Source organism: Jaculus jaculus, chromosome 1 (assembly GCF_020740685.1).
Source record: "Jaculus jaculus isolate mJacJac1 chromosome 1, mJacJac1.mat.Y.cur, whole genome shotgun sequence".
NCBI classification, from domain to species: domain Eukaryota; kingdom Metazoa; phylum Chordata; class Mammalia; order Rodentia; family Dipodidae; genus Jaculus; species Jaculus jaculus.
This window is the reverse complement of record NC_059102.1, coordinates 306,031,009-306,175,187: the sequence shown is the minus strand read 5'-3', so window position 1 is coordinate 306,175,187 and position 144,179 is coordinate 306,031,009. Positions and strand designations below refer to the sequence as shown.

The window sequence follows — 144,179 nt, the reverse complement described above, 5'->3', positions numbered from 1 at the left end:
AATTGGTCTTGGCATGTATGACCTCAAAATGGCTGACACTAACACAAGGCTTGCATAACAGGAAGAAAAAAAAAAATAATGGTATCAAGATAGAAGAGAAACTAGGTGGAAAGAAGAAGGAATTCAATGGAGGGGGAGTAGGGGAGGGGAGACAAAGGATTGTGGGAGGGGATTATGATCATGGAATATTCTGTATATGTAAGAATGTTGTCAATAAAATATTTTTAAGGATAAAACTTAGATGAGGAAAACAGTTGTGTAGTCAACTTCCATGATTATAAAAAATGCCCCATGGTAATACCCTCCCTCCCCCCACTTACCCCATTGAAACTCCACTCTCCATCATGCCCCCTCCCCATCTCAATCAGTCTCTATTTTACTTTTGATGTCTTGATCTTTTCCTCCTCTTATGATGGTCTTATGCAGATAGTGTCAGGCACTGTGAGGCCATTGATATCCAGGTCATTTTGTGTCTGGAAGGAGCATGTTGTATGGAGTCCTGCCCTTCCTTTGGCTCTTACATTCTTTCTGCCACCTCTTCCGCATTAGACCCTGATCCTTGGAAGGTGTGATACAGATATTGCAGTACTGAGCACTGTGGTCATTTCTTTCCATCACCATGATACTTTCTGAGCCATGGCAAGGTCACTGCCATCTGAAAGAGAAGATTCTATACCTAAAGTGAGAGTGGCATTAATATGAGGGTGTGAACATTAACAGAAGTGCTTACCGGGCAGTTTGATAAGCATAGTATATACATTTGGTCAGACAACAGCAGACATTACACCTCTAGGGTTCATTAAGTTTTCAGTATCAGGGATGTATTCCCTTCCCATGAGTGGGCCTCCAGTCCAATTAGAGGGCAGTTGGTTTCTCCCATAACAGATGTGCCACTATTGCACCTGTTGGCTCATTTGGCCTGGCTGGCCAATTATAAGGCTTGCAGTGTCCACTGATGAGTGTCTTCACTGGTTATTTCTCTTTCTCCCATTGAACTGCATGAAGAATGGCTTCTTCCAGCTTTCTGTCAGCTGGCCTACATGGAGGAGGTTATCAGCTCAGTTCCAGCAAGATTTCTCAGTGGCTTTGCAGCCCAAATGTATGGAGTCTTCAGGAATAGGGTCTTACCATCTATTCCTGGTGGGAAACCAAGGGCTTTGGCAATGGCCTATAATGTTTTGGGGGCATCAGGGATCTCCCTGGCCAACAACTCACTGGAAAATATCCCATCCCTGGCACTGAAAATTTTCTAGCAACAACATATGGCTCCTGAGTGATCCATTGTCCAAAAAAGTAGGATTACATATATTTTTTTTATCCTCTTAGATTTTGATTAGCTGTCCCTCCACCTTTCCTTTACTCAATCTCTTCCCCAGATTTGGGCTTTTTCACCCTCATTAATCTATTCTTCTACTTACATATATACAATACCATCCTATTAAGTACTTCTCTCCCTCCCTTTCTCTTCCCTTTTGCTTTGCAATCAGCCCCATTCTTGTTCCATTCCAGTTACATGATTCTTGTGACCTTTGGCTCCATTTCCTTTTACTGTGTAGCATGCGATTTTACTCATCTCTGATAGTTTTCTTCTTGTGTAGTTTTTAGATATTGTGTGATTTTATTATGTTCTTGTAGTTCTGTATAGCTAGATATTTTGTTGTAATATTAACCTTCTTATCAAGAGCTTGATCTTTTTTTCAAAAATAGTTTTATTTATTTATTTGCAAGCAGAGATAGAAAGAAGAGAGACAGACAAAGAGAATGGGGGCACCAGGGCCTCTAGCTACTGCAAACAACCTCCAGATGTGTGCATCTGGATTTACTTGGGTAGGTACTGGGGAATCAAACCCTAATCCTTAGGCTTTGCAGGCAAGCACCTTAACCACTGAGCCATCTCTCTAGCCCCAAGAGCTTAATCTTTACAAATCTAATTTCTTTTCTTTGTATGTAGATCTCTATCTTAAATGTCTTAAATGTCTTTTTCATGCATTCAGTTGCTTCTTTGTCATGCTTTTCCACTCTGCATCATAATGCCAAATTTTAACCTTTATGAGTAGCTTTATTAATTATTATTTGTATATTATTTATAAATTATTATTTATCATTAGTACTTAAAGATAATATGACATGAATATAATTACATATTATAATTATATAATATTATAATTAAATTTTGTTTATAAATATTCAATAATATTTTATTTTTTTATCTTATTTGTGCATGTATGTTCTATGCATGTGGAGGCCAGATGACAACCTTGAGTGCCATTCCTCATGAACCATCCACCTTTCTTCAGATAGAGTCTCTCATTGGCTTGTAATTTGCCAAGTTACCTAGACTAGCTGGCCAGAAATCCCTAAGGGTCTTCTGCCTCCATCTCCCTTGGGATTACACATGTGTATGTCAATGCCTGACTTTCTTATTTTATCTTATTTAAAAAAATGGGCTCTGGGAATGGAATTCACAATTGTGTAACAAGAACTTTTTCAAATGAACTCTTCCCAGCCCCAAGATTAAAAAAGCGTATTTATTAGTATGTTTTGAACAAATGCAGGGATGAGTTCAGATAGTATTGTCTCATACTTGGAAATATAACTTTAGCACAAGTCTTTTTCATTAAATTTCTATGCTAGTATCACTCACAGCAGATAGCTAGTCAATCTTAATAAATTTTATTATAATTTTTTCTCACCACACCTGTGATAAGCACAGTAACTCAAATATGATTACAAATTTTTCATTGCTTCTGCCATACATAGGTCAGATCTGTGCTCTTCTACTTAGTTTGGGTGAGTTTATGATGCTGGATATTTCTGAGGTAGATAATGCAATCCCCACTTCATATTCTGTTGCTTGTCCATGGTGCCTTGAATCATTGGAGAGGCAGTCCAACTAACCTGAGGCTTATATGATGTAAGGAAATGCAAATAATGTGGGGAGTTCACATAGGCACATGTGGAAGTTGAAGGAGATGGCTACACCTGAGCACAGTCTCCAGTTTATACCAGACCAATTGTCAATTTTGCCAGATTTGTAACAAACTTCTAAATGAGCCTTTGTGGTTCATGTCATTCTCAGTTACTTAAGGCTTTGCATGGTGCCACAGAGATAGGTCATATACACCTGCTCTGCTGAATGACCAATGATATCCCTGGTTGCGCATGTCAATCTTCCTAGAATGGAATATGAGTGAACGAGTGCAAGGCATCTTTCTGTGTTTCATTCTGAACTGGACACACTTGAGGATCCACAAAGAGGTTTAATGTCCAATAAATATTAGGGAGTCAATTGGGTTAAATTTGATATATAAACATCAATCATAAATGACTACCTTCCCAATCTAAAGCTATACTACAAAGCCATAGTGACAAAAAAAAAAAAAAAACAGAATGATACTAGCATAAAAACAGAAATATAGATCAATGGAACAGAATTGAAGACCTGAGCCTTAGGTCAAGTAGCGGCAGCTACTTGATCTTTGACTAAGGCACCGGTAACATAGACTGGAGAAAAGGCAGAATCTTCAACAAATGGTGCTGGACAAATTTTATAACCACATGTAGAAAAATGAAACTAGACCCACTCATTTCACCTTACACAAAAATCAACTCTAAATGGATTAAAGACCTCAATATAAGACCTGAAACTCTCCAAGTACTAGAAGAAAAAAATAAGAAGAACTCTTCATGATATAGGAGTGGTAAAGAACTTCCTGAACAATACCTCAGCAGCCCAGGAAATTAAACAATCACTCAACCAATGGCATCTTGTGAAACTAAAAAGCTTTTGCACAGACAAACATCATAAGCAGAGACAATAGATTACCCACAGAATGGGAGAAATTTTTTACAAGGTATATCACTTACAGAGGCCTAATATCTGGGATCTATAAAGAACTCAATAAAAACTAAATATTAAAACAATAAAACAACCCACTGAAAAATGGGGTAGAGTAGCCAGGTGTGGTGGCGCATTCCTTTAATCCCAGCACTCCAGAGGCAGAGGTAAGAGTATCACTGTGAGTTTGAGGCCACCCTGAGACTACATAGTGAATTCCAGGTCAGCCTGAGCTAGAGTGAGACCCTACCTCGAAACCCACCCCCCAAAAATGAGGTAGAGAATTGAATAGGGAGTTCTCAGAGGGAGAAATATGAATGGCTAACACACAGTTAAGAAATGTTCAACATCCCTAAGCACAAGGGAAATGCAAATTAACAACTATGAGATTCTATCTTATGCCAATGAGGATGGCAATCATTACATAATCAAATGACAACAAGTGTTGGTGAGGATTTGGGGTAAGAGGAACCCTCATCCACTGTTAGTGGGAATGCAAGCTTGTACAACCAGTATAAAAATCCAGATGGAGATTCCTGAAAAACATGAATATAGAACTACCAACAGACCCAGTTATTCCCTTATTGAGCATTTACCTTAACATTTGCTCAACCATGTTTATAGCTGCTCAATTCATAATAGCTAAGAACTTGAATCAACCCAGGTGCCCATCATTGGAGGGATGGATAATAAAAGTGTGGTACACATACACAATAGAATTCTACTCAGCAGTAAGGAAAAAATAACAATACGACAAAATTTGTTAGAAAATGAATGGACTTAGAACAGATCATACTCAGCAAACACACATAATCACGAAAGACAAACACAGCATGTTCTCACTCATGTTTGGTTCCTAACCAGGATCAACTTGAGTTGCTGATTTACTGGGTAGGCAACTTGAGGCCCATATAATAAGGATAGAAGGGTTTGTGGGAGAGGGTTGGGGGAATAAACACAAAATAAACCCAAAATGAACTGGTACCATAGAAACCTTTTTCCTTGAAGGTAGACTAAAAGATAAAACCCTTAACAGGAGCACAGAGGGAATGCCCAAAAAGAAGGGCCCTGGAGAGGGTGGGATGAAGCCTAACATTAAAAAACTTTAGCTCTGACCTGTAACTTGCAGTACCAGAATTAGGTGCTAACCACATTGAGCTGTTGATGGGAGAGACCTACCAGGGCCCCAAAATAAGACAGGCTTCTGTCAAAGTACTTGATTACCCACATGAGGTAAAAGATAAGACCCTATTGCTAAGACATCATATACTGCCAGTACAGAATACTGAGAGACCTGGCTGGAATCCAGAAGAGAGCTAGTCCCCAAGACAGCCATGTAGTGCTGGAAAGCACTACATGAGCTACTGGGGGAAAGTAGCCAACAATGGTGTGAGCAAGCAGTGGTTGAAACTAATCAGAAACAACCAGCCTGACAAGAAGTTCACATCAGTACAATGGTGGTACACAGCCTCGGTGGGTAACCTATGGATTTCTGACTGGCTAAAAGATCAACTCAGTGGAAAGGAACCCATAAAACTGGGAACCAGATCTGAATCCTATGGAGACAAAGATTTTGCTCTCCAATACCAAGCTCCCTCTACTCTTTGGCTAAAAGAAGGGGCTACATCCATCAAACTCTACCTATGTTAATAATGCTTATCCTTAACTTATGCTGACTTTGCCCTCCATTGGGGAATTTGTTTTTATAATTTTTTTCAGAAGGTAGTGAGACCCAAGGAGCTAAACCACCCCTCACATCTCAGTCAAGACCCAGGAGAAACCACGGAGGAAATGGTGAAGGTGAGTGAGAGTACTGCTTTCCTGTTGAACCTAACAAGCAGCGCAGGGTGAAGGAGACACTGAGGACACTCAACACCTACCAAAGCAGAGATCCAGAAGCTCCTAAGAGCTCATCACTAAAGTAGACTTAAAACGCACCCATCAAGGCTCAGGGAATTTTGTGGAAGAGGGGGTGGAGAGATTGTAAGCATCACAGGTTGGGATGCCATGCCCAGAGGCAATGCCTCCCCCCAGTTACTGACTGCTGCTCCCACAATGCATAACCCACAATACCATGGGGAATGCCAGCAACCCCACTGAGTAGGGTGCCCTGTGGAATGGAGGCAGGGAGGAGAGAAAAGAGGGCACCAACACATGATGTAGCCATGCAAAATTGTTCTTAATAATAAAAGGATAAAAAGAAAAAGAAAATAAAGAGAAATGTCTGCCTTGATTACTTATAGATGCCTTAACAGTCCCAATCAAAGCACATTATTCTGGGCAAAGGAACTTAGGTAAATACATCTTTCCTGAGGTTTTATGTTTCTTTGATTAGAAAATAGCTGTGCTTACTAATTTGGTCTTATTTTTTAAGTTTATTTTTACATAAAAACTCACTAAAAGGGCCCATAATGCATCCCTTTTTTCTATTCGTATCAAGTTCTTTCCTCTATTTTTAATTTATTTTGATTTATCTGAGAGAGAGAGCAAGGCTCACAGAGAGAGAAACAGGAAGGGGGTCTGAGAATGGGCATGCCAGGGCCTCTAGCCTCTGCAAATGAACCCCAGATGTATGTTCCACCTTGTGCATCTGGCTTACATGAGTACTGGGAAATTGAATGTTGGTCCGTAGGCTTCACAGGGAAGCACTTTAACTGCTAAATCATCTATCCATCCCCTCTCTCCTCCGTTTTAAATTTTAGATTAATTATGCAGATTAGTGTGATTAACTGATATTTCTACCCATGAATCCAGTGTATTTTCAGTGGGGAGAAGGGCAGTTAGGCTTCACAGGCAAGCGCTTAACTGCTAAGCCATCTCTCCAGCCCTGTTTCTATCTTTAACTAGATGAAGTTCTTAATGTTATCTGTACTGTGGTGTTTAATTTAAGTTCCATCATGGCAGATAGCTATTGTCTTTTAGCTTTTTTTTTTTTTTTTTTTTTGTCTTTTCAAGGTAGGATCTCACTCTAGCTCAAGCTGACCTAGAATTCACTAGGTAGTCTCATGGTGGCCTCAAGTTCATGATGGTCCTCCTACCTCTGCCTCCCAAATGCTGGGATTAAAGGCATGTGCCACCATGCCCAGCTAGCAATTGCTCATATTTCCTGTAATATAAGGAGAGATGTTCTAAAACTAGTAGCTGCTTAATAATATATAAATCTACAACTTGTAAGCCAAGAACCACAGGATGACTGCTCAGGCATCTCAGCCTTCCATGAGGGAAAATTATGGAAGAAATTGAATGGTATCATTGGTATTCCTTCCTTTAAAAGAAAAACTTTAGAGGGCATGTGGTATATGCTGATAATGAATGAGGGAGAAGAATTGTGAGTTCTGACTTTCCTATCTAGTGTGATTACATAATAAGATGCTGTCTGAACAAAGAAAATATTTTTGAATAGATGGACCTTGCATGGTGAGACTACAATGCATATCAAGGCATGTTGGCTTTTGGTAGGTTACTGTAATTTCCAACCATTCTTTTCGTCTTTTATTGCCTCAAAGCCAGATACATTCATAGAATGGAGCATTTTCTATTGAGCCATCCTTTCCTGGAGCTATAGCCATGAGAACAATGATAGTAAGCTAAACATGGATTTCACAAAGTAGTTTCTCAGTGAGTGCTGGGAAATTCCGGAAGTACCAAATTCTAAATCAAAGCAGTTTAGCTTCTGAGAAAATGACAATAATTAGAAAATTTTAGTTAACCCTGATTTCACAGTTTCCTGCCAGAAAGATACTGAAGAAACTAGTAGCTAGCTGAACATGTTGTCTCCCTGCATGGAATTCACCATCGTATTACTGATGGTTGTCACTCAGTGTGTATGAAGATGTGGTGTATGAAATCAACTACACTTTAATTTGGGGCTTGGAATATTTGATATTACTAGCTTCTCTATTTTTCATTTTCTCAATTTCAAGTTCTGTTGTCATTCTTAAAGAAGGAAAATACAGGACAAGGAATGAAGTAAAAATAGACCAAAGTCATTCTGATTAGGGGTTCCTAAGTCCCCAAACTTAGGAAAATTGATAGGCTGTCACATTTGCCAAAGAAATAGAAAGATGGACATACAATAGCATGTTTCAAATGGAATTATTTCTGTTAGATGGAAAGTCATCCTGACCCATTGAGCATGGAGTATTAAAACAGAAGATAGAAATCTGTGAGTTCTGGAAATAAAAGTGATCCTACTTTTTGAATATACTAAGACACTCCCACCAAGAGAAAATAGATGAATAGTGTTCAGATGAATAGAAGCAGAGATAATTTTGCCAAGAATGGTTCTGGGCTCCAAACATGAAATAAGTAGGAATATGTTGGTACTAAAAGGGTCTTATAGGCAGCAAAAATTTCAATTTTGTGTTCAAAGAGGCAGAAACAACATAGGGCATGGTGGCGCATGCCTTTAATCCCAGTAATTGGGAGCAGAGGTAAGAAGATCACCATGACTTAGAAGCCACCCTGAGACTAAATAGTGAATTCCAGGTCAGCCTCGCCTAGAGTGAGACCCTACCTTGAAAAACCAAAATAAACTAATAAAAATTTTAAAAGTGGGCTGGAGAGATGGCTTAGCGGTTAAGCGCTTGCCTGTGAAGCCTAAGGACCCCAGTTCGAGGCTCAGTTCCCCAGGTCCCACATTAGCCAGATGCACAAGGGGGCGCACGCGTCTGGAGTTCGTTTGCAGAGGCTGGAAGCCCTGGCGCGCCCATTCTCTCTCTCTCCCTCTATCTGTCTTTCTTTCTGTGTCTGTTGCTCTCAAATAAATAAATAAATAAATTAAAAAAAAAAATTTAAAAGTGAAAACACTAAATACAAGATGCCGACCACCTATGTCTTCACCCCAGATAAAGAGCTGTGGTATAATACATGATCAAGAAGTCCAGGAATAACTAATACTTACAGGTTTGTGTTGTGTGTTGATGTCTTAAAATAGGAATTTTGATTTGATAGGTAAAGTCAAGCATTTTTAACCTGAAAATTTTAATTTGAATTTTAGATACCTACACTCTTCTTTAAAACAAAGACAACATGAGTCCTATCAAGTTATTTTTTGAGAGTTGTTTCTGAAAGTCTCTTTTAATAAAACATCACTTTCAGAATATTATTAGCAATGGAACATCAAAGAGTTAAGCAAAGGAGACTTTATTGCTACAAACTACTTTAGATTAGATACAGTCTAAATTCATACTCCATAAAACTATAGGAATTTAAAGGAATGGCAATTGTGACAGGTCATGCATTAATTGTCTTTATGCAGTGTCATTTAGTTTAATTTTTTAAATTAGCAAGTACAACATAATATGTGAAGCAATGTACAACATAATATGTGAAGTACATGAATAAATAGAGATAGCATAAGCATCATTTCCATATTTATAATTTTAATGGTGATAATACTTGCACAACCCTAATCCATTCTCAGCAATTTTCAAGTTATAATAAGCTTTTCCTAACTGGAGTTGTCATGATGTAAAATACAACTCTTGAACATTTTCCTCCTAACTGAAATTTTACATCATTTGGCCAGAAAAATCACCCATCTTCCCATCCCCTAGTATCCATCATTTTATTCTGTTTCTTTGAATTCAACTTTTCTTGAACTCTACATATAATAGATCAATGTTGTGTTTGTTTTTCTGTTCCCAGATTATTTCACTACATATCCTTTAGGTTCATCCATGTGGTTGCAAATAACAATATTTCCTTCAGGCAAAATGACTTATCGTCTATGTCCTATTTGTTTTATGCGTGTGTGTGTGTGTGTGTGTGTGTGTGTGTGTGTGTGTGTGTGCAGTGTGTGTGTGGTGTGCAGTGTATGTATGTATGTATGCAGATTTACAGCTGGCCATGTGCATGTAGAAGCCATAGGAGAACTTCTGTTGCCTTTCTCCATCAATCATACCATATTTTGTTTATTCGTTCACTTGCTAATAGGCCCTTAGGTTGAGATCATATCTCAGGGACTGTGAAAAAATGCTGTGGACAGCATGGGGATACAGAAAGCTCTTCAGCACATGGATTTTATGACCTTTTGTGGGACTGTTGAATTGTATGATTGTTGCATTTCACTTTTTGTGTATCCTCTGTATTACCTTCCATAATTGCTGTTCATATTTATATCCGTATGAATACTAGGCTTCAGTTTCTCCAGCTCCTGAGATAGGACAATTTCCCAAGGCTCAATCCCAGCCAAGGCCAAGACTGCTTCCAGTTCAGAGGCTGTAAGCAAAGATTAAGTCAAGATAGTTTTGTGAATGAAACATAATGATTGAATATGAGCTAAGTATATGAAAGCTCAGAGGCTTTATTTAACAGGCAGAAGAAACCAACAATGTGAACCCACTCCTGTACCCTTGTGTAAATAAAGGAAGAGTTGTGATTTAGGCTTTTTTGTGGTTTACTTGGTCTCTATGTGTCCCAAGGTAAATAAACACGCAGCTGTTACAGGACTTTCTTTCTGCTCCAAAGAAGACAAGTGTGGGATAAGAATCTTAGATGGCTTTAGCAATTACCTAATAGCTGAAGAGTGACAAATACAGCAGCTTTCCCCTGGTTCTCAGTAAGAAGGCAACATTCACTCGAAAAGGCATCTCTGCACCTGAAGTGATGGCTGTGCTGTTCTCACATAACAGGGGAATATGAAGAGAAGCAACACCATCTCTGGGAGGAAAGAACGCAGAATGCTATTCCTGAAGCCAAATGAGAAAGCATTATACTTCCACCAAGACAGGCAAGTGTCCTCACATTTGGTTTCATCCTGACTCCAGTTCAGAAATAGTGAGCAGAGAACGTCAGTGTCCTTCCCTTTAAATCATTTCTCAGGGTTAGCAGTTGTAATACGCTGTGGTCCTTGGTTAAGGTTAGTGATATCAATGAGTTGAACTGCCTTGATTTTTCAGTTCTTGTTGTGAATATGTTATTGGTGATATTAAATATGTTAATATTTATTTCTTTTTGTTCTTTAATAAAACATAACAATTTGCTGAATTTATTTACTTTTGGATTATAAATAATCAAGTTCTATATAGTCTCTTTTTGTAGACATAATACCCTTTTGGATTTTGTCTGTTTAGTTTTAATTTTGCTAGTGACTTATAAGAGAGAAGCTTGCCATTCTTCCTAGCTTAATAGTCAAAGCATTTTAGGCTATATATCTGGGCTGGAGAGATGTCTCAGCAGTTAAGATACTAGCCTGCAAAGCCTATTAACCCGAGTTTGAGTCCCCAGTATTCACATAAAGCCAGATGCCCACATGTTCATTTGCAGTGGCTAGAGGCCCTAGTGTGCCCATTCATATTTTCTCTTTCTCTCATTCTTTCTATCTTTTTCTCCTTAAAATACAAAAGATTACAGATTTACTGTAATTATAATAGCTTTGTTTATATTTCCAGGTAGGGGAAGATTTGTCTGCCCATCTGTCTATGTATTTGTAGATTATACTGTATAGATTATATAATTCATTACATGCACAAATATTTTAGTATACAGAATGCATTCTTTAAATATACCTATTATTACTACTACTTTATTAGTGTATCTGTTATTAGGTCTTTTTAAAAAATACTATTTATTTATTTATTTATTTATTTATTTATTTATTTATTTGAAAGAGAGAGAGAAAGATACAGAAATAGGCAGGTAGACAGAGAAAATGGGTGTGCCAGAGATTCCAGCCACTGCAAACGAACTCCAAACACCTGTGCTCCCTCATGCATCTGGCTAACGTGGGTCCTGGGGAATCGAGCCTCAAACTGGGGTTCCTAGGCTTCACAGGCAAGCACTTAACCACTAAACCATCTCTCCAGCCCTTCTCATCTTTATGGCAAGAATAAAACAGTCTAAAAGTGAAGTTGTATTTGTTTTTAAACCATTATTTCATCTTTTCTACTCTAAAGACATCCATGTTATGAATTTGGAATGAACCTTTCCATTTTCTATTTTAAGATTTAACAGGTCTATTGGTCCGTGAACAATATTAGTAATGCTTTGCATATTTCTGAAGCACCATACAATGCTGCCATGCTGATGTGACCCTTGCCTTCTGCATCCTTGACAAGCAGCGCTGTTTTCAAAGGCTGTTTTCAAAGGTGGATCTGTATCAATTGAATCAGGTCTGTGTGTGTATTGGTGGGGGATTGTTTTGGTGTTAGTAGCTGTACAGTATTATTTCATGTGACTCACCCCTTCATGATTAATAGTTCTGTACTCCAAGTTTTCACTTTGTTTTAAATGTGGCTTTTGTAGAGTTCACAAAGCTGGACTTTTTCTTTAATTCTTTTCTGTCCAACTCTGATTTTTTTTTAATAATGAGCTTAATCTCTATATCATATTGTGGACTTTGATATGTTTGGTTTTTTTATTTACTCTGCATTTCTAAATAGCCCTTTTCTCTTATTTCTATTGACTTTTTTCATTTTGTTAAATTCTTCATTTTCCCTAGTGGTTTTGGAATTATTGATTCTGTTTATGTTCTTTTCACAGTTTATTTGTAACATATGAACTTAATTTAACTTAAATTAAAAAATATCATGCTGGGGCTGGAGAGATGGCTCAGCAGTTAAAGGTGCCTGTTTCTAAAGCCTGATGGCCCAGGTTCAATTCCCCAGTACCTACATAAAGTCAGATGTATAAGGTAACACATGCATCTGGAGTTAATTTACAGTGACAGGAGGCTCTGACATGCCCATACTCAGGTTCTCTGTTTCTTTCTGTCTCTGTCTCTCCCTTTCTTGCTCTGTCCCAAATTAATTAATTAATTAATTAATGCAAAATTAATTATTTTTCTCCCAGAGTAATGTGAAGGTGATAGAATTTTTTATGTCTAGACTCTGTTTTCCATATCCTTTTGTCTAGACTTTTTTTTGCCAAGCTTGATTTTTAAATGCTCCATTTTATTGTTGTTTTAGACTTACTCATTAAAATGTACAAATGTTGTAATTGGACAAACTCATCTAAGACAAAGCTGGTGAATACACAAATGGGAAAATGTTCATGTTAAGTAATGATAACAAACCAATCTTAAAGATGTTAAATAAGGAGACTTCCAGTCAAGATGTTGTCCGCCTAACAATGCCTCAACTCATGGGGAAGGAAAGGCAAGATCTTGGGGTTCTTTGTGGTGTTTTTAGGGGTTTACAGATCCTAGTAGATCTCCAGTGAGAGGACACAGAGGAACAAAGTAGGGAATCTGCTGAATCCCATGCTCTTGGGTAGCCCACCAGTCTCCCAGTCCCCTCTAGCAGCTGTCCAGCCATAGTCCCAGCCACTGGCCACCATTTTCCTCCTGCACTAACCACAGGCTAAGTAGACACAGGTCAGCAGGCTAGTGTTCCCTCCTCCCTAGGCTTTCCTGCCATAGGGGAACTTCCATGTGCAACCACCGGCCACTCCTGCCCTGCTATGCATGGACCCAGACCAGAAGGCAAGCACTCCCCTTCCTTCCTTCCTTTGATTTTCCCACCACCAGGGACATCCAAGTGCTGCCACCATCTCACCTGACACCCTGCCTTGCGAAGACCAGGTCCTACTGCACTTCCTTCAGGCTACTCAGACCCAGGCCAGCAGGCTATTGTTCAACCCTCCCTCCCCATTCCTGCCATGCCACTGGGACTGCCACCCATCCTACCCTAGCATATTACCTGATCTGCAGCAGACCCGTATCCCCACCCTGCCTTGTCGCAGGACCACACAGTCCCATACACCCCCTGCTACATGGTCCCAATGGACATGCTGTCCCATCCCTTCACCCCTCAACATCCCAGAACCACCACACAATCCCAATCCTGCCGCCTCCCTACACACAGCCCAGCCACAACACCAGTCTGCTTTGTTCCATTCCCCCTTACCCCCAGTCCCATCGGGCCACCTGACCACACAGTTCCATTCCCTGAACCACCAACCAACAAACCCCTTCATCAGGTCCTCAGGCCCCCCACCAGAGCCTTGTGGACTTCTTCCCTGTGAGAAGACAGGCCCCAATGCCATCAGAAGCCTAACTGAAGCAAACATAAAAGGCAATAATCACTGATGACATTTCCAGGGTAAACTACAGCTTCCTCCTAAATTAAATATGATTCCTACACTGTGATGGGCAGACCATCAGAATAACATGAAAAATCAAATGCAATCAAACAAGATTGCCCAGTCCCACAATGGATGTCTCTAGTCAAAACACAAAAGAGACAATAGGACCAGAATCCCAAAATGAAGATACAAGCTATGCAACCCTGGCCAAGTAATTAGCAGAATTTGCAGAAAATCACAAAAGTTCCAATACTTGTAGTAATGCTGTCCTTGCTAGATTAGACCTAATAGAAAAGAAACAGGAAGTGTTACAAAGACAGTTAACTTATCTGAAGGACAGTGTTAAAATAAGAAGACTTCAGTAATTAACTGGCTAAGCTCAATGAAGACATTAAAAAATGCAAGTGTGAATTCTAAAAAGGATTAAGAAAATCAGAAATGATGTGAAAAGGGAACTTGATATAGGGATGGATGCTATACATAAAAGGCAGTAGAGGGCTGGAGAGATGGCTTAGAGGTTAAGTGCTTGCCTGTGAAGCCTAAGGACCCCATTTAGAGGCTTGATTCCCCAGAACCCATGTTAGCCAGATGCACAAGAGGGTGCACGCGTCTGGAGTTTGTTTGCAATGGCTGGAAGCCCTGGCATGCCCATTCTCTCTCTATCTGTCTCTTTCTCTCCCTCTCTCTCTGTCACTCTCAAATAATTAAATAAAAATGAACAAAAATCAGTTTGTTTGTTTTTTTTAATAAAAAGGCAGTAGAAAATACAAACCAAATTGAACAAGTCCAGAACTCTATAGAAGCTTTCAAGAATGGAGTCAGCCATGTGGAGGATAGAAACTCAGAACTGGAAAACAAAACAAAGGAAACAGTTCATGAGTCCAAAAGTTTCAATAAGTTCAAACATTTTTGTGAACAGAACATGAGGGAACTGTGAAATACCCTTAACCATCCCAACATTTGAATAATGGGAATACCAGAAGGGGAAGAAATTCAAACCAAAGGCCTGGAGAATTTATTCAACAAAATTATCAAAGAAAAGTTTCCCACCCTCTCAAAAGAAAGTCCCATTAAATTACAAGATGCTAATAGAACTCCACACAGACTGGACCAAAGGAGAAATTCTCCAAGACATATTATCATTAAGACTCTAAACATCAATAACAAAGAGAAAGAACTAAAAGCAGCTAGGGAAAAACAACACATATAAAAGTAACCCCATCAGAATTACTTCAGACTTCTCAATGGAAAACCTAAAAGACAGAATGGCTTGGAATGTAACACTGCAAAGTCTAAGAACCTATGGCTTCCAACCCAAACTACTCTACCCAGTGAAAGTATCCCTCATCACAGATGATGAAAGAAAAACTTTCCACAATAAAAGTCAGTTTTTCAACTACATGAACAACACAAAGCCAAACCTACAGAGAGTATTTCAGGGAATTCTCCACACAGAAGAGTCAAGTAACCAACCTCAAGTTCCTACAAGAAGCAGATTACAATATCCAAACTCAGAGAAAGCACAAAAAACTACAAAGTACAAGAAAATATCAAACCACACAAACCACCACAATATGGCAGGGATTAAATCAAACCTCACAGTTAGTACCCTAAACATTAATAGCCTTAATTCACTCATCAAGAGACATAAGCTAACATGGTGGGTCAGAAAATTAGACCCCTCAATAGGCAGTCTTCAAGAAACCCACCTCACCACTAAAGACATATACCTCCTCAGCATGAAAGGGTAGAAAATGATATTTCAAGCAAACAGAAATTAGAAATAGTATATACCTATACTAATATCATATGAAATAGACTCCAAACCAAAACAGGCAAAGAAAGCCACTTCTTACTTATCAAGGGAATGATCCAACAGGAGGATATCACAAGCATCAATCTTTATGCATCAAACACATGTATACCACTATTCATAAACAAAACCTACTACTTGACAACAAAACAGAAGTAAACACCAACACCATCATAGTGGGGAACTTCAATGTTCCACTATCAGCAATAGATAGATCATCCAAACAAAAAATTAACAGGGAAGTAAGAGAGCTCCAGAACACCACAGATCAATTAAACCTAACAAACATCTAAGAACATTCTACTCATTTTACACATTCTTCTCAGCAGCCCATGGGACCTTCTCTAAAATGGATCACATACTGGGCCATAAAGTCTGCCTCCATACATTTTGGAAGATTAACATAATTTCCTGCATGATGGAAATTAACAACAAAAGATGCACTAGGAATCCCACCAACTCCTGGAAATGGAACAACATACTTTTAAACAATAAATGTGTAGTGGATGAAATAAAAATTGAAATTGAAAAATTTCTAGAATTGAGTGACAACAAGAACACATCATACCAAAATCTATTGGACACAATGAAGGCGGTCCTCAGGGGAAAATTCATAGCACCAAATGCCTTCAAAACAAAGATAGAACAATACTAAATCAATAACCTAATGATCCACCTAAAGGCACTGGAGAAACAAGAAGAATCCAATCCCAAACTCTCTAGATAGAAAGAAATAATTAAGATCAGGGCAGAAATTAATGAATTGGAAACTAAGAAAACAATTAAAATTAATGAAACAAATAGTTGGTTCTTTGAAAAAATAAGCAAGATGGACAAATCCCTGGCCAATTTGATCAAGCAAAAACAAAAGAGGCACATCAAATTAACAAAATCCGAAATGAAAAAGCAGAGATCACAACAAACATAAGTGAAATTGGGAAAATCATCAGGACTTATTTAAAAAACCTCTACTCTACAAAACTTGATAATATGGAGGAAATGGGTGAATTTCTGGACACATACCACCTACCAAAGCTAAACTCAGAGCAGATTAATCTCCTAAACAAACCTATCACACCCATTGAGAATGAAAAGGTAATCAAAAACCTCCCCAAAAAGAAGAGTCCAGGACCAGATGGCTTCTCAGCTGAATTATATCAAACCTTCATGGAAAAACTGAAACCAATTTTTCTCAAACTGTGTCACATGATTGGAGAACAGGTAAAGCTCCCCAACTCCTTTTATGAAGCTAATATCACCCTAATACCAAAAGCAGACAGAGATGCCACAAGAAAAGAAAACTATAGGCCTATTTCCCTGTTGGACTTAGATGCAAAGATCCTGAACAAAATCCTCACAAATTGAATTCAACAACACATCAAAAGCATTATCCACCTTGATCAAGTAAGCTTCATCCCAAGAATGCAGGCGTGATTCAACATGTAGAAATCTGTCAATGTAATATACCACATAAATAATGTTAAACACAAAAACCACATGATAATTTCAATAGATGCAGAAAAGGCTTTTGACAAGATACAACATCACTTCATGATCAAAACATTAGAGAGAATTGGTATGGATGGTTTATATCTCAAGATAATAAAGGCTATATACAAAGCTCCTAAAGCCCAAATAATACTTAATGGAGAGAGACTGAAGGAATTCCCATTGAGATCAGGAACAAAACTGGGGTGTTCACTCTCACCTCTACTCTTCAAAATAGCACTGGAAGTACTAGCTCAAGCAATAAGTCAGGAGAAAGAAATTAAAAGGATACAAATTGGAAAGTAAGAAGTTAAGTTGGCTCTATTAGCAAATGACATAATTCTATACATAAGTGACCCAAGAACCTCCCTCTCAAAACTCTTAAAAGTGATTAACTCCCTCAGTAAAATAGCAGGATATAAAATCAATGCACAGAAATTAGTAGCCTTTCTATATGCAAAAGACAAAGATACAGAGAAAGAAATTAGTGACACTGTCCCATTTTCAATAGCAATAAAAACAAAAATACAAAATACTTTGGAATAATATTAACCAAGGATGTGAAAGACCTATACAATGAAAACATAAAGCCGCTCAAAACTTGAGAAAATAGAAAGACCTCTCATGTTCCTGGATATGCAGAATTAACATTGTGAAAATGGCAATCTTACCAAAAGCAATATACGGAGTTAATGCAATACCAATAAAAATTCCAACATTTTTCTTCACAGAGATAGCAAAAATGTCTCAAAATTCATATGGAAAGGCAAAAAGCCTCAGATATCCAAGCACATCCTCAGCAAAAGAAACACCAATGGAGGCATCACCATACTTGATATAAAGCCATATTAAAAAGCCATGGTACCAAAAAGAACATGGTACTGGCATAAAAACAGGCTTATAGACCAATATAACAATCAAGGACATAGACTTAGGGTCAAGTAACAATAGCTACTTGATATTCAACAAAGGCCCTAACAAAGATAGCATCTACAACAAATGGTGCTATACAAACTGGATAACAACATCCAGAAAATGAAACTAGATCCACACATCTCACCATGCACAAAAAAATGGATCAAAGACCTCAGTATAAGATCAGAAACTCTGCCACTACTGGACGAAAAAATAGGAGGAACTTTACATGATATAGGAGTAGGAAAAGACTTCCTGAAAAAAAACCAATTAGGTCAGGAAATTAAACAATCACTCAAACATTGGGATTTCATAAAGCTGAAGTTTTCTTCACAGCCAAACATACAATAAGCAGAGCCAATAGATTACCCACATAATAGGAAAAAATTTTTGCTGCATATACAACCAACTTCTAGAATCTACAAGATGCCTAACTTCTAGACTCTACAAAGAACTCAAAAACCTAAACAATAAAATGTCAAACATCCCACTCACCAAATGGGGCAGAGAACTGAACAGGGAGTTCTCAGAGGAAGAAATACAAATAGCAAACACACACTTAAGGAAATGTTTAACATCCCTAATCATCAGGGAAATGCAAATTAAAACAACTATGAAATTCCACCTTACCCCAGTAAGGATAGCAAACTTTAAAAAATCAAGTGAAAACAAATTCTGGTGAAGATATGGAGAAATAGAAATCTTCATTCTGTGTTGGTGGAAATATAAGATGGTCAAAACACTATGGAAAGCAATATGAGAGTCCTATAAAGGTTGACTGTAGAGTCACCAACAGAGCCAGTTATTCCCTTACTGGGCATTTACCCCGAAAGGTCCATGCCTCAGTTCAGAGAGATTTGCTCAACCATGTTTATAGTTGCTCAATTCATGATAGCTAAGAACTGGAATCAACCCAGGTGTCCATAAATAGATGAATGGATAACCAAGATGTGGTATCTACATGATGGAATTCTACACAGCAGTAAGTAAAAATGACACAATGAAATTTGAAGAAAAATGGTCAAACTTATGCCGGACATGGTGGCGCATGCCTTTAATCCCAGCACTCAGGAGGCAGAGGTAGGAGGATCACCATGAGTTCAAGGCTACCCTGAGACTACAGAGTTAATTCCAGATCAGCCTGGACCAGAGTGAAACCCTACCTCAAAAAACTAAACAACAACAACAAAAAAAAGGTCAAACTTGGAACAGATCATTCTCAGTGAACTCACCCAAACACAGATAACCATATGGTCATACTCATCTAGGTCTCCTAACCTGAATCTGCCCCAGAAGCTGATATACCTAATAGGCATCTTGAGGACAGACAATGGGGGACGGCTGGAGGGGAGGATAAGGGAGAGACAGGACACAAAACTAGACCCAATGGAAATGGTATCATAAAATCCTGTATCCTGAAAGACAGACTAAAAGGTTGAACCTTCATCAGATCCTTAGAGGGAGTACCTGAATCAAAGGGGCCTGGAGAGTGTATAATGTAGACTAACTTTAATCTTATCCTGTTTCTCTCTTCCCATCTTTTCTTTTCTCACTTTCTATTTTATATTATTATCTGTTTCTTCTTTCTTTTCCCTTGGCACTGGCCTGTAACTCCTAGTACAAGGATGTGGTTAATATCCACAATGGGCTGTTGATCAGAGAGACTTATAAGATTTCCCAAAAGAAGACAAATTTTTGTCAGAACACTTGTTTACCCACAAAAGGTTAATGGTAAGAAGACCCTACTGCTGAGGACACCATATGATGTTGGTATGGAAAATGGAAAGATCTGGTTCAAATCTGGGAGAGAGTCAGTTGCCAGACAGATAGCTTGTGTAGTGCCAGAAGGTGCTACATGAGCGTCTGGGGGAAAATGACCAACATATGTCCACTCAACTCATGGTCTAAGTTACTGAGCAGCAAACAACCTGATATGTTGCTCACCCAAGTGTAATAGTGGCACACATCATGGCGGGTAACTAACTGCTCTTGAATTGGCTAACAGATCTGCTCAGTGGAATGAAACCCATAGCTTGAACTGGGAAACAAGTCAGAATTATATCCAAAAAGTGAGTCTTCTTTCCAATATCAAGCTCCTACTAATCTTGGGCTACAAGAGGGCCTATACCTATTAAATTCCCTCTAAAATAATAATTGTTATCCTAGTTATCTGGTGCTGACTTTACTATGTGTTGGAGAATCTGATTCTCTTTTTCAGATGGTCATACAACTTGAGGAGAGGTTCAGCCTATCATACCTCACCAGGACCCCAGCTGAAACCATAGAATAATTGGAGAAGTGAGCAAGAATGCTGCTTTCTTGGTGAACCTTGTACCAGCAAAAGGGTGAAGAAGACAGACATAGAGAACACTCAACTCCTACCAAACCAGATATCTAGAGACACACAGGCTCCCAAGAACTCTTCACTCAAGTAGACCTAACACAAACCCAACATGGCTCAGGGAAATTCACAGAAGATGGGGTGGAAAGATTATTAGAGCCACAAGTTGGGACATTATGCACAGACATTGCCTCTTCCCCATAACTGATGGATACTTCCACAATGCATGACCCACAATCCCCAATGAGGAGGGTCCCTTCAGAGGGGGAAGGAATAATTTTCATATATATATAAATGTTTATTTATTTATTTAAAATAAATCACCAGAGAAAATAGAGTATTTTTAAAAGTACTGAAGATAAATATTGAAGTAGAATAAATTAAATTGATGGATTAAACAATAGACTATATCATGCCAAAGAAGGAACAAAGTAAATTAGAAAATAGACCTCCTGAATTTATTAAAAATATAAGGGATATAAAAATAGAGCACACTATACATTTTAGGAGATAAAAGGATTATAATCACTAATTCTATAACTAATTCTAATAAGTATGAAAGAAATTCCAGGATGTTGTCACAAAAAAAAAAACAAAAGATAATTAAGATAATTATAGTAGAGACCGTGGCTAAAAGTTGAGGAAATACCTGAGAGAAATCACTTCATTCCTGCAGAGGTTCATAAAACAAGCCCACACTCATTCAAATTTTATAGAAAATCGTAACACTGAAAGTAAATGGTAAATGACAGGAGGATGAAGAGGAAGAGGGGCACTTTAGGGGTATTTTGCTATTGTTTTTCTGAGGTAGGGTCTCACTCTAGCCCAGGCTGATCTGGAATTTACTCTGTAGTCTCAGGATGATCTTGAACTCATGACAATACTCCTACCTCTGCCTCCTGAGTGCTGGGATTAAAGGTATGTGCCACCACGCCCAGCTTTAGTGGTCTTATTAATAGTCAGTCCTTTTTCTTTTTCTTTTCTTCTCAACCTTCCATCATCACAGAGACTTATCATAACTTTCTAAGTATTTTGTAATTATAGTTTTAATTATACTTAGGTTCCTATAATTTTACACATTTTAAATTTCAATTTCCCATTATTTGTAGATGATGTTTATAGTCAACAGAAGGTATTTGTTTTAAAAGTAATTTCTAAATTTGTTGGTGGGTTTTCCAATAGGCTTATTTTGTGTACAACTTCCTGTGGCTCTTTTACTGGCACCTGATTGTGATAGCTACAACAGGTTTAATGCTGCTTTGGTTAACCAGTCACAGAAGCCAGTGAACTATTCTTGGACAGTCTATGAATGATCTTCCTTTTTTTTGTTTGTTTGTGTTTTGGGGTAGGGTCTCACTGTAGCCCAGGCTCACCTGAAATTCACTATGTAGTCTCAGGGTGGCCTCAAACTCGAACTTGGCAATCCTCCTACTTCTGCCTTCCGAGTGCTGGGATTAAAGGCATGTGCCACAATGCCTGGCTATCTTCCTTTTTTTAATTTTTTTTTAACATAATGCTCCACAGTCAATAGCAGGTTAGTCTACTGTTGTCTAAAACGCAGAGGCAGCCAAAGTCAGAATGCACAATGGTATAATTCATGTTGTCTGTTTGTATATTTATTGTCTTTAAGTTTTAGCAATATTGCTTCTCTTACCTATACTCAAAGTGGTATTGCTAGCATCAGAGAATTTAGAGTTGTAACATTTATTAATGCAACAATACTTTACCATCCAACTTTGTGAATCAGTTGTATTTCAGAAACCTATAGTAGAGTTGTTGCCTTCATAGAAAAGGCAGAATAGTGTTTGCTGGGCATCATGAGATATACAGGTTATCTCTGAGTGAATTGCTAGTACTTACTACCTGTTATGTTATCTATAGCCCTTTTGCACCAGGCTGGTTCTAAATTATCTGATGTTAGTAACATTATTTGATGCTATTGACTGTAGAATAATAAATCATTTTTGCCTATGGTCTCCAAAGGCTCACCATCAATTAATAAATTGCATTGTGGTTTACCACCCCATTTTCCATTGTACAATCCTCCTACCTCAGCCTCATAGACAGCTAGAATTACAAACCTTTGTCACCCTTATTGACTTAATTGTTAATGACTTACTGCAAATGACTGTACGCTTTAGACATTTTCTTAGAAAACTTGTGCTTTGTCTCTAAAGTCCCTAAGATAGCCTGACAAGAATTAGCTTATTTCCATTCCTTGTACCAGTTAACTAAAAGTAAGCAATTGCATAAACTTAATTAATTCCAGTTTTGGATGTTATGCTATGTTATATGCTCCTTTTTGCTGTTTCCATTATAGCTTGGGCATTATTACTGAGGATTATGTATTTTAAAATACAATTAACCTGAATATAATATATTATGAATTACTTAAAATTTTTTGTTTATTTTCATTTATTTATTTGAGAGCAACAGACAGAGAAAGAGGCAGATAGAGAGAAATAGAGAATGGGCATGCCAGGGCCTCTAGCCACTGCAAACGAACTCCAGATGCATGAGCCCCTTGTGCATCTGGCTAACATGGGTCCTGGGGAATTGAACCTCAAACCAGGGTCCTTAGGCTTCACCGGCAAGCACTTAACCACTAAGTCAATCCTCCAGCCCTATAATTTTAAATATAGTAAATATATCATCATATTAACAATATTAGCAATATTTACATATATGTAACTAGGATGGTGTATAGAAATAGAAAGAAGGGTAGTTGATAACTTAACAATTGACTACTAAAAATGGGACTTTTGACTCACCTTTTACATTCTTAGCCATACATTATGAAGAGAAAAAAAAATTTCCTAGCCAGGTGTGGTGCATGCTTTTATCCCCAGCACTAGAGAGGCAGACGTAGGAGAATCTCTGTGACTTTGAGGGGACCCTGAGACTACATAGTGAATTCTCAGTCACCCTGGACCAGAGTGAGGCCCTACCTTGAAAAACCAATAGAAAAATAAAATAAGATATCAAAAACTATGACATACAGATTTCAAGTTCAGGTTACTCTGGGCAGACAAAATTCATAAAATATAAATTCTTTTCATACAGTAAAGATAGAAACTATGTAGTTGAGTTAAATGATTATAGAAAGAAAGAGTTAAGTTCCAGAACAATAAAGAGTAAGCCTTTGTGTCTTAGGCCTTCTGTCCACAGAATGTACTACCCTCAATTGTCTATTAACTCCAAGGGCTTTTCAAAACTCTAATTTCCAGCTGGGCATGGTGGCACATGCCATTAATCCCAGCACTTGGGAGGCAGAGGTAGGAGAATCACCATGAGTTCAAGGCCACCCTGAGACTACATAGTGAATTCCAGGTCAGCCTGGGCTATAGTGAGACCTTATCTCGAAAAACCAAACCAAAACAAAACAAAACAAAAACAACAAATCTAATTTTTATTTGGATTTCTAGAAAGAGATGGCCTCATAGAACTCTACCCTATATCAAAACAACATGCTAGAAATATTTCACACGCCTTGAGATAGCCTTTGCAATGTCCTCTTGTCTCCTCCAATATGTAAGAGACATACAGAAGTTCTCATGTCCCATGGTACAGAATGGGACAGGGGTAAGAAAAAACATGGGACTAAGCCATTAGACCTACAGAATTTCTGTGGCAAGTAGTGAGAGGACTTCTAGTGTTGGGATGCTAAACCTAGGTGGCTGTGACTGAGAGAGGTATACAGTGATGGACAAAGTCCTATTTGGAACTTAATGAGCCAAGGAAGACCAATGAGCTTGAAAGTTAAAGTGAAAATAAAAGTACATCTTTATCAACAATACTGACAAAAGAGAGAGAGAGAATGTCCATGTATTGACCCCAACAAAATATCTTGACACAGAGGACCCAGAATTAAATTCAGAATATTTACTCATTGATACTAAATTTCTTATCCCCAGCTTCTATGAGTCTTAAAATCCCTCTGTGGTGGTTGGAATAAGATGCCCTCTTTAAATTCATGTGTTTTGAATGTTTAGTCCCTAGCTGATGACATTGTGGGAGGTGTAGCCTTATTGGAGGAGGTGTGTTATTGGAAAAGACTTAGGGGTGTTATACCCAGCCCCTATAGAATGTGGATCACTCTCCTGCTGTTTCTTTGAGCCTGCTTTGGAGATGTGATGCCCAGTCTCTGCTCATGTCATGCTTTCCCCTATCATCATGAAGCTTTGCCTCAAGACTATCAGGCAAAATAAATCCTTTTCTCCCATCAGCTGCTTTTGGTTGGGTGTTTTGATCCAGCATTGAGAGGGTAACTACAATAGAAAATTGATACCAGGAGTGGGGTGGTTTTTGCTAGAAATCTGACTGTGTGGTGTTTGACCTTTTGTAGATGATTTGTGGAGAGAAGGTAGAAAGATTGAAACCTTGGATATAAGAGATGCTTTGCAGGGCTAAAGGCAGAGTTGATGGAGCATTATAATCAGAGTTTGAGAGACATAAATGTAGAAGGAATGTTGACTATGTAGATTTAGCTTATGAGGGAAGGAAAGAACCTTAATCTGGACTGGACGAAGGGCAGTTTGTGTTACAGGCTTGCTGTATTCTGCCTTTGTCATGGAAAGTTGAGCCTGGTTGAATTTGGAAGAAATGCACTGGTATGAGTGGAAATATATGACAGAAAAAATGAAAGCTTTGTGCAGGAAATAGAAGCCCATTTTCATCTTCAATTGTTTAAGAGATTAAACCATTGAGATTGGGCCAGATGTTCAGCATTGAGACAGCAGGAAGATTATTGACTCTTTTGAATGCAGGAAGCATAAATGAAGTCCTATTCTTCAAAGTCAGCTTACTCCCTCGTACATAAAAAATAAAAAATAAAAAATAAATGGTAACCTACCTGGTAGGTACTATGAGATTATAACAGCAAAGATTATGCAGCAAAGAGGGTCATTGGATTTGAAACTCTTTTTGTTTGTTTGAAATTGGCCACTGGGAAATGTGAAGTAGGGTTGCTGGAGTCCCTGGATGGAGATCTAGTAGAGCCATGAGGATGAATAGCAAAATTTTTCACATTCCAGGATTATGAGACAGCAGCCAAGAAAATCTACTGGCTCAGGATGGATTTTCCCCCATGCTATGAGAAATTCAGCTAGAGGGGCAGAATTGGAACCCCAGAGACTATCACTATTTACAAATGTCAGACTTGGAGCTATAGCATTTGATGTCTGCCCCATTTGTTTTACATCTTGCAGTGGTTCAATCTTTCCTTGCTATGCCCAAAGCCATCTTTTGCAGTGTGAATGTTTACTCTGTTCCAATATATATTTTGGGGTTTATAGTCTCACAGTTAACATACCTTGGACTATGGTGATGTTTGAATAGTGTTGGGATTGATAAAAACTATGGGAACTTTTACAGATGGATTGAATATATCATGGATAGTCATGAGTGTTGGGGAGGGGCAGTGGAGAAATGTGGTTGTTTACATCATATGTCCCTTCTAAACTCATGTGTTTTGAATGCTTAGTCCCTTTTGATGGCAATTTGGAAGGTGGAGACTTCCTGGAGCAGGCATGTTGTCGAGGATAGGCTAAGTCATGAAAAAGCCAGGTTCCCCTAACCAGAACTTGGCTCACTCTCCTGCTGCTGTTTTAATCCTGCTATCATAGAGGTGATGTCCAGATTTTGCTCATGCCATGCTTTCCCCTGCCATCATGAAACATCCTCTTAAGACTGTAAGTTTAAATGTATTACTCCCTTCTATCAACTGCTTTTGCTTGGGTGATTTGTCCCACCAATGATATGGTAACTACAACACCCTTCAATGATGCTTTTGAATTAGTTATCTTATCATGTCTGGGACAAAATACCTGACCAAAATCGGTTTAAGGGAGAAAAGGTTGATTTTGGTTTATGGTTCCCATCTGCAGTCCATTGTGGCAGCAGAAGCTTAAAGCAGAGCTGGGCTCATTTAGCCCACAGGAAGGAAGCAGAGAGTGATGAATGCTGTGCTCACCCAGCTCCCTACTTTTCATACAGTTCTGGACCCCAGCGAATAAAGTGGTACTAACCACAGTTAAAGTGGGTCATGCCACCTCAATTAACCTAATCAAGATAATTCCTCATAGACATGTGCTAAGGCTAACCTAAACTGGGTTATTCCTCACAAGTGATTCCAGGTTCTGTCAGAATGGCAATCAATATAATTTCTAGAATGCTATTAATATAGTATATTTCCAGCTTAGGAGATAGAACAAAAACAATTTTTATCCTAAATAGATCCTATTAAAATTTTATAGTCTTAGTACCTGGAATTTTTCAACCAATATTACCTTTGTAAGATTACTCATGTTTATCATATGCAGTCACATCCAGTAGTCAATTTATTAGCATACCAAAATTGTTTAGGCATAATACTGATGTTGAGCATTTGAAGTAGTTTGGTATTACAAACAACACTAATATAATTCTTTTTTTGTTTGCTTTGCCTTGTTTTCATATTTTTTGTTGTTTGTTTTGAGATATAATCTCACTGTGTAGTTAAGGATAGCTTTGAACTTATGATCTTCCTTCTTCATAGTCCCCAGTGGTATGCACTGTTAACATATATTTATTTCTATTGGATATTTACTTAGCAATAGAGCATATAGATCATAATATGTGGTTTGATTTTCATAGATATACCCAATTTCCAAAGATGTATCCACATATATTCCCCACAGCAATGCATGAAAGTTCTAGTTGGTTGTACCAATTTTTGGTAGGGTATGAATGTTTTAAGGTATGAGAGTGATATTTTGATTGTTCTAAGTGCCTAAAGGTATTATTTCTTTTACATAAACATTTTGGTTCATATATACTGCTATTGCTTCAGAGTGTGTACACTGTCATTTTCACATTAGAACTTTCTTCATGTTCAATATTTTAATCCTTCTGATTACATTTTCTGTACCTTTAAGCAATGTTAATTTCAATTATTATTAATCACCATCCTTCTCTGATTCAAAAATCTCAGGGAAAATATTTTGAATATTTTACTAGCTAGGATTTATGTCTCAAAAGAATTTTCACAGAAGCTATTTGTCAGACTGATGAAATTACTTGGTACTCTAAGTTTGCTAAAGATTTTTAAATTATAAATGTAGAATTTTATCAAATGATTACTCCATCATTTGAAATAAATAAACTCATAACCTATTTCCTTTTTATATTAAAGTGGCAACTTACATTGGTTGTTTTTTTCAAAATATTTAACATTTAAGCTACCTTTGCATTCTTGGAGTTCAAATTGATTGTGACATATTAGGCCATATGTGTGTGTGTGTGTGTGTGTGTATGTATATGATATATGTGATTTGATTTGCTAATATTTTGTATGTAAGTATTATATGTTTACATATGAAGGATAACCTATATTTTTCTCTTTCTGAAAATTGTCTTTTCTTGTAATGTTCCATTTTAGTTATGCCTGGATATTTTCATATGATAAGTTAAAAATATTTCCAATTTAATCTTCATAAGGGTTTTTATAATGTTAATATTTTTGTTTAAAAAATTATTATAGTCTTAATGACATTTGTGCCTGAAGATCTCTTTGCAAGAATTTTCCATTATATTTATTTAAAGGGTATAAGATTACTCATATTTTAAAATTGATCCTATGTCAATTCTGGCAAATTGTGTTTTTTCTAGGACTACCTATTTCTTCTAAATTTTCAAATTTATTGTACTTAAACCATTATAATACTCTCCTTATATTTATTTAAAGGAAATTGGGGTGCAATTCAATGCTATGTCACTTGCCTAGCAAATATGAGGTCCTGTGCTTGATACCAACACTACCAAAAAATTGAGATGCGTGTGTGTGTATGTGTGTGTGTGTGTTGGTTTGATTCAGGTGTCCCCCATAAACTTAGGTGTTCTGAATGCTAGGTTCCCAGCTGATGGATATTTGGGAATTAATGCCTCCTGCAGGGAGTGTATTGTTGGGGGCGGGCTTATGGGCTTTATAGCCAGTTTCCCCTTGTCAGTGTTTGGCACACACTCCTGTTGCTGTGGTCCACCTTCTGTTGGCCAGGGGGTGATGTCCACCCTCTGCTCATGCCATCGTCTTCCCCTGCCATCGTGGAGCTTCCCCTCAAGCCTGTAAGCCAAAATAAATCTCTTTTTTCCAGAAGCTGCTTTTGGTTGGGTGATTTCTACCAGCAATACGATCCGGACTGCAGCAGTGTGTGTGTGTGAGGTGTATGTATGTATACATAGATACTATTGTACACAGATGTCTGGAATACATAAGGTTATGGTAATTTTCTCTCATAGATACTTGTCTACACTGACCTCAATTTTGTAACCAACAATAACAATCACTGCTCTAATTTAATGGGTATTAACTGTCACACACTATATGTGTAATTTATATCACTGTTCCTAATATCAGGAATTCATTAATCTTATCTATTTGTCTTTTTTATTGTTGCTAAGAATTTATTGATTGCTTTAGTCAAATCAAAGTACTCGCTTTGAATTTTCTTTGTGAATTTTTATTATATTTTCTACTTGTAAACTTCCTACTCTTACCTTTGTTGGTTCCATCCTACTTTGTTAGTAACTAAACTGAAGCTTCTTGTGTTCATTGAAATACTTTCTTGATCACAAGGTTTTAATACTTTTTATATACAATCTCTTAAGAGCATTAACTTTTCATTAAGTATGGCTTCACATATCTTTTATATAACACGTACTTTTATATACATAATAACATAAGGGTACTTATACTCACAGTAACACAAATGTAACCAATGTATTGTGCTTTTGCATTATGATGACTACAGTATTGTTAGGGGCTAGAAAACTTTCATCTCCACTATAATTTTATGGATCCACAATTGTATATGAGGTACACTGTTGACCAAAATATCATTATGCAACACATGACTGTACTTGAATGCATGTTTACTTTCTTAACTTTTAAAAATTATCATGTAGTATATGTTGCATTTTTTCTTGCTATTCAACAAATATTGTTTATATGTGTTGATATATATATATGTATATATATATATTTTTTTTTTCTTTCTTATGTAAGGTGATAAAAAGTAGGAAAAGATAACAATTGGCACTAATGACAACTCAACTGATCTTGTATACACCATGACTTTTATGCTAAATTACATACACATTACCACAGAACATTCCTTTGAGACAGACAAGTTAAAAAAAATGCTTCTGGAGGCTGGGGAAATGGCTCAGAAGTTATAGGCACTTACTTATAAATCCTGACAGCCTGGGTTCAATTCCCCAGTACCCACATAAATCCAGATGCACAATGTGGCTCAAGCATCTGGAAATTGTTTGCAGTAGCAAGAGGCCCTGGTATGCCCGTATTCATATTCATTGTTTCATTCTCTCTCTCTCTCTCTCTCTCTCTCTCTCTCTCTCTCTGCCTTGATATCTATTTATAAATAAATAAAAATATTTTAAAAATATTTTTGTTCACTTCTTTCTTTTATTTGAGAGTGATAGAGAGAGAATGAGGCAGATAGAGCAAGAAAGAGAGAGAGAGAGAGGGGAGGGAGAGAGAGAGAGAGAGAATGGGTGCACCAGGGCCTTCAGCCACTGAAAATGAAATTCAGATGTGTGTGCCCCCTTGTGCATCTGGCTAACATGGGTCCTGGGGAATCGAGCCTTGAACTGGGATCCTTAGGCTTCACAGGCAAGCACTTAGCTGCTAAGTCATCTCTCCAGCCCAATAAAAATATGCTTAAAAGCTTCTGAAACTCTTACCACCACTTACTTTTTGGCAAAAAAATTGAAACAAGATAAACCTAAGTAGGCTTAATAGGAGAAAAACAGCAAAAATGAGACTAGAACCATACATTTAACCTAGCATGTAAAAACAGATAAGAAATTCAATCAGCTAGTTTTACAGAAAAAAAAAAAAAAGAAAGAAAAGGACAACTAGAAGAAGGGAAGGCAGGCTGTTTAGGAAATTAGAGATTAGTGGGTGGATTCAGAGAAGGAAATCAGATACAGACATTGGCTCTGGATCTGTGTGAGTAGGAAGTCAAGGCAGACTATCAAAAGTGGCACATCTAGTGGATATTCTAGCACGAAAGCCGATGCAGGACCATACTGGGTTCAAATTGGGTGAATTCATCCACAAGCGTAGCATTTTGTACTTAGTCTATAAGGTCCAGTGTGAGCTCATCCTGGCCTGTAAGCAAACTCTGGGGCCCCAAAGTTGAGGATCTTGCAAAGTCACCAAGTCCATTTGAACCTCAAGTCATAATGTCTTGAGCATGGCCAAGAACCCATGAGCAGGCATACCCCTGAGTTCTCATAGTAAGATACATAACCACCATCACGTGAGCTCTCTTTTTAAAAAACAAGTCTATTTATTAATTAATTCATTCATTCATTCATTTAAGAGAGAGAGAGAATGGGCATGCCAGGGCCTCTAGCCACTGCAAACACATTCAAGACACATGTGCCACCATGTGCATCTGGCTTTACATGAGTACTGAGGAATTGAACCTGGGTCCTTTGGCTTTGCAGGCAAGCTCCTTAACTGCTAAGCCACCTCTCCAAGCCATGATCTCTGTTCTTACAAGAAATGAAGGTGCAGCAATGGTTTTCCCAAGTCTTTGTGCTGCTGCTTTCCTGGAAACTTATCCAGTGTCCACATATTAGTTCCTAGCATATGCCTATCATTACAGGATTTTTCTAAAATGCAGAGCTAGCAAGAACTAACACACTTATTATTCTATGCAACCCCAAAGAACCTGTAACCAGAGTCATCTGAGTACAAGGGACAGAAGGAGATTAGTAAGTGGAGGTTGACAATGGTGACATATTCCCTATATGCTCTTTCTTAATCCTACCCCAAAGCCATCTAGGATCCATCAGAAATGTCCTCGTCATTAAGGCTTATGTTGCTTTGAACAGAAAACGTATACTACCTGAACACATATTTAGTCTGAAGCCACTTTGACTACCATTTGTCATGCTTGCATAGTATAAGAAAACTCTAATATATCATATCTACAAATGCATGTGTAGCTGCCTAGTCACCTGCTATTATTACTTAATCTGCCTCCAGTCCAATCTCATAAGCATTTGTTGACTTTGGTGTGGCAGGCTAAGTGGTTACTAAATAAAATAGGTAGATATGAATAATTAGTTGGAGAACTGGGGGTGATGTCATAGAAGGAATAAGTGATAAAGCTTAAGTTTTCTTTTGGAGAAAGAGGATATGTATGAGGAGAAGATAACAAATACAGTATTTTGACATGTTAAGTTGAAATTTCATCAATAAATGTACATAACCAATAGGGTGATAGCAAACTTAATATTTTCTTTCTTTCTTTCTTTTTTCCTTTCAAGGTAGGGTTTCACTCTAGCCCAGGCTGACCTGGAATTCACTATGTAGCCTCAGGGTGGCCTCGAACTCATGGTGATCCTCCTACCTCTGCCTCCCAAGTGCTGGGATCAAAGGCATGCACCACCACACCGGCTTTACCTTGATATGTTCAAGGCTTGCTATATACTAAGCACTGTGCTGAATGATCTAGGTGTATTCTTGTTTAATTTTCATATAAATACATAGTAGGTGCCATAATTAGCCTCATTTGAAAGATGAGAAAACCAAAAGAGGCAACCTGTACTTGTTCAAGGTGAGAGAGTAGAGATAGATTTTAGAAGGTGGGGATACAGCTTAGTGGTTCAGCTTGCCTATCTATGCTTGTTTGAGTTTCATCACTGGCAAAAGGAGGAAGGACACCAACTTTTGAGCTAGGGGCTGCTGGCACACACCTTTAATCCCAGTACCTGAGACTAGGGCAGAAGAATCCTGAGTTTGAGGCTAGCCTGGACTACATTATAAGACCTTGTCTCAGAAAAAAATATTTATTTATTTATTTAGGTAGGTATATATTAGGCTCACTGACAAGCAAACTATAGCTAATCCATGAGTATGTATGAGCTGTTCTTAAAACAATTTATTTATCATGAAGTGTGGCAAGGACAACAGAGCTCAGGAGTATCAATATCTGAGAAAGAGAAATGTTTTATGAAGACTTAAAGGAATAAGTCAGAGAAACAGTCAGATAGCCAGAATAGTTTTGAATAGGGTGCTTTGCACTGTCAGTCATAGCAGTGGCTTTTAGCAGAGTAAGACCCATGGACTACTCAATTGCATTGGCAACCAGTGTGCAGGTGCCTTTAGCTAAAGCTGCCTCTATGGTGTATGCAAAGTCAGTGTTGAGGAACAGATGGGTCTAGTAAAACTATATGAGGTTTCTGAATATAATGGGCCTCCCACCCTGTAATAGAATGGACCCATTATCAACTCACTACTAGGAAATGTGTTTTTAGTCCTATTTCCTTTTATTAGTAAAAATTTCAAAATAATTCAGTAGGGCTATTGGACAATGTTGGGGGTTGGTGGAAAGCATTCGTCCATGAATAGGAGGAATTCAACAGAAATGCCACTTGTGATTACAAGAACCAGAATTGGAAAGACACACTAGAGGTCTGGCATTAAAACTCCTCAAATATATTAAAATATGGGCACCCTGCAGAAACATTTCATTCTTTCCTCCTGCTTCACTGTTAATGAATATGTACTAGATTGTCAACCATGAGCAGGAAAGCATTTCTATCCCACAGCATGTTGTTTGCATGAGGGTAATATTGTCTTCTTTATGTGTCATGGAACCTGTGACTTGTCATGTGTGATTATCATGTCAGCTTATTAACATGTCAGGGAACACAACTCCTGGCTTCTAGCTCAGAGGGAAAGCTGCTTAGGGTGGGGGACATTCTGCTAGCCAGATGAGGCAGAGATCTGCCAGCTTCCAGTGCCAGGGAAACCCTGGACAGTAATCAATACCAAACCTATGAATAGGACCACCCAGGGGCACATGGCTGTCAACCAAAGCTCCTTCCTACCTTGGCCTGGCCTCTTGGCAACTCTCCTTGCTAGTCCCAGCTTTTATCCCATTGAGGTGAGGAGGAATCAGAAAATAGGAATTCTTCTAAAGGGGGTGGGCCAGAAAGAATGGTTGAGCAGCCAGCCATCCATGGATGCTGGAGGATGAGGAAGACAGCTTTGGTTAGTTACATCACCCAGGGCTTCAAGCTTGAATAAATACTGATTGATGGATGGAAGTCAAATTTACAACGAATGGAGGGCCTACACATGTTGTAGCTCTTCCTAACAGGAATCCCTTAGGGAAAGTAAAGTAGTGATTAAGAAACATAGGGATAACAGCAGGCCACTTTCCTCTAGGCCTTCTGAATTGCCATGCCAGGCTGGCAACATGCTTAGTAGATGAATCTCTCTCTCTCTCTCTCTCTCTCTCTCTCTCTCTCTCTGTCTCTCTCTCTCTCTCTCTTTCTCTGCTCTTAGCCACAGCTTCCCCTAGTCTCTTGACATCTTTCTGCCAGATGGTTGTTCTGGAATTCTGTAGGTTCTTGGCTCTCCAGGCAACTTGCAACCTGAGCCCAGAGGTCTTTGGTGTACCAGTTTCCTCTTTGCTCCTCCCCACTAGCAAGGAAGCCAGGCCTAAATGCTAGACATGGAAGAAGGGAGCTCATTCACTTTGGGGCTTTAGCATGTCTCTCCCTGCCTTCAGCTAGGCACTCTGGATAGACATAGCAGTGCAGGGCCCAAGCATTCTGAGAACACCTTCTCCAACCCTAGCACACCTTTGGGTCCTTTAGAGGTAAGTGCATTTTCATAAATGCACTCTCTGCCTTGAATTGTCCTGTAGGGCAATCAGAAAGGGTTTTAATTACAATCCAGAATCATCAGAAATACTATGCAAAAACATAATTAGTGCAGATACAATCCAAATGTAATCATTCATAGAAAATAAAAGGAAAAAGAAAAACCTGTGACTACCTTAAAAAAAAAAAAAGTCTGTGATGGAGTGGGAAGTCAGTTCTGCAAGGTGTACCTTACTTGAGGATTTACTTAAGAGGTGTTTCTCCCAGTTCAGCCCACCTTTTCCCCTGACTCCCTGCTGTAAGATTCTTTTTTTTTTTTTTTTTTCCCAGACCAGACACTCGTGTTTGCAGCCAAGGCCTAGGAGATATTCTAGGAAGGGGCAAAGTTCCCAGAAGCCTTTTGAGCTAGAACAGCTACAAGCTAAGAGATTCACTACTTGGTATTGGGAGGTGGCCTGCCTCATCCTTCCCTGGGGCTGCAAATTTGTCTAGGCATAGATTCCTGCCAACCTACCCCCATCACTGAGACTGCCCCTATGTTCCAACTCTGAGGGAGCTTTGTCAGCAGACTTCAAAGGTTACCTTTCTAGATTCACTCTTCCTCTGGCCTCTAGAGTGAGTTGAGCTGATAGTGGCCTGCGTTGCTGCCACAGGTAGACCAGCCCAGCACTGTCCGTTTATATTTGAAGTTTCTATTTTTTTTTTTTTTTGTGGGGAGGCGTTGAAGGTAGGGTCTCGCTCTAGCCCAGGCTGATCTGGATTTCACTCTGTAGTCCCAGGCAGGCCTTGAACTCACAGTGATCCTCCTATCTCTGCCTCCCGAGTGCTGGGATTAAAGGCTTGCGCCACCATGCCTGGCTTTTCTTTTATTTTTAAGTATTTTTCGGAGGGAAGTCATGCACATATGTGCATGCATATAACACAGCTTCCAGCTTTTTTTTTTTTAAAGAAAATATACTATACTCTTTTATTATCTGCCTCCATAAATAAAAGACAATATTTTAAGCCAATTTTATTATATACTCTGAAAAACTAAATATGAAATTTGATGTTAGGCATGTATTGAGTCTGATATTTATTCATCATATTTGCTTTTATGTGTAGTCTAGAACTGAACTCAGGTGATCAGAGTGGAGTAGTAAGTGCTTTATCCAGGAGCTACTTCCCCATCCCTGTATTTGGACTTCTAGAATCCACAGTGCATATAAAATTATTAAATTAGTAAATTCATCCAAAGGTTTTTGTTGAAACCATTAGCCTCCTAATTGGTACTGCTGAAACTGGTGGATATCAATACACATGACAAACCTGTGATTATCAAAAAGATCTCTTTGGAAAAGAAGAGGCCAGATATAAGTGGTCTTGAGAATCCTGACCATGCTTGGAGGCAGGGCTCTACTGTCTTTCTTACAGGCCGCATACTGTCCATCATTCTAACTGCACATGAGAACAGCATGCAACTTCTTATCAAGGATGATGTCCCTCCTGCACACACAAGTCACTGGATTTTCGGGAGAAAGGCCTGTTAAGGAATGCTAGAAGCCCTGACCCCTTACCCAGACCAAGACAGGGAAGGTGTTGGAGAATAAAAGAAACCCAACTACAAAAAACTAGGGTGGAGAGTGGAAGAAGAGGAGGAAGAGCCAGATGTTGCCTCAGTTCTGGTGAAGTGTGGGGCCCGACTAATCTTTTGGGTCAAATAGCCACAGCATGGGTGGGAAAGGAGAAACAGCCGCTCTGGCATTTCACCCAAGCGGCTAGAGGATGATGCCAGGTAGAAACCTCTTAGGTTAAGCCAGGTCCGCTCCAGCTAATGGCTCAAGCGCTCCGTTTAGGCTTTTGGAGGTACCCTGGGATACACAGGCTCCCATCCTGCGCGGGCCCACCCACTGGCGCTCCCCGCAGATGTTCACTGTTCAGAGTGGGTTCTGCAGAGTCTGAGCAAAGGGCTAGAGGCACTGGAGGGTCTGGGGGCTCCGGTCGGTGGGGAAGGTATAAGTGGTTGTGCAGGAGCGGCCAGTGGGCGGAAAAAGGAGGGGGCAGTGGGTGTACTAATGATGAAAAAGTCTCCTCCATCCTGGCTCCTTAATTAAATGCATGGAAAGAACCGAGGCGAGCACATCTGGTTTCAATCTTCAGCCCTTTGATGGCATCAAATGTTCTTTTCCCAGATCAGGGCTGGAAGTTCTGGGCTAACTACGGAGCACAGAAACCGTTTACACACACTCCGACCCTTCCCTCTTTTCAATCCAGTCTCTTGGTTATAGGATGGGGGGGGGGGGGGACTCTAGCAATCAAGGAGGAACGTGTGTGTTTAGAGAACATAAAACGCCACAAATAAGCACTTAATACTTTACTTACTCTTCATAAAGTAACTCATTTCTAATGAGACTATCAGAGCTGTTACCAGATTCTAACAGGTCATGGGGAAAAAAACAAAAGCAAAAAACAAAAAACAAACAAAAAAAAACCCAAAAACAAACAAACAAAAAAAACTACTCAGCACCTCTCTGTCAAGTTAGGGCTCTGCACACAACCAAGCATTATCCGCAGACTTCACTGGGTATTCTGCCAGCACCCCAGGCTGGCTGGATGCGGGACTGCGCAGCAGCTCTCTGGGCATCCCTGTCCCCAGGAGAGCTCCGGCCTCCTCCCAACCTGCGCAGCCCCCGGGCTTACCCAGGTCGCCTTAGAAAATGACCTTGGCCACACCAAAGTGGTTACAAAATTGGCGCGGAGGTGTGTGTGTGTGTGTGTGTGTGTGTGTGTAGGGATGGCGGGGGCGAGCCTAAGAGTACTTCCCCACGCTTAATAAATATGTTAATTTTCTGTCTGAGGCCCAGGGATTCCTGATGACAGGGAAAGCTTCGAATCCATTCGAAACCTTCCAGATCTCCCCAGCTTGCCTTGTGTCCGCTGTAGAGCGTGGGAGAGACTCCATCATTATTGCTGTTGTTATTTTATTACGTTATTTAATAGACTGTCTCTACAGAGCCAAACGAGCTTTAATGTGCTTGCTCTTTTCCTCGGCCCTGTCTCAGACACTCCCTCAATTCTCCCCAAAACAGAGCAGCAGGAAATGTTGGGGAGGGGGCAGCGGGAAAAGATAATTTGATTGTGATCCTTGTGCATTTCCCACACCCCCACTCCACACACGTTTCCCGCAGTTGTTATCAACACATGCAAATGAGATTTTACAACAGGATCTTAAACAAATCTAGAAGAGTTAATGCTGAAGCAAAATAATCAGCCCTTTTGAAGTGGCTGTGAGTTTCAATTTGTCTTTTCTCCCTTCGACGCTATTGCAAGGGAATGATAATTAGACCTTTACTTTAAAAATCCAAAGGGGCTTTCTCCTTTTCCCTCCCTCTTCTCTCCCTCCTCCCTCTCTTGCTCCCTCCCTCTGCCTTTCTCACTCGCTCTGATGTTGGCAAAGGGGGTTTTCTTAATCAGACTGTTTTTTTGGTCAGAGGGAAAGGAGGAAGAAGGAGATTGTGATGGAGAAAGGGGGTCTGTAAAACGTCAGGCGCGGCACAAAGACTTTGCCACGTAATTACAGGCTCCTATTAAGTGGAGATCTGCCCTCCCAGGGGTCTCCAATTTTCTTGTATTCCCTACAAAGCCTCCTCTGCATGCCAGTTTGTGCCTTTTGAAGTGCCAGAGAGCTTCTTGATCCAACTGAGAAGGAAAAAGGAGGTCTGCAAGAAGAGGGGGAGAGAAAGAAGGGAAAGGGGGGAACCCACCACCACCTCCTTCGGATTCGTGAAGCCCTGCGTTCTTATTTTTTATTATTAATTATTATTATTTTACTCCTTACGAAAAGTAAAGTGAGAATCCTGCTCCATAATACATCTGCAAGACATCATCCTCTCCTCCTGAAACTGTAGTCACTCCTGAGAATCCACAGGAGTGCAGAGAGGGGGGAACCGTTTTCTTGAAGATGTTTTAAAGCTGGAACAAGCCTTCTTCTGTTGGTGCTTGAACTCTTGCCGGGGAATAACTTTTTTTAACCTTTTTTTTTTTAGACCCACTTTGATTCTTTTTTCCCACCCCTTCTTCTGTCTTCTATTTGCCTAACTCCCCCGCCCTGCTGGCCACCCCTTTCTCCTCTCTCTCTCTCTCTCTCTCTCTCACTCTTTCTCCGTGTGTCTCTCTCTCTCCTTTATTATTATTTTTAGTGTGTGCGTGCGGACGCTTCTTGAGAATCGGAAGGTTTTCCCCCCCCTCCCTCTTTCTAGATTTAAACATAGGATAACTTTTCAATTGAACTTTTTTGGTGTGGATTATCTGTTCGGACCGCGCCGGACTTGGACTTGGCTTCAGAACAGCTACCAAGCTGCCGAAAGCTCCTGGTGCAGAACGCCCAGCTCTGTAGAAAGGGGTCCCCGCCCTCTGTTCTCTCTCTCTCGCTCGCTCTCTCTCTCTCTCTCTCTCTCTCTCTCCACTCCCCCCTCTTTCTTCCCCACTCGGCTCCTCTCCCCCCCTCTCGCCCACAGCGTTTGGTGTTGATTCGAGCGGGAAGAGGGGGGTGGGTGGGATTGGAGGGGGAGACCATGACCTCCAGCTACGGGCACGTTCTGGAGCGGCAACCGGCGCTGGGCGGCCGCTTGGACAGCCCCGGCAACCTCGACACCCTGCAGGCGAAAAAGAACTTCTCCGTCAGTCACCTGCTGGACCTGGAGGAAGCCGGGGACATGGTGGCGGCGCAGGCGGACGAGAGCGTGGGCGAGGCGGGCCGGAGCCTGCTGGAGTCGCCAGGACTCACCAGCGGCAGCGACACCCCGCAACAGGACAGTGAGTGAGGGGCGCGCGCGCACCGGGGGACCGGGTGCCGGGGACGGGCGGCGGGAGAGTGTTCTAGACTTGATGGGGACGGTTCGAGGTTTGTAAGAGAGGTGAAGATGAAAGGGTGTCGTCGGGGAGATGGCTGGTCACAAATGGGGAGGACGGCGGGAGGGAGAAGAGGGCTCCGCCAAGGGCGTAGCCAATTCCGGCGCTGGAGAGAGGGGCTGTGAGCCTGGAGTGTGTGTGTGTTGGGGAGTGCTCGCTCCGAGGCCCTGCGGTGTGGGGCGGCTGGGTCTCGGCTGTCGCAGCTCCTCTAGAGCGGACCCGGCGTTGTGTGGATCCAGGGATGCGGCTGTCAGAACGTCCCGCCCGCGGTGCGCCCAGGAGGGGCGCGCAACGGGTTCCGCAGGAGCGCGCCCTGCAGATCCAGCTGGGTTTGGAAATGCCGCGCTTAGAGGGGCTGAGCGGGGTCCGGAGCGCTTGCCACGAGCAGTTCGGGGGGCGGAGGGGGTGGGCAGCCAGGTGCGCAGAGAATCCCACCCGGTGCGGGCACTCTAGGCCCTGGTAAGACTGCGATCAGCGCGGGAACGCCCAACACCCGTAGCCCGGGCCGCTCTCTGCCCCTGCTGTCACCTCCACCTGCGAACGGTTTTGGGGCAGAGTTAAAAAGCCGGTCTGACGACGGCGAACTCTGGTGAAGCAAACAGAGCTTCCTTCAGGAGTGAAATACGAGATCAATCCCCGGCTTGGTCGTACACTAGAGCGATGGATACTCCAGGGAATCGCTGGCTTCCAGGCCCAGACTCGCGAGAAGAGCTGTCTATTGGCTCCTAGACTTCTAGAAAAATCTACACATAAGCTCCCTTCTGGATCCTTACAAATTATCATAGTACCCCAGCCCACGAAAAAGCTCGCCATGCATTGCTAACTTTGCCTTTAAAGGGGGAATGCAAATGTATTCTGTGGTCCCTGAGTCTATAACACATCTGTCACCACGCTCACCCCAGGTGACATCATTGTGTCAGATAAAGATACCCCCTTCTCTCCTGGAGGTTTGCAAGAATCTGAACTTGGAATTTCCAAAACAACCCCTTTCCATACTATTATTTGTTGAATGTCATGTCCTGAGATTTTAAAAACTTTGAGGGCCTTTCTCCATTCTATAATTTCCACAAAATATTGTCATTCTCAAGCTTTTAAATCGCAATTTTGAAAAAGAAAAAAAGACATTCAAAGTAAACCGGTGTCAGCAACTGCTAGAAAAGGGGCCTCAGCTCTGGGTTGGGAGCCTTGATGCTAAAGGAGGCCACAAGAGGGGCCCTGGTCTGGATCAAGGTGCCTGTAACTTTAGTTCAGCCTTGGTCATCCATGGGTGACTTTACACAGAAGGGACGTGGGGTGGATCAAGGTTATATGCACTGGGCTCCACTAAGAGCTACAAGAGCTTCGGCCTGGTGTTCAGAAGACAGATGCCGCCAAGCCCGCGGTATTCCTTCTGCAGCTTTCTGGTGCTGGAGGTGCCCGCCCTGCCTAGAATGCCAGCATCACAAGTGGGGTGTCGGGTAGTCACTTTCAGTAGGAACAGAACGTACTGCAATATGCTGTGATTATCGTCATCTAACCAGGGAAAATATGTAACAAATATGAGGAAGAATAGCACTGGGAGCTCTAGCTTCACCAGTTCTGCAATTCTGGTGTTCCAGTTTCTCTGTGGCTATTATTAACCACAACATTTACCAAGGTTTCGTACATTTCATATAAGAACTGAAGGCTGGATCCCTTCCACAACAGAAAACAAGACCCCGAAGAACCTTGTATCGAAGACTAAGGTGTACAGAAGAGAGGAGACAGTTTTGCCTTGCTGGGAGAGAAGTCGGGAAACAGAAAAGCAAGCCCAAGGCCCAGGTGGATTCTGTAGTCCCGGAGGAGGGCGGAAAGAATGGTTTGCTTGGCCTCTTCAAGAAGACTAGGAAAAGGGCTCTCAAGATTGAACAGGGTTTTCAAGAGGGTTTCCAGAGGAGCTGGTCTAAGGAAGACCTCTGTGGAGCTCCAGGAGCAGACTTAGAGGGGCCTTATGGTGGCTGGGTTGTCTAGGATTGGGAAATGGCATATGTTAAATCCAAATCTGGAAAACAATGGATACATCACACACATTGAATCCCCCCAGGGGATTCAAGGACAAGTTGAGGGTTTCCAACAGAGTGGGTGTGGGGGGCATTGTCTCAAAAGAAGGGACAAGACCTAGCATAAAATTTAGCCCCGTCTTCATTTTGACAAGCAATGGAGAAGCATCATGAAGAGAGAATCCAGAAAGAGAATTGAGGTTCTCAGGCCCACCAGGGAGAGATTGTGGCAAGTAGAATAGTCAATGGCTGACTTCAGTTGCATAATGCAGAGTGAGGTGATGGGGAGGAAGTGACAGGCACCTAGGATTGAGAAAGAACCAGAAAACATTGCACACTGGGCAGGCTTTGCTTTGCAGGAAGATAGGGCAAGGCTGCACATGTATAAGCTAGGAAATAGTTGTTTGTTCTCAGAACAATGTGTCCTAAAACTCTCTCTTCTCTTTTTGGGAATGAGAAGGGGAGACTGATATCCAGTAAATTAAACAAGCTGCCCTAGGGATCCCTAATCCTTAGTTCTGCGGGCTCCAACCAAAATTGCAAAGGAAACTGTGAGCTCTGGGTCTCCTGCGTGCAACAGTGAGACTCAAACTGTACTTGATGGAAAGGGGGAGTCTGGGGCAGAGGGATGCCCAGGCCTGCAATGGACTGAGGAGTCCCACCAGAGGTTGCAAGGGATTGAGAAATTACACCAGGAAGTAGGATGTTGAAAGTGGAAAAAGAAATGGGGAAATTTCTTCTCTTCCGAGAAATGGGGGCGAGAGTGATTTTTTAAAAACTTTTCCGGGGGATATGGAAAGCTCCTTTCTGTTTTTATCTAGAGGAATTTAGCAGCTGGGTTCAACATACACCTTCAGTTTCTTAATTTTACAAAAATAGAATTACAACCTGGATGAGGAGAGGGGAACCAACTATTATAAAAAGTGAGGACTTCTTGTTGCGCTCTTTGACTCCCCATCATCTCAGTCCCTCACTCTAAGTCGACCCTCCCTTTTCCTTTCCATGGAGGCTTTTCTTTCCCCCTTTCCTCGTTTTTCCAGACCTATGAATTTCTCAGACTCTCGGCTCTTCAGAATCTAGTGATGAATTTCAATGGGAAGTGTGTGAATGGAGGTGATGGCATAACAGGGGCTGATCTGGGGATAGGAATAATGGAAAAGTCATAAAAACAGGCAGAGCTATTCTGGGGAGGACAGAGTATCCCGCTGTCAGTTTCTTAATTTCAACTTCTGCAAACTCTTAAAAAAAAAAAAAAAAACTCCTGCTTTCCACGTTTCCGACCTCTAAATTAGTGAAACCAGATTGTCCTAATAAGACCTTTTGTTGGAAACACATGTAGTCATAAAAAGGTAGACGGAAAGTCAATTAGGCACGCGCGCGCACACGCACACACTCACAAGCCGGCGCTGTGTGTGCACCGGGCGCAGCTGGGCCCCGGACCGCGGCGGGGTGCAGATGTGGAACAGCGGCGCGGGAAATCGATTTGTCACAAAGGGAGAGGTGTAAACCCGCGGCGCGAATGATCGCCCGCCTGATCCACCGGCCACACTCCCGCTGGCCCAGCTCCCCAATTCCTCTTTGCCAGAGGAACGCCCAGAAGAGCAGGAACTTTTTACTAGGGCGCTTCCCAGTTGGAATTTGCATCAAAATAATATCAGTCGCAGGCCACTCCAGTGTCTGATTTTGCAATAGTTAATGGCGCCAGAGGTGTCTTACTAGGCACCACCCTGGGAATGGTGCCCCGTGTTGGTAAACTGAATATGAACGCGGGCCTCCCTTATCTCAGCTCAAGTGGAAGATAATAAGAGACATGTCCTTACGTGAGTGGCCTGGAAAGTTTTCCATGTAGAGGAGTGGAGGACGAAGTCTAGTAGCATTGGTTCTCCTAAACGAAATGCCCAATATGAAGACGGCTAATGAATTGTGGTTATTTTACATGAAGGGACAGGGAGCCTGGTGGCCTCCTCTTAAATTTTTAGAAAATTAGACTGTCCAGGATTCCCGCCGCCACAGAAGGGACAAAGCCCATTTGAAGGGCCCAACATAGGAAAGAGTCTGTAAGGTCAGCCTTGGGGCTTTCGACCTCCAAGCCTAGGGGTCACTGCCCAAGCTGTGTTTTCAGCATCTCTCCCTGTACGAGTCCCAGACCTTACTTGGTGATTCAGAATGTTGAGGCATCAGGCTGGCAGAGGTGGGTCTCACACAGGTCCAGGTAGTTCCTTGTCTTCCCAAGCCTTTATTTTAGATTTTGCAGCAGGAATGGGCATTTCTAAACCATCAGAATGCCATCTTCAGTCGCTCTCCCGCCCTCCGCAGACACCTCCAAAGCAGGATGCCTTGACCAAGCCTCTCTACCTCTCGGTGGGACCCAGACTCTCGCCAGCCCTTGTCCTAGTCTTGAAGGCATCCTGAAGCGAGCTGCCCCGCCTGGGACCCCCACACACTAAATGACAGCTGTACCGGATCTCTAGACCAATTTGATGTTTAATTTTTAAAAGACACTTTTTTTCGACGCTTTTCCTCTTGGGTGTTTACCCGCATGCTGCGACAGTGAGTGAGGGCCAGGAGAGCTGACCTGGCCCCAGGCAAAGACTCCTCCTTTGCTGAAGCACCAGCTCCATGCCCGCGTGTTGCAAAAGGCTGGCATGCATGTGGTGCCTGCGCTGCGACCCCGCCTGCATCCACCTCAGCGCAGTGTCCACTCTCTAAGCTGTGGAATACCCATTTTGAGGAGTCAGCAGAATTCAAATGAAGAACAGCTTTTTGAAATTGGAAGCATATTTAAAGAGAAAAGAGTGTGCTGTGTTTGGGGGAACAGGTGGTAGAAGGTTCTCAGAAAGAAAGGCACATACAGCTTCTGGGCATCTTCTACCCATGTCTTTGGAAGTTTAACCAAAAGGATCTTCGAAGCTACAAACATTATTTATTTGTTTATTTGTAAGGGTTTACAGTGGTGGATCTGAGGCCAGCTCATGTCCTGCCATTTACCTGTGACTGTACAGTATGACAGCATGACTGGCCACTGGTTGTCCAATTCTGTTTCACTTGGATGTGTCCAGTACCACTTCCACAGTTTGGATCAACATCATAAAGAGGATGTTCACATCATTAGCATTTTTGATATTCACAAGAATTAAGATCCTCAGAAAAATTAAAATTTTGGGGTGCAGGCTAACAACATTCAATAAAAAAATAATCTAATGACCCCTTTCTCCAAATGCACTTATTAAGCTCCCAAAGGGGAATACTGGATAAACTTGAGAAGATCATATTGGTTCATGTTTCATGTGTGGAAGTTCTTGACCTGCACTGTAGGCTGAATCAAAGTAGATTCATGACATTAATTGTCTGGTTTTGTGGGTTAGCCTCAACACAGAACTCACACAGATTACTATGGCCTATCACTTTTGGTTTAGGACATTAAAAATCACTATACTTCAGTAGCCCTGGGATTAATGAAAATATATCTGAGAAGCCAATTACAAGGGCAACAGCCATGGTAGTAGAGGCAAGAGCAAGAAAGGCACCATTAGTAACTAGTTAAGACAATTCTGTAAAGAATCTCAAAACATGTCAGAACAAATCAGATGCATAAGTGACTATTCAGAACAGCCTGAGGACAATCCGGGTCTTAAGGATTTGGCATCTATAGGGAGCTGAGGGATAGAAGTGTGTTATGATCACAATACATTCTTAGGGCGCTGAGTTCAGAGCCCCCTTTCCTACACTGTGGAGTTAGGAAGCTCCAGTTCCCAAGAACTCTGGACTAATTATGAAAATAATTGATTCCCACATTCTTTGTTTTAAATGAGGAATAAGTTTGGACTATGTTTGTGAAGTTGTATCCCCAAGATCCAAGTGATGAAAAAGTGTAAGGGGGCATTTTAGCCCTTCCCCTCGCCTTTTTCTTTTTTGCTTTTATGAAGATATTTGCAAATGATTGAATTTTTTCAGAAGTGATAAAGAGTGAATACAATGAACCCAGGTGTGGCACTTGCACCTTGCACTGGCATAAACAGCAAGAACCTTTGATGTCTCACTTTTGGAAGTACAGTGTGTGTGTGTGTGTGTGTGTGTGTGTGTGTGTTAAGAAGAGGAGGGATTTTAATTCAACATGGAATGTTCACCTTTAAAAACAGAACTCATGGGATCTTGGATTATAACTTCTGTCTCTGCACAGGCAAGGATGCAAATGCTGTCTGCCACCTCTGTCCTTTCCCTTCAGAAAAGATGCTGCCAAGCGCTACTTTTTGCTGGCTGTAAATACCAGCCTAGCCTGACAAGCTGCTCTTCCTTCCCTTCTCCCTCCAAGAGGGGGCGCAGTCCTCCAAGGGTGAGGCTGGAAGATACCTTGCTTTCAAAAACCTGGCTGCTCTGCCAAGAAGGCAAAGACTGAAAGATTCTTGTACATTAAGTAGCAGAACAGGAGATTTCAATGGTATGAGAACACTTCAGGGACTATATGAATATGTTACACATTGGCATTTTGACAGAAATATGGGGTTGCCTTCCTCTGCTCCTTCAAAATGAGGGTGAGCAGTAAGTATTCCAGGGAGATCAGGAAAAGATAGGAGGAGGGACCAGAAGAATTGTCCTGTAGTCGCTGGCATTTAGAACTGGGGCGGCCTGGTATCCATGGGAGAGAGGAGGTTGTCCTTGTGGATGTGAGTGTGACTTTTTGTGTATATGCACGAGAGATATTTAAGGAAAGAGAGCTAGATTTGGGAGACAGAGGGGGTTAGGGAAAGATAGATAGATAGATAGAGAGAGAGAGAGAGAGAGAGAGAGATACCTGCCTGATGTGGCTGGAATGCTACAAAGCAGCACAAAAGTCCTCAGAATACCTACAGTTCACAGCGGGGGAATATCTGTCACCCAAGACTCAGAGTAACCCTCTGTCACCAAAGAGGAAAAAACAATAATTGCACCAGATTTTGTGAGTCTGGAGTGTGTACACCTCAAACCACCTCCCATCCCCAAATATAACTTCTGGCCTGCAATGAACCTCCCTTCATAAACAAGAGTCTTATGGACAGATGAAGATAAATTCTTAACCCCCCCTGTAATATTTGGAATTCTTTCTTTACCCGGGGGGAGAGGAGGAAGGAAATAAGGCAGGTTTGGGAAGAACAAACTAGCTTTTTAGCATAGATGAAGTGAACGTATATCTTTTAAGATAATCTGAGCAGGGGTGTTCACTAGACACAAAAACACAAAGCCATAACTCCCAGGGAAAAGGCTTACCCACAAGTATTTGTCAGAGAATAAGAACATTTACCTCGTCCAGTTAATTTTTCATCATCAGTCATGTCATTATATTTTAAAGGACCTCACAGTGCTGGAGGATGCTGTAGTTACAAAGAAGTATAAAAACAGATGGGTACTCTCAGTACTCTATGGAGATGCAAGGAGGCCAATTCTTTTTAAAGAGGAATCAGATATACAACCTGAAGGCCAAAAGGCCCAATTCAATCAACATCTAAGCCAAGATGTGCTGCCTCCCAATTTCTGGGATGAAAGGTGTGACCATACCTGGCTAAATTTTATTTTTTATTTTTTGAGACAGGCTCTCTCTATGTATCCCTGGATACTCTGAAAATCATTATAGAGTGAAGACTGACCTTGCAGTTATCATGATTCTCCTGCTTCTGCCTCCTTGTCTGTTAGGAATATAGGTATACGCCATCACACCCTGCCTCTGACAATTCATTTTATAATAACACAGTTAGACACTTCCTAAAGATTACACTTTGAGAGGTGGATTATTGTATTATAATCTCTTTTCAGATAATTCATCAATGTAAATAATTGAAACAGCTAATGGAATAGGTAGTGAATCTAAGTATTTATAGATTGACTATGATTAAACCAGACTTGAGGTAACAGTGATCGTTGTGTACATATTATCTTTTACATATTCTACCAACTTTACTTTTGTTCATACAGCTCTTGTGTTACACTGGGAAATGGTTATTGGTGTTTGTCAATGCTTGTTTAGTCAAAAACCTTTCTAAATTTAGCCAAATTACTAGGCTAGGCACTTTACCCTCTCCTCACTTTACAGTTTCTTTTCTTTCTTTTGTTTGTTTGTTTTTGCCTAGGAGATATTGTTTAGGCCCACCATTTCAATAATAATAATAATAATTTCACCATTTGTATACCAGTTACTCTCACTTCTGACTCCCCCTTGGGGCTACAGATCCATATATGAAGCCACTAATTTGATATTTCCATTTCAGTGTAACATGTAACAATGTAACATGATTTTTTTTTACACCTCCTTGTTTTCTTTTGTGGCAACACATGGGTGCAAACCTCAAGCCTTTCTGATCTATCCCCATCTCTCTTCCCTTTCTGCCTTTGTCTATCCCATCTGTAATTCCCAGCAAGTTTACTTCTTAAGATCGTTTTCCTTCATCTCATCTTCCTCCTGTCAATTGGGTCTCTGGCATCCATGCTTTTGATCCCCTACGCACAAGTGATGAACGCTCAGCGTGTAATATATCTTTAAGGCATATTATCAAAGGCTATAATTACAGTTTCTTCCATAAAAACATCGTTTAAAAATCATTGTTCTTTGGTTTGGCAAAACTCACAATTGTCTTTTAAAAATTTTTTTTCTACATCAAGAGTGAATTGTTCACCCTGTTTTTCTTAACATCATTCTCCACAGTCTATATTTCTGTCCTGCCCTAACAGTGTACCCCCAGGTGCAGATGGGAACTCTTGCACTACTGTTCCCTGGTGCGGTATGTAGGAAAGTACGCTTGCCGTGTGCTTAGCTTTATTTCTGTTTCTCAACTTCTTATTTGAAATGCCCTTACTCTATGTCCCCTTTTGCCATCCTACCTACTCTACCTTCTGCTTCAATAAGACCACCTTGTGAGACTACTGTCTGCCTAATTCCAGTCCCTATCTAAGCTTCCCTTATCTTAAATGCCTTTCTTCAATGCATGCTCTAGGAACAACCAATGCCTCCATAGGTACTGCTTACTTATTTTCTAAATATTTTAGGATTGTTCAATTGCTTAAGGATTTTCTTAAGACTAGAGACTGGTTTGAGGGAATATTATCTTATACATTACATCTAACTGAAACTATTTTTTGACTGTAAGAGTAATACCAAAATGTGGTACATGCTCATTTTAGAAAAATATAGTGGTTTTACATTAAAAATTTAAATAGAAAACCAAAGTTGCCATATTTTTTCACCCTGAGGTAGATCTAGTTAATATTTTGGTGTCAAGCTGTTGTATTTTTAGAATTTTTTACACCTTTTTGATTATATTTATTGACATCTTTCACTGATCTGTAATCATTGGAGAAATTTTAAATCTCATTTTCAAATATTCTGTTTCCCCAAATAAGAAAATATATAAACATTTATCTCACTTTTTCTCATCAGAAAAGTTTAACAAATAAACATGTAAATAACAACAGCTTCCCAAGAATTGTGTGAATTTATGCCAGTGGCAACATCACAATTAATTCTCAGCTTTCTCAGATTCTAGTGAATATGTCTCTACCCTGAAACATCCTTCAAAGTAAACTGTGTCTTTTTCTTTGCTGCTGGGAGCCTTCCCTAGACATGAGCACATGTCTCCTTTGAAATTGGAAAAGCCTACATAATACTTCAAGGGTGTTCCTAGACCACATTAATTGAACCTAATTTTCACAAAATAAGGTATTTTTTTGTATGTCTGGGTAAGAAGGATAGATCCTTGTATCTTGAATTTTTATAAAAGTCATATGTATACAAATGATATTTATTTGTCTATACATTATAAGCTAATCATCATAATGGCATAGTCCAGGACATGATAGTATGTTTTGGCAGAGCAAGAAGCACTTGAAAAAAGAAAAGGTAATACATTTTTTTATTCACACATGAATTTTAATAATCAACGATAATTAAAAAATAGATATGAATTATTATTTTAAAATTATTTCAAAGCAGGTTGACATGAAACATTTGCCTTATGAGTACAAAGATTTTATTTAGGGAAAGGATTAATAAATGATGTAAACCATGCTGAACAAAATTTTAAAATTATGAATCAGATCTATTTTGGATACCTTAGTAATTAATCTTTCTCTTACTCATGAGAAAAAGAGAATAGAGTAAGCATGATTTTTGAGGATTAACAACCACTCTTGCCCAATAAAAGTTTCTGTAGTTCCCCACACTGCCTCCTTCTAAGGGAAGGAAGACGGAACACCCAGACTGCTACTTGCCTGTAACCAGATGTGTAGAGCGGCAGCTGTAATCCTCAAGACCGGGGGGAAGACCACAGGATGAATCCTCAACACATTTAAGAAATAAAATGTAATTTAGTTCATTAATCACAAGACTGAAATCTGCAGTTTCGCTAGACATATTTCAAAGACGGAATCCCTTCTGACAAGAGAAACAGAAAAAATAATATCACAGCACAGCACACTTGACTATTCAAATCTGTTTTAACTTCTCTCAGACAAAAAGAGATTTATCTGAGTGTTGATAATTTCCACTCAGAACATAAGGACCTGTATTTAAATTTTTATTTCTTTCTTTCCCTCCAGTGTTCTCCGTAAGAGATGAGAATATTTGTTTTCTTTCCTTGCTTTGGGTTTTTTGATTTGAAGATTCAACCCACCTGTGTGTGGCAATACTTGAAGTACAGTCATTTAACTGAACTAATATACTCAAAAACCATTGGTTTATTTCATTCATTTCCCTGATTACTTGTATGACTTCTTTTGTCATTAAGTGTTACTAACATTAATATGTGAAAGATCAAATGTGATGAAATATGAGATTGCTTCACAGATGTTAAAAACATATATAATTGCTGATGCATTTTACAAAGCCCACTCTAAGAAGCAGGTTGGCCTAGCAAATCATTTTCATTTAACAGATAAAAAGCTGATAGATAGAACTTTAGTGGGTTCCTACTATGAAATGACTTGCTTTTCTGATCCCATCTTCATTTTTTGCATTGCATCCCACTTTTTTTTATGTCAACCAAATTCTTTTGATGTGTTCATGTCTAGTGAAACAATGTGAATAAGAAATAGGTAGACTAAAGCTGGGTTTGGGGGCACACATCTTTAATCCCAGCACTCAGGAGGAGGCAGAGGTAGGAGGATCGGTGCCACCCTGAGATTACATAGTGAATTCTAGATCAACCTGGGCCAGAGTGAGACTCTACCTCAAAAAAACAAGAAACAAACAAACAAACAATGAGGAGGCCAGCAAGGCACTTCACAGCACGTCAGCAAACTGTACCATGCTCATAGTCATTATAAAGCAGGGAGGTAACTGCCGTGCCTCTCATCTTCATGGGAATACAGTCAGCCTGAGAAGACTGTGCTCATGAAAATACTTGAAAAATAAAGGGCTGAATGTATGTATATTGCTTCTAGCATAAACTTTCTAAATTAAATTATCAAGAAAATATCAAAAATTAAGACTAAATTTTAATAGATAGACCATGCTCTCAAAATGTAAAAAAAAGAAAAAAATCTTTGGGGCATGAGGTCTGGCTCAGTATATAGCTCAAAGTGCATGTGTTTATTAGCATTCATGAGACCTTGAATTCAATCCCCAGCATACACACACACACACACACACACACACACAATCTTTAATAAGGATTAAGAAAATTAGGCATTTCTATATGTATTTTTCTTTCTTTTGATTCAGTGAATTGTGTGTTCTGGCTCTACCATGTACTTGTTCATTAACTTTGTACAAATCTCCAAGTCATTATGTCTTCATCTATAAAACTGGTATATTACTATTAAACAGCTTGATTATTTAGTATAATAATAAAAATTTGCACACCCTGTACTTCCTATGGAAAACACTCCAATAGGGCTTGTCTTTTTCTTATTTTCCATTTTCAAACATCTCTGAAAAGTATCATTTAGTCCAGGCTTGAAGATAAATTCATTGAGGTTTGACATTCAGTGTTGGAGACCACTTAGTGTTACTGAAATTAGAATGTCCCCATACTCTAAAGGTCACACTCCTACAGCATGTCATTTACTAAATGACTAAGTAAATAATCGTTTTTAATCTACCCTTTGGAACTGACGCCTCATGACTTTGAGTGATGTTTATAACGCACCACCATGAGGGCTCGCCAGGGCCAGGAGTCAGGCTTAGAACCTTCTGGGTATGATTCTTCTTTCAGGCCACCTTTCCTCTCCCCCTTATAAATAGCCATGTAGATATTTTAACATTTTGGCTGTCACCATTAATCTGTTTGCACTTTCTTCAGTCTAACACCTTGTTTCTATTTAGCTTCTGAAGTTTTTGTTTAGCTTCTTCTATGGAGAGTATATGAATCATGCTTAGGACACAAGGCTTCAAGACTTTTTAACTCAGTCCCGACTTAGCTGGTAAGTTCCCAAGATACCAGATTTCTAACACAGCACTTATCACTCCACTGAAGTTTCTGTGGATCTCATTTAAAATATCGCACATAGATAATAGCCTGTTAACCACAATTATATATAAATTTGTCATTCTGTATCCAGTTTAGGTTGCATAATATAAACACTTCATCCTGTTTGATATATGACCTGCTTTCTTATATACCTCTTTGAAACACAAGTCTATAAGAGGCACACATTCACAGATTTCACTGTATACCATAAAACATCTAGGACTCTTGATTTTTTTTTTTTTTTTTTTTTTTGCCAAGCCATTAGCAATTAAGTATTTTTGGCATTCTTGTGTGATAGATTTGCATCATTCCAAGCTGTGGTTCATGTGTAAAAAACAAGCCCCCACGGGTCAGGTACTTTGACAGCAGATTATTGAATGTCTGGTTGTCTATACAGGCACCATACCATGTGCCTTATGCTGGAGTGAGGCATATTATTATCCCCTACACAGTCTCAGTGTGAGGCAAAGATTAAAAGTACTGATTTTGGGGGGGAATAAATAGCAGGTAGTGTTCATGTATTTGCTAAAAACAGTTTTTACTTCATGATTTGTGCAGTCTGTGTTGGGGATAGCCAAATTCTGGATTAACATTCTCTTTTTAAAAGACATGTTATTTATTGTTTTATTTGAAAGCTGGAGAGAGAGAGAAGGGGAGAGAGAGAAAGAGAGAGAGAGAAAGAATGGGTATTCCAGGGCTTCCAGTCAGTGCAAACAAACTCCATATGCATGTACCACCTTGTGCATCTGGCTTAAATCAAACCTGGGTCCATTGGCTTTGCAGACAAGTTCCTAAACCATTAAGCCATCTCTGCAGGCCACCATTCTCTTTTGAAGAGTACCAAAGTGAACTTTCCTTTAGCCACCCTTGTTTTCATCATTTCCCTCCCTCCCTCCCTTCCTCCTTCTCTCTCTCTCTCTCTCTCTCTCTCTCTCTCTCTCTCTCTCTCTCTCTCTCTCTTTCTTACTATTTATGTCTCTTCCATATAAAAATAATATTTAATTATTTAGAGAAAGAGATGAAGAACAAAAAACTTACCCAATACTTCCTCCAATGTGCTCATACCACAATCTATCAGCAGGATCACTAAATGCACATTCCAGTGATTCAGAGTCCTCAAGATGCATACATTTAAAATATGATATATGATTTTTACATACCACAAAGTTTGAAGTATTGACCTAGACTTGACCTACTTTTTCTCATAGCAGTTGGTATTGACTAACACATTTTCCTGTAACCATGACTGAATCTTTTTTTAAAAAGTAATTTTTTAAATTTATTTTTATATAGGTTATGGCCTTATACCACCTTATCCCTAGTCCCCATTTCCCCGAGGGCCCTTCTTAGTAGGATTATTGGTGTTCACTGTGGGGTAATTGGGACTTCAGTCTATTGGTGATGGGGGCTGGGCCTCAGGATATACCCACCCTGTGGCTCTTACAATCTTTCAGTCCCCACTTCCACAATAGTTGCTTTTTAGTGTTGATTTCTCCATATCCTATGTATTTCTGTTACAATGTTTCAGTTCTTTGTGTTTGGAGCTATTTCTCTGGAGGCAGTTGTAGAGCAATACTGCTATTGCTACTTCCTTTGCAGTTTCTCTTGGACCCTGTAAATGTGGTAGAGGTGGTGTATCTCCTGATGAGCATTCTGCTGTCCTTTCTTGTCATATTGATGGATCTCCTCAGTATTCTCTGCCCTTTTCCTTCTCTCAGGATGTTCTAAAGTTCCAGTGTGGCTAGTGGAAGTTATGCCTGAATTTGTGCATTCCATTGTTAGTAACTGTGAGGCTCATCTTGTCAACCAAGCATGGGCAGCTTTGAAGACCTGTTTTATACTTCAGAGTACTTGCTGTCATGCTTTTCCTACTAGAGGTGGCTTAAAATAGTTGTGAAATAAATGAAAATGTGTATAAACAGGAGACAACCAAGATGGCATTTATAGACATGGGTGTCTGTTCTCAACATTTAGATAAAGACAAACAAAACATAGAAGAATGTTGAAAATCTTATCTAATCTTTGGTGATTGTGGTTTCAGCTCTTGTTCTTGAAGAAACATGTCTTTAAAAAGTGGCCTATCACATGGCTACTTATATTTGTCATTTAGCTCCTAGTATTAAGTACATTTTTTCTGATGAAAGTGTGCCACATTTTGAAAGTTGTATTTATACCTCTTCCTCTTTCCTCACTGTCTTTCTTCCTTCCTTCCTTCCTTCCTTCCTCCCTCCCTCCCTCCCTCCCTCCCTCCCTCCCTCCCTCCCTCTCTCTCTCTCTCTCTCTCTCTCTCTCTCTCTCTTTCTTTCTTTCTTTCTTCCTTCCTTCCTTCCTTTCTTTCTTTCTTTCTTTTCTACAGAATATTTCCTTACTTTTAGATAGTTTATAAAGCACACTGTTTTGTAGTATTTTGAAATTTAGCCACCTGTTTCCTATTTGGTCTGGTAAAGCCAAGCATTAAATGATGCTGACTTGGGAGATAGCTGTGCATGAGATTTCATCCTGCTTTTCCAAATCTACCTCAGTTAATGCTGCCAATTTCATTAATTAGTGGAGTGCTAGCTTTGGCACTTACTACTGTCATTATCTCCAATGTGTACTTTTAAGGTGTGCCCCAGGGCTCTTGTCCTACATGAATTTTTTTTTATTAAGTTCCAGACAGCAGTTTTTATAATAAAATCATAGAAAAGGAACTACATGTAGAAAAGGAGGATGGGTGTGGCTTTAAGCTGTGAGGAACAAAACAAGAATAGGGGAGAGCCCTTGAAGAGATGAGACCTGGAAAAAACCAGAGGGAAAGGCTTTCCTAGATCCATGTACATAGCACAGACCACTACTCAGTTACAGGCCTGTAAGCCTGTCTGGGATCCTTTGGTGACATGACATTGCTGTAATGGTTTATGACAACATTGGAACTGCCTTGGTGGAATTACAAGTTCATAATTCACAGCTTGCTCTTGTTTATTTTACATTTAATCATTTGTGGAGCACACTGGCCACTTACCCAGGGGATCTATGTGGTTATGCTCCTGCAAATCTCCTTGCTACATAACTGAGTACGTCAGAAGTCATTCCCTTAGTGTCATAACAGCCCATGTTTCAGACCTTGCAGATGCTGATCTTGGTTCTGATAGTCTTGAAAGTTTCCTGCCTAACTCACCTTTTCCATGAGTTTTCCTTTTGAAGGTGTAGTTATCAAAGGCAGCTCCTAGTTTATAGCTTTCTGGGTAGTCAGCCCACTGTTAGCATAGGAAGATAATGTCCCTCGTGAGCCTGTCTTTTACAACATAACTATAAAACATGGCTTTATCCAACCAATCTATGGCTATGCAATTACTATCAATGAGACAACCATTGGCTTCTAGACAAGGGACTTTCCTGCATCTGTCTTTGTATTTGGCCCTGCAGCTCAGAAATGACTCCTGTTCACTGGTGGCTTTGAGGCTCTCAGTGGGATAACAGTGCTAAAGGAATGAAATGGAGATTTATTTAGTGCCCACCATGAACCAGGTGCTGTGCTGGGTGATTTATGGTAGTTAGATTGCTTAAATTTTCACGGTAAAGCTGGCTGGTAGACATTGTTGTCCCCAACTTATAAATATGGCCTTGAGACTCAGAAAAGGCTAAGAAACTTACTCAATACCTCAAAGTAAGTTATTGATGAAGCCAGAACTTACCTTGTACCCTCTGGTACACTGTATTGTATTATACTCTCCCTTACCTTCCAGTGGTTGGAAAATTCGAAGGTAGTAGTTGAGCTGTATCACCTTTCCTTGGAACTTATTCAGTAGGATACAGACATATGACTGGGATGTCAGATTATGTATTGAGTTTACAGATTTAAAAATTCAAATAATCCTTTAGAAAATGATGACATCTCCAAGAATGCTCTCAGATGACAGCAGTTTATTCCCAGTTAAACAAAATGACTGAGATTAATTACAGGGCTCAGTAAACTTAAATTAAGGAGTGAGTTGCAAGAATGCACTAAAGAAATTGGTATGGGCCAGATAGGGTTCCTGAAGGTGAGAAGCTGATTTTGACTATGGATCTTCCCAACACAATGACCTAGATCATGTTGCTGAAGTGCAGTGTTGGGGGAAGCAACCAGAGTGTATCTGGCAAAAGGAGTGGCTTGTGGCTGCATAGAGAGAAAAAAAAAAAAGGGGGGGGTGGTTCTTCCTTCTTCATTGACATAGGGCCCTTGCCTTGGCCAAAATTAGAAATAGGTAAATTTAAATTCTGGAAGCCAGTTCAACACTTCCTCTCCCAGAGTCACCTGTGTCTGAACTGGGTGATTCTCCTGTGTGTTCCCATATCACCTTTTATATCACTATCATAATACATGGCCTCTTAAATAATACAGGGCCTCCACCACTCTACTGACATCTTTTCTTTAGAGTTCTCTGTGAGGAAGATAAGCACATAATGTAGCACCAAGTGGCAAATAATGTTCTCTGAACCATCATAATTTTGACAAATACTCAACAAACTCTGCTCACCTAATTGCCCCATGTTATGAGATTGGCCGATACAACAAAGTAGGTCTAGGATTAAGTCTGTTTATGTTTGAAAAACAGACTCATTCCATTCTTTTTCTTCCACTCATATTTTCATAACATTGAGAACACCTACTGTTCCAGTACCTATCCTATGTGCTTGGATATAACAACAAGCAAAACAGAAAAAAAAAAAATGTTTTTTCTCATGAACCTTGCATTCTCCTAGGAAAGGAAGGCAGTAAACAGGAAAATGAGCTAACACTATGATTAAGCATCTATGATTACAGATAAGTTCTACATGGATGATGTCCTAAGAATTCACATTGGAGAGCCAGAGAGCACCCACTTACAAGGGCACTGAGACTGAAGGAAGCCAGCTTAGCTTAGTAGATGAAAGTGGAACAGAGGGGACATGGTCAAGGAGATTGAGTAGCCTGGTCAGAAGCTCCTTTTTGTAACCTTGTCTTGTCTGTGTCTCTTGACCTGGACTTTCTTTTCAACTCCCAAGTTCCCTGTGAGTGGATGACAGGGGAGAGAGTGATTGCATGCAGAAAGAAGCAATGGGAACATTTTTCCCTCAAGTTCATTATTTGAAGAGTTAAATACCTACAGTTAGATACTACTTGCAGTTTTCCCAGAAAGGCAGGGTTATGCTTTAAATTCTGTAAATAAAAATTTTGAAATTTAGCAAAATATTTGAAGATAATATTGCTAAAGGCTAAAATTCAAATACACGATGACTGAAATAGCCTAAGAAGTTATTTGCATTTTCTAGATCTCAGCCCTTCCTATTTTAACATATTGAAGATGAGAAATCAGTCAGGTCTTTTCTTCATCCTGCTCTTCCTCTTTGCCCTGTCCTGCAGTGTTACCCACAGCTTCAAGTTGGACCCAGCTAAGAACTGCCATGGCACCTCCATCTCTTTGCTGTCTTCATTCTGTATACATATGCATTCTCCATTTTCCAGGACAGAGGTGCCTTTCCACAGAAGATGGTTCATATCATCTTATGGCACTACCTGAGCCTGAAGTGACTCCAGACCATGAAGAGGTCAAATCTGTTGGAAGCTACTAGCTCTATTCACCAAAAACTGTCTTGTTAACAAATAAATTTTAAAATCCCAGATCTCTTAAGCATTCTGCATTTAAGAGGAGAGAGAAAAAATTACTTCATATTTCTTAGCATTCTGAACTCCTCAACATATCCCATGATTTTTTAAAACAATTTAACAAAAGTATGTTGTATATGTCCTAAAGCTATAGGTATGCTATTGGTTAAGTACAGACTGTGCACAATTCCATAGTTGAAAAGAAAAGCTGGGATTGCTATAAACTAGACCTTGGTGTAAGATGATCAAACTCTGACTTCTAAATGGGTTTTATTTTTAATTTCTTAACATAGGAAATTTAATCAACACATTTAGGGCTGAAATATTGTCCTTTACATTAGTCTTTTTGGTTACTTGAGCCTTATGCCCTCAAACTCAAGAGTTTTCACACATGTTTTTATTAATGGAAAAAGGAATGATATTGGGTTGGATTAAGCTAGTTTATGCTAAATGTGACTGGGTCCACCATCCCTGCTAATATCCTAATGCTGGGGGTAATGGGCTGTGTGAGCTGGGTAAAGCACACAGCCTGGGAAACCTGTTAATATTAGCTCAGGCTTGAGAAGTCCTGCCAAGGAACTGCCCCAGACTCAACCCTGGGCTAGCAGCAGTGTAGGAGCAGACGTCTGAGTGGAAGCCAGTGTATGTGTGAAGCCATCTGCAAGACACTCTCCGAGGGAATATGACTTAGGAATTAAAGTATTCTCACCCAATCTTGAAAGTTTAAACAGTGCTTTTTTAATAGGTAAAGACTAAAGAGTTGGGAATTTGAAGTCAGAAATTCTAGATTTCAACCCCACTTTAGTTCCTGCTTAGGTGAGCCACCATTGGTCTCTATTGCCTATTTAGCAAAAGGAAGGCTAATGCCTGCTTGATTTTTGTCTTGATCACAGTTTCTGAAGTGGGCACAATTTGCAGGGACAATGTGTACTGTTTGAAGTCTAACAGATTTTTTTCTATGTAGCTTTAATATAATGAAAAGGCAAGGAACTGCTATGGGGTGAGAGTGCAGGGCTTTATTATGTAGCAGAGAAAAGGCTTCTTGGAAAATGCAGTATTTGAATGAGACTTGAAGTTAGTAGAATTTTGTTAATTTGTGCCTTTTTACAAGTAAAAATATTTTGAATTAAAAATAATATAGACACTAAAGAAACACATTTAGTGGGACAAGTACCTGTTCAAACCTGCAAGAACCATTACAGGGCTATAAGGTGAGTAGCAATGATTTTTTTCTTGGTAACAGTTGCCATTGCTTAACTCAGTCATACTTAAAAAAATAGACCTCCTGCTTCCAGAGTATTTGATGTAGCCCCCTTCTCAGCATACAGCTTACTTCAAAATGATGTGAAACATTAGATTAAAACATCTTTGCAGATGTTTCATTATGAATACAAATCAAACATCCATAGGATGCTGTCCTGTTTCTTTTATTGTTGTTGTTGCTGCTGTTTTGAGTTTTAGAAAATGTAATATGAAGGCTGGTGAGATAGTTCAGCTATTAAAGATGCCTGCTTGCAAAGCCTACCATCCTGGGTTTGATTACACAGTATCCACATAAAACCAAATGCACAAAGTGGTGCATAAGTCTGGTGCTCATTTCCAAAAGCAAAAGGCTCTGGTAAGACCATACTCTCTCCTCTCTCTTCCTGATTTTTTTTTTCTCTCTGCTTGCAAGTAAATAAATACTTAAAATAAAATGTAATTTTGTGGGCATGGAATGGCAGTTAAAAAAAAAAAAACCTGTTGGTCTAGGAGACCAACAGCTTAGGAAGGCAAAAGCAGGCAGTTCTGTTTTGTAAGCTATCTTTTCTTTCAAAGGGGCCATGGTGACTCTGAAGAGTAGAGGATGCAGGAGGGAAGAAAGCAATTGTGAAAAGAATTTCCCTTCAAATAATCCCTTGGTTTTCAGCAAGGTCAAAAGTCTGAGAGTTCTGAGTGCCTTGGGGAGTCGAGCTAAGGGAAAGGTGATTTGGCCAGGTCAGTGATATTTGACACTGATTCAAATTCTAGCCTTAGGGGGGAGATTATTTAATGAGAGCAGAGGAAGAGGTGGCATTAACAGATGACATTTCACATTGGTATGAGACAGGCGGCTGCCTCAGTTTGTGCAGTCAGTTCCATGGCAGGCATGCCCAGAACAAACAGTTGGCTCTTAATTGCCTGCGTATGGATTTCTGACTTCATGCATTCTTTTACAAATCTATAGTTGACACCTCTAATGTGCACATTTCATGTTTTCTTCATCTCATTATCAGTGCAAACTTTGAGGATCCAAAATCAGTCAGAAGCCGTACCAAGGCAAACTAATTAGAAGTGTAAGCATCTCAGAAAAATAAAACAAACAAAAGTGAAGAATTCTATGATGTTTCCCAAATACCAATATAGAGGGTCTTTTGACTGTTGTTTGGGGAATGGAATTAACATTCACTGAATGTTTTATAAATGATGAGGTACCATTCGTTAGAATAAATCAAAATTAACTGCATATTATTCTACCCTAGCCCAAATGCAAGTCATTTGAGTTTTCTCACCAATAAGTGAATTTTTTCAGAGTACCACAATGTTAAACAAAAATCATGGCTTTTATGACAAGAGCTTATTTTTTTTAAAAAAGGTCACCTTGACCATTTATGGTTTCATTTTCTTTTATATTACAAGTCAGAATAATATGAGTAAGAAATAGTATAAATAATAAACAGCAAACTTCCAAACTTAAACATAAGATGTGCTTTCTTAAACAATAAGAAATTTTTGGCACTATACATTTAGCCTGTTAAGACTGCACAAGGAGTCTTCAACAAGCACCCTCTCCTAGCCAGTTAAGGTGATCTTTGCATATTCAGGGATGCACTAAGACTTAAGTAAATTCTTTCATTTCTGTCATAAGTAAGCCCATAGTGAAAGAGTTTTGCTTCAGGGAGTTACAGGCATATGGATGCAGAATGTGGGCACAACACAGCCTGTTTTTCCTGTGCTTTGTTTGATCTAGAAAGTTGCTCTTGAGGCCTCACTTTCCTTATTCTAAAAAAGAGATTACCATACCTCCCTTTATAGTGTTTCCATGAACATTAAATAATAAAATGAGCTCAGCATACTGCCTGGCATGTAGCAAATCCTTGTCAAATGAAAGTTACTTTATAATAGGTACTTGAAACTTATTTTACAACTGAACAGACACTGTGGAGTCCTTTATCCCTCAGCCATAAAAGCTATGTGGATATTTCCTTGAAATATTTGTAAACATCTGGAAACAATTTAGTCTGAGGACACTTTAGGTAACTAAAGGGACTCATTCTCAAAATGAATATATAGTCTCAAGAGACTCTGAGGTCAAAGAGCAAGTGACCAAATACTTCTATTCAATCCAAAAGACCGTTAGGGAAGGAGAAAGTGCAAAAGGAAAGGAAAATGAAAAGGACTGGTGGCAATGGATTGTGCTTAAAAGCAAAGCCTTAAGAAGAGTTTGATGAGAAGAGCACATTACCCACTGCGTAATTGAGAAGTCAAAGCATTTAGGCTATATGACTAATCACTGTGTTACCTCTGATTCATTGTAATACTTCTCAAAGTGTTATTATTTTTCTATTAAGAGCTTATTTTTCTACTAAGAGATCTTGGGAGATAAAACATATCTTTGAAATTCCTGTAGACTGTGGACCTAGAAGTAATGTAAAATAGGAACTTCAGGAAACACTGACATTCAAAGAATAACATGGGTTAGAAAAGTGTAATTATATAGTGTTAATATTTGTTTCTGGCATTGGATTACAATGGGCAGTAAATTGAGGTATTTGGTTTTTTTTTTTTTCTATTTTTCTTAAAAATTGCTATTTAACCAACCCATTTGAAAAAAAGCAATGATGATATTTTATACTTACTCTTAAAGGAACTATTACTTCTAGTTGTTCCTAATTTTTGATATTTCTTGAATACTAATTTAAAATTCATGCTTAAGTTTACCCAAAACTTTGCATTTAGAAATTTAATTTATCAGCAAAATACTATTTTCACAAAGTGGAAACTACTTATATAATAGTTAAGTGAGAATTTAAATAAACTTCCTACTAGTTGTTGACTATTTCAGAAAAGAAATGACCTTATAGCATCAAAATAATAAAATAATTTTATTCTCAAAAGAAAATAAATGAGTATACATAACTTATGAAAATATTGCTATTTATACTTTTTCTTGCATTTTGTTGTGGAACTTGAAAACTTTATTGTTGTTCTGAGAACTGTCTACTGAGAATTGTTGATGGAAACAACTTTTTGGTTCCTATATTTATACAATTTTACTAATTCAATGACAGTGTCCTTTATTTATTTCTTATATTATTAAATTATGAAAATGTCCACTCTCTATAGATAAAAAACATTCAAGAAAATTTTGGTTTGGTTCTATGGAGCCTTGTCTCTTTATAGAAACAGTTGGGATGCATTAAAGAGCTGAACAAGCCACTCCAAGCAAACGTAGCAAAATCACCCTACTGGTAAACAGTTTTGAGTTTATGGAATGTAAATTAGTAGAAAAAAATTTATTTTATTTAGTTATTTATTTGAGAGATGGAAAGAGGGAGAGAGAGAGAGAGAGAAAGAGAGAGATTGAGAGAGAATGGGCCTCCAGACACTGCAAATGAACTCCAGATGCATGTGCCACCTTGTGCATCTGGTTTATGTGGGTCCTGGGGGATCCAATCGAGGTCCTTTAGCTTTGTAGACAAATGCCTTCGCTTCTAAGCCTTCTTTTCAGCCCTAGAAAAGCTTTGAAAACATGGAATCTGTAGGAAAGCAATCATGGCCTGAAAAGATTGAGAGCATACCTGTTTTTTTTTTTTTTAAGGAATTGTGAACGGATGCAGATTTACATTTTAATCTTGTTTGTGATCACATGTCTGTGTCAAGAGACACGTAACATTTCAAAATATATTCACTGTATGGTTCCAACGTCCAAAGAATTATGACTTTAATAAAATCATTGGCATAGTCATATCTGCCTGTGTAACCCCAGCCCTTCGGAAGTAGAGGCAGGAGGATCAGGAGTTCAAATCATCTTTGGTTGTATAGTGAGTTTGAGGCCAACATGGGATAAATTAAGCATTTTGTTAAAAAAAAGTCAGCCAGCCAAACAAAACACAGAGAAGAAAAAAAAAAATCATTTTCATTTTCTTAGATATTTTTCTTGCTTTTGGGCAGCAGGTGGCGATATGGGGAGAGTTGTGGGGCACAAGGGAATTTAGATTATGCCATAGTTAAAGGAGTATATTGAGAGCTAGTGAGCACATCAATCAGACTTAAGTGTATGTGTGTGGAAAGAGAGAGTGACAGAGAGATTAAGAAAGGGAAAAAATTGTGAAGATTTACTTACATTTTGACTAAGAAATAGGATGTTGGTATCACTCAAATATCTCACCAGACCCCATACAATACATCATTGAAAATCCAAGAGCTTCTAGATCTGTATGTCCTAGTAGACATTTTAATTAGCATTTTATTATATAGAAGATCTTTCTGCTCCTCCTCTTCCTGTCATTCACTCGATATTTACTGTGGCCCACACACTGAAACACGCATTAAAAGTATTGTACCAATGGTCCTTGTTGCTGAAGAATTTCTAGTTTCATGGAAATAGCCATGTGTCATGGATTCTAAGATGGACTCAAAGTCAAGGTAGAAGTGCACAAGGGTGATTCATCAGTCTAATGGGCAAAGAAAAAGTTAATGAAAGATAGGAACCTTAAGCTGATACTAGCAAATGAATACATGCTCATCACTTAAAGTGGGGAAGGGAAATTATCTTATTTTTTGCCTCCATGACCAGCTTAAACATGTCTGCTGTATAAAATATGGGCATGCTGGGGCTTAATCATTCTCATAAGAACACATAGAATTTATAATTAGTAGTATGACTGTTTGCTTTTTGTTTGTATGTTTGAAATTCAGGCTCTAAATGTCTAGCTCAGGCTTACCCCAAAGTCATAGTGATCCCTCTGCCTCAAACTCTGACATTCTGGGGTTACAGGGGTGTGTCACCATGCCCATAGCATTATAGTTTTTGAATATGAAAATGTAAGAAAATACATACTTAGAAAATTTTCCCCACTTCTCCTTATACAAGAGTTTGTAGGACATGTCTAGTTATAATATAAGTTGGGCTCTAATTTTCAAGTATTTTCATTGGGTCAGAATAGATTAAATATAAGAAACATTGAACACATGACGGAAAGATATTAGAAGTGTGACTCTAGGAAGAAAGTCAATAAAATGAAAATTACAAACTATTCATAAGAGAATAGAGTGGGAACAGGAAGGAGCTTGATTCTGGCATTGGCATAGGTCAGAGCATTGATTCTCTGTGGCCCATTATAAATACATTGATTGCAGAATGGACTTGGTAAAATTCACATGTAGATAGAGGTGCTAATATGGGTTTAGGTGCAGTGGAGACAGCAGAGTAAGCTTTTTAGGAGAGGTTCATATTTCTTTTTTTTATTTTTTATTTTTATTTATTTATTTGAGAGTGACAGACAGAGAAAGAGGCAGAGAGAGAGAGAGAGAGAGAGAGAGAGAGAGAAAGGGCGCACCAGGGCTTCCAGCCACTGCAAACGAACTCCAGACACGTGCGCCCCCTTGTGCATCTGGCTAACGTGGGTCCTGGGGAATCGAGCCTTGAACCAGGGTCCTTAGGCTTCACAGGCAAGCACTTAACCGATAAACCATCTCTCCAGCCCGCGGTTCATATTTCATTGACCACTGGTTTTCCTGGTTTTCAGGGCTGGAAACTTGTTGCTCACAAATATTTATTGAATGAGTATATAAAGTTCAGGAGATGTGTTAAATAGCAGCAACCAAACAAATATTGGGTGGAAAAAATGCTTATTATCAACCTAGGAGTGAAATATAATGTTCTTTAGAGCCTGTTGATAAGTAAACTTAAATAATGAGAGCCAATCTGCTTTTATAGAATTTCTACTCAAATGAATTCTGACATACTTAAAACAATTTTTTTTTCTCCTTAACTTTATTCCTTTCTCAGTAAATAAGGTCAGTAAGTTTGGTAAGATTATCCTCCTTGAGTCACTGTTGAATTTCATTTTAAAGTGAGGCCAACTTTTGTTTTAAAGGATCACCTTACATCATTATGAAATTGTCAGGTATATCTGAAGATCAGTGTTGAAGCTGCATGTTATTTTAGACCAGTGGAGTCTCCTATTAGTTTAAGAATTCAGTACATTTTAGTGATAGAACTTTTTCAAAAAATGATCTATGACAAGTATTGAAGATTAAAATGGCTTCAGTGGAGAACCATTTTAGAAATAAACTCTTTGGTAACTGTCTATTTTTTTGTAACACACACACACACACACACACACACACACCACTTCTACATTTTTTTTCAACTAAGAGTTTTGGAATTTTTATATCATCAAAAACACTTACCTTCTGCAGAAAGTCCTTGACCCAGAGGTACCTTGGGAAATTTTAGGAGCTGGCCTAATCCTATATATATTCCAGGCAAATTTTGACAGGCTTATTGCTTTTCATCATTAAGTGATCCTGGAACTTTTCCTAAATAGTCAGGCATGTTAACACCAGTGTCTTGATCCAGTTCCAACCTAACCTTCAATTTATTCCATTTAGGCTAGTCATAGCGTTTCCCCCCACTACTTCTGTGACCTAAGCCACTCCACAAGACTGCTATGCATGCTGTTAATATTGTAGCATTCTCAGGAGACAGAAGCTACAGGAAAGCTAAATACCATGGTTTTGTTATTACTACTAATCACAGGGCTCTACCTCAAAGGAATGAAGACAAGATGAATGAGCATTGATAAATGACTTGAAAAATACAAAATACTGTAGAAAGATTCTAAATATACTGTAAGGAGGGTAGTCAGCATGCGAATATGACTGGGTAAATGGAATTAGTAAGAGTGGTGGAATGTGATGTACTTAAGGTCAGTGTGACCAAATTCTACTGTGATGTTACTTCCTGCATGTACCAACTTCAGAGACAGGCTTTCAGGAGACAGGATATTTGACACAGCAGTGCCTTCTTGGTTATGAAGGGTTCTAAAATAAAATAAAAAAAAAAAAACCTAACACATGATTTTCTTGCTGAGCTGGGATACCATTATTCCTGTCACTGACTTGCATGAAATTCAACTATCAGCATCATAAATATGTGTTGTTAGATAAAACCTACTCAGCTATCCTCCTTAAAAAAAAAAACTTTTAGCAATACTGGATTTCAATGTATGGATAATATTCTGGATGGTGGATAATAGAGTTGCTATGGCAACTTATAACCTACAGTTTCTTTGTAAATTTAATCAATCTGATAAAGTTTACAGGATGAGATGGAGGATATGGGCAACAGTATCTCAGAATCTGCTGTGAGTGGGAGCAGTAAGATATAATAAGATGGCCATGTGTCTACACAGGGTGACATTCAGGTGAGTGTTGTGCTTGCAAAATGAATGACTGGGGACAATACTTCAACCTTACTTACACATATTTGGTTCCTAGTTTTCATGTTTTTGCCTGTGATAATTGGGATTACTGTTTTTTTCCCCACATGGAGACTCCATGAAACAAATAGAATTTTAATTTTCTGAAGCTTTTTGTTATTTTTTTGGAGGACAGCTGTTGCCCAGAAGGACTTTATTACCGTGCACTTTGGCTTACAGGTGCAAGTGTGTCCAAGACCCAGGTGCAAGTATATCCACATTTCAACACCATAACTTTTCATTTCTCACTTGCATTCGTTGTAGTACCTGCCAACACACAAAATGCAGGAAGCAAGTTGAGTCAATTCTTAACATAAATTTTGGAAAAAACTGTGACTTACAGAATCTTTGAATTCAATGTTGAAAGAGAACTTGTAAGTCACCAAGCCAAACCTATTCTGGGAGTTGAAATTCCTCCCTTAGTATTCCTAGCAGACATAATTCAACCTTGCTTAATTAGTTTCACAGACAAAGAGTGTAATTATCTCATACAACAGATCTTCCCTTTACAATCATTGTTATAAAATTATATAAGATGTCTGTATATGTGCATAAATAATCTATATGCCAATCTAGGAAATGCGTATTCTCTACTTAACTGTGTTTTTGTTCACAATTTAGTCACAATGGCTGAGAAATACAGTCATACATATGGGGAAAATAAGACAGTAGTGAGGGAGTGCTTAAACCCTGGGAAATGTGCCCACAGCATTTATTGCTGTTTCAAGAGAGCATATTTATGCTTTTAGTACTAGGCACATCTTTTTATTGATTCAGGACGTCTACCATTTTACAATGAAAGCAGATTGTAAATAAAACTTTACTGATTTTCTTCTTTTTTTTTTTTGTCCTTTTCCTGTAGTCACCAAATGCTTTTAACCACCAGAGTCTAATGAGGAACAGCTGTGCTTTACGGGTTCCTGCAGATAAAAATCAAAAGTATGATAGCATCTAAGGATTTTGTTGTTATTAGAATAACAGTAGACTTAGGAATTAAGAGGGGGCTAAAGGCATCAATTCTTCCAATTTGTCATTTAGCTGCCTCATGAAATCAGTTAAAAAACTGGAAATGCCTAGCAAAGATGCCAAATGCCAAAATGATCGCCTTTTACTTGTAATGGCAAGAGTTTGCAGGGGTAGAGTTTCTCTCTACAATGATGGTGGTGGAGAGCTCACTAAGTGTCCTTGAAAGCATGGTATATAAGATATGTGATATTAGTGTGACTACAAGCAGTAATTTATCCATAGACTCTTGGCTACCCTTCCATGATTCTTATTTATAAAAGGAAGCTTAAGTAATTTGGACAATGATCTTGGTAGTGACAGAGCTGTTCTAATGACTTTCCCATAGCTGTGCTATGGCTGGAGACATTCAAAATAGGAGGCTATATAACCAATATGACATACCTGAATGTTCAATTAAATGCTAGTTCCCTCTTCATTATAGCAAAACCCTACTACAGCATATTCAGTGTCATCTGTCAGTTCAGGTAGACTTGGTAGAAAGTGTAAGAGTCCTGAGGTAGACAGCTTGTTTTTGAATGTTGGGGATATGTGAAATTTGCAGGAAAAGATAAATAAGGAAAGTGTCCATTGCTTCAGAATCAACCAAAAGCCTTTATGTTGAGAGCATTGAGATCTTTTCAGTTGTTCATAGAAACTCCCAGTTAATTCTATTTCCTGGAAGTCAACCTCACTTCTCCAGTTAACAAGACGTCTATAAGATGTATGCTCTTTCACATGCATTTCTTTATGTGATAAATATGAATTTATATCCTTTGCCAATCTACATGGACCTATATCTTCTCATCAGTTTTTTCTTGGATGTTTGTTTTTCTTTATTCTCTAGAAGCTTTGCTGGAATTTCAGTTGACAGTAAAGTACATATTTAAAGCAATTGTAGATTTTTGATGGGGAGGATAATATACTAGATGTTTAGTGTGGAGAGATGAAACATAAACAGACTTCTCTCTTTAACATGAAGGCTTTGGGCCTTTAGTTTCCTGTTTGTAGTGGTTACATGTCCAAAACCAATACAGAAAGATCAACAGAGAGGGTGCCCATAGGTTTCAGCCTGCACTCATCATTCATTTAAGGCGCAAGGTGGAGAGAAGCAACAGAGGGTGGCACTGAGAGGTCCCAGGATTATATAGCAGTAAGATGAGCCAGATTTGCTGGTCTTGGCTCTTTGAAACCAAAGTATGTGTCACTCTTACACTGTCTGAACAGTGGTAAATGCATTAGAAGCCATGACCAGGAAGGGTATTTTGTATTAGAGAAAACGAGGCCACCATGTGTCTTCATTTCATATATTCTATTTTACATTGGCTGTTTTCTAGTGTGCAGTTTTGGAGAGGAATGTATTTCAGTATTGCAATAGTTATGATAAGATAACATAAGGTGCAGCGGGTGGTATAAAAGGGATGTGGTGAAGATTTGCCAAGCTATTTAAAGTCGTTTGTTAGTAAAAATACCTCACCCAGTGGTTTTTATGAATCCAATTTTCCAGTTAAGAAAAGCAATGAACATATTTTGCCATTTGAGGTAGAGGTTAGTATCCCTTCATTTATATGCAAATTACTCTAAAAGCTAGGAAAACCTATAAAACTGTAAAATATTCCACACCAGGGACTCACACTAAGAGTCTTTGTCAAATAAAATGAGTTCTCACAGATCTGCTTTGAGCTACTCTGCCTCTAAGCACAGCCTCTCAGAGGAAGGAAACAGTAAAGTTCTCACAGGCAGAGAAAACGTTTACCACTCAGTAAAATATCCTTGGGCCTTGCTGTATGAAAGCCTTAATTTAGCTCGGCTCACTACTTCACGAGTTAATTTAGAACACCAATAAAAGGAGATTATTTTTGGACTACGAATCTGCCTGGCACATTCTTTGAACTTAATAGAACTAAATAAAGCTACCCAAACTCCAATGATTTTTGGAGGTCACCCACATATGATAGCCCTTTGATAATTCTGAGGAACATAGCAGGCCAAATGTAAAAGGGAATGATTAGTGGTCGCATATATGAGTAGAGTCACTGCTGAAACACACATCAGTTGGAAAAGATATGAACATATGAAGGAACCCATGAGGGCACCCACACATGTATCACCTACTGAAAGGAAGGAGGAAGGGGAAGCTCAGAGGGATGAAATAGACCCTGAAGCTAGATCAGCTGTGCCTAACCTTTGGCTCCGAGCAATCACTCCATGACTTCAAACTGTAATCACTTTACAGAAAAATGGGAAGAGTTATCTTCTTGCAGGGTTATAGGTGTGTATAAGCTTATTAGCATGTAAAACCTTACTCATAGCCATCTTCAATCTTAGTTCTGGTTATTTTCCTTGACAATATTCACTTTTTCTATTTTATTCTCATAATATATAAGACAAGCTCATCATAGAAAATTAGAGATAATAGAAAAGAAAATGTCCATCATCGTTTCACTCAAAGGCAAATACTTTTAATATTCCTTCTCTTTCCTCTGGATATTGTTCTATATAGTTAAGAATATGTGACTGTTAGCATTAGATCTCACAGTATTCTTGCTTGTGTTAAAAGACTTTATAGGAGGCTAGAGGAATGGGTTGGTGGTTAAGGCTACCCACATTAGCCATATGCACAAGGTAGCACATGCATCTGGAGTTGGTTTACAGTGGCTGGAGGTCCTGGTACACCCATTCTCTCTTTCTCTCCCTTTTTCTCTCTGTCAAATAAATGAAAATAAAATATTTTTAAAAAAGACTTTATAGGCACTGAAGAGATGGCTTAGCAGTTAAAAGTGTTTACTTTCAAAGCCTGATGGCTTGGGTTTGATTCTCCAGTGGCCATGTAAAACCAGATGTACAAAGTAGCACATGAATCTGGAGTTCATTTGCAGTGGCAGGAGGCCCTGGAATGCCCATACTTACTCACTTATTCTCTCTCTCTCTCTCTCTTCCTTTTTCTCTCAAGTAAATAATTTTTTTTAAAAGCCTCTAAATGTAACTGTCAGTATATATACTCCCTTGCCTGACACCATCATCAACTTTGTAACCATCATCTTTAGTATCATCACCACCATACATTGAACACTCTCTGTCAAACCATATGCAAGTGGTTTTCACACATTGTGTTATTTTATTTTCTTCTCCTATACTGTTAATGTTGTATATTTGAGACAAATATGTCTAATATAAGCAAAACTATTGAAGAGAATAATATTACAATGCAATCCTTCCCCCTCAGAAATATTGATAGTGACCAGCACTTTTTAAGAAAGTTGAAGCTAAATAATAATATAGATCTATCTGTTTTGTGAGAGAAATCTCTTGTTACTATATAGCCACTTTATTGTTTAAAAAAAATAAAAGACCAGATACCAAAGCATCCCTTTGTTTTTCTGCTCTGAAGGAATGAAATCATTTAAAGATGAAATAATGTCTTCATTCTAATGCAAAAAGACCCCTTCCAAGGATATATATACCATGTTCAAGGGTTGGTATGTTTTCGAGAATCAATCACAGTAGAGAACTTTTGCTTATTAAAATCTACCATTCACTATTATCATTTAGCCTCTTCAAGAGATAGTGAATCACACACTATTATTTCATTAACTTTCAGAAATGGATCTCATACATTTTATTTTCAACAGAACTTATTCCAAGCGGAACGGGACTAAAGTTGCTTCTGACTTGATTTGGCGTATGGGTCTTGAGACATGCTTTGCTTCACAGGGAGGAGTCAAATCTTTTTTCAGGAAGCTTGTTCATCCCTTAGCCTCAGCTGGCCAAAGTGAAGGGAGAAAAGGAACGAGTTATTTCCAGCTGAAGAAGGGTGGAGTGGAAGGGCAGAGGGGTCTCTAGAGAAGGAGTCCTTGGCTCTTAAAAGTCTTCCCTTTAGCTGGGCCTGGGCTGCCAAGACTGTTGTGAGTCTGTGTGCAGTGGTGATGGTCCATAATCTTTTGTCAGGGTAATTGACGGTGAAGTCTGCACTTTTGCAGCTAATGATAAATAGGGCTTTTAAAGGTTGTAATTTCTTGTTTAACCAATGCCAGTTGCAAATACTTTGTGCTGAGAAATAATTGCTCTCTGCCAAATAAAATACAGTGGAAGTCTGTGGTGTGTTTTTCAGCTTATTGTTAGTCACAGCTTGCCTGACAGAGCACTTTCTATGCAGGAGATAAATGCCAGGCAGTTCAGCTGCCAATTTCAGTACAGAAAGGACTTTTCTTGTGGAGCAAAAGACATTTTTGTTTTTCCAGAAAACATTAATAATTTTTTTCACGTCATATTTTTATTCCTTGACAAAACCCTTTCAGAAGAGTAAATGTTTTAGTTCCTTGAAAGGAGGGTTCTTTGAGTTTTAAATGTGTGCACTATGTTCTCTTCATTCAGAAGCTCTGATTTGCACAGAGCTTCTCCAGATAAATGGCAGGAAGGTGACTCTCTAGTCAGTTTACAGATAACTGTACTATGGGAACAGGATTTGGGAAGAGATTCCCTAAGGGTCTTCCCACCCCTAGAGAGAAGAAAGGTGACAATAAAAGATGCTTGGAGAATAAATAAGTGAGGCACATTTCCTTTGACTCAAAAGGAGAAAAATTGATGCTTGTAAAAATAAAACCAAAGTAACCCAAAAACTTGATGAGAGGTGCCAGTGTGCTGTGTGGATGCTGATGTCTATATATTTGAAAGTCTGTGGAGTTAGCAGCTTAATAACATCCTATGGTCAATTCTTCTAAAGGGAATTAATTGATATATCTGGCTTTATGCTTTTGGACATTATTTTTAAAATTTATTTATTTATTTATTTGTAAGCAGAGAGAGAGAGAGAGAGAAGAGAGATAGACAGACAGAATGGGCACGCCAGGGCCTCTAGCCACTGCAAACGAACTCCAGATGCACGTGTCCCTTGTGCACCTGGCTTATGTGGGTCCTGCAGAATTGAACCTATGTACTTTGGTTTCTCAGGCAAATGCCTTAACCACTAAGCAATCTCTCCAGCCCTTGGACATTATTTTTATGCATCTGTCAGATTAAATTAAGGCTTTACAAGAGCCCAGAGAGTTTACTAGGTCTGAGGTGAAATAATGGATGGTGGAGGCCCTTTCAGCTGATTGAGGACCACTGCTGAATTGTGTGATGAGGGAAGCATGGATCTTTAGAATATGTATTTGGACCATTTGGAGTTTCTTCTGTGTTCTCCTTTATAATCATAAGTCATATGCCCTTTGAGTTCTTGATTCATACTTTGATTTGTATATTAGTAACTTAGATATAGACATACTTCATAGATAAAAGAATTAGATTTCAGAACAGATTTATACCAGGGAGAACATGGGAAATAATGGACAGAGGCATGGTAGCAGGGTCAGAAGTCAGAGAAGCCTATGTACACTGACCATGAAAAGTAGCAGGATAGCCCACATTATTATTATAGAGTGTTTTCTGAATCTCTGAACATATCTATCTATCTATCTATCTATCTATCTATCTATCTATCTATCTATCTATCATCTATCTATCTATCATCTATCTATCTATTTGCCTTGTGCTCAGCCAAACTCAAATGTCGTAGCAATAACCAAGATGCCATCAGAAAGGCAAAATAGCTCCAGTTCATTCATTACCCATCTCCCTCCAGAAAACCCATACCTGACATCCTGTCATTGAGGGATAGAGTCCAAGGCTTTAGCTTTATGATCTGGCCCTGACTTCTGTATTAAACCTTCATCTTCCTTTTCTCAAAGTTCTTAGATGTTCAATGGGTACAAGACAATATCATGTAAGTGGCCCATATGACGTTCTTGAGAAGTCTACTTCTCTGCACCTAAATTTAGACAATGACACCTTTCTTAGGGCTGTTGTGAGGAATAGATGAGGTAAAAATCCACTTTTAGGAATGAGTCATACTTTTTTTTATTATGCTACTCTCATGACAAATATATTTTTCATATACATATATGCATATTTAATGTATAAATTATAAACATATAAATGTCAAAAATGTAGTTCTATTAGGCCCTCTTATTCTGTGGTAGTTCTCTTCTCATATTTAAGCTCATCTATCAAAGTATGGTGGCTCTTTACTTTCTGTTACAACGCTCTAGCAGTTTACTTATTTTTTTTTAGTTAATTAATATATTTATTTATTTGAGAGCAACAGACATAGAGAGAAGAGGGAGATAGAGAATGGGCACGTCAGGGCCTCCGGCCACTGCAAACGAACTCCAGATGCGTGTGCCCTTTGTGAATCTGGCTAACGTGGGTCCTGGGGAATTGAGCCTTGAACCGGGGTCCTTAGGCTTCACAGGCAAGTGCTTAACCACTAAGCCATCTCTCCAGCCCAGTTTACTTATTTTTAAAGCATATGTGCTCTAGCATTTCACTTAACTCTAGGGTGTTTATATGCTAGTATCCCACTTCATTTTATGCTGTAGTATTTTACCCAACTTTAGAGTATGTGTGCTCTAGCACTTTAGCTAACTTTAGAGTGTATGGGCTCTATTATCTTACTTAACTTTAGATATATATGCTCTAGTGTTTTCACTTTAAATTCAAGCATTTGACCCATTTTTGAGCATGCATGCTCTAGTATTTCACCTATTTTTACAGCATGTGTGATCTGGTATTTTACTTAGCTTCAGAGTATATATGCTCTACTCTTTTTACTTAATTTCAGAACGTGTGTCTCTATTATTTTACCTATCTTTACAGTGCATATGCTGTAGTATTTTACTTGACTTCAGAGCATGTGTGTTCTAGTATTTTACTTAACTCGTTTATTTTAATTTTATTTTTAAACACATTTTTGAAGTTATTTGCTGATATTTCTATTTTTCTCACTAAACTGTGAACTATTGGGAGTGGTGATTAACATTTTGTAGCTACCAGCTATAACTCATTAAGCAAAAGATACATCAATCAGAAAGAAAGCACAAGACAAGGACTTTAAATTGTGGTTTTTCTTTGTACTCTAATTTGAATTTCATGGCTAAGGTTTATGCAAGCCTTAGGCATGAACTAAGTTTAATCTATAGGTATCTATCTCTAGTCAGGAAAAATGTTTTGCTTATTATTTCTTTAAGAATTGCAGTTTTAGGGGCTAGAGAGATGGCTTAGCAGTTAAGGCACTTGCCTGTGAAGCCTAAGGACCCTGGTTTGATTCTCTAGGTCCTACATTAGCCAGATGCACATGGTGGCACATGCGTCTGGAGTTCATTTGCAGTAGCTAGAGGCCCTGGCATGCCCATTCTCACTTTCTCTCTCTCCATCTCTCTGTCTCTAATAAATAAATAAATAAAAATTAAAAAAGGAATTACAATTTTAGAAGTTTATGAAATTTATTTTCTAAAACTGTTGAAAAGTAAAAGAACCTTGAATTATGTCAGTGGCCCACTAAGAGGTGAATATGTCACACTCCCTCTCTGTGGAGTTGTAGACAGGGAAGAAAGACAGAACAGCATTTCTGTTAAGAAATATAATCTCCAACACAAATGGTCTAAACAGAGAACTATCCAACCTGACTTCTTAAGTATGGGGCTGACTGGTTCCCAAGATTGAGGCATTTGCCCATATTAATGTAAGAAAATATCACATTTTGATTTGTTTCCCATTGTTGCATCATATAAATACTCTGTGAAGGGTGAATTTTCCAATTCTTGAATTTTATTTTTATACTTCAGACAAAGAATGTGCAATATGGCTTTCTCATAAATGGTAATAGGAGAGTATTTCAAACAACTTGGAGATTCCAGAAAGCTGAGGTTGTGGCAGTCCAATGATTTATGATGGTGCATGTAATGGATGGGTACTAGATTTGTGAAATTATCTGTTCCCATTGGCCTCATGCATAATCAGATTTATGCTCACATGATTCCAAGAAGGATCTGTTACTGGTAGATTAGGACAGCAATAGAAATATCTTGCCAGCTGGAACTTCACTTATCAAAGACAAACAAAATACATACAAGCAGGTCTCTGAAGAAACATCTCTTATGAGAATCATATGATCATACTCCAATCCAATAAAGAATATAGTCAAAACCCAATTTCAGTTTCTAGGTTCAAATGATACCCAGGAGACTCTCATATAGTCCTGTCTTTTGAAAATCCTTTCTTCCTTCTACCTCTTCTTTCATCTTTCCTTCCTTCTTTCTTTCTTTCTTTCCTTCCTTCCTTCCTTCCTTCCTTCCTTCCTTCCTTCCTTCCTTCCTTCCTTCCTTCCTTCCTTCCTTCCTTTTGCCCTTCCCTTCCTCATTTTCCTCTCACTTTTTTCTTTCTTTCTTTTTTTTTTTTTGTAGTTTGGGCCCTACTATGTAGCCCAGGCTAGCCAAGAACTTGAATTCTTGCCACTACCTCACAAGCACTGGCATTACAGACATGAACCACCATATCCAGCTCCTTCCATTTCATAATGATTCTTAAGAATGAAATTTCATGACCTCTGACTTCCTTCAAGCTCACTGGTGCTTTGAATGTCAAGTAAAACATTTCAGAATGTGAAATCTGTTGCCAAACTACCAGGTGTCAGCTGCTCGCTAGTATGGATGCTCAACACTTTCAGCTTTGATTACTTCATCTGCAGAGTAGATAAGAGACATATGGCCTCCCACGACAGATCATGTAAGGCACGTGAGCAGTGCTTCTTAGCGAATTGTAATAGTTTGATACTTGCTTGTTAAAAAGAAATATTTAAATAGGGGCTAGAGAGGTGGTGCTTCAGTTATTTTCCTGCAAAGCCTAAGGACCCAGGTCTGAGTCCCCAAGTACCCTCATGAAGCCAACCACAAAGTTGCACATGTATCTGGAGTTTGTTTGCAGCAGCTAGAGGCCCTAGTGCAGCCATTCTCCTCTCTCTCTCTCTCTTTCTGCTTGCAAATGAATAACATTTTTTAAAGAAAAGAATTGCTTAAGAACTTACCTGAGAAGTCATATTCACCCATCACATTATATCCTTGAAGATGCAAATATTTTCTCTGTTTCACAGATTTATAATAATAATGTCATATATCTAGCATTATACATATATATGTCGCTATATCTGTCTATCTATGTAGTTACAAAACACTTGTACCTCAAAATAATTCTTCAAGACATTGGAGATGTTTGTTTTCATCATTGTTTAGTTGAGGAAGGATGCACTTGCTGAAAGGCAGTGAGTAACAGCCCATTGTGGTTCCACTACTCTGATTTCTTTTTAGCATCATTTCCAATCCACCAAGTACTTCAGAGCTACCTAAGGTGAAAATACACAAAAACAAAAACAATAAAAGGAAAATGAACAATAATGTTACAAATTGTTTGAATCAAACACCAGTTCTCAGTTAAGAAAGGAGAATAATTAATGTGATCTAGAGAAGCTAGAAAAGGAAAATAAAAATAAAATTTTAATTAAAGGATAGTGATAATAAACCTACTCATTGACCAATTTTTCCAAATATTGCTAAGCACTACTTTCCCCTGCATGCTAATTAGACAAAAGTTAGTTTTCTGGGTTGTGCTAATATAGTACTATATCTAGCTATATCTATATCTATCTATATATGTATATGTATATATATCAGAAGTATTGGGAATATAAATGAAGTAACATATGTGAGGTGTTTTATGATCTTTGGAAGAAAGGCACTATAAAAATGTAACCTGTCAACCTTCAGAGTTTGTGAACACAATTCCATTATGTCTCTCTGACAAGAGTTTTGATCTCCCCAACTTTACAAAGAATAAAGTAGGGAATGTCGATTCTTTTTTTTAAAATTTAATTTATTAGTTTTCTTTTCAGCAAATACAGGCAGTTTGGTACCATTGTTTAGGCTCATCCCTGATCTACCCCCTCCCATTGGACCCTCCTTGTTGATGTAAATGGGTCGTGAATTGTGGAGTTAACCCACAGTTATTGGTACAATAAATGTCTCTGCAAATCATGACCCAACATGTGATTCTGACATTCTTTCCACCCCCTCTTCCACAAAATTTCCCTGAGCCATGTTGGGTTCATTTTTGGTCTGCTTCAGTGCTGAGGTGTTGGGGGCCTCTGAGGCTCTGGCTCTCTGATTTGGTAGGAGTTGATTTTTCTCTGTGTTGGTCTCCTTCCCCTTTGTGCTGGTATCCGGTTCATCAGGAAAACATCACCCTTGCTTGTTTCGCCAATTGTCCTTAGTTTCAGTTGGGCCCCTTTTGAGGTATGTTGGGGCAGCTCTCTCCTTAGGATCTGCATCTATCTAAAAAAGAGAAGCAGATTCTCTAACGGAGAGTAAGTTAGCACCCAGAAAATTGAGATAACAATTACTTTTTTGATAGAGAGTTTAATAGGTGTAGGCCCTCTTGTACCCCATGATTGATGGTAGCTTGATATTGGAGAGTGAGCTTATGTTTGGGTATGGTTCTGACTTGTTTCCCAGCTCCAGCTATGGGTCTCGTACCACTGAGGGGATCAGTTAGCCAAATCAAGAGCAGTTGGTTCCCCACCATGGCTGTGTGCCACTATTACACTTGTGTGGGCATCACATCAGGTTATTTGTTGCTAATTAGGTTAGGAATGTCAATTCTTACTTGTTTTTCTGAGATGCAGGACATCTCTAGGCTGTGCTTAACTTTTTGTTTGAAACCACACACACACACACAAAGAAAAACACCAAAAACTCCAAATATTATCAGTGAAGTAGGATACATAAGATGTAACTGATTTACTGGCCATTGGTCACTTCAGTCATGGTGCAGAGCTGTCGGCAAACCTGCCTTCTCAACAGTCATGTTGTTAATGAACTCTCAAGAAGCAAGAACTACTTTTGGAAGCCAGTGACATAGATCTTCTTGTCTCCTGTTCTTAACCCCCACACAAGATGAACTCACATTCATGATAGCCTTTGGAAAAAAATAATGAAATGGTAAACAGGTTTTCTCCAGAAAATTTGGACCCTTTTCATCATATTCTGTAACCAAACAGTTTTAAATCTTAAATATTAAACTATCTCACCCAGTTTGCATATATTGTTTTTTTTTTTTTATGATCCTTGCCTTTTGGTGGACTCATCACAAGGAATTGAACTACCAGGTTTATTTCTTTTGTTACTGGATTCTTCATGCCATTACTTTTCCAGTCCTGACAAGAAATTGTTTTCCTAGAGGGACTCATAAAACTTACATAGTGGCTTTGGTCTGGGCTTTGAAACATGGACTATAAATGGTTCCAGTTGGGTGTACATCACTTGGGTTCTAGTGGGATAATCTTGATGTATAGGTATAATGATTGAATATACTTTATGATTCATCTCTAATGTTCTCCAACTTTCCTTTTTTTCCATGCTTGAATTATATGATAATTTAAGATCCCATTGATGTAGTTCTTGATTATGCCAACCAATGCAATTTGGCAGTTGACTTCATTTGGAACCTTACAGACTCTGCCTTGGTGTACTTATATTTAAAGCATCTGAAGTACCAATTTAACTTTTTTTTTCTTGTTTACAGTGACATCAGTCTTGCAGAGATATATGAGCCATTCCCTGGAAACTCCCACCAGAAACTAATATGTCAAAGCTACTACCAGACATAGTCAGTACCTGACTAGGTCATGCCAATAGGTCTCAGTAGTGTTGTAAGTTGCATAGAGGTCCCAAACAAGGCAATCTCTCACAGTGCAGCAGTTAACTGGATCTGCTCTTAGCTCTCAAGTTTATAGCACTGTTGTTTCCACTTCAGGTGAGGGTTCTCTGAGCTAAGTTAGATAAAAATATGCCTCCCACACACATTTACATACATACACATTAATCACAAGGTGTCTCCCCACTGTTAGGTATTAGATTATTTGAAAACTGTACAATGTTATAAAATGATTCATCATTTTTGTTTTCTTAAATGTTTGAATAACTAATAATTTCCCACTTTTTCTTAAAAATATCTAAAAGAAAATAAGCATCCATGAAATGTTGAAGTAAATCTGATATCTACAAAGATAACTGGTACTCATATTTAAACATCAAGAACATTGCAAATTTGACTTCAGAAACATATGTACACAAAATTATACAATGTTTGGTACACACTATTAAATTATAGATTCCCAAATTTGAGATAATTAGTAAATATAAAAATTATTCTTTTCTATATTCTCTCATTTAATTTATCTTTTTTTAGTTGGAATACAGAGGTATCCTTCATTTTAAAAAACAAGTTGTTTATTTGATTCTCATTCCCCCTCTTCTCCTCAGTACTGCTGTCTCCACATTTCTCACTTTCCCTCAATTTCTTCCTCACTTCTGTTTTTGTCACATGTGTGCCTTTAGCATCCTCTCATGCTTAGACCTACACATCTCTTTATACTTGTCCTTGCTGAACATTTTAATTTTATCTTTATAGGTTTTATCCACATTTGATAGAAATGAAATATATATATATATATATATATATATATATATATATATATATATGCATATATATATCAATTATATAGCAATCAATATATATTTGATATGTATTTTACACACACACACACACACACACACACACACACATATATATATATGGAAAGAGAGAGAGAGAGAGAGACTTGTGAATATTACAAGGTAGGATCTGTGTAACAAAGAGAACATATGGCTTTAGTCTTTCTGATACTGTGTTACTTCACTTAATATGATTCTTTCCAGGTATATCCATTTTTGTACAAATTTCACTTCATTTTTTCCATACTAGTGAATAGAATTCCACTGTGTATATGTACCACCTTATCATCATTCACTCCTCTGTCATAGAGCATCTAACTGATTCCAATTCTTTATTTTTATTTTCATTTATTTGAGAGACAGAGAGATAAAGAAAAAAACAGATGGAGAGAGAGAATTGGTGCAGCAGGGCCTCCAGCTGCTGCAAATGAACCTCAGATGCATGTGCCACCTTGTACGTCTGGCTAACATGGGTCCTGGGGAATCATTCCTGGGTCCTTTAGCTGTGTAGGCAAGCACTTTAACCAATAAGTCATTTCTCTAGCACCTGATTCAAATTGTTTTTTAAAATTATTTTTAAAGATTTTTATTCTTATTTATTTATGAAAGCAAGAGAGAGAGAGATAAAGAGAGGGAGAAAAAGAGAGAGGAGATACACCAGGGCTACTAGCCACTAAAAACACACATCAAGAACTCCAGACACATGGATTACCATGTGCATCTGGATTATGTGGGAACCTGGAGAATCAAACCCTGCAGCTTCCAATTCTTTTTTTTTTTTTTTTTTTTTTTTTTTTTGGTTTTTCGAGGTAAGGTCTCACTCTGGCCCAGGCTGACATGGAATTCACTATGTAGTCTCAGGGTGGCCTCTGAAATGCATAGCAATCCTACTTCTGCTCCCAAGTGCTGGGATTAAAGGCCTGCACCACCATGTCTGGCTCTCACAATTCTTAATGATTGTAAACAGAGCAGCAAGAAACACGTATGTGCTATAGTAGAGTGTGGAGTCCTTAGGGAGAATTCCCATATGACGCTGCTATTCCACTCTTGGGCATATACCCTAAGGGTTTCATACTCTATATTCCTCTTTGAAGCAAAGATTTATCAATTCACCAAGGATGGAGGAGAAATTTATCATTTAAGATTAGAAAATTATTAGCGATGATCTAATACCATTCTCTTTCTGGACGGCAGTAAAATCTTGGGTAAAGTATGCTTTTAAGATCACAAGACAGGGCTGGGAAGATGGATCTTTGATTAAAAGCACTTCCCATATAAGCATGAGGGCCCCAAAGGGCTCACGACCATCTCAGTTTGATTCTCTAGAAGCATATAAAACAGCGGGCTATGCATGCCTGTAACCCCAACCCTGTGACAATAAGAGACCGGAGAATCATTGGGGTTCCAGGTTCAGACTGAAATTCCGGCTCAAGGAAATCTACCTATAAATGTGACAGAAGAAGGCCTATTCCCCACTGGCATCTACATGTGCACACACACACTCAAAAAAAAGTCACATGACATTTTAAGGCCATACAGAGTAAGAGGTCAAGTTGTCTAATTTTTGATTCACTGGAGGCTCTCCCTTCCTTATATCAAGTTTTCCCCCATAAAATTTTCTATGGAAAAGGTTTATCAGTATTAAGAAGTATATAGTCATGATTGTATAAACCTGGGCTGGGGCTCTGACTAATTAGAGGTAACTTTCATATTAAAAATGGACTTTCTAATCAAGAAACTATACTAAATCTGGATTTCCGCTATTTTTTAAAAAATTTCCAACTTAGAAAATATCCTTTTTATACTTTTGTGTGGTATGTGTGCTTTGTATGGAATATGCATTGTGTGTGTCTGTGTGTGTGTGTGTGTGTGTGTGTGTGTGTACAGATATTCATGTGTACAGAGGCCAGAGGAAAATATCAAGTGTCCTCCATCAGTCTTTGGCTTTACTACCCTGAAACAGTATTTCACTGAATGTGTAGCTCCTCAGTTTTTTGTTAGATGGGCTGACCACAGAGCCCCAGTGATCCTCCTGTCCCTGTGTCCTTCAAGTGCTGGGGTTACAGGCATGAACAGCCATGCTTGGTTTTTACCATGGATGGCAGGTATCAAACTCAGCTCCTCAGGGTTATGCAATAAGCACTTTTACTTGCTGAGCTACCTCCACAGCCTCCAGCTTTAAAATTACTTTTAAGAAGTGACTTTGATAGCAATATATTGAATTTATATAGGATTAGTGGCCCAGGAAAGCCTTTTGGCCATGGGAATACCTGGGATAAAGCCAAAACTAGTCGTTTTCAGGAAAGAAAATCGTTCTAATCCTAGCCAAAGGAACTTTTCCTACAAGGGACATATGGCCACTTGTAGAAAAAAGCTCAGCATGAAATAACCAAACAGAGGAAAGAGCAGTAGCCCAGCAGGGGTTCTGCAGAATAAAACTGAATAGCAGAAAAAGCAATTTCCTCTTAAATAATATAATTTCTCTGTCTCCTCCCTCTCTTTCTTTCTCTTTTTTGAGACAGAGTCTCATGTAGACCATGATGGCCTTAAACTTACTGAGGGTGCCCTTCAGTTTCTGATCCTCCTCCCTCTACCTCCCAAATGCTGGGATAATAGATGTATGCCACCGTGCCTTGTTCACATGGTGCTGGGTATCAAGCCCATGGATTTGGACATGCCAGGCAAGCACTTTACCAACTGTACTGTAACTCTAGCTCACTGGGTTTGATTAAAAAAAATTAAATGTACCTTAGAATGTTATCACATTTTCATGCTTTCTTTGTGGGTGGAAAAACAATATGTTTATAAAATTATTTTTTACAGATGCCTCCTTAGTGTGGTAGGCAGCATGCCAGACTTGTAAAGTAAGATTTTCTAAAATGCTCTTCTTCTCCCATTTACTTATGCAACCAGTGTTTTTCTTTTTCTGTAAGAGTCTTCTGAGTTCTTTAAATCTTCAAGTCTTTTTCTAAGATATGTTACTTTAAATGTGCTGTCTTCTGAGTAAGTTAAATGCATCCTTAAATATTACACCATTTTAATCAGAATTGCAGAGGGGTAGAAGAGAAATAAAAGAGCTTTGTCAATGTTTGGATACACACTTGTAGTGGAAATAAACATGAACCTTTCCCAGTTTGTTCTTGCTCCGTGTCCAACAGATTACTTAAAAGCAATTTAAAATTTGGAAAAATTTAAAAATGGAATAAAATTAAAAAGAAGACATATATACATATGTATGTATATATATTCCTGTCACTGGTATTGAAGACACACTGGAAACAGAGGCTAAAACAATTAATGTCCCAGATGATCACTAAAGTCACTGTTTTGCTTTGTTATCCTTTTCTGGTTATTATTTTCTTTTCAATCAACAAAACTTTTCATTATGCTTTTCCTCCACCCTACCTTCTTCCTGTTGTGAATTGAACAGTATGAAAATCTTCTGGCAGCTTTCAGATGATGGTATTTGGAAGTGGTGATCATGACATGAGTCACAGTGACACATAGATTATTCATACGTTTCCACTCAGGCAGACGGCTCACCTACTAGCAAGGACTTCTTAAGGCTGTTCAAAATCAGGGCATATGATTCAGTGGAATAAGATTACTCCACATGGATGTTTGGTTATTTTGCTACAATATAACTTCCCTTTTCTCATATGACTTTAGAACATCAACTACTTTGCTTGTTAAAACAGTCACATATCCCTAGAGAAAAAAACCACCATATAATTGTTAGATGTGATTGGCAGGCAGTAATGTTTCTGTATGTTGGAGAATGAGTTAGCCAGCCTTTTTCCCAAGTTCCTTTGCCTGAGAAAGGAGACAAGTAATTGTAGATAACTAACTAGAAGAAAATACAACCTAAAGCGAACCATGTATTTTTATTTTTTTTTGAAACAGAAATAATTGCATCAACTCAGGTCTTTTGAGACTTCTTTTGTCTTTTCTGAGAACTAGATGGTCAATAATTCTGTGTCCCCATTGTCAAAATCTGGCATTTATTTAGTGCTACTAAGATGTTTAAAGCTATGTTCTATACATTTTGTTCACTGCCTTAATTACATTTCTATTGGGAATTACTGATAATTAGTTATGCAATTCACTAATTTACTTTATATGCCTTATAAAGACCACAGTAGCCTTAATCACTAGAAAATTTGCATGTTAAGGTCTTTGTGTAGAAACTGATACTTAAAAGAGCTGTCACGTAAGTCAGAAAGAGATGCTGAGCTACAAGACAACATAAAGAAACACATGTTATTGTAATGTCTCTGACCTAGTACACTTTTATATTTCTCTGGCCCATTGCCGAATCAAATGGACACCAACCTGTAATTTATATCCTATCTTCTTACTTTTCTGTTATCGTACTTGTGATTTCTCCTCCCAAATCAATTATAAAAATCCCATGAGGGCTGGAGAGATGGCTTGGCAGTAAGTCACTTGCCTGTGAAGCCTAAGGACCCATGTTTGACTCTCCAGATCCCATGTAAGCCAGTTGCACAAGGTGACAAAGCTTGCAAGGTTGTATATGCACACAAAGTGGCTCATGCATCTGGAGTTCGATTACAGTGGCTGGAGGCCCTGGTGCACCAATTCCCTCTCAGTCTCTCTGACTCTGTCAGACTTCTTTGTATTTGAACATCCTCCTTGCCTGACTTGTAGTAGGCCAGAAACTGATATTTTGGGGTAATAGTGTGAAGATGTGAACATGTATATTAGTTTCATCCACCGTTATTGACACTAAGTTTGGGATCAGCCTACAGTGGTTGATACAGTCTCTGTAGCAAGGTGAGTGCTCCCTAACCTATGGCTAGGACATCAGAGATGGTGGAGGAGATGAAACAAGTCTGTAGTTATTGTTTCCCTTTTCCTTTAGAGAATAGAGTAACTGACTGACTCTTAGATTTCTTTCTCTAGACTATAGCTATAGGTAAGAAATTTCTTATAAAATAAGAGTTCATATTAATTTCAATTTGGAGATTTCTCCCCATGAAATGCTTTTGGCATGCAGAAATGTATCAAGCACTTGAGCTTTCCCCAGGTATATAATTAAAGCACACAGCCATTTTGCAATTTTTCATCTATTCCAAAATTTTCTTTAAAAAATTGCCTCTTATTGCCTCCAAAGGAGCATAGGTCATTCAAACAAACAATTATTAAAAGCTTTTATTGGGATAGGTACTAGAAATATGAAAGCAGTTCCACAGTGATGGATTTGAAGAGATCTCAGTGAAATATGCTAAAGTCTAACATCAGCTCAGCCAGCAACTCCTCTGAATTACAGTCTGATCTCCTACATCCCAAAGCCACTGTCATTTTTATAACCTTTCCATAGGAACTGATGCACACTATCTTCCAAGGAAAAATATAAGGATGTATAACTAGTTGTTGTAACTTGCGTCATTTAAAAACATCAGTATCATTTGTATTTCAAAGCAATTGCCATGAAGTAAATGCATATTATTCCCTCTCCCAGCTTCTCTGTCCCTCAAAGTCATGTGTTACAACTCTAACCTTCAAAATGATGCTATTCGAATGTCAGACCCTTGGGAAGTAATTAGGATTAGATGAAGCCATGTGGGTGGGATTCCCATGTTTGAAGTGTTGCCCTTATTAACTAGAGAGTTCCCTCTCTCTGCCTCTCTCCCTACCTCTCTCTCTCCCTCTCCCTGTTACTTGTCAAGCTGGTGGTAGAATCTGTCTGTCCAGAACTGAATAGGTTTGCACTTAGACCTTGAGTTTCCCCAACCTCCAGACTGTGAGGAACAAATTTCTATTATTTAAGCCACCTAGCCTATGGCAATTTGTTAGGAAGCCTGGAATGACAGATAGCAAGTTACATATAAGAAAATGTAAACTGAGCCAGGCATGGTGGTGCATGCCTTTAATCCCAACACTTGGAGGCAGAGGTAGAAAAACAGCTGTGGGTTTGAGGTCACCCTGAGACTACATATTGAATTCCAGGTCAGCCTAGGTAGAGCAAAATCTTACCTTGAAAAACCAACAACAACAACAACAAAAAAAAAAAGAAAGAAAGAAAGAAAGAAAGAAAGAAAGAAAGAAAGAAAGAAAGAAAGAGAGAAGGAAAGAAAGAAAGAAAATGGAAACCAAAAGATACTATAGAGTGGCAAAAAATTTTCCAGGCTTTATACTGCTGTTTATGAATATTTGAGTTTTCTGTTTTTTTATTATTTTATTTTTGACAATTTCATTCATGTATATAAAGCATTATGGTCACATTCACTTCCATATCCTCTTTTCTCTCTCTCTAGCTCCCACTAAATGCCCTCTTCCCATCCAATACCCTTTATGTTTTCATATGCTTTCACTTGTTCTTCAAGGAGAAGTTTAATTTCTTTGTCTAAGCAGTGTTTTTAAACATCAGACTTCTCATATTGGGAACATTAGCATATTCCTATCTTCATGTTATTTTGATATCTGAGACCAGAAGGACTTTAATTTCCTATTCAGACCACCTCATTTACCCTATAGTACCACAAAATTACCATTAGTTTTATCTTTTATGTTGATAACAAGCTAACTTTCTGTTTCCTATGGCTTCTCTGCTAATGGCATTTTGTCCTTTTAACCTATGAATAAGAAATTATAAAGCAATACAAGAAATGCCCTATTTTCAAGAGTTCAAATACCTCCCAATTATTTTTCCATCCAGGAAGAAGGGACCGTCCCTCTTCCTTTACTCCATCCTTCTAAGAGTTGGACTTCCTCATTCATTCTTGCCAGCCAGGTGTGTTTGTTTAAATGGTTATGACAAGATTTTAAGATGACACTTAAAAATGCAAAAGAAAGGAATTAAAAAAAAAAACTGATGTAGTATTCAATTCTTGTGAAGTTGCCAGTTCCTGTTGGTAATGCAGTGATTGATGTGATGTCGTTTACAAAGTGACAACAGTCTGGCTACACAGGAAAATGTCTCTAGAAGAAGACAGGAGTATGTGCTTCACCCAGAGCTGTTTGCAACCCTTACCAGATACCATATCCTTCAAGAGGACCACACACCTGGAATATTGAAAGCTTGGGAAGTTTTAAAAATCTTATAATCACTCTTTTGCCAAAACTTTGTTTTTGTTGGTTTATTTTTTATCTTTCGGACTTTCCCCAAAATGCTCAGGCATTTTTGTTTCTAAAGTCACCAAGTAAATATTGAGTAACATGACCCAATCTTTGTGTTTTTAGACATGTGGCAACCAAATTAGTTAATACAAAGCAAATTAACTTGGAAATAATTAAGTTTCATAGCCTTGGTTGGCCTTTGGCCTCCTTCCCTTTTCCTGTTTTGAAAATATTAATTTCTAAAAAAGACTACTTATTAAAGATATCAAATTCATACCTATTTGAGTGCCACAAACTGCTTCCTTTCTGAATATTTCTTTACAGAAATAGAAAAAAATTGGCTTTGTAGAAAGGCAGTGATTGGCTAACAGAAGAATAGTGTCCCCAGTGGAGGCTTTGGGACTAACATTTATGTGAACTTTTTTTATGCAGTGTTGGGTCTACCATCATGTCCCATTTTTTGCTGATTTTTAAAGCTTTTTTTAAAATTCATTTTCCAATTACTTGTCCTCAGTTCACTTTCATCAGTCTTGACTAAGCTATCTTACCACAGCTAAAGACCCTTCTGGCTTTCTCTACAGTTCTTCTGTGTGAGGATAGCATACTACCAACAGCAAACAGAAGGAAAATGGAACAGCAGCAATGGTTTTGTCCATTTTCAAGGAGAAATCACACCAACAATGGTAGTGAGAAAATCAACTTGCAGAGACCTTCTCTGTGCTAAATGGTATGCATAAAATGTATACATTAAATCACCAAGCAATCCTGGGTAGTAAGTAGCATAGCTCTTATTTAATTGTTTTGAAAATGAAGGCTCTGAGAAGGGAAGCATGCTGTCCAAGGCCACACAGATAGTAAGGAGCCGAAGGCCACAGGGGTGCACAGATTACCCTGGCTTTTGTGCTGGCTTACTGGCTTACTTTCTACTGCTCCTGTGTTCTCTCCCCCTTACAATTAGCTGGAGCCAATGAAAGGTTCTTATCTTTTTACTTAATCGTCTTCATGTATTTTATTACCCATAGAGAAATTGGGGGCAGTATATATGTTTGAAGTGAGATCATTATGTATTTAGTAAAGCAAAAGTATTATACCCAATAACTCAAGTCTGAGAATTGTTTGTTGTAGTGGCTGTGTTGGGAACCAGGGGTTCACAATACTGCACAAGGGCTTATTCATTGAGCTAACCTCCAGCTCTATACTAAGAATGCTAGTATATGATTATTTAATAGCATGTTATTCATTAATTTTGTTTGTCAAGCAATGATAAAAGTTTCAATTAAACATAAACACAAATTTACTCTGAATTCATAGCTTAAAACAGACCCTCGGGCTGGAGAGATGGCTTAGCGGTTAAGCGCTTGCCTGTGAAGCCTAAGGACCCCGGTTCGAGGCTCGCTTCCCCAGGTCCCACGTTAGCCAGATGCACAAGGGGGCGCACGCGTCTGGAGTTCGTGTGCAGAGGCTGGAAGCCCTGGCGCGCCTATTCTCTCTCTCTCCCTCTATCTGTCTTTCTCTCTGTGTCTGTCGCTCTCAAATAAATAAATAAATAAATGATTTAAAAAAAAAAAAAAACAGACCCTCAATCATGCAGAACATCCGGAAGTAATCAAGAAGAAGGCCAAAGGTCTGATACAGGAATACATAGGAAGGCTTTCTTTAAAAAAAAGTTATTTATTTATTTGCAAATAAAAAGAGATGAGAAGGAGAGAGAATGAATGAATGGATGGATAGGTGCACCAGGACTTCTAGCCAATGAAAAGGAACTCCAGACACATGTACCACTTCGTGCATCCAGCTTTATGTGGATTCTGGGGAATCGAACTGGGTTTTTAGGCTTTGCTGGCTAGCACCTTCACCAAAAAAGAATCTCCCCAGACCAAGGAAGGCTTTCTTTATGTTGGGTACCTTTAGGAATTCTGGTCAGTAATCCTGTGAGAGAAGTACAGTAACAGAATTAAAACAGATAAAGTGGTATGGATTTTGTTAACATTGTTGGCACTCCACTTTTGCCTTAAAGAGGTGAAAAGGCATAGATGAAGGATTTGAAGCAATGTCAATCACATTACAGTGCTGAATAGTCTGCAGTGTCTTATTTTAAAGGTTATTTGTCTACAATGAGAACTAAACTTTGAGCTATGTCTACAAAGAGCCATGGTAACTTTACACAGAACCATCCAAGACATTCAAAATAATGTTTTTGTATGTTTTCAAAAGCATTTTTCTCTAAAATCATCCTTTTCCAATTATATTTTAGGCACTTTAACATGAATTTGAAAGCCACAGTCTGCTATCTGGCTACATATAAATAACCCAAATCCTTGCCAAGTTGACAGTAAAGGGAAAGGTACCCATGTTTAGTTTTGGCATACAATGCCTGGGCTCTGGCAGTTACGATGTGATGATGTACCCAAGAGAGACTAATGACTAGCTAGCTGAGCACTTGTACTGTCAGAGACCTGGTCACTCTGTAGTGAATGAGATTCAATAGTGGAAGACCATTGAAAGACTAAGCTTTTGAGAAGGCACAGGCACACTGCTAAACTTGGCCTTGGTCGTCATGATGTGCTAAGCTCCATTTATATTGCAACAGTCATTTTAGTGAAATGATCCGTGTGCCATTTATCAAGGCATATATTAAAAGGATGCTGTCCTAATTTCAGTTAAGGCTAACTGTAACCAAACAAACACAAATGAATGCCACAGCTTATTTCGCTGCTTTTCATAGGTCTTGCAATAAAAACTACACAGTTTTTAGTGGCTTTTGCAATTATACTTCCTTTCAATTTTCCAAAGGTTACAGAGCCCGAGCCACACAAATCCCATTAAAGTAAGTAGCTGTTGTGCAATGGAAGTTGCTTGGAAACATTCTTCAGTGCCCATAAAATGATCAGCGGGCTGAGCTTCAGATCCGCTCGCCTGCCATGTTCTCTACCAAAAGGCAGATGACAAGCTTTGATGTGGTGATTGGTTTCTGCTACTGAAGCTGGCATTTTATCTTCTTGCATCATATTTCTTCCCAAATTGATGTGACTCAGGCAGAGGAAGCACATTTTTACTCCTATTTTCTTCCTAAAATATGTTTTTACTGTACCTTTAAATTATCTTGTGCTGACTGTTGTCTTGGGATCTTTAAGGATCCTCCCATATGATGCAGAGCAGCAGAGGGTCAGGGATGTCTGGAGTTAACACAGCCTGCATGAGGAATGTGAGGCCTTTGTGAGAAGAGGTCACCATATACTGCCTGGTCCCCATGTTTGAAGATGTCATTCTTGACTTCTCCACCCTCCCTCTAGAGCAAATCAGACAGTCACATGAAGAGTGCAGTAAACTTTATGCTATAGCCCAGGGCACAGATACTGTTCCCTGCATGTCATCTTTGGATACATGGGTATCTTTCTGCAGCTTGTGGCATGGGCTTGCTTCATGTGTGCTTCTCACATCTTAATACACCGGGAGCACCATCTTTATAGCATCTCTTTCTTGCATGTGTTCCTGTTTGTTATATGACTCACTTATCCTGGAGTTTCTTTTCACCTAAGGGATGAAAATAAAGAGCTAATTTCCGCATTTGCAAAGGAACAAGTCACTTTCTTGTCTCCATATCTGAAGATCAACCTATTTGAAACAGAAACACTTCATGTAAAAGCTAATTGCTTTTTCTCTGTACTTAAAGTTATCCAGAGATAGACATAATGTAACCTAATTGCTTTGCACTATTAAAAAACCAGGGCTGGAGAGATGGCTTAGCGGTTAAGTGCTCACCTGTGAAGCCTATGGACCCCGGTTCGAGGCTAGGTTCCCCAGGTCCCACGTTAGCCAGATGCACAAGGGGGCGCATGTGTCTGGAGTTTGTTTGCAGTGGCTGGAGGCCCTGGCGCGCCCATTCTCTCTCTCTCCCTCTATCTGTCTTTCTCTCTGTGTCTGTTGCTCTCAAATAAATAAATAAAAAGTGAACAAAAAATATTAAAAAACAATCACTGTAGGGCTGGACAGATAGAGATAGCTTAGTGGTTAAGGTGCTTGGCTGTGAAGCCTAAGGACCCAAATTTGATTTCCCAGTGCCCTTGAAAGCCAGATGCACAAGGTGGTGCATGCAACTGGAGTTCATTTGCAGTGGTTGGAGGCTCTGGAATGCTCACTCATTCTCTCTTTCATAAATAAATAAATAATTGAAAAAAATCATTGGAATTTAGTACTGGAGAGATAGCTTAGCAGTTAAGTGCTTACCTATGAAACCTAAGGACCTTGGTTCAAGGCTCGATTCCCCAGGACCCACGTAAGCCAGATGCACAAGGTGGTGCATGCATCTGGAGTTCGTTTTCAGTGGCTGTAGGCCCTGGCGCACCCATTCTCTCTCTCTATCTGCCTTTCTCTGTCTGTAGTTCTCAAATAAATAAATAAAAAATAAATGAAAACATTAAAACATCATTGGAATTCAGAAACTACTAAATCTTTTAGGCTTCAGGTGAGTTACTAAAGATCACATATTTTGGGGCTGCACAATACTAATTCTTATAACTTTTACTGTCTTTTTTCCTATAGTAATGCCTGAATACATGCAGGTGAAAAAAACCTTGACATAGAAAGAATGGGGCTATAACATTTTAATTTTTTGTTTATTTTTATTTATTTACTTGAGGGCAACAGACAGAGAGAGAAAGAAGCAGAGAAAGAGAGAGAATGGGCGTGCCAGGGCCTCCAGCCACTGCAAACGAACTCCAGATGCGTGTGCCCCCTTGTGCATCTGGCTAACGTGGGTCCTGGGGAATTGAGCCTCCACCCAGGGTCCTTAGGCTTCACAGGCAAGTGCTTAACTGCTAAGCCATTTCTCCAGCCCCTGGGGCCATAATTTTTAAAATAATTTGATAAGATAATAATGTATGTATAAACCAAGAAAAGATCAACAGGGACTAGCGCTATGACCAAACATTTGAGACTTAGCTTAGGAATCACATTTTGATGGATGTCTTATGATGAAAGAGTCATGCCCGAAGTAATGGAAGATGAAGGTTTACCATTGTGAGAGAGTAAACAGCAAACACACAGGCCACTGAGAAAGAAAATGCAAGAACACGCCCGAGTCAAAATATGCATCCAGGGTGAGGTGACTGCATTTTTAGTGGATATTCTGCAAGAATGGCATGTGGTACATTGATTCTCTTTCTTTACAACTATTCATAGTAGCTAGTATGGCAAAACCTTTCTCATAAATATTCTTCCTGGGCAGAGGTTGATTTATGTTTCTGATGCTGCATCCTTGTTTCTCTCTTGTATAGCATGTAGGTGATTTGTACTTAAGGACAGAATGGAATTAGGTGTCTTGGCTTCTAGCTGTGGCTGGACACCTCAGACTCTAATTGTGATTTTTTGATCAAGTCACTTTATTTTTCTAAGTCTCTACCTCATCTATAAAATAGGATGGTTAGTTTAGAAAATCTCTTGGGTTTTAGTTGGTGCTAATATTTTATGATTCACAATTGAAAGTGACACCACATATGTTTATAAAACCATCTCCATCTCACCTGGGTTTTTTTGTTAATTTTTATTTTATTTATTTATTTATTTGAGAGCGACAAACACAGAGAGAAAGACAGATAGAGGGAGAGAGAGAGAATGGGCGCACCAGGGCTTCCAGCCTCTGCAAACGAACTCCAGACGTGTGCGCCCCCTTGTGCATCTGGCTAACGTGGGACCTGGGGAACCGAGCCCCGAACCAGGGTCCTTAGGCTTCACAGGCAAGCGTTTAACCACTAAGCCATCTCTCCAGCCCTCACCTTTTTTTTTTTTCTTATTTAAAGGGCGTTAATAACTGAAAACTTACCAATTATTTAAACCAAAAAATGTAACAATACATAATAACTAGCTTGGATTTGAATCATGATTTCAATTAATATGCATTCACAACTTTTAGTTAACTTGCAGTAAACTAATTAAAAACATGCAGTAAATCCTAACTACTTCAGAAAGCCAGAAAAATGATGTGCTCCTATTAATCACTTGATCCCCATTATCTTGGATAGCGTGTTTTAAAATCGGCCTTCACTATGGTTATATTAACAAGAAAGATGATCCTTTTTCAATGATGAAAGCACACTGCTTTCTCTCTGTTCTGTTTATTCAGAGCCCATTTCTGATAAATGTGTTTATTGCGGGTTTTTCAGATGCCCTGCATCTGTAAACTTTTGCAGTGTTCGTGTATACTCTCACAGTGCTGACGACAGGATGGTACTGTGCTGGACCCCATTCTGCACTGGGGAGGGGAACAGGGACCTCTGTGAGTAGTGAGCAAAAACAGACAAGCCAAAAGACTGCCACTCAAGCTGTCTCTGTTGCCCATTCATTGTCTCTTTTTATTATATTTGTGCTTTAAAGGACATTTACCAGATCCAGACTCCTGGGACCCCTGTTATTTGTGCGTCTTTTCTCACCTTCAACATGATCTGGACTGATGTTTTCATTTGTTAAAAACAACAAGAACATTCACTGGGAAACTTTTGCTGGAATCATTTCAGGTCATCATAGCTATTTATTCCCTGTCATAAACTATAATTCTCCATTTCCCTTACTCCCATGTCAGGGGACTTAGTGGTTTATGGTGGACAGTCAATGGAATTTGAATGAATAGTGGAAGATCTCAAAGAACTACTGAGAGATTATACAGCAGGTTTTAGCAAGAAAATAAAGCATAAAATATTCTCGATTTTGATCACCATTTGTCAGTGCAAGAAGAAATGAGCTCACAAAATAGCATAAAGCATTGAATCTTTGTGGTGATACCCAAGAATTTTCTTTGAGGAAGAAAACAAATTGTGGCATATTGGCTTAATATGATATTTTCTTTAATTTAAAATATATTTTTTAAACTCTGATCGTTCTCAGTTTCAGGAAAGTATGGAAGCTAGAGACATTTTGGAGATTTCTGTTTAGAGGGAACAAGAAATTCAGGTCAGGGTGCTGCCTTACAATCCAGAAAAATCCAGAGAGATCTGAGGTGCAACGCTTGCAGAACTGTCCATAAAAAGATCTGGACAAGGGGATGGAAAGATGGCTTAGTGGTTAAGGCACTTGCTGGCAAAACAAAGGACTTTGGATTGATTCCCCAGGACCCACATAAGCCAGATGTACACAGTAGCACATGTGTCTGGAGTTTGCTTGCAGTGGCTGGAAGCCCTGGTGTGCCCATTCTCTCTCTGTCTCCTTCTCTCTCTCTCTCTCTCAATCTGCTTCTTTCTCTTTCTCAAATAAATAAATAAATAAAAAATATTTAAAAAAAAGATTTAGACAAAATAAGGGGAACAAGACAAATGCTTCCAAACATTTGAATAGGTTGGAGAATGTAGATACAGACATCAATTATTAGAAGGCATTAGGTCATAGGTGTTTGAATTATAGTGTTGATATTATTTTAAACTAAATAGTAGTATTGGTGATGTTGGCTGAGTTTTTCTGGGCCTAGGTAGGTCTTGAGAATATTTATTAGAAGCCGTGTGTGTTGGCGCACGCCTTTAATCCCAGCACTTGGGAGGCAGAGGTAGGAGGATCGCAGTGAGTTCGAGGCCACCCTGAGACTACATAGTGAATTCCAGGTCAGCCTGAGCTAGAGTGAAACCCTACCTCGAAAAACAAACAAAAAAATTAAACTCTCATAAAATCAAAGTCTGATTGTATTTTCGCCTTAATTACATATTATTTTCCATGTGAATATCCATTATTTAATATTCTGTGCTTGATATTCATTATTTGGCCCTTGTATGAAGACACCATTTCTGCTGAAATAAAGCTATACACTTCATGTAATTTGGTTTGAAAATCTTTAGGAATGTTTATATTATGGTATTTTTATGAATAAAACTTCCTTAAATATTTTTTAAAAAATATTAAATTGTCTCTATTTTCAAAATGTGGTTCATATGACATCCTTATAATAGTGTGATAGAAACGCCATTCAAGAACGGCTCCTAGGTGAGGTGCATAAGTGTGGAAAGCAGAAAGGACTAATTGTTCTCACTCATAAAGCAGAGAGAATGGCACTGAGATGGCCAGCTGGTCATGTTGCACCTTGTCATGTTGCATCCACAATCGGGAGGCTGAAGATGAACAGGAGGTTGGGAAGAACTACAAAACTTTAAGGCCAACGCCCAGCGATTTGTTTCCTCCAGCAAGGCTCCACCTCTTATAAGTTCCACCACCCTCCAAAGTAGTGCAGTGTTCAAACACATGAGCGTATGAGTGATGATTTGAATTCAAGCCACAACAAAATGTGAGTTCAGTTCATCAGACTGAGCCTCCAACTTAGGCAGGGGAAATTCATGTTGTAATCTCCGTGAACCACCTAGGCTGTGCAGAAACTTGGGAAACAGCTGGAGGGTGGTGATGGGACAGCTTTCTCTCACTTGGTTTCCATCACTCTTGTCTGTGACTAGGTGAGGGTGCAACATAGGGATAAACTCCTCTAGGTGATGTGCAAGCCAAAGTGTCTTTGAGAGAACTCAGAGCAAACCCAGGAGAGAACCCAGCAGATAAAAAAAGTTGAAGTCCATAATTATCTCCAAGGGCTCCCAAATTCTTCGGACACCATAACAATGTGAGGTAAAACTGTTTTCGGAACTCAGGGTCTTATTCCTTGGTCTTTTATTAGAGTGAGTCCAACCAAGTATACTGTTCTCTTGGGTTTCTGATGTTGTGACATTAACTTTGATCTAGGCTGAAGCCTGCCTTAGCTAACAGTATGGAACCTTGAGTGAGTGCTCTTAGAGATTAGTCATTGTTTTGGAAAGTATGCATGAAACCTCTCTGATTTGGTTTGAATAGTTTCTTCTTTGTAAGTGTGCAATTGTGTTCACATGTCTATGTTGAGACAAAGGATCCAGGGAATAATGGGAATAATGCTATATGAAGAGCATACTATTGTGTAAAGGAGATAAAATACAAAAACATCCACCCTTCTTCCTCTGTTAGTGAAAAACAGAAAACATGGGCAAAAGTCTGTTTTTCTCTAAAGCCCTCTTGACAAAACAGGTTTCAAGACGCATGCAAGTGGTGTTTTCTGTTGACTCAGGTCTATTCCATGTTAAGATGTGAGAAGCAAGCATTGGAACTCCTGTGGGTTCCTGATGTATGAACTTACAGACACATTTATGCAATCTAAATAGCATTTGGCTATGGTGTTTTGCGAAGAATGTGAGCAAAAGAAGCCATCTCCCATGTAGATAAGTAAAAGTAGGCTAACTGGGCCTTCTGTTTTCCTTATCAACTTAACTCCTTCTCAATGAATCACATTGCAGATGACCAGCTGAACTCAGAGGAAAAGAAGAAGAGAAAGCAGAGGAGGAACAGGACCACTTTCAATAGCAGCCAGCTGCAGGCTTTGGAGCGCGTTTTCGAGCGAACACATTACCCTGATGCTTTTGTGCGAGAAGACCTCGCCCGTCGGGTGAACCTCACCGAGGCCAGAGTGCAGGTAATTCATGCTGTGTGTGTGTGGTGGTGGGGGGGGCTGGCACCAAGTGTCTCCTCCACAGAGACACTTCCCTGAAGACTATTTAGGAATACAAGCCGTAGACTTGGTGAGCTGGTACTTATAAGTGCTATATATTGGCAGCATGGCAGCAGCTGTCAATTACCAGGTTTGTTTCTTTGGGCTGGACAACATTTTTGAAGAATCAAGTAGAACACCTTTAGAAAAGGCAAAATAGTCCCTAGGGAGCCCATCTCCTCCTTGTTGTTTCTGGCTCTTGCAGATCAGTGTCGTAAAAACTGTCCCTCTGAGTACTTGAGTCTGTTCTCAGCAGGGCTAAAGACATTAACTCCCATTCACCTGAAATTTCCTCACAAGCCATTGGGAGTCTATAAATATTCCAGAAATTTGTGCTCAGTACCCACAATAATGAATGCCAGTGGAAGTGGGAGATGGATGTTGGGAAACTGAGTTAAGAGACCACTCAAGTTTATGATTGAATATGTCCTCCCAGTTTTTCTGTGAAGTAGAAAAAGGTAAGGGTATGTACAATATTGGCATTCCCTTCAGCTTGAAGAGGAGGGTGAAAAAAAAAATTTCCCATGGGAATACAAGGGCTTCCCCAAATTTGTCCCCAAGTGTCAGAGGAAGAATGTGAATCACAAAAGAAGAGGGTCATCTAGGGCCCCAAGGACCATGAAGGTAGTAAGGCAAAGATGTGAGAATGTTCATTTGTGTCTGGCAGCCCCTCAGAGCTTGAGTGAATACTATGCAAGGACCTTACTTAGTCCTGGTTTCTGAATCCCACCATCCAAAATAGAAGAACTTCAGTTCACCAGCTGCAGCTTCTCCCAGGCAGTTCTTCATATAGGACTCTTAAATCCCTTCTACTCACCTAACTCCATTCCACCCTTAATCTCTGTCTCTCCTTTTTGGAAATCTCAGTGTACAGTGGAGTAATGAGTAATTTTAAACTAGCAACCCACAATATATGTTTTTTTTTAATATTTGCAAACAGAGAGAGATTGAGAGAGAGAGAGAGAGAGAGAGAGAGAGAGACAGAGAGACAGAGAATGGGTGCACCAGGGTCTCCTGCCACTGCAAATGACCCCCAGATGCATGAGTCACCCTGTGCATCTGATTTTATGTGAATACTGGGGAGTCAAACCTGGGCTGCCTGGCTTTGCAAAAAAGTACCATCTTTCCAGCCCTTCTACAGTACATTCAAACACTAGTTCGCTACAGTGGTCTGAATTTTCAAGAGAGAAATATGGATCATGAGATAATAGAAATTTAAAAAAATAAAAAAGAGTAATTTTTGACATGGGAAACTAATATGCCTTAATTAATCCTGTACTGTGAAACAACATAGATTTTTTTAGATGACTGTTGTCCCCTAAAGGAATGCAAATTTCTCACATCATACAGTAAAATTCTTTGGGTTATAATTTCATCTAAAATACTTGATTAACACTTTTCTGTCTTTCTTTAATAGGTTTTGATCTATTAGTAGAGAGTTACTAAAATTTCTTATCTCTCTAATCTCAGCATTTAATATAAGGTCTGCACACCAAGGAAAACTTCATAGAGACTTCCTGAATGACTGAATGAATAAATAAAAATTCAGTTACTGCCTGGAAGAGTTATATGTTCATGAGATGGACATACTTGCATTTAAAAACTTAGCCATTTAATTTGGAGGTTGACCTAATCTCATTGAACCTATTTCCTAGACTCTAAAGCAGACATGATTAAATAATATGTGGAATTGTTATAGTGATGAGAAGAAATGTCTATGAATCCCTACACAAGTTTCTAGTCCTAGTAGCACTTAAATGATGAGTTTGCTTTTAGCTTTCAGAGACTCTAAGGTCACTCAGATCCCTTGAGATCTGTGAATAAATGCAGTCCAGTCAACTTCTCACTCTTAATGTCTGTATCTCTCTGTCAGAAGTGGCTTTCCTAAACTTCGGTTGACTTCCCTATCTGGGTTCAGCATATCAGAACTGCTAGAGCCTTAATAACTAGTAGTTGGCAGGAGCCAGGGTACGAAGGGGGGAGCATGTGCCTGCCATGCCTTGGTCTTCAGAGTCTTTGAATGACTGAGCTCTCATAATGGCAGTCAATTTAATGGGGCACACTTTACAGGTTGGTTCTTCTATTGCTTCCTCTCTCCTCACATGATGGTCTTATACCTTTCATGTAAATCATTTTCTCATTAACTCTTTCACAGAGGGTACACTTTCAGAGAGATGGAGACTTTAAATAGTAACTACTATGTAAGGAGGTAAGGATTCTACATTTTGAAGAATCCTGGAAACATTTTCGGGGAACAAAATCATTGTACCCATGGCAAAAGTCTGTGAAGTCTCTCGTCTTTTATTGATTATCACTACAACGGATTATGATCATTTTGTGCTGCTTCATGAATTAATCTTAAACCTAATTCTGGCTTCTTCATTACTAGAAATACTTAAGTTTTCCTTTTCATTTTTTCATTTTTTTTTTTTTTTTTGAAGCAGGGTCTCACTCTAGCCTAGACTGATTTGGAATTCACTCTGTAGTCCAGGCTGGCCTTGAAGTCGCTGTGGTCCTCCTAGCTCAGCCTCTGGAATGCTAGCATTAAAGGGTGTGTGTTCTATCACTCCCAGCTACTGATTTTCCTTTGTCTCCCTTCCCTTCTCCTTCTTACTTTCATTCCTCCTTCCTTCCTTCCTTCCTTCCTTCCTTCCTTCCTTCCTTCCTTCCTTCCTTCCTTCCTTCCTTCCTTCCTTCCATCTCCTTCTTCTTTTTCTTTTCTTTTTGTGCTGGTTACTGAAACCCATTTTGTACACACTAAGCACATACTCTACCACTGAGGTGCTTCGCAATCTCATAGTCTTTTTGCTTAAGAGTATGACCCACCAGAGAAGGACTTTGACATATTTCTATTATTCTAGGAAGAATTCAAGACCTGTCTTATGTTTTCCTTGGGAAGGCATCATATATTAAAACCAACTGGAATTTTACTTTTGTAACCTATTTTTCCTCTCCCTCCTTATGTCTCTCTCTTCTTAACAATTTTCCAGGTGTGGTTTCAGAACCGAAGAGCTAAGTTCCGCAGGAATGAGAGAGCCATGCTGGCCAATAAAAATGCTTCCCTCCTCAAGTCCTACTCAGGAGATGTGACTGCTGTGGAGCAGCCGATTGTACCTCGTCCTGCTCCCAGACCCACCGATTATCTCTCCTGGGGGACAGCCTCTCCGTACAGGTGAATGACTGGCCCACTTTCCCTAGCTCCACATCCACATATTTCTCAGCATTTGGTCACACTCAAAGCTGCTTTTGTAGCTGGCTGACATTTCTTACTGGGTTAACCACTTCAGAGACATTCAACTTGCTGACATCCCAAAATTATCACAAGAGATTACTAGTTGCCCCAGGTACAGGGTTTGGAGCAGAAGCAAGAGGGGCAGGCCATCAGCAATCTCCTGTTGAACTGAGGAACTATTACCAAAGCTGGGAAAGAATCTAAAAGAACATAACATAACCTCTGTAAACTGTGTCCAGTGCCCCTCATGGAACCATTCTGGAACAAAACTATCCAATTTCAAAATTAAGACAGATTTGTTGTGTTATGGTCAAGTAGGAAAGCAATGTGTGATACTCCAAATGTAGGACCAAAAGTAATCTCTACAATTAGTCAACTTTGAAATAAAATTTAAAAAAGAAAGAAAAGGAGAGGGGAAGGGAAGGGAAGGGAAAGGAAGAAAGGAAGGAAGGAAGGAAGGAAGGAAGGAAGGAAGGAAGGAAGGAAGGAAGGAAGGAAGGAAAGACAGTGACAGAGAGAGGCTTTCTGACTTTCATGACCTTAGATCTTTGGTAGTAGGTAAGGCTTTCTTATTACCTGAATCCTATTCCATTGCTATTCTTATCTACATGCCTAAAGATTTCTTTGGTGATTAGAGTGTGTGTGAGTGTGAGTGTGTTTTAAATAAGAATGTGAGAAATTTTGCAGAAGCAAATAAAAGAGGGCTATTTAAGCCTCATTGAGAATCCTTAATGTCCACTTTTGCTGTTCAGAAAACATAGGTTGAGACAAGAACAGCTGAGATGCATATGCTTAATACAGTTATGATCACTCTAGAGTGCATTGTTTGAACTACAAGAAATCAGTCTCTGGCTGATTTCACTGGAAGTATGCTCAAATGTTTACTTTTTTATTGTTAAAGTTAATCATAGTGCTAAGGAGAGGTCTTAAACTGATTATAGAAGATTAGGTCTAACTGATGTGAAATGCCATACTTATGAAATACACATGCTTCTCAGCAGTTGGTAGCTATAATTAAGTCTAAACACCTCACCTAAATTGTTCATTTTGTTCCAAATAAGTTCTTCAGAGAAATACCAAAACTACAATTTGATCTTGTAATTCGTTGTTTTGTAATTACCCCACATCAACTCTGGTCTTCATATGTAGATAATATGTGCGTAGGAAAGTGGGAGGAACCCAGTCCTATTTTAGGTCCTTATTGTCCTGATTTTAAATATTAGTCACATTTGTATGCCTTACTTCAAATGTAGAAGGTTCTCCCATAGGACCTACTAAAAACACAGTTAGAAAGCCATGGTGAAATAACATATTCTTTAATATTTTAAATAAGTAGAAGGCTACTTTGTTTTTCCTATGACTTTTAGTAGCTCACAGACTCAGTAAGTGGCTTGGAAAATGAGGATAATTCAAACTCTGTTGTTTCTAGATCTCTGGTTTGAATTTGGTTGCAAACCAGGAAGTATCATTCCTTTTTCTGCTTGGGTCCTCCTTAATAACTTTTTAACCCAAGCCGTAAACAATCCAGATGGCTGCCACGTGGTTTTTATGAGTAACACTAAGTATAGCACACCGCACAGTTGGGACTGAAATACATGCTACGCTATCACTGGGTTAGACTACCTGGATGAAAGAAGGCAAGCGTCGAGTCTGCCTCTGTGTATTTTGTATATGGGCATGTAATTGACATCTTTTTCACAGCAATTCACATGTGCCTCCTTTTTTTTGAAATTATTTTAATTGAAAAGACTATGTAGAAATTCTAGAAACTTTTTACAAAAATACCCATAATTTCGTCATCCTGACATAAGTAATTCATTCATTTTTGTGAATGGAGTTCAATATTTTATATAGGGGTAGCCTTAATGTACATATTATTTTGTATACCACTCCTTTCACTTAAGATTGTATAACTTAGTATTTTTATCCATTTCATGCTTTTATATTATTTTGCTCTTAGGTACAGAATATGTAAATTAATTAAAACAATATTGAAATGGTTCATATGCTGTAAGAAAAAAATCATCTCCAATATGCTTATATTGTAGAAAAGCAATGGTTTAAAGCAGTAATTTAATCAATAATATGTTTATTTGACCTAATGTTGGCTGAAATGTTTATATTTTGGTTAATATCTAAAAGTGGCAAAAGCTGTTCTGTTGCCTGGAGATTTTTCTTCGGTGTTTAGAATGAAGTACATTATGCTTTCATATATTGAAACTTGCAAGGAAATATAACAACTCTAAAGGAAATGATAGGCTTTGCGATTCCTATTGGTACTACTTTCTGGAGCTAGTTGCCTCGCATGTGAAATTCATTAAAAGTCATTTCTCTCGACGAATCTTTGGAGCCCTCCTGTGTGCTAGCTGTGTTCTTGCTCTGCTTTGCACCAAGTGGAGGCTGAACAGTTGCCCAAGTCTAGTTTTCCAGGAAGCAGAATTAGAACCAATGTGTGTGGGCCCTGTTTCTGTCCATTAAGCCGCATCATCATTAAAATTGAATTGTGAATTGTACTGGAGGTAAGAGACATAAACCTGGAAAACTATCAAAATATCCCTTCTTGATTCAAACTCTGCCTTAGATCAGTGAAGCACGTGTACAGCTGAGGTCTGCATCCCGGGGTGTGAGGGCATTGCATCTGGAGGACCCACGTGGATTGATCATATAATGCAGGGACAGCACATAGACACTTTTGTCAAAGAGAACAGTGTCCCAACTTCCATTGCTCATCTCTGGAAGAAGAATACAAATCAGGTCACAAAGCAGTTGTTTGCATACTGTCCAAATTACCTAGTATGGGAAATAATCAATAGTTTTGGAAGAGGGTGGGATAGGTGTCTTTTATATTCAAAGTTATGGTTGTATAATTTATCATCCAATTTAGAGGTCTGGAGAGATGGATGGCTCAGTGAGTTTCGCATGCGTGTAAACCTGAGTTCAGATCTTCAACACCACCCATAAGTCCCTGGTGTGGCAGCATATACTGTAATTCCAGCACTGTGAAGTGAGATAATATCCTCAATGGAAGATGGCTAGCTAGGTCAGCCAAACTGGAGAGATTTAGGTTCAATGATACACTCAGTGTCGACCTCTGACTCCCACATGTTTGGACACATGAACCTGCACACATAAATGGACACATATCCACACATGCAAGCATATGATATACACATGGAAAAATTAAGGAAAAATAAACTGGGACATGTTTGAGAAGGAAAAGGGAATAATATTAATAATTATGCTAGAGAGATGAGGAGACAGCCCAGTAAGTGTTTATCTTTTGGTCATGAGGACTTGAGTTCTATCCCCAAACCACCCACAAAAATAAAGCCACAAAACTGGGTGAGGTTGCATGCACCAGTAAAGTCCCAGTGCTGCGAGGCAGAGGCAGGAAGATTTCTGGGGCTTACAGGCCAACCACTGTAACCTACTTGTAGATTTCTAGCATGGTGAGAGCTCTGTCTCTGAAAACTGTGGACAGCACCTGAGGAATGACCCCCCCCCATACACACACACCAGGTTGTCCTCCGACCTCCGTAGACATGCATACACATGCAATGTGCCCTCACTCACTCACACACATGCACATACACACAAGATACTAATTATGTTTGGGCAATAGGAGTAAACCAGTATTGTCCCTGGCTGGAACATTTGGTTGACTCTAATTATAACATGTCATGACCTCACTCATTTTCTTGAGCATATTAGATGACGATTTCAGACAGGTAGCTGAGGATCAGAGGGACCAAAGCACTTCCTAACCTTAGACACTGATTTCCCAGCAGGTATCACTTTTTCTTCTGTAACCAATTGAAGCTAGGTTGTTGTTAGAGCATAAACCCACTGCTTAGCTCAAAACTATTTTCTTTAATCAAATTATGATAATAAAAGTACACAGGAGCACATGAGTTATCAAGACTTGGTGGCCTTAAAATGCTATGTCTTTTGGGTAGCAGTGATCAACCAAATCTTGGACAACTGACTATGGTCTGAGATGAAGTAGCCAAGAAAACTTTCTGCAGAGACCTTTGCTCCTATGAGAGGGAGAGAGCAAATGGCTGGGCACATTAGCATTAGTCAGGAGTGCCGTCTCCAGAGGGAGGGCTGGACTTCAGAGAAAACTAGTGACAAGGGAAGGAGAGGCTGATAGGTCTTGCGTAGTCTCCTGCCCCTATTCCTCCCCTCATTTGCTGGTGGTCATGGTTCTGCTGAACACATTGGCTCATTTCTCCCTTTCACACTTTCAAAAATAGATCCTCGTCCCTCCCAAGATGTTGTTTACACGAGGGGCTTCATAACGGATTCTAACGGAAGACACTGAAAAGGTAACTTGTCAGGTGGGGAGGAGGGTGGCTTTTGGGGGTAGGGTTTGAGGGGTAATTAGTTGTTTTTAAGAAAGTGGGGTTGAAGTCTAAGAAAATATGAGGTAAGGTCCTCAGGTGGAGAACACTATTAGAAGCCAATGCTATAAGAAATCTAATCCATAGGACTGAGTGTTAGAGTCTAGAGAAACCCTCTTCAAACATGTCTGTGTACAGGAATCATTGGGCCATGCACCTGTGCAGACTGATCCACTGAATCTAGGGTAGAGCTGGGATCTTGTATTTCTATGTTGCCCTCCTCCAATGTGATTCCAATTCACATTCAATATGCACTTGGAATTGTGAAGTTTGAGATGAATAGGATATGATGAGAAGTCTGAAGGACTATGTTCTTGACCTATCCTCTGTTGCTTCTCAGGCCAATAAGATCATTGGTTTCTTCTGTACTGGTATTTAAAATCATTTCGCTGTTGCATATCTCACAAGGGTGTTTATAACCTAGAGATGAACAACATGATATATTTTATTAAAAACTCTCATGTCAGTAGAAAGTTATAAGAGGCTTTATGTATGAAAATATTTCTAAACACAGAAGTTAAACATTGCAAAAGGTTCACTGGACATGTAGTGGAAACTGCAGGCTTACTAATGAAACGTGGTCCAGTGTGTCTACTTAGAGGAGTCAAGTAAATACTTAAAAATTTAACCTCTGAAATAAGAAATGGTGATATCAGTTACACAAAATCACTTACAAAAGGATTTATGGAATCTCACTTTGGAAGTAAATTTCCCTAGTAAAAACTGGTGTTGAATTATCTTACATGAACCAAATATACCTTCATTATTCTTCTATAGATAAAAGAACCAAAGTCAAGGTCTCAAACTCAGGCATATCAGAGCTTAAAAATATACAAGCTCGAAAGCCTTAAAAAATAATCCTGACTGGGGCCTGGGGATATGGCAAAGCAGTTAAAGTCACTTGTTTGCAAGGACTGAGCCCAGGTTCAATTCCCCACTGGTCTGGATTCAAGCCTCACCCATCTAGGTTCAAACTACCAGCCACCCATGTTAAGCCAGATGGGCATTATTTTACAGAGGCAAGACCCTCTATAATGCTTCCTTCCCATCATGAGTGGAAATAAATAAAATAAAATAAAATAAAATAAATTCTGAAGGGTTAAACCGTGATTCAGGGAATACCCACATGCTTCTTTTGTCTTTTGGTGTGAAAGTTATAGCTGTTATTATTGATTCAAAAGCTCCAATCATAAAATGTAAGACTTAGGCAAATATTATCTTTTTCTTGTTATCCTCAATTGTTTTGCAAATTGTGGATTTATACTATGGATAATGAGAAAGCAGAGAGTCAGGTGTCACTAAGTTTCCTAGTTTTAAAATCAAACCATTAATAGTATTTTCAGTATTTGGCTGGTGTTGGCTATTATTTTAGCATGTTATTCCTCACAACAACCTTTGAAAGTGGGTTGAGATGGTCATAAGTGACTTGCCCCCAGTGAAAACATTTCTCTAACCCTGCATTCTTCTGGGCTACATCTGCTTGTAATGTCCAAATAAGGAAATGGAAAACTCAGGCTTCCTTACATGTGTCAACTCTGTGAAAGTCTTGATGCAGACTTGATGAGTAAACAGATGGGAAGCAAGCATTTCTGTTTCATTTCTAATGTCTCCATGTGCTTAATTTGGCAATGTAATATTTTTGGTCACAGACAAAAAAAGCCTTATTAAAAATTCAGTAGAAATGATACTTTAGCCAACACTTACAAACCCAGCTCCAGAACTCAGTTCATATTTGCACTGTACTTGCAGAAATAAATGGCTGTGACTCAAAGACAAAACCATGTAGGTAGTATCAATGGTGGTTAAGCTGGCTCTTGTTTATTGAACTGTGCTTAACCTATACACGTCATTGACTTTCTGTCTTTTTTAATCCCGGGAAGAAGTGGTTATTTTACACGGTCTGAATGGCCCATAAATTGATTGAAAACAGCTAATTACCCTTGTTGGTACATCTCTTGTGGGAAGACATTTCAAGGCTCTCTCTTTTATGAAAGCAGTCCTTTAGAATTTTCCATGACATAGGAAACAGGTGGCTGTGAACAGTCTTTAGATTGGCAGCCATTCAAGGATCTCTTGCATCTGTTGACACGTTAGCAAGCAAGTCCTCCATGCTCTAATGCCACATTTAAAGCATGACTAAGCCACTCTTTGACCACTCATTAACTGTCTCTTCTGACCAATAATGAGTCTTGTTGGTCATGGGTGTGCCAAATGATCACCCACAGATTGCCTACATGGCACATGTAGCTCAAAATATTTAAAAAAAATAGACCCACCAAACTACCAGAGGTAAACAGACATGACTTTTAAGTATATGCCCAAAATATCATCAAAATCTCCATTTGTAGGAGTATATTCTAAACATTTGTTAAGAGGCAGAGAACTGAGATATCTGCTTTTTGTGTCCTGCATACCAAGGCATGAAATGCTATAAGATAGATCAATCTTTCAAAAGTTCATGACTTGCCTAAACATCCACCATGTGAAGATGTTATCACTTATGAATCCCCAAGAAAACTACCAAATTCATTCATTAATGTTAGCTGCTTTGAGCCAAGCATGGTGGCACATACCTTGGGATACAGAGATAGGCGGCTCACCATGAGTTCAAGGCCAGCCTGAGACTACATAGTGAATACTAGGTTGGTCTGGGCTAGAGGAAGCCACCCTCCCCCCACCCCAAAGAAAATCATCGGCTTTCTCCTACTCAAGCCATACTAGCTTAAGGGACTCCCATGAAGTAATGACAGACTCCATCTCACAACAATGGCATTTTTACAATAGCACTGCCACATATAATTGGACAAGGGCACTGTCCTCATCTGTAGAAATACAAGCTGCTATTTAAGAAAAAAAAAAGTCTTGCTAACTATTCAATTGCCCTTCATTTATTTTTGAGTAAATGGGTCAGCATTCATTTTACTGTCAGATCTACCTTAGAAAAACCCAGTATTTCTCAGAGATGTATTACCATAGTAGGTCCTCGGGCAAGACTATCAAGTTACACAGCTAGTAGACTGTGAAATGACTGCAGCAAAAATGATGTCAAGTAGACAAAATTGACATCATTTCTACAGTGGACATTTCAGGAAAATAGAAACAATAACTTGACTAAATTAAACTCCTAAAGGTTTCAATTCCCTTTTTCCACTAAGGAAATGGAACATGCACTTAATTATCAAAGAAAAGGTAAATTTCTATTTAATAAGTGTATGCTATCCCAGAATCTCAAAGGATGGAAAACACATTCCTTTGAAAATTAGACCAAGTATTTAAAAGCATAATACTTCATGAAAATTAACTGCTTAGTACTAGAGAATTTTTTTAAAGTTGCTTCATGAAGTTTTATTTCTGTGTATTCAGAAATCATTTACTTTTACTCTCAGTACTTAACAAATAATGTACATACTTCATAAATGCCAGCTTCTGTCCCCTGTATTTAAAATGTGACTAACTTTATATTCTCTCTAAGACTTAACATCTCATAGATGTCTGGTTGGGCAAGGCTAATTTGGATGATATTATAGTATTCCACAATTTACGTTCATTTCTCAAATCTCTCCCCCCCCCTCTCTCTCTCTCTCTCTCTCTCTCTCTCTCTCTCTCTCTCTCTCTCTCTTTTAGCTGTTAGATCTTTGGTTCCTTGGCAGACCATAGAATTCTTTGTACTATATATTTTTGTGAGTGTATATATATATATATAAAATCTGGTAGAGTCTTAAATTGAAGTATAATTCACCTGGGAATTAAATGATATATATGTTGACATTTTGAAATAAATGACATTTTCTGGTACATTATGAAACAAAAATGTTTCCTATCTTAATGTGTGGTTCTGGTCATTTATCTGAGTCTTAATTTAAACCTTAATTTAAAGCCCTTACTGGGTACACATTCTTCTGCTTCTATCCTGTGGTGATAAAAGTGCTAAGTGTATTTTTAAGTTTTAATGTATTAATGCTTTATTTTTACTGTGAAAAAATCTTACCCAAGAATATGCAATGACTGGACTCTCTGTGACATCATCCTTCTGACTCACTCCTTCTATTAAGATAGAATTTACAGTAATGACTAGTTCTTAAGAATAAAAGGATTTTCTTAGACATCATTGCAACAAGATGGCAGACGTTAGACATAGAACACAAATCAGTTTAATCATCCCAGGTCTAACTGTGACTGTTACTTGTCTTTTCATTGCACAAGTCATTGAAAATGGATATGTTCTGGGTTTGGTATCAGCTGTACAAGAGGGTACAATTGTGTAGAGGGTAAATGTGATATTTGATCTATGAAGTTCATACAAAACTGTGATAGATATTAGGTGAGTTATTAATTAAAATCGAATCTACTAGTGATAAAGCAAAAATACAGGGTACTATGGGAGTGCCTACATTTAACTTGGAGGGAGACCCCAGATTTTCTACCCAGAAATGATGAGTAAAGCTGATAGAAATAAAATGTAACAATACAGGATTATTTTATAACTCTTCAGAGATTTTTCCTTTGGCAAATGTAGACAGGCATACCATCACAAATGCTTGAACACTTAAACCAATGCTATAAAGCTTTTAAATTAAAGATTTGTATTTCTAGAAAGACAAGTGATCTGGAACTAATTATATTTCTTTAACTCAATTTTTCTCCGTAAATGCTGGTTGCTTATCTGAACTACACTATTGTGAATATAGCCTACGATCTTGACTCCATGGTGTCCCTGATAAATATCCATGATATATTCCCTCTACTTGTAGAGTAGCTTCAGTTTTCTCTCTTTCTGTTCTTGTTACTTGATCCCCAGAACCACAAACTCCTGTGTGGCTGACAAAATTCCATTGGAATGCAGGCAACAGAGAGGCACATGTCATTCCATTTATAAATCTCATTCCAGCCTTGAGTTGAAAGGGATTCTGCTAATCTTACAAACAACTAGAAACATTTTCATTTAGTTCAAATATGTCTCATCTTAACTACTTCATATAAAGTAAGAGATAGTTTTCTTATAAATCTACAACCATTTTTTTTTCCTTTATCAGAGATTCATGGATGCATCAACTGAATGCCACCAGTGAAAAATGTTTGCCTTGCAGTGTTATTGGGTCTTAATTACAGCCCCTGACAACAAAAAACAGTTTCACATTTTTCTCAGCAATAGGGACAGTGAGACACAGTTAGCTCTGAGGTCAGGAATGTGGAAACTAGAACGTTGGCTAGCTTTTGTGGGAATGTAAATATTTCCAAAATGACTGTCCCAACGGCAGTGTGTGCTACCCAAATGCTTTTGAAGAGTGGTTATAAAACCAAGGGCTCTTGATTTGTCAATACTTGGTATGATCACTCAGTGAATCAAGAATGGCAGGGGATTTATGCTGGTTTATTCAGTTGATTCTATATCACATAATTTTTGTTACATTATTGATTATCCAAAATGCATTAGAAGTAAGCTCAGCTACCAGGAGAATAGGAACAAAATTCTCTTCACTCAAGTGCTGGCTTTCCCCCTCCACTGCTCTCATATGCTGTCTGGTATAGGCAGAAGGAAGATTAAGTCCTGTTTTAATTAGCTAATGAACACCTGTTATTCAATCTGAGTAACTTTTCCTCTCACCCCAGAAATAAATCATTACTCACTATACCCAACACACAACTACCTCTCTCTTCCAAGTCTTATTCTCCTCTGCCTTCCTTCTCCCCTGCAAAACACTGCCACCCCTTTCCAAATGTCTTAAACTAATGGAAAGCTGAAGAGACCCTAGAGGTCATCTATCCAACTCACTGCCCTGCCTGCCCCTATCGCGAGAGTATATCCACTTGGGGCATGGACTTCTAGCTTCATGAAACTAATGCCTGTTATTCTCCCTGCTTTCTCCTTTGTCCCTACAGCGCCATGGCTACTTATTCTGCCACATGTGCCAACAATAGCCCTGCACAGGGCATCAACATGGCCAACAGCATTGCCAACCTGAGACTGAAGGCCAAGGAGTATAGTTTACAGAGGAACCAGGTGCCAACAGTCAACTGAGGAAAAACATAATTTAACAGGCCTAAGAAGAAATCAAAAATCATAAGACACCTGTCCTGCTCTGTCATTTCTTCATCTGCTGGAAAAAAAAAAGTAAAACAAAAAAATAAATAAAAACCAGGACTAAAATATTGGGACCATGGCAGAAAAAAGCAGGAGAGGAGCAAATGAAAATTAGTTAACAAGAGTTCCTCCTCCCTCTGGGATACCACCACCATTTGTTTCTGTGTGTGTTCATTATTTTTTTCTTCTATTCATGCTTTGCTAATTATACTTTGAGCTTCTTCAGTTAGGTCCAGCCCACCCACTCCCATAATTGTAAAAGATTTTAAAAACATTGCATCAGCCAAAGAAAAATATATATATATATATATTCAGAAGGAGTACTGATAACTTCTCAGCAACCTGTTTGACCTCAGTGCCTTACCCTGTCCTCTTCCCAGTTCCCTCCAGGAGATTTTTTTGAACAGCCAGTCTTTCTCAAGTATGTGTCTTCTTGTCTCCAGTGTCTGTTGGTCATGGTAAGATTTTTACCACCATCTATGTGTGAACAAATTATATACAAGTTCTGGTCACTAACCTGTCTGTTCAATGTGGTTGGCTATTCCAAGCCAGTCTAAGCTGTGGACCTAAGCTCTAAGTTTAAGATATAATTAATGTCACAATACCACCCCTCACTATGCTCAAAAGATAAATCATCCTAAGCTAATGACTATTGTTTTTGAACAGTTTTCTGTCACTTGATGGAAGAAATTTTTTCACTTGATGAGAGAGAGAGAGAGAGAGAGAGAGAGAGAGAGAGAGAGAGAGAGAGAAATTGCTATAGGGAAACCAAGACTGAATTATGAAACACATAGTCTACATCTCTTTGTTGCCTTAAGGGAAGTCAGACACACACACACACACACACACACACACACACACACACACACACGTATATATTTATATATTATATATATAAAGTATTGCAAGCTTCAGCTTGCAAGTTCGCAAACACAAAAAGCAAATTTTACACCATTGTCCTCATCCTCACCTCCAAAGTGAGATATCTTGCTCCTTTTCATGTTTTGTACCAAATGCTCTTTAAGGTCACAGAGCAATGGGCAAGACAGCCGCTTTAGAACAGATCTCTTTTTCACATTAGGGCTTTAAATGAATTAGGAATTACCTGAAACTTTAAAAATGGCCTCGACTTTAAGCCCCATCTCTGGTGGCATGTGGATATACTCTACCCATTACAGGAAGTATATCTGGACAGGAGAAGGAAGGAAGCAAGTTATTTGCTCTTTCTCCATGTAACAGAAATCTGAAAGACAAGTTGTATATTTAAGTGGAATTTTTAAGTGCTTCAATTCTAAAAATGTAAGGACAATTATGGACTTTTATACTTTTGGAATTCTGAAATAAAGTTTATTTTTTAGGGCTGGGAAGGAGGGCCGGCATTTCTTTGTTTCTTTCTCTTTGTTCCCAGACATGTTCTGCCAACTTGCCCAGTGGACTTGACCAAATCTCAGTTTACCTGTTTATAAAATGGTTTTAATAATGCCTACCTCACAGGGGTGTTGTGAGGCTCTGTTCATTTGCTCCTTCTTTCTTTCCTGTATTTTTTCTATGTCCAGCACCTTGTAGCCATGGAAGGAATCAGACTATAAAAGTGTACAATGTTTATGGAATGATACCTAAAAGCCTTGTTTTCTAGTAAGGAAATGATACCTTGCTGTACATATGTGTAACCTTGTATTTGAAAAATGAGAAATAGTTTTATATTTTTAGATTTCTCAAAAAAAATCACATCATTTGACCAAAGAATAATTTAAAGACATAAAGAATAGACATGCTTCAAACTCATATTCTCATCCCAATCAGCTTAGATCTAATATGGTTATCATGGCTGATAAAGCTTTAGACTGATTTTGGCCAAATATGCCAACTTTGAATAACAGGCAAGGAATTTTGGATATAACATACACGTGCAGCACATATTTTTGTATTTCCTTGGCATATCAGATTGAGCTAATAGTTTAGTTTTTTAAGATAACAGCCACCAATCTGAAAAAAATATTTTTAAACAATTTCACATTTTGTTCAGGAATCAGAAGGATAATAATTTTGTGCCTTTTGCTCTCACTAAGTGAGTCTGTCTTCATATCACTCTAGTACAAAAACATTTCTTACAGATGAGTTCCTGCAGGCTGACTGAACTACACTCATTACTTGCTTCTAAAGACTCTCTGCACTCATTCACTTGTTCCATGAAGTGCTGTGTACTATCAAGTTCCAAAGAAACTGTTTATCCTTATAGCAGAAACGTTCTTTCATTTCCAAAATGAGGACAATCCAAGAGCCTGGTAAACTTTGGGGTTTGGAATTTGAGAAGAAAAGCTAACAAAGAATTTGGGTTGTAGGTAAGAAACAGAAATCACATAGGAAAGGTTTTGCTGAGGTGGGAAGAACCTTATAAGAGGAAATATATAGGTAAAGTGTCAGGTGAAAGGAAGTCATGTGAAGCCTTCCTATTGGCATTCATTTCCAGCCCAGCCAACACAAAAGCCTGACCCTGGAAGTTCAGAGGAAAAGCTGGGATGTCTTGTGTAAGCACTGTCTAGGAATTTTATAGAGCAACTGGTGCTGGTTAGTATAGGAATAATCAATGCTGGTGGACCAATGCTAAAAAAAAAAAATAAATAAAAGCATCTTTACTTGAGCATTTGATCAAGAAGTGCATATATATGTCACACTAGCACTCAGTTTTGTTCATTTATCATTGACTTTGAGGACACAGTTTGATAATTGATTGGGAGGACTAGACTTCTGTCTCTTAAGCCAATTAACGGAAGAGGGTCTTTGTGCCATGAAACTCAGGCACACCCTCATTCCTCACCATCATTGTACAGAGATACAATGAATATGAATGCATAGGAGCTCTCATTGTTCCCAGTCCCTCTCCAAACAAGATGCTGAGTAGTAGAGTATTTGGCAGGTTAAATAAAACCAGAAGTGGTGACCTAACAAAAAGCAAAAAAGGGAATGACATAATGGTAATAAATATCTCATAAGTAATGTAATATGTAAATTATATCTTGCTTTATGATGTAAAATATACATTGTTTGCGCTAGAATAGAAAAATTTCAATAAAATGAAAGAAGGATACTACAATGTCTTTTGCTATATACATTGGAATGTGCTGATTATTTTTGCTTTGATTATCAAAAATATTGATGTGCTGGAATCCAAGATGGCATTCAGAAGAGAAGAGAGAAGGTAAGAAGGGTTTATAAAAAAGGAACTTTTAGCACAGCATGATATTATTCCTACAGGAAAATAATTTATTATTCTTCAAAAAATAGTAGGAGGAAAAATGGTATTTATGTGAAAAAATGGGTGTAACGTAGGGTGGATCTTTTTTTTTTTTTTTTGACATAGGTCCTCTAGCCCAGGCTGACCTGGAATTCACTATGGAGTCTCAGGGTGGCCTCAAATTTATGGCGATCCTCCTACCTCAGCCTCCCAAGTGCTGGGATTAAAGGCGTGCACCACCATGCCCGGCCAGGTGGAACATTTTAATGAGGATTTTGTGATTTTTTTTAACAACTTCTTTAGCATCCATAGTATTAGACCCAATAGGACAAGTGATCTTTGTATAAAGCACAACTTTGGTGTTAATACACTGAAGTAGGAAAATGAAAATTAAAACACCCATTGTGCACAAAGTTTGGGTGTGTGATAATAGAGAAAATAATAGAACCATAGTGCAAAACATAAATTCTATTTTCATACCAATTAAAATCAGGTACAAAACCTCAAACATGAACAGGTTTATATATTAGTCCAAGACAATAAATCAGTCATTGTCAAACTGAAGGATTACAGAAGAGGAAGATAGAAATTCCTGTGAGCTAGTCAGAAAGGAGTTTTGTACCTGCACTGAGAGCTGAGATTCATCAGCAAGAACCTAGACTGGCAAAAGGGGGGTGGTAGGGAGAAAGTGGAAAGGTAATGAAAGCAGGGACACACCAGAGGAATTGAGACTCAGGAAATGGGAGAAAGCAGGCCTGGACAGGATAGAGTGCTTAATGAATGACCAAAAAAAAAAAAAAAAAAAAACCTGAAAACTGATGTTGACCCTTAATTTTGACAAAAATGACTTGACCTTTTCCTTAGGCCAAAGAGCTCCATTGAAAAAACTTAAATCATGTAAAACTTTCCAATTTTAACAGGATTTAATGAGCATATACTAGGGCAGAACAAGAAATGCAAGCAGACATATGAAGACTGCCATGGGAGATAAAGAAAGACAATGAACAGGGAATATATTTCAAGGAAAGACTCAATAGAACTTTATAGTAAGAAGAGAGCAGAGTCCGCAGATAAAACTGGCTTCAGACCTGGTAACCTGGAGAGTAAATTACTGATAAAATGACAACAAAACAATAAACAATGGTAAGGTCTTGCCACATGGAAGATGAGTGGAGTATATTCTTGAATCTGCAAAGTAAAAATGTAACTTCTCAGTAAGTGGAGACACCAAAGTAGGGCTGAGTACCAAGGGGAAAAATATAGTAGGAACTTTCAGATTAAATCTGAAGGAGATAACAATTTGGAATAAAAATATTAATAAGTTCTTCAAGATGAGAGAGCATTGTGATAATTTTAATAAATGGATTTTGAAAATAGTTTTATCAGGAAGGGAAAGATTGAACTTTGAAGAACATCTATAGCTGGGAAAATCATCATAGAAGTTTATGCAAAAAAGATGTTTGAGAAGGGAGACAATCCAGCCTGTTTATTGCCAGGAAGTTGAAAAAAAGAGAGGTTTTTTTCTGGCTAGCTGACATTGTGGCAGAAGGTGCTGTGCAGGCATCTGGGGGGAATAAAGTCATCAAAAATGGTATTACTCAGTTGTGGACCTTGCATGCTACACGATCAACCTGTCAGGCAGGCAATATGGGCAATAGCGGCATGCAATAGTGCATACTACTGGTGCAAGAGTGGCATGGCTCTTATGGGATAACGAAGTGCTTTCTGATCCGATATGAGGCCTGTTTCACAGAAAGGAATTCATGCTTGGTACTATAAAGCTGGTCAAAAGCCCATAGCCTATGAAGGCCATAGATCCCAGTGGTAAAGCTACTGCTATTGTTTTTCTAGATGGGCATTTATGTTCATGCCTATAGATTAGTGCTTCTCTCAGCCTTTGTCAGAGAGGCTTCTTTTTAGTAGAGGGCAGCAGTTATTGCAGAGACTAAAAACTGAACAAAGTGCTGAGAGTAAGTGGTGTTAAGTGCTCAGCCTAAAATCTCTATCTCCCTCCAAGGATGAAAGAATATTGTGGAAGAGGAGATGGAAAGAATGGAAGAGTCAGAGGCAGGAGAAAGCTTTGTAAGAATGCAGCCTTCTAGAGATGACATGACCATTGCACTTACACATCCACAGCAGCTGTGGTACCTACACAAAATCATCATGAGATTGGGCTTGTCAACATTGTATCACAGATGAGGCAGGGGACCCATGAAGAGCTTTTGGCAGTTAAAGATTGCTGGGGAAGGGAGAGACATTTTCTTCACTGGTTAGTTGCCTATGCTTGGGTATATACTTCCCACCCATATTTATGCGCAGAGGTCAAAGAGATACAGTCAGAGATCAGACAAGGAAGTAGAAGGGGTTAATAGTTGGGAAGTGGAGGAGATACAGTGGGAGTTGGGGCAGATGAGAGAAAGTCGGAGGAGTGAATATGATCAAAATACTAATATATACATATATTAGTATATGTTAAATATAAGTATATATTAGTATGTACATATGTATACATATATATGAAATTGTCTGAATTAGTTAATTAAAGGAAGAGATTTTTCAAAAAAGTGACGTTTTAATTCTTAGCCACCAGGTAAATACAAATTAAGACTGCTACATTGAGCTTCCATCCATCCTGTCTAGACTAGCTGTTATCAATGAAACAGTGACAACAAAGGAGATGCGTGTGGGCGGCGCTAGGCGGGGTAAAGCTTTATACACTGCGGTGAGACCATAATAAACTAACTCAGCTGGAAATCATTATGGACATTTCTCAAAAAGTTAAAATATAACTACCATATCCAGAAAGGATGAAAGTCAATGTTCCTCAAAGATACTTGTGTATCATGCTTGTTCAAGCCTTATTCACAGTAACCAACACAGGGCTTTAGCCCAGATGCTCATCAGTAGATGAGTGGATAAAAATGTATGGTTTAGATACAGAGTGGAGTCTTAGTCAACCATAAGGAAGGATGATATTATATCATTTATAGGTAAATTAATGGAACTGGAGACTATTAAGTAAAATAAGACTGACTTAGAAAGACAGAGATTGTGTATTTCCTCTAATGTGCAGATTCTACATTAAAAATATATAATATAAAAATATAAATATCTTATATATAAACCATGAAAATACAGTGAAAGGAGGATCATGGGGGTGAATGAATAAGGGAGGATAATGGGGAAAAGAAAAACAAATATCACATTTTTTTCTCATAAGCATAACGTAGATTTAACAAAATATGCATATATCATATGAAACATAAAAGCAGAGGAGATACTGATGGGGGACAAAGGGACAAACAGCAGGGAGAACAGGGGACAAATAAGGGTAAGGAATGAGTATGAGCAAAGGATGATATGTGATAAAAATGTCACAATGAACTCGTTTTTGTTTTTTTTTGTACTGTAAGACCCCCAGAATGAGGACCCCACGCTCTGCCCAGAAATGGCGACACCCCAAATCACTCATGAGAAACGGTCTTGATGCAAACAGCAAGAGGATTTTTATTCCAAGCGCGCTGGGGCCCACGGTCGTACACCACGCAGGGGTAGAGGACTGCAGAGCCCCGAATGCAGGAACGGGACAGTTTTTATAGGGTTTCTAACAAAGCCTGTGCATTAGACCAATCATTTTTTTTAATATCAGGAGCCCGTGGGGTGCGAGCCAGTCAGTTTGTGCCACTCCATAGTTTCTAAGCCAATTAGTTTAATTTGTTCAAGCCCCTTGTGGACCAATCAGTCTCCTATGACCTTGGTGGTCAGCATTTGCGCAGGTCCTTGGGTGGGAGTAGCAGAGTGTGATATTAGTCTCCTATGACCTTGGTGGTCAGCATTTGCGCAGGTCCTTGGGTGGGAGTAGCAGAGTGTGGTATCAGTCTCCTATGACCTTGGTGGTCTGAGGCAGGCTGCTATGGCTTATGGTGCGGGCTACTAAGGCTTATGCTGTGGGCTATTAGGGCTTATGGTGCAGGCTATTTACAGAAACCAAATAAGTGGTTCACTTTATTATTCATTTCCCATCCTTGAGGGCTATCTCATGCCCTTTTTACCTAGTTTTATATTAGGAGCAGGCTCTGATATTATGAGAAGAGGGATTCTTTACTTGCTTCCAACAGAGAGTAAAGCCTGGAGTTTGAGGTATGCAGGGGCCCGCTTAAGCTCCCTTTGGAGCATGATAGTATTTCTGGGCTTCTGAATTCTTGGGCCTTTCAGTACGCTGATTGAAAATAATTGAGAAATTGAGACAGCTAATTGGAGACAAAGGAAAAGCCATAGTATTAGTGTCTTTCAAGAGAATATTTCATTAGAGTGCTAGAGGAAGTCTGCTGACTAAGCAAGTTGTAGTAAGAATAAGTGCTTTGAAAGAAAGAAAAGCAGTAACCACAGGCCAGTTGCATGACATTGCAAGTATATTAATGGGATTTTTTTTCCAGTTACAAACAGCAAGTTTACCCAACTAGTTAAAATCACCATGAGGCTTTGTTTGAAAGACAGCTTACTGAGCTTAGAAGTTCTAGTAGAATTAGCAGCAGCACCAGAAGACTTAGACCTCAGAACAGGGCTCACACTTTATCCTTGTCTTCTGGGAATTTTTTCTTGAAGCTCTGAACAGTGGAAGCCCAAGTTCAAGATGCTAGCAGGTTCAGTGTTTAGTGAAAGAATTCTTCCTGGGGAGCTGTCTACTTGGCATAGTCTATATAGTGGAGAGACTGAGTCCTTTCTTCTTTTGTTCCTGTAATGATAATGAATCCCATCATGGGGTTCTACCCTTATGACCTCATGTATCCCTAATTATTTCCCACAGGTCTCATTTCCTAATACCATCCCGCTGTAGGGTAGGGTTTCAACGCACACATTTTGTCGAAAGACAGAAATTCAGAGTCATGGTTTAGATGTGGTAAGGCTTGGATACCTCACCATGAGTCTCATCTATTCTCCTGTGACTGTCTTTCCTGTAGGCAAAGAGCCTTCAGGGCTACCTGAAGGCAGCAGACAGCTACACTTCACTCCCAGCCCTTGAAGTTTGGAATTTCCTCACCAAAGAACACCACAAGCTCACTTTCATTGACTGTATAAGCTTCTTCTCTTCATTCTTATGATTGTGGGGTGGCTGAGAGGGTCACTATTTGTGGGAGGGCTGTGCAGATAGGCACAGTGGTCCTACATATATATTTGTATGAAAAGACAGTGTTTCTGACAGAAAAATAGCATCAAGGTCACCTATACATTGAAGGTGTATGAAAATTGTTTCTTAGAGTCAGTCCACTTTTGGTGCAAGACACAGCTGAAATAAAGAAGGGATTAGGTCACAGGGTTCGATCTGCCCTGTGCTGGAAATTCTTCCTAAAAACAAGCTTAGCAGCCTGAAGCACCTAACAGCAAAGCTGGCTTTTCAAGTCCTAATGAAGTTATGCTTATCCAAGTAGGAAAATACAACACAATTTAATAGCTTCTTAGCATGGTTTGTACCACAAATATATAGCAAAATGGTGATTACTTAAAAAGAAGCTGCAACCCTGATAGCCTGGAACCATCTTGGAGTGTTTTATGACAGAAAAATGTAGTTCTGATGATCCATTAGTTCCTTCCCAGTCACTCCCTCTCTCCCTCCTTCTGTAAATCCATATTACCAGTATTTCAAGGTCCCTGATATAACTTATAGACATATATCTGTTAATAACCAAGAGAAAGTATTCTCTTACATTGAAAACTCATATGTATTATACAACATATGTGTTATCTTGCTCCCTTTTGATTGTAACCAGATAGGGTGATTGGATGTTACAATGAGTAAATTATAATAGTAAGTTTTAGTAAATTAATACATGACACTATGAACTTCTTGGAAAAATTATCAGGATGGAACTCTAGATATAAAAAAGATAGTACTTCTGAGAGGAAGATAGCATCAAGGACACCTACAAATTGAGCATGAGTGAAAATTGTTTCTTAGAGTCACGTACTTAGTTGCTTAGTATAACTTAGTCTAGAAGTGGTAAAACAAGGCTAGGAGTCTTAGAAGAAAATCTGTATGTGCACAAGAAAACATGAAGTGAAATGTTTATTGAAGCATGGTTTGCAGTAAGAAAATGCTGGAAATAAAATTTCCATAAAAGAGAGAATAAACAAAATAAGATATGGCCAAAAAAATGTATCGGATAGCAATTTCCTTCAAATTGAAAAACTCATCCTAACAGGAAAATCAGTAAGGCTCAAAAAAAGCTCATTAGGGCTCAAGAAATACACAGGGCTGGGACCATTAAAAGTCTCAGGAAGTTCCTGAAACTAACATAAGACCCCTTTTTAAGGCCTTGTACAGGATAAACAACTATGAGGGTGGGGTATCCTGACCAGCCAAGCTGCCTACAAGTAATGCAGTGAGCTCCATCAGAGATGCAACTTCTGAGTCCTCACCCAGGCAGGGTTGCTGCAGCTGCCTTTGAGTCATCCATACTCCTGTAAATAATCTCTCACTCATACTCATGTAAGTAACCCCAATAAACTCACTGGTTCACACAGTTATGCTTGGTTGGAATTATTTCTTTGGTCTGTTGTCTGCTCTTTCTGGGGTGAATAAACACCAGGACATGCACATCTTCCCAGGAAAAGTTTAATGCAACACATTGGAATAGTATTCAAAAATAGGGAATGAACTGCAACTACAAAATTAGACTTGAATGCCACTCAGAAACATAACTTTATGGTAGAGAGATATTACAGAAGGATATGTAGCATTGTATTTCAAGATGAAAAAATGAACGTTATAATTATTTACTGTTCATGGACATGTATGCATTAAAATATTTAAAATGCACAGGAATAAGAAATGACTTCAGAAAGATTTTGGACTATTTAGGAAAGAATTTTAGTAAGAGTGATTTCTAAGCAAGAAGACTTGGGAAAAGATTGAAATTGAGCTCCAAGTACACCTGAACTATTTCACATCTTAACAATATCAGAAAAAAGTATGACAAAATACCAAAATTCAACAAAAGCAGAGTAGTAAGTAAACTATGTTCATTATATTGAATCTCTAAATGTAGAACAAAATAACAGGCATATAGATCTTAAAACCTTTCAAGAGTGAAGGTGTAAGGTAGAATGGAAGGTGGATTTTCTTACTTAAACGGGAGCTTTGTAGCCCATCAGACTGGAGGGATTTCATGATGCGTTTTCAAAAAGTCAAAAAGAAGTCTTGTATATAATTCAATACATACACTCAAGCACATAGGAGTTGCTATCTCTAAAAGCATTCTATCAAGATAATTTCCCTAGTGTTACTTTTGTATCCAACTTCCCACCAGGAGAAACTCATTCTCTGTATGATTTCTAACAGTCTCCCATGATCTCCACTGTGAGAGAGAACTGGGCTCCATCCATGCCTTCAGATCATTAGCCGTTGTTATGGCTGCATGTCCTTAAGGGAAAGGGCATAGTCTGGAGAGTCAGGGTGAGTATACAGGGGAAGTATATGCCTGGGTCATGGGGGTCCTGCTGAAGAATAGGAAATCATAGAAGAAAAGTTCAGAAGATGATACGATGTAATGGGAAAATCATGATCCTTAGTTCTAGTCCTTGTACAGCTATTTCCTTTCAGTGTAATCTTGGGCAACTTGCTTATTCCTTAAGTCTTTTTCCTTCTTTTATAAAATGATGAGTGTATGAGAAATTGGTGGGAGGATTGAAGAAGGTAGCATATAGAAAACACTAGCATTTCACCCTTATCACACTTTAGGTTCTTTGTTCTATCAAGGCAAAACTGAGATGCAGTAGCAAGAGCCAGGACTGGAGGTTCTTTGTGAGGCATCCCAGCATAAGAAATTCAAAGATGCAGGGTAAATGATTACTAGAGAAGAAAAGTGCAAATATAGAGTATGGGAAGTGTGGGTCTCCTACTATATACTAGAGTATACAGGATGTAATTTCCCTGTTGATTAGATACTCTTAAGGTGTGTGTGTGTGTGTGTGTGTGTGTGTGTGTGTGTGTGTGTGTACGTACGTGCGGATGCACATGTGTGTGTTTATTTCAGCACAAAGATGGCCCTCAGAAGCTTAGAATCCTCTTTCCATTGCCCAATGGGAATACTATAGAGTAACTGAGGAGACCTCAGATTTTGTCTCCTTATTATCAAAATAGCCTTGTCCAAAGCAGCACAGTTAATTCTTTTTTGTTGTTGCTTATTTTTTATTTATTTATTTGAGAGTGACAGAGAAAGGCAAATAGAGAGAAAGAGAATGGGCACGCTAGGGCCTCCAGCCACTGTGAATGAATTCCAGACATGTGTGCCCCCTTGTGCATCTGGCTAATGTGGGTCCTGGGGAATCGAGCCTTGAATCAGGGTCCTTAGGCTTCACAGGCAAGTGCGTAACTGCTAAGCCACCTCTGCAGCCCAGCATAGTTAGTCCTTAAGTGGGGTCAAATTTGGTTCCTATTCCTCCTCTGTGCTGCTTGTTGTCAGGGCAATACCCTACTCGTAATAAATGGAGCTGCAGAAGCTGGGCACCTCCAGATAAATTTTCAAAGGGAGTGTTAGAAGTAGATGCCTTTCCTATCAGTGAGGGAAAAAAATATCACCGTATAGAACTAGGGTTAGGTATGGAATTTTTCTTTGAGCCCCCCTCCCCAAATACACATCTGGGCTAGCTCACATAAGCCCTAGCTGTCTGTATTATTAGGCACATAATTCTATCCCTACATTGTAAGCAAAAGAATGTACCTCCTTCCCTATCTTACTTCAATACCAGTTCTATCTGATGGACAGACATAATTTTTAAAAAACCCATTAATGTGCTATTTTCAGGTGATGCATAAGGCACAAAGATAACATTTTGAAAAACTGAAAATATGAATAAATAGATATCAACTGAATACTACGCATCTGGTCTATTGGCAACCTACACAATTGTGTTCACCCTTTGATGAAAGCAACATCAATAAGCATGACCAAGTGATAAGAATGAAGAAAGCTTTACTGCTTAAAATATGGGGATAACGGCATAGGCAGTGTCTCTGAGCACAGTATGCGCTGGGCAATCTTATAGGCAGTGGAAAAACTCAACACATGGCCGAGGTGGATGCATTCCAGAGCATGCTTAGTTCTAGATCATGGTGCTTCAAACATAAAATGTTCAACACTACAGATAGGAAGCCACTAGGAGCATGGTAGTTAGATTGTAAGTAGCAAAGTTTACCCTAGGCCATCTAGAAGAGTGATTTGGTGATTTGGGCTTGTTAAAACTTGGTTCTTAGGGATGGAGAGATGGTTTAGCAGTTAAGGTGCTTGCCTGCAAAGCCTGAGAATGGACCCAGGTTCAAATCCCCAGTATCCAAGGTAAGCCAGATGTACAAAGTGGCGCACATGTCTGGATTTTGTTTGCAGTGGCTGGAGGATGTGGTACACTTATTCTCTCTCTCTCTTTCTTTCTCTCCACTTGCCTCTTTCTCAAATCTCTCTCAAAAATAAATGAATAAATAAAATAAATGAAATATCTTTTAAAACTTTCTTCTTGTGGTATTCTCTGAAGGGGCTGATCACACACACACACACACACACACACACACCTGGAATGATTCAATATCAGTCTTTTGTCTGCAAGCACAAGTACATACCATAAGAGGTCCTGCTTAGCAACTAACATATCCATATTTTCTTAGGAGAGAGAGAGAAATTCTCATGCCAGGGCCTCCAGCCAGTGCAATTGAACTTCAAATTCATGTGCCATCTTGTGTGCATGCACGACTTTGCATGCTTGCATCACTTTGTGCATCTGGCTTATGTGAGACCTGGAATGTTGAACATGGGTCCTTAGGCTTCACAGGCAAGTGCCTTAACCACTGAAGCATCTCTCCAGTCCCTACTATATCCATATTAATAACAGATAATACAGCCTTTGAAAGCAAAGGCCACTAATAAGTAGAATTAGTACACAATTGAAAAAAGAAGAATCCATCACAAAACTATAACAATTTTAAATAAAAATAACCTAACAATACTCATATATCCTTATAATTTACAAGCATAAGTTAGCAGAATTCCAAAAGAAATTGAGAAATCTACCATCACAGTCAGAAATGTTAAATTATTTTCAGTAAATGAATGATAAATAAGAGGAGTTGCTCATACTAATTTAAGGCTTGATCTTTATAAGTATTGAAAACATATATTTTAAATATCAAATAAATTGCATGGGGCACCCTTTATCTTATAAAGTAATTAAATATATTATCACTAACAAAAGAACTATGGTGGAGGAAATATCATAGGCCATATTTGAAAAAATCATAATCCCAGAGAAAATTATAGAAAAGAACAATAAAGACATTTCAACATTTTCAGGAAGGGAGATAATAGACATAATACCTACATGTATATATGATATAGGCTTTTCTACAAGTCTAGTGGTTTGTTAATCTTGTATCTAGAGACATCAAACTAGTTGAACTTTAATCTTATTGCAAAGTCCTGAGTTTAGGAGAACACCAGCACTAGGCTCATGTTAGAGAAAGATATCCAAGTGTACTAAAATGTGTTGTACTCAGTAATCACCTAGAATATTGTGTAACAAATAATAAGTATGGTGGTCTCAGATATATAGTCACAGCAAACTATAGTCAGGCCTATCCTGGCTTTGTATAAGGCAGCCTTCAGAAGTGTACTGGGCTCCCGAAGGCTGTAGTGACTCATTCACATACATATTATAATCTATACCTATTCATGGAATTGTGTCTTCTCATCTGTTCTAGAAAATGTGCTATGTCTCTTGAGAGCAATAATGTCTCAAAGATCTTTCAGATAGAGTCCAGCTCAAATTGCTGAAGCAATGTCTGTTTGATCTCTCAGGCAATCCGAATCCCTGACTGAAATTTATTAAGTGGTGCTTAATTTTCCATTCCATAAAACTATATGTGGTTACTTTTTGGGAAAAGCAGACAAAGTGGGGACTATAGGCACAGGAGGACAGAATGTGTTAGTTATGTTCCTTTAAATTGATGTTATAGGCAAATTCTAAAGAATATGTTCATCTTAATTTTTGGAGACCTTTAAAAAGTTAGGAAATTTATTATGTCAAAGTTTCTGTTCCCTTTTAAAACTTGATGGCTTTAAAACTTGGAAATGTGGGCTGGGGAAATGCCTTAGCAGTTAAGGCATTTTCCTGCCAAGCCAAGGACCCTGGTTCGATTACCCAGGACCCATGTAAGCCAAATGCCCAAGGGGGTGCATGTACCAGGAGTTTGTTTGCTGTAGACCCTGGCACACATGTTCTGTCTTTCTCTATGCCTCTTTCTCTCTTTCTCAAAAAAAAAAAATTAAAAAAAAACCTTGGAAATGTTCAATAAATTTTTGAATAAGTTTGCTTTTTCTGAACAGAAAATAATTAATGAAATATGATGTAGATGATAATGTAGTATCATTGGATAGAGATTTTGACTGGTTAAATAACCATATGTAAAGACTATAAGTCATTAGCAGACTTCAGGACTTTGCTATAGGTCTTTTGTTTGTTCAAGATTTTAATTACTTGTGGAAACATAAGAAAATTGTGCTTAACAAAATTTTGAATGGCCCAAGCTTTGAAAGCATGGCTAATACATTAAAAGTATATGACTCATTTTGAGATGGTTACTATCTTGTGTACCAAAACACAATAACTGGCTGAACCAATATCCTTTACCAGTCATATTTCTAATACATACCCACTAGGATACCTAAGAAGGGTAGAAATTGATAATATCAACTATTTTTAGAATGTGGAGGAACTAGAAATCATATACAGTACTAGTGGGAATGGAAAATTATATAAACATGTGGAGAGCAGTTTCTTATCTAGCTGAAAATGTGATTACCATGTTTACCATTACTAAGAAATTACATTCCTAAGTGTTCAAGAGAATGAAAACATGTGTCTATGTTTATGCTGAATGTGGATAGCAGCTTTATTCATAAAAGTCCCAAATGGAAACAGTCTAAATGCTCATAACAGGTAAATGAGTAAACACGTCTGTGATAGATGTATAGAATAGAATACTGCAAGGCTCAAAGCATTACCCTGAGTGTAAGCAGGGAGAGAAAGAAAAGAGCAAATGTTTGATTCTCTCATGAGAATCTAGAACAGTCAACTCCTGACTATAGAAATAGAAAAAAAAAATATTGGATTATCCAAGGCTGGGGTTGGTGTGGGTAGTGACTGCAAAGATCATAGTGATTTTTCTTAAGGATTTGGAATTGTTCTCATCCTTGAGTAGTGTGGTAGTTGCATGACTGTGAACATTTGTCACAGCTCATAAACTGTGCCCATAAAATATGCACATTTAATTATATAGCTGTCCACTGGTATCCATGAGGCATTGATTCCAGGGCTCCCTGATGGACACCAAAACCTACAGATGTTCAAATCCTTCTAGAATGATGTTGTGCATACTTCTTCTACACAGTTTTAATCATTTAGAGATTATTTCCGGATGCCTAATGCAACACAAATACTTTGTGAACAGTTGGTATACTGTGCTATTTATAGAATAATGACAAGAAAATCTCTGTACAGACACAAATCTTTTTTAAATATTTTCTTGCCAAGCTTGGCTTAACTATGGGTTCCAAAAGTTTACTGTATGCAAATTATGCCTCAATAAAGTTGATAAAAATAGTATGATTGTAGGGCTGGAGAGAAGGCTTAGTGGTTAAGGCACTTGCCTGAGAAGCCTAAGAAATCATTTTCAAATCTCCAGGTCCCACATAAGCCAGGCACACAGTGACACAATATTGCAATGTTGCACATGTGGACAAGGGGGTGCGTCTGGAGTTCATTTGCAGCAGAGGAAAGCCTTGGCACATCCATTCTCTCTTTCTGTCTTTTTCCCTCTCTTGAATTAAAATAAATAAATAAATAGTATGGTTCTTAAGCTATAAGTGAGAGACAGACCAATAAAATAGTCTTAGAATCAGAAGCTTCATGGGGGAACCCACAATGAAGACTTTGAGTTTATAGGAAATGAGAACTGGAAGCAAGCTGAACAAAATCTTAATGCATGTTGAATTCAACTAAATGGACAGCGTTACTGAAAGTAAAATATGAACTAGATCTTCAGAGAATATAGAATATTTGATGTGCAGAATTGTTCATAAGGTGTGAAGAACACTGACTAGTCATTAAATACATTCTCATTGTTACTATCATAATCAAGCTAAGGACGGAAAGGGCTTATTCTTTTTGTGGGAATACATTCTATCTTGGCAGGGAAGGCTTGGCAAGCAGTAACATGAAGCAAAAATGGTCACAATCCAGTCAGAGTTAGGAAACAGAGGATAGGCAGGAAAGGACCAGTCTATAAAACCTCAAGACCTGCCCCCAGTGACACACTTCCTCTAGCAAGGCTCCTCCTAAATGTTTCACAATGTTCCCAAATAATGCCACCGTCTGGGCACCAAGATTTCAAACACATGAGAATATGGGGACATTTTAAATTCAAACTACAACTAGGCTCTCAAAATAAGCAGTGATGATTGTTATTTTGATGTTAACATTTGTCTTGGTGAATTTATTTATATGTTGTTTTTTAAACTTCATGAAATTTAAGTACAGTTTTAAATTTTTTAAAATTTATTTACATGCGTGCGTGTGTGTGTGTGTATGTGTATGAATGTGTAGGGTCTCTTGTTACTACAAATGAACATCAGATACATATGCCACTTTTTAAAATCTGGCTTTATGTGGGTGCTAGGGAATTGAACCCAGGCTTTGCAAGCAAGTACCCTTCACCACTGAGCCATCTCCTTAGCTGTTAAGTACAATCTTTTATTGGAAAGTAACAATACTGGCATCAAATAAAAAACAATATGATTTCCCAATATAAGGTAGTTATGTTTAAATTTCACATGAATGTGATTATCTTGTGAAATAAGATCTCATGCTGTATTCTATAATGTCAGTTATGAGGAAAACCTTTAAAAATACTAATATGAAAAAAGATAGACTTCATAATATGTAATATGAAAGTCAGAAGATTTTGATTTAACGACAGACTCACCTCAAATGATTCTTTTAAATTTTCTCCTTAAAGAAATGCAGGTTTGGTTGTTTTTAGGGGAAAACCCAAAATAAGAATTATGTACCATATTTCTCCAGATGGTCTCACTAGTGTGGGTAATGGAATAGTTACTTCTACAGTGCCTTCTAAATTTGTATTCCATATTTCTGTGTGAATAATTTTCAAATTCCCTTTTTACATCATTATTATACTTTTCAAAGCCCAGTGGGCATCACACCAGCATGAGTGGATTTACAGCTTCTGGTCGGCTCAGCACAGTGCTGTCCTTTGGGTACACTGTGGACATTGCAATTCTCAATTTCTTTGAGTTTCTAAACCTTCACATGGAAAAATGAAACAAAACAAAATAAACAAAAAAAAAACAGGAAGGAAAAGTGAAAAAAGAAATAAAAGAAAAGCTCATATTCTGCTTTCTGGGCAGTCCTATCACAGAATTAAGAGGAAGATCAGATCATTAGTGATGATGGATTTCCCTAATTATTCCTGAGACTCTGACCTCCAGCTTTGAGAGTAGCTACATGTTATGCTGCCCAGATTGAACTCTTAAATATTTTCAGATTTGTAAACCAAGTACATCCCAGTTTTGCCAAAAAAATAAATCTATTTTCCTGTTTCCAGTGCTCGGTCATGGTAAAAAACATAAAATAAGCCAAAATTTCTCCACAGTGGGCTTGCAATCTTAAGGAGACCATTATTTTCAATGCTTCAGAAAAGCAAATAAGTTTTCCAGATCTGATTTTCTTGCTGACCACATTGAGCATTGAGAAATAAGTGAGACCTTTCTTGGGAAAAATTGAATTGATGAAGGAATTTGGCTGGAGAAAACAGGAAATGGGTTTCTTTTACTCTACTGGGCCAAGAGAGAATGGAACTTCTAGACCACATCATTGAAGGTGTGTGGGTAATCCCTAGAGACAGTGACTATGTTTGATGCTTATCTAAGTGAAACAAGGTTTACTCATTATTCTTTATTTAAGGAGGAAGCTAGGGTAACACCAATGGGCTTTTCTAAAGTTTTGTTCTCTTCAAGTAAGAGGAGATCAAGTTGGGAAAGACCAGTTCAACACTTTTAAGAAGTCTTTAGCACAAACATATTTCATCCATTAGGGTAATGTTTTCCTCAGGCTTGTCCAGGAATAAATCCCAACCTTCTCCCCTTAAGATCCCAAAGACACAGCTGATTTGTTTTTAGTTGGGGCAATGAAATGTTTAAATGAGAAACACATGTCCGTTTGGTATGGAGAGGACATTCTAGGGAGCTTCTTGTTTATGAGGCCCCCACTCAGTAATAACCTGACAGCCACAGAAAGTCTACATAAGCAATTTGCAATTAACTCCTAAGTAGTGGTTCTTCCAGGGGAAAAAAAAAATTAATTCCATGTAGAATACTCATTATCCAATATGAGTTTTAAAATGTTCTTGATTTCTCAAAGAAGGAAATGCTCTTAAAAACCCATTCACAGTTTATTTATTTGAGAGAGAGAGAGAGAAAAAAAAAAAAAAAAACGGGCATGCCAGGGCCTCCTAACAACTGTAAATAAACTCCAGACACTTGTGCTACCTTGCATGTGGCTTATGTGGATCCTGGGGAATAGAACCTGGATCCTTACACTTCACAGGCAAGCACCTTAACTGTTAAGCCATCTTTCCAATGCCCCGAATCTGTTTAATCACTGCCTTTCTCGTTCTTACAACACAATAATTTGACTCAAGTACCCCACCGAAATGCCCATAATCACACAATGCAGTGCTACTCGCTCCTGGTATTGTTTTCACATTTTTTTTTTTTTTTTCCTCTCTGGTATTTTACACTAATCTGCTTTTCTAGTTCTGAATCACAAGCAAAAGAAACTGAGATATTGGGAAAACGTGAAAATGTGTTATCTTTTGAGAGAAGTAACAGAGGGAAGTGACTGACAGAAGTGAAAAAAGTCTTAGGAAATGCTCACATTTAGTCAGAGTATGTAGTTGACTGTGGACACCAGGACAACAGCATGAAAACCAGATTGGATCACAGTCTAGCTACTCCCCTGATCTCAGTGTATGCCCATGGCTCTGTGAGCTAGTAGGGAACCGTTCTTATAAATAATATTAACATTAGGAAGTTCAATAACATAGGATATTGTGTCTTTAGTCTCTGAGCAGCATGTCAAGAAATAATGGGGTTGGAAAGCAAAACAGATTCTTTTTTTTTTAATTGAAAACTTTTATTGCTGTACAAAGTTAGATTTCTTCATGGTACTTTTCAAACAAATTTTTTCTTTCCCTTCTCCTCTCCCTCCTCTCTTCTCCTCTTCCCTTCTTTCCCTTTCACTCTCCTCTCCTCCATAGCCTAACTTCCATTTTCATAAAACAGATCTTCAAATCGGTAAAACCACCATACAATCTCTGTGCTCCTGTTAATCTTGTTACATGATCTGAGTATTAGAATAGTTAAATGTATCCAATACTGTTCTGTGTTTTCCAGCATTTCTGTATTAGCTATAGTCCTTTCAAATAGTATTAAACCATAATCATTACTAATAATAATGAAATCTAATAATAAAAGCAACTTATAAAAATGGCTTTTAGATATTCACAATATAATGATGGTCAGAATTACTTTAAGAATAACTCCAGACTTTTGGATTCCTGAGAATTCCCAGAAGTTCTGATTTCTTATTCTCCAAATCCCTAAGATTAACACCTTTCAGAACTTGGAGCACTAGTCCTAGGTGAATTTAGAGAGAATCATCATCCTAGAATGGAGTACTGGGCAATAAGGGAAGCTAGAAATAAGCCTTGCAGGTGGCCTTGGGCATGCCACTTGGCCTCTTGAGACTCACCCAAAACTGGAAATACAGAGTTATTGATAAAAGCAAATAAGGTTAGGACTTTAATTCACTTATAGAACTTAATGCACTAGATGAATGTGGGATATGAATTCAGAGAATCATCTCAAGTAATGAATAATGAATTTTGTGTGCCCATCCATCCATAATTCTGAAGACAATAATTTGAGTAATAGTATATGTAGTTTAGTACACAAAGTCTTAGACACCTACAAGGAATAAAAAGAGCAAAGAATGTTAGAAGTACAGAGCAGGGAAATGGCTTGCCAAGCAAATGTGTGCGATTAAGTTCAGATCCCCTAAACTATGTTTAAAAAAAAATCAGATGCTATAGCCAAAGTCAGTGCTGAGCTGGATAGGCACCAGCAAACTTGAGGTCATCAAGGAACCCCATCTCCTGTTTCTTTGGTAACATTCAACAGGAAAGCATCATGATTGCCAATGTATAGGATTTGAAATAGGGAAGAAGGTAAAGATATCAGCTACTGAAAACAAGTCTACAAAGAGCTAATCAAACAAAACCTGTCAATTACCTGGTCAAGAGACCACCACTCCCTACCTCTCACCCAACCTAAAGACTGAAAAACCTAAAGACATGCTGAGGAGGTGGGAGAAACAGTTATCCCTTTAGTGAGATAATATACAAATACCCCCCGAAAGCCCTTCTCTCAGGCAGCTTATAGATCTTTCCTGCTAAACCAGCCTGCTTTTCTAACATAGAAAGCTAATCTTTTCTGTCCCCACATATATCTCTTGTCGAGATACTAGATGAAATCCTAAGCATGTATGCCCTGACCCTTAGGACTTTCTCACCATTGTCTGTTTTTTTTGTTTTTTGGGGTTTTTTTTTTTTTTTTTTTTTTTGGTTTTTCAAGGTAGGATCTCACCCTAGCTCAGGCTGACCTGGAATTCACTATGGAGTCTCAGGGTGGCCTCGAACTCACGGCGATCCTAACTACTTCTGCCTCCCTAGTGCTGGGATTAAAGTCATGCTCCACCATGCCTGGCTGGACTTTTTTTTTTTAATCCCCTTTGTTTTCTTAACTCCTCATGATCCATATGCTTGATTTTTCCTGGTCATGGACAAGGACTTGGTGGCAAGAAAATCTGCAACACTAGCATGCCTATGGGGATAAGGGAGGCAAAACCAGGAGAAATGCCTGTCACACCACAGGCCAATGAGAGAACCTGCCTCCAACAAAGTGGAAGGTGAGGACTGACACCCAAAAGCTATCCTTTCTGTCCTTCACACGCATATCCTGGCATGTGTGTACCTGCACTCACACGCCTGAGCATGCAGACATAACATACATCACACACATACACACCAACCCAAAATTTAAATAACATAGAATGTATTAGAATCAGGCTTGGTCTAAATAACTTTGTGCCTACTTACAAGTGTTCTATGCCTTGTAAATGATCTCCTGAATGCTCAAAGCAAGATCAGGAGCAGGGTGTGGTGAACTGGGGAGGGGTTGGATTTTTAGGCCAGGAGATTATTGGGGACAGCCTCCAATTAGGCTCCAGATTTGGTGGTCTTTCTTCTGTTTAAAACCAAACCCTGTTTACCAGCCAAGTAGGAAAATATGAAAACGGGATTAGCCAGAACATAAAATCAAAGGTCAAGTATGGCCCAAGGATGCTACCAAATACCTAAGGTCACTAGGAATCCTAACCATCCAATTTTCCCAATGTTCCCAAACTTCAGTCATTTAAATACCATTTCATACTTTGTGCAACATCTGCCTACCACCTGTACTCTTATTTACTTAATATATTTTCTTTATTTTGGCCCATTTTTAACTTAGCCTTGTCCCAAACAATAATAAACATGAAATTATTGATTGATGTGAAAATTATATTTCCCCAAAGCACATTTATGTAACTATTACATACATCATAACACATTGGTTCATAACTATGACACCAAACAAATGTCCATCTGTGTGCCATCTAATGCAATCTCATTTACTGCCGGACCACACTTTTGGAAATTGTAAAACAGTATTGTCTGCACATTGTTTGGTGACTGAGCCTGAAAGACGTCTTTTCTGAGACGAGTAAAGAAGACCCGTGTGGTGCCACGTGGCCCCACGCTCAGAGTGCCTCAGGCTTGTTTTAATGCTGAACTATTACCTTCTTGAAATCTGGAATGATCTTTGAACAAATGGTTCCACATTTCCATTTTTCATCAGGTTTTACAAATTATATAGCCAGTCTTGAAGGACTACAGATCTATTAAGGGCTGGCAGCATGACATGGTTCAGTTATGACACTGAAATTTTATATTTTATTCACAGCTTCTTTACAATGAATCACTACTTAGGAATACTTCCACTACACAAGATGTGCATGGGAGAGAAAAGGGAAATCCTGGACATTTGTTATCTAATATGAGAGTCTATCAGGGTGGAGGATGAGAACAATGTTCATTAAATATTTAGATGCATTCTATACTTCAGTTAAATTGTACATCATATGCAATCATTGCAATAGTAGATTAGAAAGGAAAGATATCTCTAAGGACAGAAGTAGTTAGGAAAGATGGGAAAGGAAAGGCCTTGAATCAATACATAGCCCAGATAATCTATTTTTAAAAATAACTCTACCAAACTCATCATGTTAGACCCTTCATCATCCATCTAATTTTAGCCTTTCTACTTTATCTCTGACCAGTATCCCCACATATAAAACTGTATCTAACATTTGCATAATTCTATCAAGAATACCTATGTGGGGTTGGAAGACTGCTCAGTGAAAAGAGTGCTTGTTGTCTACACAGTAGGGCCTGAGTTTGATCCCCAGCCTACAAGTAAAAAGCTGGGAATGGCTGTGCATACCTGTAACTCCAGCACTGCAGGGGGTTGGCAAAGAAAAAAACAAAACACAGCTCTAAGTTCAGTGAAAGACTGTCTCAGGTAAATAAGGAGGAAGGGTTAGGAAGGACCCAACAGCTTCCTCTGTCCTCCAAACATGTGTGCATTTGCACACATGTGCACACACACACATACAAGATTGTCCCTGGAGGTTCACTTACACAGCAGTTAGATATTTAAATGTTATAATGAAATGTAAACTACGAAATGAACACATCATGTCACTCATTGTATATTGCTTATTCTGATGTTATAACAATCTGCAAGTCAGGATTCCAACTTATAACCATCAAATTCCAAGAGTGGAGTGGGAAGACCCGTCTCCCAATGTCTGCCTCACAACTTGCTGGCCTTTACTTACTACACCCCTTTAGCCTGGAGTGTGAGGAGCCTCATACATACAATGCCGACTCCAGGTCACAGGCTCACTCATAGTCCACAAACAGCTGCCCACTTAATGTAGAGCTGATTGGGGAAAAGTGTGTGCAAACATGTAAGTGGGGCCACATGGGAAAAGTATTCTGGATCCCAGGAAAGCAGGTAGTGGTCTGGAGAGGCCAAGGGTTGGTTCAGAGTAAGCCAATCGTTCTGCCATGGTGTTCTTTGGTTTAAGGGGCATGGGGCTGAAGGAGGGAAGGGGCCCTTTTAACACACAGGGGTGAGGACAGGTGTGGTTAGTGTACTTATTTTCTATCCTCTCTGAATTTCTCCTTTTTCTTACAGTGTTTGCATTTGTCACTCCTGACTTCCTTTTCCACTTATAACTTCCACTCCTACTCTGTTTTCGAGTGAGATCATGGGCAAATACCACCTCGCCTTTGAAGCTTTGTAAACTCTGAGTTCATCTTTGCTTTGTATTTCCTTGTCCTCTCATCTATGTTTTCATGGGAACATAGGCTTCATCCTCTGGGCTCCAAGTGTTTTGTGCTTGTTTGATCTCTGGTATCAACAGATTAAATCACCACATATAGAACTTCATCTTACAGATGTTATTGAGAGAAGAAATAAAGGAAACAAACAAACAAAACAGATTTGTTTCCCTTCTTGCAGCATTCTATGTAAAAGTTTGTCTACCTTACAGAATCTTAAAAGTAGATGCAGGAATCTCCAGAGCACCATCCTAGAGGAAACTGGAAACAGCCATCCAGATGTTTAGTGTCATGTGGAAAAATCCCCAGATGATTGACTGAATGTTTCAGTTTTCATTGGAATGATTGGCATTGTGTGTACATGGTCTTGTGTTATCAGCCCTTAGACCCCCACCACAGCGGTTCAAAAAGTTACTATTATAGACCCCAATGCTCAGTAAGCTGGTAATGGGACATGGCATGCTTCATCATATGCCAGTCATGTGAAGGCTGACAACTTCAGTGGCAAAGGTGAGTTCAGCTCATCCATCCTCATTGTCATTATCAACTGGTAGTTATTAGGCATTCACATGTGCAAAGCACATTTCAAATGAAAGACAGCATGACCAACATTAGCTGATGAGAGGTGCTTTTATTTTAAGCCATGGAATCAACTTTCTGGCTGTGTTCTAAGCTGTTTTAAGAGAATTCTACCTAAGGAGAGTTCAAAGCATGTGCCACATTTTGATCATTGAAATGTCACTCAGTGTCCCCCTTTTCTCTGGGTCACGCTGCGGTCTGTTACTTGAAATTCCATTCACTGGGCATGCGTTTTGTCATACTACTTGGCCTCCTAAGAGTATGTAATTGAGGTGCATTGGGAACACAGGGCACTGAGGTCAAAGCTCCAACTTGCCTCAGTTATTTAGTAATTTGAAGCAAATCATTTGACCCCTTGTAAGCTCAGCTTTGTGATGCATAGCTGTCAATACATATCTTACAGAGTTGTGAAGATGAATCAGATAATGTACGGAAATGTGCTCTGAAAATGCCCAATAAGTACCCAAATACTCACAGTTATTACTCTTGGCCTTATATTTGTGTTTATATTTAAAGTGTTGCCTGTTTTCCAGTTCCATCTTATATGGAGTCTGAGAAATTGTGCTGCGGGGTATTCAGATACAAGGGCAAAATAATGAAAAAAAATCAATAGAAGCTTAATAAGCCCTAATGATGGTGACAAGGAAATCTTTGAAAGCACCAAGGGGAAATCTGAGGGCTGAAGCTTTGCTGAGATTTCCAAGAAGATTCCAGAACATGCAATGCAAATTTCAAATCTCAGTGTGGTGCTTCCATTTCCCCCGGTTGTACTTCTCCCTGGGGGAGTTATAAAGTGAGACCTAATTTTTCATGTGCTTTTATGTGGCTCTTATGATGGAAGAGCAGAGATCATCAAAGAACCGACTGGAATGATACTATCCCATACACAAGGCCTTGGCGTCTCTCCCCACGGGGGCCTGTGGGCCAAGCATTACTATGCCATGTGGTGCTGTGATAAAAGGTAGTTGGCCAACAAATGCACGATTGTCCTTCTTCCCCGAATGAATGACATGGGCAAATGTGGCTTTTTTCTGAACAAACATTGGGCCAGCCATTCCCTCAGCCTTTGGAGAAATTTGAGAAGGCACCCCCCACACCAAAAAAAAAAAACCGCCCCTCACATAAGGCAGAAAAATTAAGCATCAATTATAGAACCGACGCTCTAAGATTCAGAAAAGATTCTCTGTAGATTAGAACTAGTCAAGGGAAAGTCCAGCTAAAGGAAGAAGGATTTACTTTAATTGCGCAAAACGACCACAAGGTGGCTCCAGGACGAACTGCATGAATCATGTACACACACACACACACACACACACACACACACCAGGCAATGTCAGGGAAATTTTCTGATTATCAAAAAGTGTTTTAAATCGTTCAAAGTGAAAGATGGTGTTTATGAAACTCTCCGATGGTCCCCAGGCAGGGAGGTGGTGGGTGGCGCTCCCCACCTCACTGGCTCCCAGTCCGAAGTGGTACATTCCTTGAGGTCAGAGATGGCTGTTTCCCCTCTGAAAGGTGGGCTACTGCCTGGAAAGGGCAGCTACTCCAATGAGATACAGATCTGAGTTGGCTCACTCTCCCAGGATTTTAGGAAATTTATTTAACTCAAGAGAATCATTTTTCTAATGTGAAATGCAGGGTCAGAATAACTCTTTCAAAGAGTCACTGCAAGAAAGACAAGCTTTAGCTTGAACAATGCCTCATAATAATATAGCAGATGCTTAAATCATATGTACTGTTACATGTATACACGATGCAAATATATATATATATATAATTATTTTTAGCTTTTCAAGGTAAGGTTTCTCTATATCTCAGGCTGACCTGGAATTCAGTATGTAGTCTCAAGGTGGCCTCAAACTCTCAGCGATCCTGCTGCTTGTTGCCTGCTAATGCTGGGATTCAAGGTGTGCACCACCATGCCTGGCTTTTTGTTTTGTTTTGTTTTGTTTTTCAAGGTAGGGCTTCACTCTAGCCCAGGCTGATCTGGAATTCGCTATGTATTGTCAGGGTGGCCTCCAACTTATGCGATCCTCTACCTCTGCCTCCTGAGTGCTGAGATTAAAGGCATGTGCCACCATGACTGGATCTGGCTATTTTTTAATTTTTATTTTAATGAATTTTAATAGGAAATTTAAAAAATAAGTATTAAGATAAAATGGTCTTTTAATACTGGGTTTTGCCCTTTTTAAATTTTATATTTCGTCACTGCTTCAGGAATCTGCTCCTTGTGTTGTGCTGGTTCAGGTTCTGTAGCCTTCCTCTTGAACACCTCCAGTACACATGTTCATATACTCATCACTACACTCCTCGTATTGCACCTTAAAAAAATGCCCTGCCCTGCCACGTCATGAACCCATTGTTACGTCTTTCTCTCTTTTACTACCAAACCTCTCAGGAGCTGATTCTAATTAACTTTGTGTCCTTGATATAGTAACAAGAACAATAATTCCTTATATTTAATATCTGTGTTTTAAGAGGTGCATGCATGTGTGTGTGTGTGTGTTTGTTTCTAAGTGTGTGGGGGGGGGATGATGTGATGGCATACTCCTAGAATCCCAATATTTTCCAGCACATAGGATGCTGCAGCAGAAGGATCAGGAGATTAAGATCATCCTCAGCTCCATAGTATGTTTGAGGCCAGTCTGGTACACACACACACACACACACACACACACACACACACACATCCTTTCTCAAAACATATAATTGAATAATAAAAATAGATGAATATTTTAAAAGCCATTGTAGGAAAATTTAAGAGAACTGACTGAGTTGGGATAAACAAGGTATAGGTTTTTGATTACTATGTGTGGACCTGATGAGAAGTGATATTGATACCAAGAGATCTTGTAGAGTCTAAAGGATGGATCAAACCAATGATCTGTGTGATTCAATGCCAGGCAGAGATTAATGGATGATATGTGTAGTTCAGTGGGAAAAAAAAAACATTCTGGAAAAGTATCCAAAAGTTGAGACACACAAGGATTATATATTACTACATTATACTCATCTCTTACAAATAAAGTTCTAAAATGACAACAAAGAAAAACATTGTTTAGCATTTCCATAACCTTTCCCAAATCATCTTTCAAGATAATTCATCTTTCTTCAAACTTTGTCTAGGATACTCTTGGCTAAGGGATGATTTTCACCCCACCCCCCAGGAAATCCTTGAGGAAATAAGGAGACAGTTTTTGTTGTTACAAGTGAGAGACTGTGACCTGCATCTGATGGATAGAAATCAAAGATGTTTCCATCTGCAAGCTACACAATTGGCCAGTCAAGTGAGATGTGCCCACTGGTGCAATAGTGCCATGTCTGTTATAGGGGAAACAGCTGCTCTCTGACTGGATTTGAAGCCTGCTGCATGGAAGGGAATGCATGCCTGATACTTGACTCTGACCTGAAAGTCACTCTGTAGCCCCAGGCTGGCCTTAAACTCACAGCAATCCTTCTACTTCAGCCTCCAATGGGCTGGGATTAAAGTGCATGCTGCCACGCCTGGTTTTAATTATTCTCTTTTTTTTTTCTTGCTCAAACCATCATTTTATTGTACATTAACCCAAGTACTAAGCATATCTTCTTCCTTCTCATGTCTTATATTCCTTTAGAGCATGCATGCATGTACAATTTTAGTGTGCGGATGACTATTTCAGTATGTGAGTAACCAGGAGAAAGAAGAGAGCATTGCACTGCAGAACTGAAAACATTTAATCATACATAGGGGTTTTCACTCTAAAATGTGTCCCTCTCTGGAAACTTCCACTTATCCTTTGGCCCACATAAACCCCAGCTTTCTCTACTAGCAGGAACCGGATTCAGGCTATCCTTCACCTTCCCTCCCTCTGCAAATATAACAAACATATACATGCAATTTAGTCATGCAGTTGTCTAGGTCACTCCCAGGTCTGCAAGCTCTTACCTTCAACCCTAAGTTGTTTATCAGAGTATTAAGCTAAATCATTTTTCTGTATAAGAGAAAAATCTGGTTCCAGCTTTAGCTTAGTAAAAATGTCTGGGCATCTCAAAACAAAGATAGCTCTGGGAACCTGTGGATAGGCCAACGGAGGAGCTCCAATACAGCACCATGAGTAGCAGGGGCAGCAGCTAAGGAAAACTATCTGACCACACTGCTCTGTGAGAAATCCACTCACATAGGCAGCAGGGAAGGTTGGAGAAGGAAAGAAGTTAGGGAGGGAAAATGCAGATGTATGATGGAAGCTACAGTTGTGTGTGTGATTTGCCAATGTGTCTGTCATGTGAAGGTTTTCATACATAATTGAGAGAGGAGATGGAAATCAGAGGTCCCAGTAAGGAAGTAGGCACAAAATACAGAAAAGTTGTATTTCCCACTTTCCTTTGTTCCTGATGACTCTGGGTGTGCATGGGTGAAATGGAGTCACAATCTGGAAATGAATACCTGTTTCTGGTATGTGTGGGACCAAGAAACATAAATGCACATGCAATGTAATGATGCAAGTCACTTAAATAAACGCCTACCTGCTAGATTAAAGGTAGAATCACAGCCGGAGAGATTGCCCAGTGGATAAAGACGCTTACTTGAAAAGACTGATGGTCTGGAGTTCAATTCCCCAGTACCCATGTAAAGCAGATACACAAAGTGGCACATGTATCTGTATCTGAAGTTTGTTTGCAGTGACAAAAGGCCCTGGCACACTTTCTGTCTGCCTCTTTGTCTTTCTCACTCTCCCATAAGTAAGATGTATTGATAGATAGATAGACAGACAGACAGACAGACAGACAGACAGACAGATAGATAGATAGATACTATCTTCATATATATATATCTTTATATATATGAAGATAGTATCACTATCCTGTGGAAATGTGTAGGAATTAAAGAGGGAAACATTTTTAGTTACTTTAGAATGAGTGTTTCTACCTCAACAACCCATTGTTTATATTTATCAATTAACATTAACATTAAAAGTAGTCTTTTAAGTAAAATAGACCACTCTGAAGCACCACTATTTAGTCATGATTTTTTAAAAAAAATATTATTTATTTATTTATTTGAGAGCAACAGAGAGAGAGAGAGAGAGAAAGAAGCAGAGAGAAAGGGAGAGAGAGAGAGAGAATGGGATCTCCAGGGCTTCCAGCCACTGCAAACGAACTCCAGATACATGCACCCCCTTGTGCATCTGGCTAATGTGAGTCCTGGGGATTCGAGCCTCAAACCAGGGTACTTAGGCTTCACAGGCAAGCACTTCACCACTAAACCATCTCTCCAGCCCTTAATCATGATTTTTAAACCTAATTTTTTCTCAAGTAAATTGAAAAACCATCTGTTAACAGTAGTTTATCATTTTAAATAGGCACTTACTTCACACAAGCTACATCAAATTATTCAAGCTTCTAATAGATTTTTTACAGTAATGAACTTCATCCTTACTTGAGTTTGTACACAGGCACACACCAGTGCACATGTGTGTTCATTACACATTGAAAAGAGCACATTGTATTTTTTTTCAGTGCTCAGTCAACATTTATTGACTGAATAAATACATGCAGGAATGACTGAAGGCTTCTTATGCAGAAGGCATCATGTGTAATCCTTTCTAGAGTATTTGTAAAGGTAAGTACGTGCTCATTAAAACAACTTGTTTGAGTGTGCCTATTTCAAAGAGCTCCCAGCTGAGTTGGAAACTGCAGACTAAGAACAAATTGAGTTTGACAGGAACTAAGTAAATGAGGTGATGGAGAGTAATGGAAAGAAAATTAGACTGATCAGGAGCTCTGATTTCCAGGACTAACTTGTTTGCTCACTTTATGACTTCAGCCACCCTGAAACATCCTTGAGCATCCATGTCCTCATCCATAAAATGAGGTATTTAGATTATGTGATCTAAGAACCTTTCCAATGCTAACACTTCATGACTCTAAAATGCTATGAAATCATCAGATGGCTGTCAGACTCAAAATCAAGTTTGCCAAGGCAAAGCCACTTGTGAATTGTAGATGGCTAATAACCTTGACTGGACAATATAAGTGTTCACAAGAGAAAATAACAAATTATAGTTCTTCTTTTCCTTTTCCAAGGAGAGATGATTGGTTCTGCAAATCATATAATGCCCTTAGCTCAAAGTCCAGACGAGTTTTATGCCCAGTTCTATGCTAGAGGCCATGAGTGAATGCACACACTCCACAGTCTAAACGGAAAATGTGTGCCCTGCTCTGCTCTAGGGGTCCATGGAAGGCCCATCATCTTAGATCTAGGTGGAAAATGTGACATACTTCAGGTTGAGCTCTAACCACTATGTGGAGAATCGCTTCTGAAACCATGAGAAGCAGAACAAATAGGGACCCTGTACTTCTTCAACCAAATTGGAATTGATATTTGTTGCAGAGCCAGGAGACTTACCTCTTAGCAGAAGTAGATTTTTCCCAGTTGGTTACAAAAGTCTAATGACATAAAACAACAGCTGGTCTTGTAATTCCTAATACACTGCATCTGCCCCTGATATTTGAGAATGACCATGACAGCATTCCCAGTGGGGAGCTTACCAAACCTCAGAAGATAGCCCCATTCTTTTAAAAAATAAAATCTCATACTGTCCTGTGCACACCCACAATTGTGCCCATGACTGAAGAATCTGGGATTCACGAGAGAGACACAGAAGAAATCAGAGTAAGTTTAAATTTGCTCAAAGCAAAAACTGAATGCTTTCCAAATCTACTTATTAGTCCGTGACTGATTGTGCTTTTCCCATTGCTATAAAAGAAATGGCACGGCATAATGGAAAGACCATAGTCTTTGGAGGCAGGTGGCTCTCAGCCTCACTAGTAGCTCCTCAATTTACTGGCCAAGTGGTTTTATGGAGGTCACTTAGTATCATTCAGCCTGTTTATTCATCTATAAAATAAAGTCACTTATTTCCATTGCACAGAATTGTGCTAAAGCACATATACTTTATACTTGATAGCTTTTCTTCTGATTATAAGTGTTCTGTGCAGGTTTAATACTGGTAAGGACTGCTAGCTTAAACATTTTAAAAGGTGTTGTTTTATAGTGGAAGAAACAATTCTTAGCATTACATATGGAAAAAATGTTAAGCAGCCTTGTTCTCAAGTGAACATCAACCATAGACAAGGTGTCGGCTGACTAGGATCCTTCAGAGGAGCCTCTGTAAGACTGGCCTCGTGGCTGTGCTTTCGGCAGTGGCAAAAGGCCGTGTGCTTAGAAGGGGTTCATGCTTGTTTTATTGTTCTGCTGTCAACACCTTGAAATTCTTAGCAACTTTTGAACAAGAGCTCTGCATTTTTCTTTTTGCACTGGGCCCTGCAAATTATTTAGTCAGCCCTGAGACTTGGGAAGGAAATTCAGAGCTCAATGTATGTGTACTCAAACTTATGGGGAAAAAATGCACATAACCAGAGGTATTACTCTACCTGTTAATAATAATTGATATGAGTGCTTGGGGTTTTGGTTTCAAAGGACAAAGGTAATTATAATTTGGTTTTGGAGAATGTAAATGAGATAGATTTCATATTTACATATGTAAATACAATAAAGACTGGGAGTCAAGTCAAAGGAGAGCAGGAAAAGCATTCGCACACAAAGGCTCTCCAGCTAAGACAACTGAGGGGTCGAGAACCACGAGAGTTAAGAGTATCCTGTAACTGAGTTAAAGCTCAGCTCTTCTCGCCAGTGGTATAACTTTTGAGAAACTGCCTGTATATCACCACATAATGAGATACAACCAGCAATGTTTCCTTTTTATCTGGAAAAATTCTATAAGCTTTCTACTTCAAGGGATTTGAAAAACACTTTGACTAAAATAATAAAGATAACTTTGGATTTTTGTTGACATTATTTTACAAGTCTTAGGATCATAGTGACCTGATAATGTTTACATATTTTTGATTATAGAAAGATAATTATAAATTTATAAAATTATAAAGTTTATTGAGGATAAGCATGTAAGTATAAGTCATCCATTTGTATTCATAAATTTATTCATTTTTAATAGCTATTCACTGAGCACTTGTTAAATGCCAGATTTGTGCTTGTGATAAGTGAAGAGGTAAGATGTTCTCTTAATTATCTTCTGCTATAATAGAAAATATAGACCTGTAAATAGGAAATCGCAATTTCTGCATGAAAGTATCATTATAAACTTACCCCTCTTATGTGGGGTAAGTACCAGATATCATAGAACCTAATGGAGTAGCCCCACTCTCATTCTTCAGACAAGTGACCAAGGAGGGGGCTTCAGAGCAGAAGGAAGAACTAAGATGGCATCATCAAGAGCTAGGAGCTAACTATGTGAAAAAGGAAGAGAATATGAATAATGACCTGGAGTTGCTCATGAACACTGATCAAGATTCCGTATAACTAGAATGTGGAGTGTGAGGTAGAACAGTAGTGAGGCAGGACTTAAAGGACCCTATAAGTTAGGATAAGAAATTTAGACTTTATTATAGTTTTGTGCTGAGTCATTCAATGCTAGGAAATTTAAAGGCAAAATTAGAGTTTAGAAAATTCACTGTGACTGCCATGTGAATTATTGATTGAATTTGAGAAATTACTGTTAGCAGAAAGAAGGCTGTGAAATGGTCCAGCTGGAAGATGATAAAGACATGATCAATGGCAGCAATAATAGTAATTATAATTAATGGGCTGTTAACAGGTTTTAAGGTCAGAAAATCCTCAGGACGTTGAAGAAGGGAAGAGAGAAGAAGCAAGAATAACTATCAGATTTCAGGCTCAGATAATCAAATGACTAGTGATAAATCATTGCTATTCCTGTAAGAGGAAGGGAAGGATTAGGAAGCATGAAAGCTTAGGTAATAATGAATTTAGTTCAGTACATGATGACTTTGAGTATTTATTAGAATATAATTAGATAGACATGCCCAATAGTCTGTTGGGTATATACCTTAAACTTTAAGTGGGGAATCTCAGTTTAGAAAAATACTTTGAGAATAATTATATAAAGTAGAATTATGAAGGGAAGAGAGAATGTCTACAGCAATAAGACAGGAGCCTGAATCAAATAAATGGTAGTAGAAGAAAAGAGTTCATAAAACCAAGTAGCATGAAAGCAGATAGAAATAAAAGCATAAAAATATTATGTCAGGGCTGGAGAGATGGCTTAGTGGTTAAGTGCTTGCCTATGAAGCCTACTGTTCCTGGTTCCAGGCTCGATTCTCCAGACCCACGTTAGCCAGATGCACAAGGGGGAGCACTCATCTGGAGTTTGTTTGCAGTGGCTGAAGGCCCTGGCACGCTTTCTCTCTCTCTCTCTCTCTCCCCCTCCCTCTTTCTCTCTGTCACTCTCAAATAAATAAATAAAAACAAACAAAAAAAATTTTTTTAGAAGTATCAGAAAATTGAAAAAAATAAAGTATTTCATAAGGTAGAGAAGAGCCAAAATATAAATAAATAGTAACATCAAGTAAAATAAGGATTGAGACACTGTTTATTAAAATATATAACAAGGACACTGCTGAGTTATCAGTTTTAGAAAAGTAGGAAGCTAATCTGTCAGTGAAGATAAGAAAGATTTTTTATTTTTATTTTTTGGTTTTTTGAGATAGGATCTCACTCAAGCCCAGGCTGACCTGGAATTCACTATGGAGTCTCAGGGTGGCCTCGAAGTCACAGTGATCCTCCTACCTCTGCCTCCCGAGTGCTGGGATTAAAGGTGTGCACCACCATGCCCAGCTCAAAAGAAAGATTTTTGTAAATAATGATGGCTGTCTAAAGGTGAATCTGTCCACACATTCCATGAAGTTATGGCATTGTAAATGACAGAATTTAAGCCATCCAGAGCTTTTACTTAGCACTTAATAAACACACAGAGAAGAGATAAGATCTAATTACCTTACCGTGTAAGTGGAGCAATCCTAAGTCTCTATTTCTTCACTTACATAGTAATTAAGAATTAAGACTTAGGATTAGATAAGTAGGATCTAGATCTATAAAGAAGCTGAACATCAGGAACCAACAGAAAGGAAGAGCAGCATGATTCTTGAATAGTCTAATAGTTTAAATCATTACATGTACTCAGAAGTACAGGAACTCATATTGAGTGGAAAACCTAGAAAATAACACAAAAGACCTGTGAGTTAACCACTGAAACCTTTATAGAAAAAGGAAAAGAACTGGAATGTCTGTAGATCACGCTTTGGGAGAGAGGGAGGTACCTGAGAAGCAAGCTTTGGAGATAAAAGGAAAGAAGAAAGGGTGTAAGGCTATAGATTTCTGAAGGCTGCCACAGTTTTTGGCTTTTGTGTGGGGTCTGGGGATCCAAACTCAGGTACTCAGGATTAAGTTGCAAGCACTTTATCCACTAAGAGATTTCCCCAGGTCCATATCCTGAACTTTTGTTTAAAATGCACTTGTAATAGCTACTTTATGTCCATTATTAATAATTTCAATATGTGTCTCTTT

The 144,179-nt window shown here is 38.8% G+C and overlaps 1 protein-coding gene across 2 annotated transcripts; it reads left to right on the top strand.

Moving 5' to 3' along the window:
• Window positions 1-37,587: 37,587 nt before the first annotated feature.
• On the top strand, window positions 37,588-112,424 carry Prrx1 (paired related homeobox 1). Of its 2 annotated transcripts, XM_004658796.3 has the most exons (5): window positions 37,588-38,898; window positions 95,349-95,524; window positions 98,590-98,771; window positions 103,088-103,159; window positions 109,115-109,250. In XM_004658796.3, the coding sequence occupies exons 1-4, from the start codon at window positions 38,658-38,660 to the stop codon at window positions 103,140-103,142; spliced, it is 654 nt and encodes a 217-aa protein (XP_004658853.1). In that variant the 5' UTR covers window positions 37,588-38,657; the 3' UTR covers window positions 103,143-103,159; window positions 109,115-109,250. The 2 variants fall into 2 exon arrangements, with proteins under 2 accessions (XP_004658853.1, XP_004658852.1); XM_004658795.2 differs by lacking the exon at window positions 103,088-103,159 and having other exon boundaries at window positions 37,591-38,898; window positions 109,115-112,424.
• The last annotated feature ends 31,755 nt before the right edge of the window (window positions 112,425-144,179 follow it).

Bases quoted from the DNA above. Each gene is read 5' to 3' on its own strand.
- Prrx1 (XM_004658795.2), top strand. From the start codon at position 38,658: ATGACCTCCAGCTACGGGCACGTTCTGGAGCGGCAACCGGCGCTGGGC. The intron at 38,899-95,348 runs GTGAGTGAGGGG...ATCACATTGCAG, and splicing joins CGACACCCCGCAACAGGACA to ATGACCAGCTGAACTCAGAG. The intron at 98,772-109,114 runs GTGAATGACTGG...TTGTCCCTACAG, and splicing joins GGGACAGCCTCTCCGTACAG to CGCCATGGCTACTTATTCTG.